Source organism: Gorilla gorilla, chromosome 9 (assembly GCF_029281585.2).
Source record: "Gorilla gorilla gorilla isolate KB3781 chromosome 9, NHGRI_mGorGor1-v2.1_pri, whole genome shotgun sequence".
In the NCBI taxonomy this organism is placed as follows: Eukaryota; Metazoa; Chordata; class Mammalia; order Primates; family Hominidae; genus Gorilla; species Gorilla gorilla.
The window spans coordinates 41,250,693-41,394,871 of NC_073233.2; the positions used below are offsets into that span (position 1 = coordinate 41,250,693).

Genomic DNA, 144,179 nt, shown 5'->3' on the forward strand with positions numbered 1-144,179 from the left:
ACTGGGGTCTACTTGATGGCGGAGGGTGGGAGGAGGAAGAAGAGCATAAAAGGTAACTATTGGATACTGAACTTAATACCTGGGTGATGTAATAATATGTACAACAAACCCCTGTGACATGTGTTTGTCTATGTAACAAACCTTCATGTGGGCCCCCAAACCTAAAATTTAAAACAATTTTAAAGAAAGCACTTTCTGATTACATCATTGGTTTGATCAAGATTTGTTTGGTTAAGGGAATTTGAGTTGATACCACCTGACCTGAATTTCACAACTGATCCCAATATAAAATGAGTATCCTGTTGTAGACCACAGGGAAACACTAAAGCTAATGGGGGAAATCTATAAAATTATTTTGACATTAACATTGAGGGATAAATTTGGATTTAATGTTTCATATTTATTTTCTGACACCAACATTAAAACAAGAGACTGCTCATTCCACAATGAGGAAATTTTCCAATGAATTTTATTATCACCAGCATCTTTAAAAATTAAGAGGAATTCTCTGAGAGTATATATAAAAAAGAAATTAAAGGCAAATATTTTGCTGTTAAGGATTTAAAAATAAACAGAAACATAGAGTATAAAATTTTCATTTCACTGTCCCCTCATTTAAAATTATAAGAATATAAGCAAATAACATCCAATGTCAGAAGAGATTCAGGGTGACCATTTGCAGTATTTAGTGGCAAATTAGTAGCATCATGAAAAATTTCAATTCATTTAAAAAATAGCTTTCATTTAAATAATAATTACGTTTGGCTTTATCTCTGTATATAATTAGACTTTCTTTTGGCTTAGACAATTCCATTTTCTCCAACTGGGAGCTGTGAAGGATCAAGTCCTACTTTCTTCATTGATACGGCAATATCAAATAAATAGTCATAACACTCACACCTGTAAAAGAAAAAGCAAAAAGAACCAGTGTTTATTGAAACAGAGTTCTCCAGTCCTAAAGAATCACATTTCTCCTCTCTTGCAGTTAACTCTGCTTTGTTCCTAGTACATATTTTCTCTCAATTCTAGGCCAAAATTCTATTTTGCCCTCAACATTTTTAAAACACAGAAAGGAATCATATTAAGTCATGCCAACAATATTACATACCTCTCAGGAAATAAAAGAGAGTTTAAAATATACTGCCTACATAAATTTACATTTTTTTTAAACTAGATGTCACTTTCTGAAATAGAACTTTTGTAACTTGGGATCTGTGTCTTCTTCCTCTATCAACATTCCTAGAGCCTTGCCAAACAACAGCTCATCCAATCAATACTTCTTCACGAATGGATACATAATAAAAATAAAGTATCTACAAATAATGATAAACAATTTAAATTTAAACCAACTGACATACTTTGTTTTCTTTCACATTTAGCGGCTGGTAACTTGTTCCCCATGTTCTCTGATTTACACTCACATGGTTTTGGCCTTCTCCCATGTTTCCCCCCACACATATACTCCATGACGTCTGACCAGTACTGCACAGGAGTCTGGGTATTCATTCATTGCATGAGCCATTCTATCTTTGAGGTCTTTCTCCTCAGGTGTATTCTCAATAATGGGTACCACTAACATATCATCATATCTGTAAGACAAAACAAGCCATTTTTTTCCATTAAAACAAATCAAGCATTGATATGTATACAACATGTAATTTTTTCAAGTAACCAGTTAGACACGCTCTTTGTGTCTGAAAAGCCACTCCAAATTATGAACAGGATGTTGCGTGTTATTCTGTGTACCTTGTATAAACATCTCTATCAAAAGGTACCTTGGGAATGTGGCAGGCTTGGTCTAATCCTAAGCCTAAGTGGTGGAAATTTGTAAAATATACCAAAACCTAACAAAGAAATCATCAAGACCATATAAATGTTTCCTTGAAGCAGGGACAATCATAATATTTATACAAGGAGATGGCAAATGATATATTTCAGAATCAGAAGCATAGAAAAGATTAAAAATTGAATTATATATTAAGAATTTCCCAATTAATACAAAATCACTGTATTTCGTTTCTGCAGAATCCCAAAGTATCTGAGATAGGCAAATCAAAAAACACAAGCATGGTTTGTGGCACTAGGACAGCAAGCATGTTCTAGAGATAACTCTTAAAGGTACGACGCTTTCAGAACATTCTCAAATCTGTAGCATTAGAACTTCTTTTACTTCCACTGTCCTCTCAGGAAATACATGTGATGAAATCAGAATGTAATATTTAAACACATAATTGTCACTGGCAAAATTAAGTCTATTCTTGCAAAAATTCAGATAAGCTTTCCTTTTTACATGAATTTCTCTTGTCTTGTTAATGTAACATCTGCTAGTTCTCACTACTTCTATAGTGCTAAAAACTTAAAAAAAAAGTTCTAGCTAAAGTATTCAGCAATTGCTACTGTAGGGCAAGCACAGACTAAGTAGTCATCATGTGACTGATAACTTGGCCAACCATTATCATTAAGAGTATAGAGTTGCCCATTACTTCACTTAAGTAAAACAGAGGTAATTATAGACTATCCTTAACTATGGCTGGGTGCATTGGCTCATAGCTATAATCCCAGCACTTTGGGAAGCCAAGGCAGGTGGACTGTTTGAGCTCATGAATTTAAAACCAGCCTGGTCAACATGGTGAAACCCCATCTGTACAAAAAATACAAAAATCAGCCAGGTATAGTGGTGCATGCCTGTAGTCCCACCTACTCGGAAGACTGAGGTGAGAGAATGGCTTGAGCCTGGGAGGCGGAGGTTGCATAAGCCAAGATCGAGACACTACACTCTAGCCTTGGGGACAGAGCCAGACTTAGTCTGAAAAAAAAAAGAAAAAAGAAAAAAGAAAAAAAGTATCCTTAAATATTGAAGGAATGAATTGCTAGTCTCAAATCTTTCCTAATATTGGCCGAGAGAACCACAAACTTATATTTTTCTCTAGCATGCACTCAATAGTCAGAAATATTTTCAGGAGCAAAATAATTTCACAGCAAAGTAAGAACTGAAAGCGAATTCAAGCCAGTCCTCCCACTTTACAAACATGACACTGATCAAGACAAGTTAAATGAGAAAGAGAGCCAGGATAGCCCTTTGACCCTCAAAGAGTATTGTTTTCACTGTACCATAGACACATTGCTTCTGAAAAGGAGTACAATTATAATATAAAGTTATGTATATGTATACATTATACAACTATAATATATGTATACATAGTATACATGTATATTATATATACCTATATAATGTATACCTATATATGTATAGTTATACATGTATAACTATATACATGTATAACTATATATGTATACATACACATATATAACTATATATGTATACTATATATGTATAGTTATACATGTATATATAACTATACATATATAGGTGTGTATATATACATATATAGGTATATATACATATAACTATACATATATAGGTATATATATACACATATATAGGTGTATATATATATATCAATGTCAGACCACAGATATGATGGTGGTCCTATAAGATTATAATGGAGCTGAAAAACTCCATTATACCTGCACGGACCTGGTGGACTGAACAAAGGGGGCAAACGTGGGAATAAAAGATAAAAACAAGAGAGTACGTTTGGAAGAAGAGGTCGGGGGCACCTTGCCTCTAGTGGACAAGGGCCCCGAGCTGTACACAGCCCTCCGTATTTATTGGTAAAAGAGATAACGAGAAATGGGGGGCGATTGTCGGGCAATTGTCAGTCGGCCGCTTTGGTTCACAGCAGGCTTGCAAGGCTGCATCCTTTGAACAATAGGCTCTAGATTTCTCAATGGATAACTTCAAGGAGCCCGGTGCCAGGGAGTGATGTCCCTCAGCAAACCTTTTGGTGGCAGGCGCAGTGTGAGTTTGCTCACATCCTGCATTCATGATAAACAGTTTGCTGTTTGATCATATAGCCTCCAGTGGAATGCTGAGTTGATCACGATCCCTTTGGCCTTTTTGGCTCCCAACAACTCCTATCGCCTAATGACCGCATAGCTGTCATAGGGTCACAGCACAACATATTATGCAAATGTCTGTGGTGATGCTGGTGTAAACAAACCTACTGTGCTGCTAGCTGTATAAAAGTACAGCACATACAATTATTACGGTATGTAATACGTGATGATAATGACTATGTTAGTAGTTTATGTATTTATTACACTATAATTTTAAAACACTATTTTAGGGTGTACTCCTTCTACTTATATGGTTTTTAAAAAGTTAACTGTAAAGCAGCCTCAGGCAGGTCCTTCAGGAGGTATTCCGGAAGAAGGCACTGTTATCACAGGAGATGACAGATCCATGCATGTTACTTGCCCCTGAAGACCTTCCACTGAGACAAGGTGTGGGGGTGGAAGGCAGTGATATTGATGACCCTGACCCTGTGTACTCCTAGGCTAATATATGTGTTTGTGTCTCAGATTTTAACAGAAAAAATTTAAAAAGTTAAAAAAATTAAAATAGAAAAAAGCTTATAGAATAAGGATATAAAGAAAATATTTTTGTATAGCTGTACAATGTGTGTTTTAAGGTACTATTACAAGAGTCCAAAAGTTAAAAAAAAAAAGTAAAAGCTTGATAAACTAAAAAAGTTACAGTAAGCTGAGGTTATTATTAAGAAATGTTTTCAATAAATTTCGTGTAGCCTAAACGTACAATGCTTATAAAGTCTATAGTAGTGTAATGTCCTAGGCCTTCACATTTACTCACCACTCACTCACTTATTCACCCAGAACAACTTCCAGTTCTGCAAGCTCCGTTCATGGTCAGGGCCTTAGACAGGTGTGCCACTTTTTACCTGTTACATCATATTTTTTTTACCAAACCTTTTCTATGTTTAGATACACAAATACCTACCATTGTGTTGCAATTGCCTACAGTACTTTGTACAGTAACCTGCTATGCAGGCTTGTAGCCTAGGAGCATTAGGCTATACCATATACCCTGGGTGTGCAGTAGGCTATACCATTTAGGTTTGCGTATGCACTCTGCTGTTCACACAATGATGAAATCACCTAGTGACACATTTCGCAGAACATATCCCCATCCACAGTGACAAGTGACTGTATTTTAAAGCTGTTCTTTATATAAAAGATAAACTTAAAAAAATACAGTAGAGAATTTTAAACTCCATCCTTTCTTACCTCATCCAGCTTTCATTGCCTTTCTTTTGATTAGACTCAGGATTCTCTTCAAATTCAGATAAAATAACACTGCCTCCTGAGCTGTGATAATGACTCTATTACTCATTTCCCAGCTAGGCTCCAACAGAATTGCAAAGGGCCACCATGCTTGGCCTCTCCACAAAATTGCAAAGACTCTCTCTTATGCCCTGTTCCTCTACCTTACCTTTTCCAAACTCTTTTCAGAAAAACTGATTCTTCTGACCTATTTTTATTTCCTCACCAAAACAATAACATTCATATGAAACTGATAGTACCCATAAGGCCTCTCCTTCAGCCCCAGATATGGAAGAGGCAATCTGGGGCTCTACTTTCTTCAGTATGTACACTTCTCTTAATTTAAATATTTAACTTTTGTAAACAGGTGTTTCACAGTCCTGAGGAATGCTTTAAGCACGCAATAAATATTAACTGAAATCAAATCAATTTCTCAGTGCACTAGTTTAAACATGTACATTCCATTACGTGCAGTAAGAATATGATATTGTGGTAATAACACTTTAGTAAAACTGGCACCATTTTCCTCTAAACAGGGCAAGGTAGAATCAAGCCCTTTAGGAAATTAAGAGTGAAGGTTCAGGAATGAGAATGCTAATAAACTCAAATGAAATGCTTAGCTTGTCCCTGAACACTGAGAACATGTTTCTTCATGCCATTATATTCTAGAATTATGAAGAATTACTACACTTTTGTGGACTGATGAATTTATTTAAACTGATCTAGAATGGTAATCTATACTTACTATCCATATCACCTTCCACACTGAAAAATTCTAAAAATATAGAGATCTACTTTATTAAAAAAACTTACATAAATATGAAAATATTCCAGAAATACTAAATTAAATCATCATGAAGTATAAACTTTAGCCACTGGTCAAATTTCTGAAGACAAAGTGAAGTTGAAGATATCTTTGGCTGCCTCAATACAGGAACATAATCTTTCCATCATGATAGAGCTCTCAGTCAAGATTTTTTTCAGTTTAAACAAACATTTCATTATTCATATTGCTAATAATTTGCCATGGCTGGTGTAGGGGCGGGAGAGGAGGGAAGACATCCCATTCGTGTCATGAGAATAGGTCTAGAAGTGTAATATTAAATGGAGTATTATTTAACACAGATCCCACGACATCTCATTAAATGCATAAAATGATCAGTATTCTATTTATCAAAGAGAAGGAAGAATTCTTTTCAAATTATTTAAGAAAAAGGAAAAAAAAATACCTATAATACCCTCTGGAAGTACATTTCTTTATTCCTTTTATCATCTCTTGATGTGTAATTTTAAACTCCCGTCCTGGAAAGAGAAGGGTGGCCATCACAGCAGCTTTAGAGTGGGTATGAATCACTGCACCTGCTCCTGAAGGAGGAAGAAGAAAGCCGCAGGCTCAATGAAGACTGAATTACAGCTTTTAAAGAAAAAAAGTCCATATAGTTATACTTATATTTACATATGGTTATGGGCTTATTTTTCCTGGCATGGAATAAGTTGGTAGTAGGCAGGAGGGTAAGTGGAATAATGGATCTTCCTCATAGGTTGATGTGAGAACTGAGTAAGTTCATGCACTTCAAGTTCTTGCACATGGTGGGTATCCAAGAAATGTTAACTAAAATAATAATTACCATTATTTAGAGGAGCCTACTCTGCAAATATTCTTTATGTTGAATATATTTTCTGCATACCTCTCATTGTGTAAGCATTCATGAAAAGAGGAGTACACTGGCTTTTTTTTAGCTTCTTCGATGGCGAAGGTCCACTTATGTCCTTTTCATTTATATCACAAACAAACATGTCTTCAGGCTATTTATAGAGGGGAAAAAAAGAAAAAAAGAAGGCTTGTAAAATATCAGTTAGAAATGTTCCTTTTCTTGTGTACATATACATAAAAATACAAGAAAGTTTATCTATAGTATACATACTTGTGTGTATATTTAGTATACATATACATAGAGTGCTAATATATGTATATATTTAACTTACATTTTAAATATATAATTATAGTTTCTCAAAATAATTTAGCAATTTTGAGAAATAAAACAGTGATTTCTACTAGTAAAAATATTATCAAAAGTTTAATACAAATCCCAAAAATTAAAAAAAATTTGAAGACAAAAAATGATATGGAAAATTACTATTTATGTAATGATGTTACTGCTGTCATTTCAACAATTTAGCTTCTCAACTTTGCCCTATAATTTCACAACTGTATTTCAGAAAGCCTATATAAAGAAATCGACATTCCAAAGATGGGTGTTAAAATTTTTTTCCCCACATTTTGTTAGATAAAAGCAAAATTTTGAGTAATTTTTCTAACCCTTGAGAAATTTAGCTGGTACTCAGAAAGGTTAATCTCAATAAGGTATATTCTTCTTAAAGCTTAAGAAATTATGTAGATCTACAGGTTTTTCTTTTTTTTAACTTTTATTTTAGGTCCAGGGGTACATGTGGAGGTTTGTTACATAGGTAAATTGCATGTTACAAGAGTCTGGTGTACAGATTATTTTGTCACCCATGTAATAAGCATAGTAACTGACAGCAGTTTTTCCATCCTCACTTTCCTCCCACCCTCCACCCTCCAGTAGGTCCCAGTGTGTATTGCTCCCTTCTTTGTGACTGTATGTACTCAATGTTTAGCTCCCACTATAAGTGAGAACATGCGGTATTTGATTTTTCTGTTCCTGCATTAATTCACTTAGGATAATGGTTTCCAGCTCCACTCATGTTGCTGCAAAGGACATGATCTTGTTCTTTATTATGGCTGCATACTAATCCATGGTATATATGTACCACATTTTCTTTAGCCAGTCTACTGTTGATGGGTATCTGATCCACATACAAGTAATGCATGCGTATTTCTGTAGCTTTTATCTGCCAGGATTTATTAAAAAACTACAATACAAATGTTTTATTAACAAAGCAGCTTCTCTTTTTTTCTTGTATTAGAAGTTAAATAATTATGTGTTTGCTTTAACTAGATTTGGGGTATTATTCTGGCATTAACACAGAATAAGACTTCTCAAAATTTGAAACAAAGTTTCATAACTTGAAATCTTGAAATTAGAATAACTTTGCTATTAGGAAATATGAATTAATTTGGTTCATCTGAGACCATCAATCTGATTATTCCACCAGCCTGATAAAGATCGTAGTGTTATAAAGCTGCAAAGTCATAATTGCTCTTTACTGTGATTTAAGATTGCACTATTCACTTTTGCCCCCTATAGGTTGAATGAGATTTCAAAACATACACTGGTTGTATGGAAGATATCTACCACCTTAAAAAACATTTAATAATTACTCAATAAATGTTTGCTGATTAGTTATTCAAATTGTTGTGATAAAATGAATGTTTTCTCTTAAAATTAATTCCATTTCATAAAACAGTAATTAAGAAGAAAAGACACTGAGGTTAAAGAATCCCATTACCATACCTGAATTCGTTCCTTTTGCACTCCTGAAGGAGCAATGTAGATTTCATTGCTGGCAACACAAAACATACAAATTGGTATTTATTTATTTCCTGCTTTTGCACAAAGAAAAGTTTGCAGTCCAATCATGCATGTTCTTTATAAATCAAGCAATACAGCCAGTTGCTTGATTTAATTATGGATTTTGGCTGCATAGAAAGAAAGCCAAACTACATCAATGCCTTTGTAGTGCTAGTGGCATAGTAGAATATTAGTTGTTGCTTTTGTCTTTTACGTTTCATATATATTTATTCTTTTTATAGTGCAAAGTTGGTGGTAACCAGGCTTTTATCCTGTTAGGGGAATAAAAATCTGAAAACATAAGTTTTCAGCGTCTTTAAACATGAATAAGCAGAGTTTAACCTATGTGAAATACAGTTATTCTAAAATCCAATCTGGAAAATATGCTCAATAGAAGTATATTTCTGTCATGCAAAGAATCAGGTTTGATTTATTGTTTGAAATGCTCTTATTAAACCATGAAGTTCAGAGACCTCTGCTGGACAGTTTCTTATATTACTGTATTAACACTGGGCTACTTTTTGGATAGAATCACATGCTTCCCATTTGAAAAGCACACATATCTTGGAAAAAAATTTAGTAATAAAGCTAAAACAACTACAAAGAGTTCAAAATATCAGAATGGCTACATGTGAAGATCTCTTTGTTACAGGATGTTGGACTAAGGGAGATGCTATAGCCTACCATTTACCACAAGGTGCTCTCAAGTTTGATTTGGAAATTAATTTCAAATCTTCTCTAAATTCGCTCCACTCTCAACAACAACTAAACAAACGTCCCTTGGCTCACATATCAGGTTTTTTCTCTTCTCGCTGGATATCTTTGATAACTTACCAGTTTCAGTTGCTGCCAGAGAGTATTAATGAGTACCGCATATATGCAAACCAAGAAAATGCCAGTACCTGCATGCTCTAGTTTCTGCTAGTAAGGCACAGACACAGGGATATTGAACAAATATCAAACATTTCATAGTGTAAATGAGGATGATGGCCTACATACCAAGCTGCTGAAGTTCAGGTTACTAATAAACCTGTAGGCTTGGAACCGATAAAAATGTAAGGTGAAATCAAAGTTTCTTTAAGGTTCCACTGATAAAGTCTAGAAAACAAATGTCTGATAATGTGAGTAGAAATCCAATGCACTGTGAGCTGCACGCGAGCATTTGCTTTCATGAAGTGGCTATTGTTTCCGAGTTCTGCAACATAAGGATAACATAAAGGGACATTCCTCTGCAACCAGTGAGAATGGGTTGGGATCATACTATTAACAAGGGCTCTTTGTGAATACCAGTGATCCAAATCTTGTGTCCTTGTGTAACATGGAAGAAGCTCTAGGATGGTACATGGTCCACTCACCTCCACAGATAAGGGACTTGTCGGTCTTCTTATGTGGGGAGAAATTTATGCAGTCCTGGGAATAGACTCAAATAAAGTACAAAATGGTCTGCTGGTAAGTAAAACCCATCTATAAAGTAGGAAAACCAAGGGTACTCTGTTTATTCAAGTGACTTGGTATGTTGTAAATGTCTTTGTAAAATGGAAATTAATTTAGACTTTGATGAACTTTGGGTAATTAAAAGATTAGCCAAATGTTTTAGAAAAATATATTTACACCTACAAAGAAAGAGCTATCTGGATAAAAATATAAAAATGACAGAGCTTTTTAGAATAGAACATGCCAAATATTAAAGTGAAATATCTACTTGGTGCTTTAAGCCACAAACAGAAAGCATTTTGAATTGCAAGTTACTAAATTTTGGAATATACTTCTCTGTACTCTTGCATTTTCACTGTGGTAAGCAAGGGCCAAACCCCAAGAGGTCAAAATACATCTATGTTCAGTTGCTTCTATTTTTATTTGCTTTCTGGTCAGTTAAAAAATAATTTAAATCTTATAGTGCCTCAATTATTTTGTCTACAATGTGACTTTATTAATTGTAGTCCTAACCACATGCAACAGGATCAGTCTCTCTGACACCTGTCAATATTACTCTGTGAAAATAGGAAATTATAAATTTGAATGATAGGGACCCAACCTAAACACAGTAGCTATTGAGTATCCTGGAATTGCCTTGATTACTATTATTTTCTTGGTCATTTATTTCCTTCTTCTGACTTAATTTTTGGTACCACATACTTGTAGCATAAGCTGGAATGGTCCAGTCAAATCCTGGAATTAGTAAATCATTTTATGTTCCCAAAGAGCTTATTGTCTGTATTATTCTGGAAACATAATTTATTGGGTTTGCACTTTATTCCAAATTTATTTGCCCTAAGCATCAAAGAGCCAAACTTTCACTAACAACATGAGAACAGTATTGCTGATAACGCTAGTGACTTATTAAGTCATTTAAATATTAGGGAAAAAAACCAACATTTTACTACAAAATATTCATTTTACTGTGTAAAGCACAAATTTAATAAGATTCCAAATACAGTGCCATGTGACTGTGGCTCTTTCCTTCCATGACCTCCACACCCATTAAGAACTAAGGATAAAGCATTTCACATATATGATGAAAATTTCCTATGAGCTGATTGTAGCGCTATAAAAGCCCATTTAATTTTAAAAGATGCACCAATGAGTGGTTTATGGTGGTCACATAAAATAGTAGTGCATGGATTAGTAAAATTCTACTAGAAAGAACATAGTCCTTTATGTCTTTTTGATCAAAAAAATTTCATCTTGAGTCCTGCATTCACCTATTTTTAACTTTGCTAGTTTTTTTAAAGAGCCAGTTGGAAATGGTTATTTTAGCTCATTTGGTAGAAAGCTTTATTTTGTACATACACAAACTATTTCTGAACATGCAAATAAAAAGCAGTTAACTAAAGACAGCATTTAGAATATGATTTATTATAAATAATACAGTTGGGAAACTGTATTACTGGGACTCAACTTCTAAATGGATACATGAAACAAGAATAAATGTTGTTATCATAGGATTTGCTGTGAATAGGCCATCTTGAAAGTTTTGGCAAAATAATGTGAAAGCTTGAGCAATGCTGTATTTACACAGTAGCAACTAGGCTGATGGTAAGAGAGGAGGCACAGATGGATTTATTGATCTACCATATGGAACATAATCTTACTAGACTGAGAGCATACTTTTATCCCTAACTGTGCCAGTTGTTAACAGAGGAACCTCTTGTCATTTCCCAGCATTCAATGAAAATTTCATGAGTTAACTCAGTAATTTAAAGCAGATAAAATTATAATGGCATCATCTTGTGGTGTACCATAGAATCCCTTTTGTTCCAAATGTTCTGATTATATTTTATATTCCATTCCTTTATATGCAATGCAGCCTCCTTGGGGGCATGACTATATATATTTAACAGCACATAAATATTTTAATAATCCAATTTTGTTAAAGTGAATTAGAATGAAGTAATAAATCAACATCACTCAATTTAACACACAGCCTCCAGACAATAATATTCCTAACACATTTCAGGAGGAAAAAAAGATTAATCCTGTATTGGAAATCCTTGAATGAGATTCTATAATCTTAATTTCATTGATAGCAAGTTACTTCTTACTCACAGTTACTAATACTTACTTTATTTCTTCATCTTCTTGAATAAATGACACTAAATAAATACAATGAGCAATTGAATACTATTTATCCTTTCTGCTTCAATTTAAGTCCAGTACATCTTGTTTTGTCCTCTGAGGAATACAGATTAGCAGGCACTATATTCATTAATGATACAGGTGCTTAGAAAGCATACTGCCGTTCTTTTGATTCAATAAAAAAATAATTATTAGGATTTTTAATGATTAGTCATCTGTATTTAAGTGACTTTGAAATATGTATCTGGGAGGCCAAGGCAGGTGGGTTGCTTGAGCCTAGGAGTTCGAGACCAGCCCATGCAACTTAGTGAGACCCAGTCTCTACAAAAAAACAAAAACAAAAACAAAAACAAAAACCAGAAAAAATTAGCCAGGCGTGGTGGCACATGCCTGTAGTCCCAGCTACCCAGGAGGATGAGGTAGGAGGATTGTTTAAGCCTGGGAAGTCAAGGCTGCAGTGAGCCATGATCGCCCCACTGCACTCCAGCCTGGGTGACAGAGCAAGACTTTGTTTCAAAAACCAAAGTACCTGAACCTTTGAAACAAATCCTATCTACCTAGAGAGGATCCTCTAGAATCTCAGGTATATGAACATACTTGGTAGCATGTTATTTAACTCTGGTACTCAAAAACTGAGGATTAAGTTATTGTGATTTGAAATTGTGGATCTTCAGTCTTTAGCTATTTGACATATCTGCAGCTTTTGTACATTGCTTCCATTCAGTTACACAAATGTCCACTTGTCCATTTAGAAACTAAAGACCTTCAGTATCACATAAAACTGATCATCAGTTGTTCTTTGGATATAACACATTAGACTTGCTGTGGTCTACTCAAATGGAGAGTTCCCAGTAATAAAGGCTGCCAGAAACTTACCCATGCTTCAAGCTAATTCCTCCTCCAGTCCCAGTGACCCAGCCCAAATGGTAAAACTGTTTGCAAAGTTCTGGGATCAGGTATCTTGGATGCTCCTTGTCCTTAAAAAGAAGGTAATGATTTTTAAAACAGACATCATTTTATCAAGTAACTATTCCAGCTGGTGTTTCTAATAAGAAGCCAATTTAAGAAAGTTTAAGAAAACATACTATAGAAAGAGTACAGTGAGGGAAAAAACTATTACAAACATATTTTGTTTTTAATGTTTAGAAAGTGGATCTACTACATTATTTGGCAACCTGGGAGTATTCAGTACAGGGCCATATAGTCCAACACTAAGGAACAGGTTGCAAAAACAAGGTGGGGAAATGCCTAGTATACATTACAAAGCATCAGCTGAAATGGCTGAAAGAAAATAGAATCTCATGCTGAAGGAACAGTCTGTCCAGAAGATTTATTTACACAAAACACCTTATTTAACTAGGTTTGATGACATATACATGATATATACATGAGATATTATGATAGTTACATGTTCAACACATACTCTGTGTGTTGGTTCAATTGGTACACCACAAGATGATGCCATTATATCAATTGTATTTTTTATTCCAAAAAAGTCCTTTTTCCCACAATGATTTTAGTTTCTCTTATTGAAAAAGCAATATATAATCATTATAGCAAATAAAGTGAAGCAAATTACAAAAAACACTAAGAAACAACTTACTTAACCCATTTATACATGTTTATGAGTGTATGTGTGTGTATACAGACAGATAGATAAATATCAAGTCTTATAAGTCCAATGATTACTTCTTTAGAAAAAAGAGTCCACACCATTTTCTCCTGCTTTTTTGTGGTTTAAATTAATGAAAACAAAATAAATAAATAAATAAATGAAGAAGAAATACAATGAATTCCATTTTGGGCAGTATAATATACAATCCTTATCTTAAAAATAAGTACAAATGCTGAATAAATTATTTTTAAAAATATTTCAAAATAAGTTGTTGAGCTGGCAAGAAAGTAAAGTTTCACAGGGGCCATAAAAAATGAGAATGAGACTCTCACACCAGTTAGAATGGCGATCATTAAAAAGTCAGGAAACAATAGATGCTGGAGAGGATGTGGAGAAATAGGAATGCTTTTACACTGTTGGTGGGAGTGTAAATTAGTTCAACCATTGTGGAAGACAGTGTGGCGATTCCTCAAGGATCTAGAACCAGAAATACCATTTGACCTAGCAATCCCGTTACTGGGATTCTACTATAAAGACACATACGTATGTTTACTGCAGCAGTATTCACAATAGCAAAGACTTGGAACCAACCCAAATACCCATCAATGATAGACTGGATAAAGAAAATGTGACACATATACACAATGGAATACTATGCAGCCATAAAAAAGGATGAGCTCATATCCTTTGCAGGGACATGGATGAAGCTGGAAACCATCATTCTCAGCAAACTAACACAGGAGCAGAAAACCAAACACTGCATGTTCTCACTCATAAATGGGAGTTGAACAGTGAGAACACATGGACACAGGGAGGGGAAAATCACACACCAGGACCTGTCAGCAGATGGGGGGCTAGAGAAGGGATAGCATTAGGAGAAATACCTAACATAGATGATGAGTTGAGGGGTGCAGCAAACCACCATGGCACGTGTATACCTAAGTAATAAACCTGTAAGTTCTGCACATGTATCCCAGAACTTAAAAGCATAATAAAGCAACAACAACAACAACAACAAAGGAGAATGAGACTACCTGGGAGAGAAGTGAGCTCCAAAGCCAGAATGTTCCTGAAGGTATTGCAAAACTCTGGTGACCTTGAGCTTCAATTTTGATAGCCATGTAAGCCACTAGAAGCATGAGATAAAACCCAGGGCCTGATCAATTCCAGGGAACCTAATGAAAAATCCCCACATAAACTGGAGACCCCAATGAGGTCTACCTTCAAGGTAACAGTGAACAAAATGAGATTCACTGTGGAGAAAATCACAACAAGGAAGCATGCCTTTACAGATCCGGTCACTGGGTAAAGGGGGAAAAACATCTTTGAGTTCAAAAAGGGATCATTATTTAACAGGCTGAATTCTCAGCTACTTAACTGAATACTTGAAATTGTGGTGTTTTTCCCCAGATTTAGTGCTAATGTTCTACTTACTCATTTTAAGTATTACAAATGATGACTGATGGAGTAAACTTCAAAATATAAAATTAAAAACTTGAGAATCTAGAAATTTCTAAAAGTTCTGATTCAACTTAGACTTGGAGTTAGCTGACTTAAAAGTCAAATCCACGTTACCGGATTTATTGCCTACATGACTTTGGGTGTCAGTTTACTTATCCACACAATGAAAATGCTGTGAGGATTAAAATGAGATACAATGGACATAATGCAGTCAGCACAAAATCTGACACAGTCAATGTCAGTTTCCTTTTCATTTTAAAGAGCTGAAAATTCTTGAATTAAAATAGCAAAACTATTATAGGAGTTATTAAGAAATTATTTTAGACAGAGAGGGTAAGGTTGGTAAGGTTTTGTTTTCTTTTAATAATGCAGCTTAGTAAGGTTTTTTTTTTCTTTTAATAATGCAGCTCCAAAAACATTTCTTTTCTAGCAGAAAAGCAGCTTAAAGGGCCAGGCTGGCAAGCTTTGATGTGCAAATGCCAGCCATTAGAAACCGGGTCCATCCAATATGGTGATTCCCACCCTCTTCTTGTCACCATGTGTGTCAAGCATCATGGCCACCCCAGATATCTTCACGTGTGCAGAACATCATGGTGGCCTGTATTTGAATATTAAAACGCTAGGGTGGGAGGGCTAGTTTTTTCGTAGGCTACATGAGTGACATACCTGGTCAAACCAATCCCCTGGGCCCTATGAAAATCAGACGCCACCTCCTCCAGCCTCCTAATAGAACCGACTGTTTTCCCGCTGCACTTGGGGTTTTCTCTCTCTGCTTGGAGCCACCCTCCATCTCTGTACAGGGGAGCTTCTTTCTTCTTTCTTGCCTATTAAACTCTCCATTCCTTAAAACCACTCCACGTGTGTCCATGTTATTTATCTAAATTGGTGCGAGACAAAGGGCCCTGGTGTTCCTTATCAGAGCCATATCATTTTGGTGTGTTGGCCAAGAATCCGAGGTACAACATTCATCGGATGGTGAGTATAGGAGCAAGCTTAAAATCTGTTCTATCATTCTGAGGGGCTCTTGGCCTCTATTTAAAAATCAAATCCAATCAATCAACAGGCATCCTTCAGCTGGTTAAAAATATGCTTATCACGACTGCCATTCTAAGGCTTCAGATGTTAGGCTTGCTGGTGGAGAACACGGAGAACCCTCCTCAATACCCAAGGGTCATTGGGAGTGTTGGCCGTGTTTCGAATCAGTTTCCTTTCACGGGAAAACCTTACCATCGCGTGAGGCTGGGAAAGTTCTGGCCAGGACACACCCTGGCGTTATTCAAAGGCCTCTGGGTCGGACCCAGCCTCCAACAGCCCATTTCGGGTTTTGGCAGAGAATCCCCAGCTATCCTGTCACAAAACTTTCCTCCTTTTTCTATCCACAGTCTCTCTCTCTCTCTCTGATGTGCGGAAATTTAGTAACCAGGAGTTTAGCTCAGGAATGCTGTTGCAATCTTCTAGGAACAGAGGGTTCCTTTCCTCCCCCTCCTCCCCGCTCCCACCCAGAGTGAGCGTCTCTTTCTCTGCCCTTGGTCTGGAGAGTGCATGGCATTCCCAGGTCTCTCTACTACTTCTCTGATGAGCACATAGTATTTCTTTCTTTCTTTCTTTCTTTCTTTTTTTGAGGCAGAGTCTCCCTCTTTCGCCCAGGCTGGAGTGCAGTGACGTGATCTCGGCTCACTGCAAGCTCCGCCTCCCGGGTTCACGCCATTCTCCTGCCTCAGCCTCCCGAGTACCTGGGACTACAGGCGCCCGCCACCGCGCCCAGCTAACTGTCTGTATTTTTAGTAGAAATGGGGGTTTCACCATGTTAGCCAGGATGGTCTCAATCTCCTGACCTAGTGATCCACCTGCCTTGGCCTCCCAAAGTGCTGGGATTACAGGCGTGAGCCACTGAGTCCGGCCTCGAGCAAATAGTATTTCTAAACCAACAGTGCCACCTAGTGGAAACAGAAATCTTCTTCATGAGGCACATTTTTTTTTTTTTTTTGTGGTAACACTGCAGCTTCCTTTTGCACCACTAGAAATTGGGCTCTAAGCCTCTTCTGTGAACAGGAAAATTCTGCTTTCAACAGATAGGAGTTAAATGTCTTCTGTGGCCAAATTTCAGTCTCGATATTGTCCCATCAGCAGGAAAATGGCCATTGGGTTCCTACGTTCCTTTAAGGCACCTATTCTGTCTCTGATTAAGGTAGTACTGAGCTAGTAAGGGGATTTTAAGTTCAGAAGTTAACCGGAACCGTTTTTCTAAGGGTAAATGCTTTAGCATGGGCCATAATAGCAGGATATAGAGTTCAATCTAGCATACCCCCTCCATTAAAGGGGCCTTGCCCAATTACATAGTTTTTCTTGAGATCTGTTTTTTTTAGGGAGGTACACAGGTCGCAGAAGTCTAGGAGGTTGAAGGGAAATATAAGCAGAGGACTAGAGCTGCTTGGGGAAGTGTGACTAGGCCCAAAAGTCTAGTTCCTCTGGTGCCATGGCTTGGAGGGTCACACCTACAGTCATGGGCAGCACATTTAACAGGGAGGTGGGACCTAGGAACCAGGGAGGGAAAATAGTTGGGGGACGCCCCCACTGTTTTCTTCTCCACCCTGGGTCATATACAGAAAGGAAGGAGACTAAAAGGACACTTTTATTCTCACTTCTCTTTCTAAATGGGTAACAGATCATCTTTAGCATGCAGTCCCCTGGAGTGGATTTTAAAACACTGGAACTGCTTCAACCCCGAGACTTTGAAGAAAAAATGCCTCATAGTCTATTGCACAAGGGCATGGCCTTCTCATCATCTTGGAGATGGACAAACCTGGCCTGCTTGGTGGAGCCTTGATTTTAATGTCATCCAACAGTTATATCTTTTCTATAGACAGAAGGGCAAATGGACTGAGGTCCCCTATGTATAGACTTTCTTTGCCCTGTGAAACCCAGACCTTTACAAGTTCTGCACAACTGACCCAGTTCTTTTACCAGCCATGGCAGGCAAGCCCATAGGCCTTTCCCAGAGCTAAAGCAGGTTCCAAAGGAGCAATCTGAGACAGCTATTGAATGTCCCAATGCTTCCAGTCCCCCTCCAATTGTACCATCAGCTCCTCTAGCTCCACCATTTCCAGTATATCCTACTCTCCCCATTTCACTCTTACAGCTGCAGGAAGTGCTTGATGGGAATGGTGCCGTGAGGGTTCAAGTTCCCTTTTCATTACAGGACCTGAAGCAAATAAAGGGAGACTTAGGCCGATTTTCTGACAACCCAGGTAGGTATATAGAAATTTTCCAAAATTTAACTCAGGTATTTGACCTCACATAGAGGGATGTTACGTTGCTGCTACGTCAGACCCTCACTGAAGCTGAAAAGCAGAAAGTCCTGCAGGCAGCAGAAAAATATGGAGATGAGCAACATGCCTCCTGTAGCAAACCGAGGAGACAAAGAGGAGATAGGGAAGGTGAGGAAGAAGTGGAAACTCCATTCCTACTAGGAAAGGAAGCAGTTCTGGTAGACAACCCTGACTGGAACACCAGTAACTCAGGAAATGAATGGAAAAGGAAGCACCTTTAAGGTGTGTATTAGAGGGCCCATGCAAAACCAGGGCCAAACCTCTCAATTACTCTAAACTGTCCATGATAGACCAAAGACCAGACGAGAATCCCACAGCCTTTATGGAAAGGCTGAGAGAGGCACTAATAAAACATACCTATTTATCCCGATTCAATCAAGGGACAGCTTATTCTCAAGGAGAAGTTTATTACACAGGTAGCTCCCAATATTAAAAGGAAACTAAAAAAGCAAGCTATAGGGCCAGATAGTACTCTAGAAAACCTCCTAAGAAAGCCACTTCGGTCTTTTACAATAGGGATCAGGAGGAAGCCCAATAAAAGGAAAGGAAAATACAGGAAAACAACACAGGCTCTAGTAGCAGTGGTGCAAGCTTGCAAAGTCCAGAATCCCCAAGGTGCATCCACTAGCTGTTATCGATGTGGCAAATCAGGGCATTTTAAGAAAGAATGTCCAGGTAGCAAGACAAAGCCACCTCGACCCTGTCCAGCCTGTGGCGGAGACCACTGGAGACAGATCTGCCCCCAGAGACGGAGGTCACTGGGTTCAGAACCAGTCTCACAGATGGTCCAGCAAGACTGATGGGTCCCGGGGGCTCAAACCCCTAGCTCCAGCGACTCAGACTGCCATTACAGCACAGGAACCTTGGGTGATTCTGGAAATCAAATGAAGGAAGGAAGGTAGATCTCCTTCTGGATACTGGAGCCAGTCTCTCTCTTCTCCTCTAATCCAGGCCTCCCCTCTTCCCATAGTATGACTGTAAGGGGCGTCTCAGGAAAAATTCTAACCTGATACTTTTCTCAACCTCTTACCTGCAGATGGGGGGACCTACTATTTACACATGCTTTTAAAATCATGGCTGAAAGTCCTGCTCCTTTATTAGGAAGAGATAGTCTAGCTTGCATGGGGGCCAGCATCCGTACAGCCCCAGGACAAACTCTTTGTCTCCCCCGATGGAAGCTAACATTAAACTACAAGTGTGGGCAACTCAAGGAAGGATAGGTCGAGCTATAACCACTAGGCCAGTCCAGATCTATCTCAAGGATCTCACTTCTTTTCCTAACCAGAGACAGTATCCCCTGAGCCCAGAGGCTAGGAAAGGGCTAGAAGCCGTTATTAATAACCTAAAGATGCAGGGCCTCCTCAAACCCTTTAATAGCCCCTGCAACACCCCAATATTAGGAGTGCAGAAGCCCAGTGGGGAATAGAGACTAGTTCAGGACCTTTGCCTCATTAATGAAGCTGTAGTTCCAATGCATCCAGTGGTACCTAATCCCTATACCCTGTTAACTCAAATACCTGAGGGAACTAAATGGTTTACAGTCCTAGATTTAAAGGATGCCTTTTTCTGCATACCATTACATCCTGATTCTCAACACCTGTTTGCCTTTGAGGATTTCCCTCCATCCAGACTGCCCAGTTAACATGGACGGTGCTGCCTCAGGGATTTTGAGATAGTCCTCATCTGTTTGGACAGGCACTGTCACAAGACATTTCTGAGTTCTCTCATCCTCAAGTTAGGGTCTTGCATTAGTTGATGATATTCTGCTCTGTGCCCCAACTGAGGAAGCTTCTCAGGAAGGCACCGAAGCTCTTCTCAACTTCTTAGCTAACAGAGGATATAAGGTTTCAAAATCCATGGCCCAGCTCTGCAAAACCTCAGTGAAGTATCTAGGATTAGTACCATCCAAGGGGCCCAGAGTATTAGGGGAAGAGAGGATTAAGCCTATTTCCTCCTTCCCTCACCCCGAAACCCTCAAGCAACTAAGAGGATTTTGGGGCATTACAGGATTTTGTAGACTATGGATACCTGGGTATGGTGAAATAGCCCGTCCATTATATAACCTCATAAAAGAAACTCAGGGAGCTAAAACTCATCTTTTAACCTGGGAACCTGAAGCTCAAAAGGCCTTCAACCAGCTAAAGGAAGCCTTGCTCAAGGCGCCAGCCCTCAGCCTTCCTGTAGGGAAGGCCTTCAATCTGTATGTATCAGAAAGGAAGGGAATGGCCCTGGGAGTTTTAACACAGGCCCGAGGACCAGCTCAACAGTCAGTGGGTTACCTAAGTAAGGAACATGATTTGGCGGCTAAAGGATGGCCAGCATGTCTCCAAGCCATTGCCTCAGTGGTTCTACTGGTCCCAGAAGCCTCCAAACTAATCCTGGGAAATGATTTAACTGTTTACACCCCACATAACATGGCAGGACTACTGCACTCTACAGGGGAGCCTTTGGGCTAACAGCCGACTCCTTACATATCAGGCCCTGCTGTTAGAAGGTTCCAACATCCAATTAAAGACTTGTTCTCATCTAAATCCAGCCACCTTCTTCCCCAAGGAAACTGGGGAACCTGCACATGATTATGAACAAGTCATAGTACAGACCTATGCAGCAAGGGAAGATACTGGGGAAACTTCCCTAGAGAACTCAGACTGGACCCTCTCCACAGATGAGAGCTCTTTTGTAGAACAAGGAGTATGCATACGCAATGGTCACTCTAAATGACGTCATCAAAAGTGCATCTCTCCCTCCAGGCACAAGTGCTCAATTAGCTGAGCTAATAGCTCTTACAAAAGCAATCACATTAAGCAAAGGAAAGAGAGCTAACATTTACACTGACTCCAAGTATGCTTTTCTGGTTCTCCATGCTCATGCTGCCATTTGGAAGGAAAGGCATTTCCTCACCACCAATGGACCGCCTGTAAAATATCACCAGGAAATTAACAGGTTATTATCCTCAGTTTTTCTTACACAATAAATAGCAGTGATGCATTGCAAGGGACATCAAAAGGGAACAGATGAGGTAGCCGAAGGATACAGATTAGCTGATCAGGCAGCTAAATCAGTGGCAAGGAAACCTCAAGACATCAACATACTTCACACCCCTCTAATCTGGGAAGGCTCCATAAGAGAAATTAAACCTCAGTACTCCCCTACAGAAATAGAATGGACCACTTCGTCTCGAGGGTATACCTTTTAGTCTTCAGGATGGCTACAGTCAGAGGATGGCAAACACCACTTGCCAGCCTCCAGCCAATGGAAAATCCTTAAAATCCTTCACCAAGGTTTTCACTTGGGAAAGGATAAAAGTTATCAACGTGCCCAGAGACTGTTTTCAGGAGAGAACTTACCAAAAACAGTCAAGCAAGTTATTAATACCTGTGAAGTCTGTCTTAAAAATAATCCCCTGAAAAGGTGACTCCTTCCTCCTCAAACCCAAAGAACAGGAAGTTATCCAGGGGAAGACTGGCAAATAGACTTCACCCATATGTCAAAGACAAAGGGCATTCAATATCTGCTGCTATGGGTAGACACCTTCACTAACTGGGTAGAAGCATTTCCATGCCATACACAAAGAGCCTCTGAGGTAATAAAAATGTTAGTTAATGAAATAACTTCCTGCTTTGGTCTACCGAAGTACCTTCAAAGTGACAATGGGCCCTTGTTTAAGGCAGCTGTCACACAAGGGGTCTCAAAAGCACTAGGCATAGAATATCATCTCCATTGTGCTTGGAGACCCCAATTCTCAGGAAAGGTGGAGAAAACTAATGATATTATCAAGAGACACCTCTAAAAATTATCCCAAGAAACTCACCTTCCTTGGGTCACTCTTCTTCCCATGGCCTTAACGAATAAGAAATACCCCTTCAAAATTAGGTCTTAGCCCTTTTGAGATGCTGTACAGATGGCCTTTTCTTACCAATGATTTTCTATTAGATTGGGAAACCTCTGAGCTAGTTAAGCATGTAACCTCTCTGGCTCAGTTCCAACAGGAAGCGACTAGCAAAAGCCCAACCCCAGGAAACTGGACCACCTCTATTTAACCCAGGAGATTTGGTACTTGTAAAGGCTCTCCCTTCTCTCTCTCCCTCCCTAAGCCCAGGCTGGGAAGGACCTTACACGGTTCTTCTTTCAAGCCCCTAGGCAATAAAAGTTACAGGAATCGACTCCTGGATACATTATATTGGAGTCAAAGCCTGGAGACCTGAGGGAGCAACCCCTGACAACCCAGAGGAACGCCTTGAATATCAATATAAAGAAAGAGGAGATCTTAAGCTGAAAATCACAAAAGTAACTGAATGAAAACTACTTATCTTAGTCTCACCCCTACCTCACCAAATACTTCTTGCCATTTCCACCTCTCCTTTTGAGATTCGCTGCCAAATATTAGAACTTCTTTTTGATGGAAATTATTTACTACGCCACCCTTGCAGGAATTGTTTTACTCACTCTACTATTTGCAGTAGGACTATATGCTGTAGCACCCTCAGGGTGGAATATCAGACAGATAATCTCAATTACTGTAGCATTCTGCTTAATTATTATCCTCATAGCAGGAATAACAGTTATGAAAAGGAAGTAAACATGAGCATTTTACTATCACTCAGTCTGTTAGGACTTTTTATCGGACTTAGTAATACATCACACCCTTTAGCTCCTGCAATATCTGCCATGGTCCATTTGTACAACAAGACTAATTGCTGGGTCTGTCGTAAGTGGTTTGCTCAGTTCAGTGACACTAAGGAAACTTACAATGACCCAGAATTCACCGTTTTAGGATTCCCTTTATTGGCTTTACCTTTACCCTTAAAGACCTAGCAGGCATAAATTGGACATGGTATGGGAGCAACACTCTGCTCCCAGTGCCGGAGAACACTCTGTCTGAAGATAAGCTTCACATCCTCAGGTTGGGACAAGACCGAGTAACAGCAAATGACTCCCTCTGCTTTAAAAGCAGCGAGGAAGGACCATGCTTGGGAGATCTCAGATATTGTAACATCACACTTGTAATTGCTGTTAGTTCAAATATTTAGGGAGGAGAGTGCAACAAGGGTGATCTAAAAGGATTAGAAGCCCTAGTTGGGGGGCTTTCAGAATCTAGCCTCTCATTCTGGTTGGAAGCCCCGATGGGAGTGGCATGCTCTAAGTAACCACCTTGACTATATTGTAAAGAATAACAGATGGGCCTTTCCAAACATGCCCCCTCATGGAAATCCAGACCCTTGTATGATGTTTGCTAATAGTAGCGGCTTACAGATCTGTGGGCAAACTGGAGGCATCTGGACTGACAGCCCTTGCCACAGGATCATCTGAGATACTGGCCAGGGCATAGTATGTCTCTAATTTTTCGAAACTCCATTTGTCAGGTGGACCCTTCTCACTTGACATGTCAAATTCCAAATGGCATCGTAAATATTGTAAATATGGATATCCTTATCCCAAGGATGCCCCTATTATATGTAAAGACGGGAAACTTCTAAGATATCAGAAAAATCTGCCCGTGTCTCTCACAAGCCACAACTTAGAACTGTCTCTTCAAGGAACAGGGCTAATTTTTTGTGGCTCCTGGATACATTTAATCCTCCCAAGGCATTGGAAGGGAACTTGTACTATAGTAGCACTAGTTCCTGACTTATTATTTTTAAATTCTACCAAGATGGCAGCATCATCTGGAGTCATCCCTAATTGAGGCTCTTTTCTAGAGACTACACTATCTTGAATACACCAGAGAAAGAGATCTATCATTTCTATGCCCTCATAGGGAGATTTAACTGAAAGAGCAGACTGGGGAGGGCATGCACATGACAATCCCATCTTAGAAAAACCATGAATGGGAAATTCTATAGCCAGAGGTCTAGTCTGGATTACGGGCTTCCCTCTCCTTGAAAGATCAGTACTTACTATTTCTATTATGATGCAACAAGGGGGGAAGGCAACTGTAGGTGCCATAGAGGCATGACAGCAATCTACAGACTCTTTCACCTCGGTAGTAGCACAGAATAGACGGGGCTTAGATGTCCTCACAGCTGAAGTAGGAGGTACCTGTGCACTTATAAATAAAACATGCTGCTTCTGGATTAACACCTCTAGTAAAGCAGAGGAAAATCTACAGCTACCTAAAGATCAAATCAAAATCATTAACAGGCTACAAGAACACGCAGGCTTCAGCCCCGGGTGGCTACAATTCCCCTTTAATGAATTCTAGTCTTCTTTATGGAATTGGTTAGCTCCTTTATTAAGTCCACTCCTACTTATACGTCTTGTATTAATATTTGGACCTTGCATACTCAATACTATAACTCAAATCATTTCCTCTTGCCTAGAAGCAATCAATCCAAATGGTGCTGCAAACCGAACCACACATGGACGTGCCATTCTTCCGAGGACCCTTAGATCAACCCCAGGAGGAGCCCTAGCTGTTGTTCCCCACTTGATGTCCCTTTTCGGCAGGAAGTAGCCAGAAAGAGTTCTTGCCCAAAACCCCCTAACAGCAGTTAGGGTGACATCTCCTCAGGGAGGGAATATTACAGGAGTTATTAAGGAAAAACTATGTTGGTATTTCTTATATCTGTCCTTAAGAAATCTAGCCCAAATTACCTATGCCTGTATAATTTGCTACTTCCTTATTTAGGGATATAAGTGATATTTTAATTACATTTTAAAGTACAGCTAATGGGAAGACTCCTGCAGTCTTCCAACCCTTAAAACCATCAATTTGCACAGCAAATAGCAAACATTACAGAAAATGGTCTTTTATTACGGGTCTCCCCTTTCTCTTTTGTCTTTTCCAGTGCTGCGGTATTACAGCAATTAGCCAGCTTCAAGCTACAGCAATAACAATGACAAGGCAGCTGCTGTTAATACATTTTCAATCCTTGAGACCCATAAAATTAAAATTTCAAAGAGAATTATCACTTAGCAGGCACCAACAGAGATGTACTTGGTGAAAATGAAGTCATTTAAACTGTCCAGAAGAAAGTAACTACCAGAACATATATTTTAACAAGAATTGACAAGAAGGAAAGGTTCAATTGGTATCTAGTTCTCTCCTGAATGTCAATATTACTTTCCTATTATTGTTAGATCTGGTTTTCAGTTATAATAATAATTTTGAAATGTTTATCTAAAGATTGATTACAATCAACTATTTATAGTAGAGGTTCTACAGTGAGGAGGAAACACATTTAACAGCATTTTGTATATATCAAAATCATTAATGTCTAACAAGTTTTGATTTGGTATTTAATTTTTCCAATTTTTCAATCTAGTTATTTTAAGGAAATCAGCCTGGCTTGTCTCCAAGATACTACTCACAGCCAACAATGGCTCTAATCCCCTCCCCCATCTTTTCTTTCAACTTAAGCAAATATAGGCATATATTCCTCAGATACAGGTTTTCCTGGAAGACTCTCATACAAGTATAAAATAACATGCATGAGATTAGTAACTCATCAATAAATGGGGAAACTAGTAAGATGTTACAACTGATTCAAAAGAAGAATTCAAAACATACAGTAACGAGGAATCCTGACTTAGCAAAACTGGATACTGTCCACAGGTTAACAATAAAATGAATCTCCATTGAACACAACTTGCATTTCCATGAACAACAATCACCTGCGTTAACTGCCAGGCTTCCACAACTGAGAGTTGTAAAATAGCATAACAATAACTCCAAGATACCCAGTAAATACTCTTTTTGTTTGTTTCAAAGTCTTTCACTTATTTTCCTGACACTGGCCTCAGGAAGGGACTGAATGCAGGCACAATAAAGATGAGTCATACTTTCTCTCTGTCCTTGGTCTTCGTTTCATTCTGCACACTTGTTGCACTTGTCTCCCTATGCATCTTGGTTTTCTTTACTTGAATGCCCCAGCTCTCTCTTCTACCTTCACCACACTTAAAAACCCTCCTCCTCCTCATCAGGCAAGTGTTGACTAGAAATCAGAAGACATGGAGACTGTTTTTAGCTTTGACCCCACTAGCTGTGTGCCCTAAGGCAAGTCAGTGATACTTTCTGGGCATCAGTCTCCTTCTATTAATAATCTGGATTAGTGATCTCCAGACTTCTGAATTAACACCAGTAGTTTGTTCTATGTTGGTATTTCTTATATCTGTCTTAATGAAGGATGGTGGGAGTATATGCTGGGTAGGTGAAGAGGAGAAAGGGCATTTCAGTCAGAAAGAATGCTTAGTAGCTGGAAGTGGTTATAAATTAGGTTCTGCAGGATGGAGGTAAAAGGGAGGCTGAGTCTAAAGGGTCTTCTATGCTATGCACAGGGCTTTGACCTATATTTCATGGATGATTGAAAACCACCAAAGAGTTTGAAACGTAAGATATATGATAAGAGTCTGTTTTTGAAACATTTGCACAGTGTCAGTAAACGAAAGAGGCTGAAAGGCAGTGGCCAAGAAAGCAAAAGCCCAGAAGAGCAGGGAGGCTGCTGAAAGAGTTTAAAAAGGAAGCTGGAAGGGACTGTGAAGATGCATTTGGAAGATAAAAGACTTGGGGTGAGAAAACTGAAGGAGAGAAACGAAGGCTTCAAAGACTCCCAAGTGTGTGGTCAGCTGAGTAGCTGAGTGGATGATATCATTCCCTGAGATGTGGGTCAGAAACATTACCATGTGCTGAAGACTCTTCTAGGCCCTGGGAATTCAGCTATAAACTGGACCTGAATTCCCATGGCCTGACCTAAAAGAATTCACATTCTGGGGAGGAGTTTTTAAAAAGTAAAGAGAATACATAAATAAATTGTAAAAAGTGCCAAGCAGGAAAGAAACATGGGACTTGGAGAAAAACGGCAGGAATCAACTTTGATTAACGCAGTCAAGGAAGGCCTCTCTGAGCAGGTGGCATTTAATCTAGGACCTAAAAGACATGAACTAAGCCAGTGTGTGATGAATGAGTACGTGTGTGTGTGCAAGGTTTTGTGTTGAGAGAGGCAAGTACTCCAGGCAGAGGAAACAGCAGGTGTGAAGGCTCTGAAGTGAGCAAGTACTTCACAGGCAGAAGATCAGTTGGCTAGAGCAGAGTGAGGAAGTGCTGAGGGTGGCAGAAGATAAATTTGTAGGGGCAAGATGTGGAAGGGCTTGAAAGCTGATGACAACAGTCTTACCAGAAACGAAATGATTCCTAACAGGAGACACGGGGAGAAGGAGAGAAATAATCATAGAAGGTGAGAGGGCTTGGAGATCCTGAGCTCTAGTGGAAGAACTGGGCTTCTTCCCTTTCATGAAATGAGAGAATCTGGGTTCACATTCCAGCAGATTGGTAGGTTTTGTGGTAGGAAGGTGAGGAAGTTCATTACCTAATGACTTCTATTGTCTTCAGTATAAACAAAGTCATCAGCTGAGTATGACAACAGGGTATGAGAGGCTTGACAAGAGAATAAAAGGTATAAAACAGTCATCTTAGGGAGTGGAAGACCAAACTACTAGAGAAACAAAGATGGGCTGTTGGGCAGCAGTAAGTGACGATTTGACGTTGAAATCATGAAGCAAGGCCAGACAACAAAGTTGTGCAATATTCTCCAGCAATGTTCAGCTGCTCAATGCCAGCCCAAAGAAATGGGTGGCAGGGTTCATCCTGGCTAAAGGTCTGGCTAGGCCAACTCCAAATGTAAATTAGGTCAACCATGACCTTAAGTAACAACTGTTTCAATAGACTGGGTGTGGAAGCAAGATCGCAGTGGGCATCACTCACTTTCATTTAGAAGTAAATGAAACTTGGAGGCATGGAGTTCTAATGACTCTTTCAATAGTGTTGCTATAAAGAAGGGCTAGACAGGGAAAAAGAAGGGAAAAACTGGTTAATTAAGACAGTTTTCTATTACATGCTAACGGGTAACATTAGGAGACAGGGAGAGATTAAACATACAGGAAAGCAGAGGTCTAAGAGGTCAGCCTTTGTCGAGATAGAGAAGCCGGCATTAGAAAAACAGGAATGGGAGGAAAGGTAAAGATGCAGGTAAGTATGTAATAATATTAACAATGTAATATTAAATATGTAATAATACCACTGATAATAAGAATTGCTAACATTTCTTTATAGAGTGCTTATTTTGTGCCAGGCATTTTTCTAAAGCCTTTATATGAAATACTTTACTTTATCCTTATAACAACCCTATTGTACTAAGAGAGATTAAGTAACTTGTCCAAGGCCACCAAGATAGCAAGAGGCAGAGCCAGAATTTGAACCCAGGCAGTCTGATTCTAGATCCTGGTCCTTAACCTTTACATTATACTGCATGTGGAAAGAGGAAGACATTAAGAAGTTCACACCTAATAGCTTTCAGTTTCTTTGTAATTTTGGAGGCAAGGTCACCTTTGAAACAGGTGTGGGGTAAAGGATGAGGTGAAATGATGAGGTTCTGGAACAGCTACTTAGGGGAATGTAAAAGGAAACTCCCCAGAGGACTGTCACATGCTACTCAGAGGCCAGCTGCAGTAAGACACCAGAATACTTGTAGACACACTAATTCATATAGTTGAATATACCCAAAAAAGTGTATGGTAAAAGGGTAGGGGTTGGGCAGAGAAGGATATGACCATGGGAATGGGATGTTACAGTGAGGGGGCGGTAAAGATGAACAGCAGTGATGAGGTCAAGGAAAAAAAAAGGGCAAGGTATTGGATGTACTTGTGCTGCAGAAATATCAAAGAACAAATATTTGTTCAGTGTCAACATATATAGGACACTGTGATAGTTAAGGTAAAATTAAAAAAATAGAAGTAGTCCCTACCTGGTTTTTCTCTGCAACTAAGCAGAGAATGGGCTCTTGGTATAGCTATACCTACCACAGTGCTTTGCTCAATAAACGTTGGTTGCATTAACATCATATCTCTTACATTAAAAAAAGTCCTGTATCAGAGGTTATGGTATTTTGTGGACTGCTTCAGGCTCACAGGAAGTTGTTTATTTGGTCTATGCAATGCTTTGAAAGAGTCTGAGCCTAAATTTTAAAATCAAGAGATTTCATATAAAATCTGAGTTTCCAGTTTCCCTCAAAAAAGCAAAACTAAACAACGGGCCCATAATACTCCCACATAGCAAAAACGATCAGTGTTGTGTAGTGCTACCTCTTAAAACAGGGCATATGCTGGCCCTAGTATCTTCTTTTTGGTTTCCATCTGGCCAATCTAAAATGCCATATTCTCCATGAAGTCTTCCATGAGTCACTGTATGAAATGACCTTCCCCTCCCTCTATACTTGCAAAATACTTTGTCATCCCCTAATGGAACTTCATCCTTTCCCCCCATGCCCCACTGCCCATTACTGGTATATATTAATTATAAATATGCATTTGCAACTGCCCAAGTTTCTGAAAAATAGGAACAACTTACTCATGTTTGCATTTTTCAGCCTGGACTTTAATATACGGTTTCTGAGTAAATGCTTTCTTTTTTAGGGAAACACTCCTTGACTTTTGCTGATGTTAGAAAAAATCAGTTCAAGGGCCAGTGAGTAGGGATTTAATTTCAGAGCTGTAAAACCAGGTTAGAGATTATTGTCATAAGCTGAGTCTGACCCGAAAATAATACACTTGATGCCTGAAGAATCTTTAGAATACAAGAAGAAAGTACATGAAACATAAGTCACTTGGGGACGTTACTGCAAAGGATAATAAAAATTATTGAATGGGCTACAGAGTGTTCAGAAAAGATATATAATATCTTTCATAATATGTGTTCAGAAAAGAGTGTCTATCAAAGACAGAATAATAAAAATACACAGGTCTTGAGAGGGAAGGTTTTGGTGAGCAAGTCTTCCAAAGCTTTATCTCCAATCCAGTTCTCTTTCCTAGCTTGAAAGCAATACCCAGTGTGATGGTTAATACTGAGTGTCAACTTGACTGGATTGAAGGATACAAAGTATTGATCCTAGGTGTGTCTGTGAGGGTGCTGCCAAAGGAGGATTAACATTTTGAGTCAGTGGGCTGGGAAAGGCAGGCCCACCCTTAATCTGGATAAGCACAATCTAATCAGCTGCCAGCGTGGCTAGAATACAAGCAGGCAGAAAAATGTGAAAAGGGAGACTGGCCTAGCCTCCCAGCCTACATCTTTCTCCCGTGCTGGATGCTTCCCGACTTGAACATTGGACTCCAAGTTCTTCGGTTTTGGAACTCAGACTGGCTCTCTCGCTCCTCAGCCTGCAAATGGCCTATTGCGGGACCTTGGGTTCACGTGAGTTAATGCTTAATAAACTTCCCTTTATATATATATATATATATTCCATTAGTTCTGTCCCTCTAGAGAACCCTGCTAAATACATTCAGTGTATAGTACCACATGCTGAGGCTGTACCTCAAACTCAACATGTCCACAACATGCCCATCATAAACTGTTTCTTCCTCCTGTATTCTTTCTGGTGGACCACCAGGCCCCAATCACTAGATCAGAAACCTAAAAGTCATTCTTGATTTCTTTTCTCACTACACACATCTAATCAATAACCAAGACCTCCTGATTTTACTCCCTCACTCAGACCTCCAGCATCTCTTGCTTGGATGCCTGCCACGGCTTCCTAGTCTGTCTCCATGCCTCTGGTCTTTTTAACTCTACCCAGCAATCCCCAGGCTTTCTTCAGTCATCTTGCTGATTATCTCATTGCCCTTAGTTTAAAAATCTAAGATTTGCTTAACAGGCCCTTTAGGTCTGGTCCTAGTTTATCCAGAATTGGTTCCTTCCCGTGGGTTCTTGGTCTCGCTGACTTCAAGAATGAAGCCGCGGACCCTTGCGGTGAGTGTTACAGTTCTTAAACATGGTGTGTACGGAGTTTGTTCCTTCAGATGTTCAGTTTCTTCCTTCTGGTGGGTTCGTGGTCTTGCTGACTTCAGGAGTGAAGCTGCAGACCTTCACAGTGAGTGTTACAGCTCTTAAAGGTGGCACGCAGGTTGTTCGTTCCTCCCGGTGGGTTCACGGTCTCGCTGACTTCAGGAATGAAGCTGCAGACCTTCGCAAGGAGTGTTACAGCTCATAAAGGTAGCGCGGACCCAAAGAGTGAGCAGCAGCAAGATTTATTGTGAAGAGCGAAAAAACAAAGCTTCCACGGCCTGGAAGGTGACCAAGGGGGGTTGCCGCTGCTGGCTCTGGTGGCCAGCTTTTATTCCCTTATTTGGCCCCACCCACATCCTGCTGATTGGTCCATTTTACAAAGAGCGGATTGGTGGGTTTACAAACCTTTAGCTAGACACAGAGCGCCGATTGGTGCATTTACAATCCTTTAGCTAGACAGAAAAGTTCTCCAAGTCCCCACCCGACCCAGAAGCCCAACGGCTTCACCTCTCACTAGCTTTTCTCTTTAGCTTCATCTCAAGTCTCTGGCCCCTACTTTATGTTCCAGAACACCAAACTTAATATGGGAACACACCATGTCTGTAATCAAGGACAACCCTGAGATTGTGTACATGCTACTTCCCCTACTTGGAATATCCTTACTTTCATTGCATGTGGTTATGTCTTCCTGATCCTTTAGGCCTCAGTAGATACTTTCACTTTTTCCTGAGATATTCTCTAACCCATTCAAATGTACTCCTAAACTACCTTCAACTTTCCCACCTAAGTCATATCGTCATATGTCAAACTATGTCATGTTGTCATACCATCTTTGTCTCTTTGCTAATTTGTCTCTTCCACTGTACAGCATGTTCTAGGGGAGAAGGAACCAGATGCAGCTTGCACTCTTAAATCCACAATGCCTGGCACATCGTAGGCACTCACTAAATATTCGTTGAATTAATCACTTACAGTTGAACACTCCCCTTCCTTAAGGCCAAAGAGACTGTCTCTTTCCATTGCCCATGACCCCCTAAAACTACAATGAAATTTTATGACTTCTTAAAACTTTTCTTATTGCTGTTTTTATGTATTTGTACAAAACCAGACAAATACAAATATCTAGAGGGGCTCATGTATTTAACTAGATATGCAAATCCAGTGTGAGTAGTGGAAGCTGTGGTAACCTGGCCAGCACCCTCTGTAAAGGTGGTGTTCACTAGTAACCGCAATCCAGATCCCATGAAAAAATAAAGACCCAATGTCACCATGTGTTCTGAGGTTTTAAAAGAAGCTGAAATGATTCTGGATTTTGAAATGTTGGCTTGGCCGGGCGTGGTGGCTTACACCTGTAATCCCAGCACTTTGGGCAGCTGAGGCGGGTGGATCACCTGAGATAACGAGTTCGAGACCAGCCTGGCCAACATGGTGAAACCCAGTCTCTACTAAAAATACAAAAATTAACTGGGTGTGGTGACACGCGCCTGTAATCCCAGCTACTTGGGAGGCTGAGGCAGGAAAATCGCTTGAACCAAGGAGGCAGAAGTTGCAGTGAGCTGAGATCACGCCACTGCATTCCAGCCTGGGCGACAAGAGCAAAACGTGTCAAAAAAAAAAACAAAAAAAAAAACGTTGGCTCAAATTTTTCATGAACATTGAGTGCAGCAAAAAAAACCATGCCTGTCCACCAAGCTGTCTGTGGGCCATGTTTGGTTTGAGAATCCTAGTTTATTCTCGGGTCCCTTAAGGCTCTCTTTGATGCTCATTCTGATGACATTACACTAAGATTTACTGATTGAGGGTACGGACACTTCTCCATACACACTTGCCTAGGAACGATCTCCAGTTACCTGTCCTGTCTCCAAGATCTTCTCTCTCTCATCCAATCTTGCCTATGCAGTATTCTATTTTCAGAGTCGTCTTTGCTAATTTGGGGAAGTCACTTATTCAAACAAGAAAGTGGTTGACAAATGTTTAGCAATGAAATCTCCCGCGAGTTACTACTTCTTAATTAGGATTTTCAACCCTAAGAAAGACATAGATAGGAGGAATAAGATAGGGGGAATAAGGAAGCTAATTTTGAGGGGTTTCCCTGCCTCTTAGGTGGGGTTTATCATATTGTGCTGAAACTGCTTATTCGTCTAGTTCTCCAGACCCTGGGCCATTTATCTTACGTATCCCTATCTCTGAGCGCGTAGAAGGCGCTCCATAAAACTGTTGGTTTGTGTAAATGACCGAAAACTACATGCAGCGTGAGGGTGGATTTCCCTTTGACTTCGGCTTAAGGAAGAATCGTTCCCATGATCATCCCACAATTCATCTAAACGGAGATAGGCAAGGAGCAACTGCTCAAAGGCAAAGCGCTGGCAGCTGAGGCACAGCTCCGGTTCGGCAAACGTCTCCCGAGTGCCAAACGTCTCCCCAAACGCCTAACTGGTCGTCAGGGCGCAGAAAAGAAGCTCGGGGGGCGCGGTCTTCGCCCCAGCTCCACTTCGGTGCTTCACGATTCCTTCTCTGGCCTGCCTTCCTGATAAATACCCGCTGAGGTCACCTAAACGCTCTCCTCTCTCAGTTATTTGCTTCTTTCCAACGTTTGGCGCCCAGCTCCCGCCATCGGAGCGCCCCGCTCGAGACCACTGATCTCCTGGGGCCTCGCAGCCTTGCTTCCGAACGCGAAGGTCGCGGTGCGCCGGGGTAGCGAACGGCCAGGCCCGAAACCCTGACCCGCAGCTAAACGCCCGGCCCGCTACCCCGCGCCCAGCTCCAGCCGCCGGGTCCCGCCTGGGACTCTCCTCCTGGGAATACCGGCACCGGTGGCCCCGCCCCTACCTGCGCGCCGCATCTCCGGGAACAACAGTCTCCCTCCCGAGCGTCACAGCCAGACATGGCCCAGACCAGGGACCCACGCGGCGATTAGCCTGGGATGCGGCAGCGAGGCCGCAAATGCAATCAGGCGGCGCTGAGGGCAGCCCGGGGGCGGGGCGAACGGGGCGGGGCCCGGGGTCTGGTAAGGCCCCGCCGGCTGGGATATCCAGCGGCGCACCTGACTTCCCGGGAGGCATGGCCAACGTGGTTGGAGGCGGGGCTGGGTGGGGTGGGGCTTCAAGTCTGAGAGACCTAAAGGCACCGCTAGCGTCTGGGGGCGTGGCCAACCATGCGGGAGGCGGGGCCTTGATGTTGGACATCAGGCTGTGCTGCGGGCAGCCAGTGAGAAGGCCGTGAAGATGGCGGCCTCCTGGAGGCTGGGCTGTGATCCGCGGCTGCTGCGTTATCTTGTGGGCTTCCCTGGCCGCCGAAGCGTAGGGCTGGTGAAGGGGGCTCTTGGGTGGTCTGTAAGCCGCGGAGCTAATTGGAGATGGTTTCACAGCACGCAGTGGCTTCGGGGTGAGTGGCCGGGGCTCGCTCAGCTTCTCTGTGTAGCTGAGTGATGGGCCTGGGACAGGGGCCGTTATGATTGAGGGCCTGCTTTTGGGTGTGGAGGTGCGCGGGCTCCTTATTCCCTTTCCTCTTTCTCCGGGTGGGGTCCGCCGACTTGGCCTAATGCATGCTGTGAAGGGCTTTCTTGGCAGCTGGGAGAACTCGACTCTGCCCTAGGCCCCCTGGTTTGTATGGCTCTGTGACCTTGCCTTGGAATTTGGGTTATTTGTGAGGCGCAGAGAGGGTTCCCAAACTCTCCTCCCTCAGCCACCTTTCCAATCAAGGCTCAGGTTTCTTTAGGGTTGTCAAACGTCTCGGACGAGAAAAAGCTGCCCAAGGTTGCCGAGATTGAAAAGCCACTGTTGGGAGTTCTTACTTATTCTCTAGGCCTCTCTCTGTTAGGAGGTGTTTTCATTGAGGCCAGTCGAGTTTTACCCCACGCCATGACTCGTGAAAGACTTAAATTTGTAAATTCCTACGGCATCACGATAGACAAAGGTCCAGGAGAATGTTTCAAGCAAATATTCGCTTGAAAGAGCGAACATTTAGGAGATAAATCATATCAAAAATTTATTATAGAAAATTGTTGTTTAGTAATGATATTGATGCAGTTAACACAATTCTTGCAGTATTTAACAGTATGCAAAATGGCAGGCCGGGTATTATTTTTCCTTATTTTGGGAGAGGGTTGGAGGGAGACGGGGATGGAGAATAGGACTGACGTTTTTTAGTGTGACGTATTACCTGCCAATCATCGTTCCTGGCACTCTACAGAATGAATTTTAATTTAAATAGGTCTAGTAGACGTTGCCTTCATATTCTGAGCTACCTTAGGCTCAGAAAAAAAAAAATCACACAAAGTCATATGGTAAGATGAGTGTATTGGGGTTCCTAAAGGTTCCGTAATGGGAACAATTTATTTCATTTTTGGTGTAATGTTTCATAACATATTCCTTGGAGCAGAGGTGCTTTAACAGTGTGTGCAGAATTCCTTCTCTTCCCTCCTCCAAGTTTGTTGAAATTAAACTTTTTTGCAGCTCCTAGAGATTCGGTCTGGTCTGGTGTGGGGCTCAGGAATCTGCATTTTACAAATGTTGGATGAGTTTTGATGTTTTATTTTGACATTTAATGGAATGAGCTTTGAGACTCACTGCCTTAGAAAATCATGGAATATTAAAAGTTTAGTATTGGATATAATCTAGGAAGAGTGCTCTTAATCTTGTTTATCAAGCAGATCCTTTTGAGAATCTTTGAAAATGTTACAGACTCTCTGTACAGAGAAAGTACCATAAATGGTCACACACAAAAATGTGCACGTAGTGGCTCACGCCTGTAATCCCAGCACTTTGGGAGGCGAGGCTGGAAGACTGCTAGAGCCCAGGAGTTGGAGACCAGCCCGGGCAACAAAGTGAGACCCCCATCTCTACTTAAAAAAAAAAAAAAGAGAAAAAAAGCCAGGTGTGCTGGCATCCCAGCTACTCCAGGGGCTGAGGCAGGAGGATCCGTTGAACCCAGGAGTTAGACGTTTCATTGAGCTGTGATCCTGCCGCTGCACTTCAGCCTGGGTGACAGAGTGAGACCCTGTCTCAGGAGAAAAAAAAAAAAGTATGCATAGGCCCAGTTTAATGCCTTTAGAAACTCGGTTAGGCAAGCAATCCTTATCTGCATCCTCATTATGCTTTTTTACCTATTCCCTATCCCCTAGACATATACCATGAACAACTTGTCTACCCCAGTTTGAATACCATCTGTCAGGAAGAAGGCACGGCATCTCAAGGAAAGCCAAATTAGTTTTCTAGTGCTGCTGCAACAAATTACCAGAAATTAGTGGCTTAAAACAACACAAATTCACATCTCATAGTTCTAGAGGTCCGAAGTCCAAAATGGATCTAACTAGGCTAAAATCAAGCTATTGGTAGGAGCTGCATTCTTTTCTGGAGGCTCGAGACCCCATTCCCTTAAGTTTTCCAGATTCTAAAGGTTTCTAGGATTCTTTGACTCATGGGTTTCAAAGTCAGCAATGGCTGGTTCAGTCTTTATCACATTACATCACTCTTAATACTCCCCTCTGCCTTCTGCCACTTACAAGGACCCTTGTGATTACATTGGGCTCATCTGGATGATCCTGAATATTTTCCCCATCTCAAGGTTGAGTAGAAACCTTAATTCCATAAACTTAATTCCCTCTTGCCACGTAACAGCATATTCATAGGTTCTGGGTATTAGGACGTGAACCTTTTGAGGCATGGCATTCTGCATGTGAAGCTGTGGAAAGTATTTGGAAATACTAAGTATTTGGAAATGTTGGACTTTTTTCCTAATACCGAACCAAAATACATCCGCTTCTGACTTTCACCTACATACAGATTTTTGTTTTGCCATGCCGAAAACACGTGGCAATCCTTGAACTATTTGTTTTACAAAGTGTGAATTTACGATGGTGTTTTTTCTCTGAGCTTGGTAGAAACTGTAGTTTTATAAAACTAAGCGACTATTTGGATTACTGTAAACTATATAAATTAAGTACATTTATTGAACTGTTTCGTCTTTCACACAAATATCTTTAAAAATTTGTCAGTTGGAACTACCTTTGGAGTTTTAATTTCCTTAAGAGGTGCTGGCAGCATTTTTATGAGCTATGACATATGCCATTTTCTTAGCACTTCCTAGAATTTCTCATTCACTTCTCACATAACCTAGTAAAGTTGGCATCATCTGCATTTAGTTGGACAAAAACACCAAGGCTTAGAGAAATTGAGTCTCCTAAAGACACATAACTGTGTTGATGAACTGAAGTGCATGTATATATTTATATACATATATTAATTTGTTTAACAAATCTTTAATTTGTATCATTATCTCAACATTTATTGAGAATGCAGAGACTACCTTTTTTACCACTTACATTATTGAAGAATGAGTGAAGAAATTAGCATCTATTAGGTGCCAGGCACATGGTAGCCTGCTTGGGAAGTAGTGGCCAGCTGAATCAAACAGATTCTCAGTATTTGCCACATGGCACATTTAATCATACTTAGCTCCTGGACATGCAATACAAAATTCTATATAGGGCTGATCCTTAAGGTATTTATAGTCTCTTTGGGGACATAAACAATAAAGGTATGATTTCAGTAGTGTATACAGTAAGCTCAGAGGGGGTAAGTTTGAAATGATCAGGAAATAATATATAAGGCAGCTTCTTAGAGGAAGAGGTGACAGCCCTTACAGGCTGAAGGAACAGCAGAAACAAAGACCCAGAGACCAGAGTGATCGTTATATAATTGACACAGCATCTGTAAACAGTTTTTCAACCTACCCGAGACAGTTAACTTCAGAGAGTTTAAATTGTGGTCCTTTCAGAGTAGGTAGCATGATTTGGAATATAATTGGTAAGATGTTAATTAATAATATTGGTTTTAAGTTGTCTCTGAAGAATAACATGTTGAATTTAAAATAACCTGTGAATAGAAAAATAACTGAGGTTCAATCTTGGTGGCAATTTGCCTAGTATATAATTATAGGCAATACATATTATAGATGTTCAATAAACATATCTAAGGAAGCTAGTAATCTAGGAAGTTATAAAAGAACACTAGAGCCTACAGTAGGATTCCAAGTTGGCAGCCAGGGAACTGACCCACATTGTTTTAGCAGAAAAACTTATGGCAAAATTTTAAAATCAGGAGACTTTACAGAGAAATCTAGATTTTTGTTCTCTCTTTAAAATTGATAGTTAAATCCTGTGTGGTGACAATTATCTAACACTGAGTAATGATTGTTCTTTTTAGGTAGGAAATTGCTTCCTACTTTGTCACTATGCCCCCTACTCTGTATTACATCTTAGCAAGGCTGAATGTCCCTTGGTATTTGCATCACCTCTAGTTGTCATTTTTTTTTCTTGTACCCTTATCTCTACGGAAAGCAGAAGACAAAAGACCAAGAAAAATGGGAGAAAGCAGATATTGTGTATATGTGTAAAGGAGGAAAATGCTTATCCATTTAATATGAAAATAAAGGATGTCAGAATCTAAAGAAAAAACCTGAAGATGCTAGTCCTCTTCTCTCACTTGCCTGTTTTTTGTAGGCATCTGAGTTTTTGACAGCAGTGCTATAACAAGGAGAGAGGGAACTTCTTTGATAGAGTTAATGGTATGGTATTTCTGCCAAAACACGGATACTCTTTTAGGCCTGGTTCTTATTAAGTGCTTATACACTATAAGATTGATACTCTCCTTCAAATTCTCATTTAACTGTGAAAACAGAAACATGTAGAATAGCTCTAGTAAAAGTAGGATTTATTGAAAGGATAGAACATCACTTATAAAATGCTGCAGGGCCATGGGGAAACCATAATTATTCCGTCTATTTCTTCTAGGGCTCATATTGTTTGTCTTCTTTCTCTTATTTACTTTGTTTTCCTGTGCAGACTTGTGATTATCAATCTGTTTACTCCTGGCTTTTCTTTCTCAGTGTCAGCTTGCCTTGCCTCAGTGGTGATTCAGGCCTTTATGGACGATGCACTGTCAGTTTTGTTTAAGTGCTCACCATCATTTCTGTAATCTCCTTTCAAATTCCTTGAATAGAGAAACTGACTGACCCAAAGTAGACCAGTTGTGCTACAAGGCATGCAAGGCTGATTCTCTCGAAGGCTACGATTTGGACATTTTCTTTAAGAAAGTAGTTGAGAATCAATGATTGACATTTCTGTTGCTATGACCATCTGACTAAAGTAGGCCAGTAATGCAGTAGTCCTTTATTTTAATTGTTTCTGCGCTAAGTAATGACCAAGCAAAGTGTATCATCTAAGCAAAGCACTCAGCTGAGATGTTTGCCCATCCAAAGAAAATAGGACAGGGATAAATGAGATCTTACTACAGGCAGCAACAGGAGGGACTAAGAAGATTTAGATGATCAGGAAATACTTTGTATATGTTTACTTTGTTTTAAAGGATTTTATTCTGTCTATGAAAGCAGGGTATTAGAAGTAGCCATCACATACTGAGCTCTCACTATATTTGCATTACTTCTAACCATCATAAAAACCCTGCAAAGGTTTGCCAGGTTTCACAGGAGAAGAAATAGACTCAGAGAGGTTTTAGCATTTTACCCAAGGTTAGTGGATAAGTGGATGACCACTTTGGAACTGTGCACGTGATGACATCCAGAGGAAGAAGAGAGGACCTTTCTTCTTGGATGTCTTTTTTGCAGAACAAGAAACATCTTCTGTTACCACAGCAGAATTTTCTTATATTGTATTGACCAGAATTGGGTCGTATGCCCTTTCTTAAGTTAGTCACTGGCTTGACTTCACTGTGTGAAAAATGGATAGACTTGGGCTAATCAAAGGGATGGGTGTGGAATCACTAACTGAGTACATATGCACAAGAAAAGTATATTGCTGAACAAAGTTGAGCTACCAGCAAGAAAGAAATTTGGGGAGTAGGTTTGGGAATAATAAGTAGCATTTGTTGAGAGCTTACTATATACTACGCACCCTTGTAAGTACGTTACATGAATCAGCTCATTTAATACTCACAACTAATACTATACTCTGGTAGATAGTTCAAGTTTCAACCCAGATCTGACACCAATGCCTGTTTCCTTAACCATAGTCTACCTCAGTATCAAGTGATAGCTTGATTATAGATTTCAGCAGAAGTGTCAGCATGCTGACGTTTTAAAGTTCAATGTGTGTACATCCTAAATGAACATTTTTGCTTTTTTTAAAAAAATGAAATCAGACATAGTAATAACTGCATTGTAGACTAGCATTTCTGTGACAGTCTATCATTTTAGAACAATTAAGGACACCAAAATTCTTGACTACGTATAAGGGTGGCAGGACTATTTAAGAGAGTTAGAGTATATATTGACTTCTCCTATCTGTAAATTTCTAAGGTGATGTACTCTTAAATATACCTTCTTATTGTTGTCTTGAGCTTAATTTGCCTTTTACGACAAAATGTGTAAATTCCCAAAGTATCGTGTGTGTGTGTGTGTGTGTGTGTGTGTGTGTGTGTGTGTGTGTATGTATTCTTTTGCTAGGCTATAAATGGAATGGTAATTTCTTTTTGCTCTTCTCCCAAGATGGCAAAGTAAAGTGAGATTCATGTAGAATTTTAATTTTATAGTTTAATACCAAGAAGGCCAGTATTCCAAGCTGAAATCTCTTCTAAAATGTTTGGTTTATTTCATTCAAAGGAAATGCATTCTACACCATATGCGATCTAAAAATTCTGGCTAACCTCTTTTCTAATGTGCCATTGGATACTAAGTAGAAGTATAATAATATAGAATCAGCAGATTCTATGAACAAGATGGGGTATACGGTGATTCATTTTTTTGGTAGGCAGTACATTTACTATAGCTAGTGATCTGCTTGATATCTTTCTGTTACTGTATAAATCAAGGAGTTTATTATATGAAACATTCCTAGGGAAAAATTAGGATCAGCAAATGTATAATTCAGGAGAGATTGCTTGGGAATCTATTAGCCCTGGTTTTTGGAGGGGAACAAATCTGTTAAACTATAAAAGCTATACCACTAATTTCTTCAGGAAAGTGCATACATACACAATTTTATATATAATTCTGAGTCCAGAGGACTCAGATCTCCCTGTAATTTGTCTGCAAATACCACCTAGTCTAGAGACTATTTCCATAAACATTTTGGTCATTTCCTAGCTGTTTTTTGGATAATAGCCATCCTAATGGATATTAAGTAATACTAGTACAGATTTTTTTGTTGTTGTTTTCCAGTGTTCATCAGGTAGAATCTCAGCTCTCATAATTCTTTGATGGTCTAATGGCATTTTTATCTACTACTGTCTAGTACTTGTGTATTTATCTTCTCATCTAAATTGTAATCCTTTTGAGGTCGAGAATCTGGTTTGGTCTAGGGCTAGGATAACAAGTGTTCAGTAGGCATTTGTTGAATGCCTGATTTGGCTTTTAGCTTTGGAAGTGAATAGTATGAGCACTGAAGGTAAAACATTTGCCAGTGATTTTAATGAGAGCTTGGTTTTCAAGTATGAAATGTAGTTAGAATAGAGATCAAGAATTAGTGTACTTTAGTCATGAGAACACTGCTGAATTAGGTAAAGGAGAGAGTAAAAAGGGAACCTTCAAGTTTAGGCTGGGAAGGTGAAAGTAACCTGTGAATGCATCTCTCATTACTCCAAGAAGAAACTGTGATATTCTACACTATAGTGACATCTTACAATATAATAGGATATTGTGATACATCTAGCCAGCTATCTGGATGCCTCCAGAATATACCCTCTTAATTGTTTCTATGCTGCCCATCAAAAATAAATAACTAACATTTTTGAGACTTATTCTTTGCCAAGTCCCATGTGTTACCTTCTTTCTTTCTTTCTTTTTTTTTAGTTGGAGCCTTACTCTGTCGCCCAGGCTGGAGTGCAATGGGGCGGTCTCAGCTCACTGCAACCTCTGCCTCCCAGTTTCAGGCCTCCCAAGTAGCTGGGACTATAGGCATGTGCCACCATGCCTGTCTAATTTTTGTATTTTTAGTAAAGACGGGCTTTCACCATGTTGTCCAGGCTGGTCTTGAACTTCTGACCTAATGTGATCCACCCACCTCAGCCTCCCAAAGTGCTGGGATTACAGGCATGAGCCACTGCTCCCGGCCTACCTTATTTCTTTACAAAAATCTATTTATGGCACCATTTTAGAGAAGAGGAAACAGACATAGATAGAATAAATAACTTGTAGGTGGTGGATCTGAAATTTGAGCCTAGGCAGTTTGATTCCAGTACCTATTCTCTAAATCACTATGGTATTCTGCTTCTCCTTGAGTTTTTTTAAATTAAATATTTAAATAATAAAATATTTCATTTAGCACAATAGTACATGCATATAGTTTAAATAGTACTGAAAGGCTTGTAACAGTACAGTGGATCTCTGCCCCATCTCACCCAACTTTCCCAGTCTTCCTTAGAAGTAGCTAGTTTTGTCTCTTAACTTTCTTCTGGCATTTGCCCATCTCTCTGTTTCTATTTTAGCCATTTTCTGTGGATGACTGCCAGTCAGTGCCGCCCTCTGTTTTCCCTCCCCAGTGAAATTATTTTGTAATTCTTGGTCAAATATTCAGTGTTTATATTAAACAAATATTATGCACAATTGAGGATTTTCCCATATTTTGTTTGTTAGCTTTCTTTTTGCTGCAGTTATTGCTGCCCTTTAAATTTTTAGTTAGTTTTTTCTGTGATAATTTCTAATTTATCTCACAGTATGTAATAGCTTCTCCACACCGTTTTCTGTAATGTCAGCCACATCAGATACTTTCTCACTTAACTTATTTTGGCAGTTTTTATATATCCTCAGCTATGTAGGTTGAACCTCAAGCTCTTCTTTTTGCCCTCTGCAGAGAAAACAAGCTTCAGTCTTCTGTTGAATGAGGGTAGGGTTGTTACCTACCACTGGATTAAGAGAGGGGATCCAGGTATCTAGCTACTTTTCAAACAGCAGCCACCCAAATCCTCCCTGGCTTAGGATACAGCTTTCTAGGGCCTCTTTAATTGATTATTACATATCTGTTTACTTTTCTGCTTCCAAAATTGTATGCTATTATTCCTTTTCTCTCTGTCCTTGTGGGTTTCTGTTTAAAAATAACAAAAACAAACAGCACATTTTTAAACTTAGTGTTAGGTAAGTTTGAAAGAGGAAGTAAGATTGGATAAATTTATTGTAGACATGTATGAAAATGTAGGTTATCAGAAATAAAAAGCCCTTATAGTAATATCACTAGCTAGAGATGACTACTGTTGTCATTTTGGAGTATTTCATTTCAGTCTTTGTGTGTGTACAAGCTGGGCAGGTAGTAATTGGATGATGCCATATACAGGTTTGAGCATCTCTAATCTGAAAATCTGACGTCCAAAGCTTTTTGAGCACTGACATGATGCTCAGAGGTGATGCTCAAAGGAATGTTCATTGTAGCATTTGGGATTTTGGACTTTGAGATTAGGGATGCTCAACCAGTAAGAATAATGAATGCAAATATTCCAAAATCTGAAAAAATCTGAAATTAAGAACTCTTATAGTCCCAAGCATTTCTGATAAGGTGTACTCAACGTATATATTGCTTATGGGTTATCTTTTTTGTGTTTGTTAGCATGCCAAGACCTGTAAATGCTGTTTTCACACAAACTGTTGTGCATACATTTTCTGTTGTGGTCCATTGACATTTTCAGTCTATTTTTACTCCAGTACCACACCAAAATAACTATTTGAACAAAGAAGACTTATATGACAAACGATCCTTTAAAACAAAAAATACTGTAACTGCCTTTATTCCAAGTGTTAATATTACTCTGTGCCTAGTGCTGATTTTTAAATTACTTTTACTTTATTCTGCCTTATTTCATCCAGCCTGCAGATGGCAGAATTGTTTCATTTGAACAGCAATTTTGAAGGCTCCGTTTTATTTAGTGTGTTCTGACATTGGAATGAGAAGTGATTAAATGAACAGTGTCTCTCCCTATTAGAGAAGAAGCGAATTAACGTTAGAGACAGGGAGCCACACTAAGAAAGTACTGGGTAATTTACTTTTTCATTTGGTCTGTCTTCATTTCGTGATTTTTGCATGCTTGGATTATAAATGAACTAGAGCCTATAAATGAACTAGAGCATGATGTTTAAGCTGTACCATATGTAAACTGCTGAATTCCCTTAATTACTTTAGTCAGAGTAATGGAGCTTAAATCTGCTTCATATTAACCATAAAGCAGTTTGTTCTGCATTTGTATTTTAAGAGTTTGCTTGTATTAAATTTTTTTTAATCTGGAGACCTTTTAGCATTCATGAATCAATCATCAATTTAAAGCTTTGATATAATTGAGTTTGCTGAAGTATGAGCATTTTGTTCTTAGGATAAAAGAAATACTTTAGGGAAGAAGAAACTAGAATTAGATTAGTGTACCATATTTGAAATTGAAGTCAGAATTATGCTGTAGAAAAATTGGAAGAGCCCATTTGAAGAAATACAGGAATTGCTTAGAGGGATTACTGTAAAATTCAGTGATTGGTAAATTGCTCATGTAGCAGAAATGGCAGGGAAAACAGCAATAAGCTAAGCAAAAAATTTTAATTTATTGTGTCATTCTGTTGATGTAAAAAAAAAGAGTAAAATAGTTATGAGTCATGAGACTTTACTTTTAAAATCAGCAAGTTTAAATATAAAGTACTGGACCACATACATTACAATAGACATTTAAAAATTTTTAAAAATGTTTTGTAACTGCTGTGGAAGGGTAGACTTCACAAGCCAATTAGATATAATTTGCTAGCTTTATAAGAAGGAGCAGAACACTGAAGTGACTACAAAAGCGTTAAATTTTAACTAAATTTTGAGAACTTTGTGAATACTAATTGAAAAACTTCTGTAATGAGTGCAGCAAACTACTTACCTGTAGTTGTGGGAAACTAATAGTAGGAAACATAATTGGTGCATATCTTAAGGCCTTCTTAATTTGACAAGAGAATGGTAGAATGTACAGCTTACTGGAATAAGGAGGGAGTCTGCATATAAGTTCAAATGCAAATTAATATGAGGTAAAAGATAAAATTCCATTCCAAGGAGTCTAGAAAAGTCTACACTATCTTAGTAGAGTTGACAGCAGCCATAAAGGGCAGATATTAATTATGTGCAGGCCTGTCACTTCAAGCTGATATTATGATTGTGTAATTACTTTCCCATCAGAAAAATACGTCTGGAAAAGATACCATATAGTGTTCTAATCAAAAGAGGGTATGCTAGAATGAAATATGTACTTTTATTAACACATTAATGCTTATGAAATGATTTTTCTAGCATGAAAGCCTGAGGATAGATTAGTTAGAATAACTACAAAATATATTGCACATTTAACTCTCCGTAATAAGCGAGTGTAATCTATCAAGAGATAGTATTGAATAATGGAGATGTCCAAAATATCTTTCTTTGGTTTTTGTCACCTTCATTTCAGAGTAAAGATAATGATCTACTACAGAATTTTTGTATTATCATAATTCAGATAAGCAATTTCAATTCATTTCATGAAGGGTGACTAAGGAACGATTATGTTCTTTTTATTTTTAAAATATGAAAATTTTTGAGGTTCTTGATGTGGTAACTTGAAAGATAATACTTAATAAATGCAGAGGTTTCATAATATAGTCCTTAATGTCAAGAGTAATGGAAATGTGAAGGTCTCTTAGGTGAGAGATTATAGGAGGAGATAGAATCATAAAATAAATGTGAATTGTGTCGTGACAACTGGAACCAAAGCATACAAATATTGGAGAGAGACTTTAAGAGAATTAAGTTAGTATTTGTCGTAAATTGGAATCTGGCTATGGAAGCATTGAGGTCCATTTAGTTGCTTCTTTGAAATGGAACTCTTTGATATATAAATGTAATATGTATATATTTATGAAATATTCTGTTCATAATGCCTGGCTTGAACTTTTTGATAGAAAGAACACATTGGGACTTTTTTTTTTTTTTAAGCCTTTGTTTTCGAAAAGAGGCTGGCCTCTTACCATGGTGCTATTTAAAAGATAGGAGTTTTTTTTTGCCCACCCCCCTCCTTTTTTTTTTTCCCCCCCAGAACAAGTGAGTTTGTTATTCTGAGCTTAACAAAATAAATGCTGAGGCTCAGGCTGACAGTACATTCTTTAAGCAACTGTTTTTGATTTTTTCATCAAGCCATGTAAAAAATGAAAAAGGCAGTAGACACACCACATAGTGCAGAGGATTAGAAAGCTCATTCTATTATCTCCAAATGCATTCAATGCTTTATGCACATTTTAAGAATTCTTGCAATTAAGTGTAAGATTGTTATGGTTTGGATTTGGAGATGCATCACTAATGTTATAAATTTTCCTGTGTGTAAGAGAGTGTGTGTGTATGTGTGTTTTCCAAGTGCACTTCCCTAATTTTAGTTCACTCAAGAATTTAGTTCTCCAGCATTTTATAGATAAAACATTATGGTTGTATTTAGTAGTTTGCATTATTTTGTACCTATTTAATATTTTAATGTGCCTATTTTAGTTCACAAGGACTTATTTTACTAAGTAAAAAATGCAAAGATTTTTAAAGCTATCTTCTAGTTATAATTTAGCATTTCAACTAGAGGTAGTGGGAATTCAGTGAAACTGTTTCAGCTACAGTTATTGAGAGTCATGGTGGACTGGAGTTGGATGGCTTTGTTCTTCAGTGTCTTCCAAAATAATGGTGTTTCGTAATTAGGAGTTAGGAAACTCATTGTGGCTATTTTTCCTCCTGTTTTTCAATATATAATGCACTTAGAGATAACCTGTTCTTTTATGCATTTGAAATATTCATTGTCAGTAGTAAAAGTGGTTTTTTTGTTTTGTTTTTCTCAGGCAGAGTCTTGGTCTGTTGCCCATGCTGGAGTGCAGTGATCTTGGCTCACTGCAACCATCTCCTCCCAGATTCGAGTGATTCTCATGCCTCAGCCCCCCAAATAGCTGGGATTACAGACGTGTGCCACTACGCCTGACTAATTTTTAAATTTTAATAGAGTGGGGTTTTGCCATGTTGGCCAGGCTGGTCTCAAACTCCTGGCCTCAAATCTGCCCACCTCGGCAAAAGTGGTTTTTTAATACAAGAATTCTGCATGTTCAAGGTGGGGAAAAGGCTTATAAGGATATTTGATTAGACATATGAAGAATGCTCACATGGATCTGATATGTCTGGTTTGCTATATTTGGATTTCTGAGTGAATATAAGCTATCAATAACCATTAATTAATTGATGATCCATATTTGTAAGGAACATTGAGATGTAAAGTTAGCACAGCTTTGAGAGTTTAGCATGAAGATTCGCATCCTGTAATCAGTCTGGATTGTGGTTTTCTCATTGATGAAGTGGGCGTGTTTGACTTGGACTTTGGTTTGGGCTGTGTCATTTTTGGGGCATTAGGAGTGATAATTCTACTTTTCCAGCCTTCTTAGAATTTGGTGCCAGTTGAGAGAGAGAAAGGGTAAGACAGATAGAGATCAAATGCTGATAGTTACATTGGATTGGAGAATGTGACTTAGATCTGTGGCCTTCTAAGACTGGGCTTCTTAGTACAACCCCACTTTAGACTTTGAACTTTCTGTTTTAGAGGGAGACTGTGTGTGTACAAAGCAAACACACATATCCGAATTGCTGCCTCATACCCGGTGGGCCCTGATGGCAAGAACACAGAGAGGTGGGGCCTGTGGAGCTGCTTTTGAAAGGCAGCGCCGTGTGTGTCTAGCACGTGGATGGAGGAGCTGATAGGAAACTGCAGGTTGTCTATAATCAGGAAGTTCTTAAAATAAGGAAGAGAGTGAGGCAGGTAATCATGCTTGCATTCTTTCTCCAGACCTTCAGAGTGAAGGAAAAGTGGAGAGGTACAGAAACTTTCTCTTAAATACTTCAAAGAGGTGGAAGCGCCTTTATCACGAAGCCATGGGAAATCTCCATTTGAAAATGCAGTACAAGTTATTCAGCTTCCCAAGAGAAATATTTATTCTCATTTAACATTAGTGCTCAGTTTGCTTGCTTTTAACCCTAAAACATCAGTGGAGACAAAAGAAGCCCTGTTCTTCCACATTTTAAATATGTTAGCTATGCTAGTGTTTTGCTTGTTTGGGTCTGGAAAGTTGAGTAATCCGAAGAGAGATTAGGGTCTATGGAAAACTACAGGGGATGGACGTATTTGTTACCATGGTATTTTATTAGTAAATTGTAATCTAAAAGCCATGTTGCTCTTGAATGTAACCCTGGACGGTGGATTGGGAAGTGCAGCTGGACAAATACATAGTGTTTCCTTTTTCGATACCTAAGGAAAATGTAGTTATGTTTCATTGGGAGATCATTCTGGTTTGAGGTCTACTTCTCTGGATCCCCAGTTGAATTGTGGTATGCAACAAACTGTGAGGTTAATTTAACCATTTAAATTCTGATCATCCTTGACAAGGCAAACTTTTCCTTTCACACTTATTAGTAGGAACCTTTGAATCTTGAATACTATAATATTAGATGAAAATAAAAACAGCCAGTTTCTTAAAGTCTGATCTTGATTATTCTGTTGTCGATCATCAGAACCGTGTGTTTGTTGTTGTTGCTGTTTTGTTGTTGTTGTTGTTGTTGTTTTATTTGCCTTTTTCTTTGGTCATTTTACCTGTAAATCTTTTTTGCAGAAACAAAAGGGAAAGGAGGAGGTGAAACCTAAATCAATCCTAAATCAATTTTTCTCCTTTTTTTTTTTGACTTATAAGCACCTGGCTTGAGAAGATGCATAGAACACTGGGGAATTATGAAAACAGAGTTTAAAATATCCCAAAAAACACTTTTGTGGTTATAAAAAATTGAATTTTATGTTTCCATACAATTTACTGGAGACTTAGTTTACCAGTTGGGAGTCTTTTAGACTTTGGAATACCTTCTTTTTCAAATTGAATTTGACGTTAATTTACTTGAACTTATATTGATGCCTCATGAGGTGCATTATTTGTTGTGGCTGATCTTTCCTTTTTTTCAATTTCAGGTGATCCCATTAAGATACTAATGCCATCACTGTCTCCTACAATGGAAGAAGGAAACATTGTGAAATGGCTGAAAAAGGAAGGTGAGGAGGTACCTTCCTAATGTCCTGTGTGCTTTGTTATTTGGTTATTTTGTTGTTTTTTTTTTTTCCCTAATCTGTCCTGTTATACAGTATGTGATATAAATTAAATAAATTGTGTTCCTTTGGTAGTTAATGTAAGTTTGGTTGAATAAAATTTTCCCATGATAAAGCAGCAAAGGTTTTCTGGGTTCAGCATATGTACTTACACAAGCACAGAATGGTAAAAAATATTTTAAGGCTTTTTCCCCAACTTTTAGTCCTTATGCCTAGCTTTTAGTTTCAACATCATAGTTTTGACATTCTCCTTAATTTATAACTTTATCATGATTGTGTGTGTGTGTGTGTGTGTGTGTTCTGGGAGGTAGGCAAGTTCATCATAAATTTTATTGAAAAGAACAAATAAGTAGGATATAAGGAAAACCCTCAAAAGCAGATCAGCGGAGGAGGGTTGTAGCCCTGCTAATTATTGAAATATAGTGTTAAGCATTTCTAATTAAAACTCTGGGATTGGTGCTTAAAAGACAGACCAGTGCAGCTGAGTAGAGAATAAAGAAATAGATGCAGTTGCACATGGAATTTAAGTATATAATAAAGGAAGACAATATTAGATTTATTCTTTATGTTATGTGAAGGATAAATTACAAATGAATTATACACTTAATGTATAAAAATGAAACTATGCAAGTCTTGAATTCCTCTGAACCCGGAAGTGGAATAAACACCCTAACTATAACTCAAAATCCAGATTATAATATGGGAAATAAAATTTGATGGTAAAAGTACTAACTTTTATATGGCTAAAAATACAAGTTAAGTAAAAAAAGAAGTGACAAATTGGACAAGAGTATTTGCAATTTCTATCACAAAGGGTTAATATCCCTAAAAAAATCGATAAGACTGTCAACTCAACAAGAAAGTGGGCGATACATGAACAGATGGTTTACAGAAAAATAATTGCAAATGACTCTTAAACGTAGAAAAAGATGCCTAACCTTTCAACTGGTAAGAAATATGCAGACACTTTACTGAAATGTCATTTCTTACTGATTATATTGACAGTACTTAAAAAGTTCGACAAGCTGTTCTCTTGATGATGCTGTGGAGGGAAGGGAAGAAGCAGGACTCTCAGACATTGCTGGAGGAAATGCTAAATGGTGTAAATACTAGGGAAGAGAATTTGGCACTATTTAGAAAAATTACATTTATGTTTACCCTTTGGCCCAGCAGCTCTACTTCGAGGGATTTGTCTCAGTGTTACACCAGCAAAAATAAGAATAGACACAAACACACACTAGGCTGTTTATCACAGCACTGTTTGAAATAGCAAAAGGTGGAAACAATCCAAATGTTGGTTAGTACAGGATTTGTTGAATAACTTTTACTGTATCTACACCTGTAAAAAGGAATGAGGAATATCTCTTTATACTGCTATGGAGTGATCTTCATTGAAAAAAGCAAGATACAGACAAGTGAGTATAGTATATATCATTTATCAAAGAAAGAGGTGGCAGTGCTAATATTTAAGAAATTAGAAAGGATAAAATAAAACTTTAAAAACAATAGTTGGTTATCTACAGAGTAATGGAGGGAACCGTGTGGGGGAGAAACTGGAAGCTGGACTTCTGAATATATCTTGTTTTGTCTCTTTGACTTTGGGACAATATACATATCTTGCACAATTTTAAAACAAAATTAAAGTGTAAAAGAGCCCTAAAGATTGAAACGAGACAGGTGATTCTAATTCATTTTTTTCTCTCTCTTTTTCTCTCTCTCAATTTGCTTACATAACCATACAGAGAGGCACTATTTCAAATGTCAGATGTTTGATTATATGGCCCTAATAGATTATAGCTGAAGGATAAAGCATCTCCAAAAGTGTAATCCTCAACTATTAGAGTAATCATATTATGCTTGTTATGTTGGTATTGTTATTCTAAGGCTTTTGTGTGTATTTTATGGGATAAAGCAAATGACTGGTTAAGATAATATCATTGGAAACTTGGATTTTTAGTGTAGTTTAAAGGAGAAACAGGTAAAAGTTTCTAAGGTTAGGAACGACCCTGTGATGGTAAATTTTCTAGCTCTTTCCCCTGGCAATGCCTGGAAACAAGGACCAATCCAGTCGCAGTGAGCACCCCTAGAACCCAGACTGTAGTCTCTAAATATCAGTTCCCACTAAAGTAAATGAAGCCTCCTTGGAGAGTAGCTACTTGCAGGCCTAGGGCAGGAGATGTGCAGATGAGCTTTTAATATCTTGTCAGTTCAGAAAGCAAGGAAGCTGTCAGAAACTCCTGAGGGCATCTTAAAGGACTCAGGAGCCAGAGATGAGATAGTTTGAGGATCACTAAGGATAATAAGGATAATATATTTAATATATTTCAATACATTAAATATATTTGAATCCTAAGTTCACAGTAATACTAAAGGAAAAAAATTAATAATAATTGGTTAGCTTTAGAGGGTGCTAAGAAATTAACTCATTTTGAAAACGTAATAAATGGAAAGACTCAAGCATTTTTCTCTACCTCTTCTGCTATATGAACCGTAGCTCTGAGTAACCAAGTAATTGATGAGAAGTGTCTCATTATTAGCATATCGCAGTTGTTAAAAGATAGAAGAATCATAGAATATCACTGTATTGCCATTTTGCAATCTCTGGTAAAATAGTATAGCCAGTGATCATTAATAGCTGCTAACATCACAAAAAGGGAGATAACCAGATATTACATGTTTCCCACTGTGAAGTAGTCTTGCCAGAAAATTGAACCAAATATGTTCAAGCCTGTAGCTCTATCATTTTCCAGGAAATACAGGGGAAAATATAACGTGTTCAATGACACCATGAGAAGTATATCAGCAAAAGCTAGACTGAGGAATTCTATATGCCAGTTTCTTCAACCAATAAATTTCAGGGTGGTAGGGAAGAGCCCGGGGGAGGAAGGTGGGGGAACCTATAGCATACAAGAGATTTGAGACCAGTGCCAATGTATGGACCTAATTTTCATTATGATTCAAGCAAATAAAACACATGCGGACATTTGAAAACTGGCTGGATATTTAATGATATTAAGGATTTTTTTTTTTTTTTTTTTGAGACACGGTCTCACTCTGTTGCCCAGCCTGGAGTATAATGGCGTGATCTCTGCTCACTGCAGCCTCAGCCTCCTGGGCTCAGGGTGATTCTCCCACCTAAGCCTCTTGAGTAGCTGGGACCACAGGCATGCACCACCATGCCTGGTTAGTTTTTTGTATTTTTTTAGAGACAGGGTCTCCCTGTGTTGCCCACGCTGGTTTTGAACTCCTGGGCTCAAGTGATTCTCCTGCCTCGACCTCCCAAAGTGCTAGGATTACAGGCATAAGCCACCGCACCCAGCATAGGAATTATTAATTTTAAAGGTTTAATAATATTTTGGTTATATTTTGATTATTTTTTTAAAAAATCTCACCTATAAGAGATGTGAGATGAAATACTTACGCATAAAATGACAGTATCTCTGGGATTAGCTTCAGAATAACCCTGGTTGAGGTTTGAGAGGGTAGGGAGGGGTATAACTGAAACAAGATCGATCATGAATCGCTTGGCAGTTGTATAAGTGAGGTAAAAGGTATATGTGGCTTCATTGCCTTTCCTTACCACTTTTGTATAATTCAAAATTTATTTTTTATATATAAATTTTTTTAATATATTTTTTAAAGGTTGTGCATAGTGCTTTCAGGATATAATTTGAGATGAGAAGCTAGTACCAGATGAATTGGAATGTTGATATTATTAAGAGAATATTTGATACAATACCATCTATAAAGCTGTATTATGTCACTGTTTCTGGCAACCATTTTGCCAGATTTTAAGTACCTAATATGGTGCTTAGAAAATAAAGACTATGAATAAAAGAGGTGAGTATGTTACAGTGCTTATACAGAAGGATAGAGGAACAGTTAATGTGAAGGACGCTGGGCTTTTTGTTTTTCTGGCAGCTACTTTCTTTTCCTTTTCTTTTCCCCTTTTTCTTTGCCATGTATGGTGGTAGAGTCTCCCCTCCAGGTATTGGCCACTGGATAGCCTCTTTTAGCACCCTATGTAGCTGTCTTTCTCTGTGCTTGATTCATTCTGTATCAGGTTAAACTATTGTGGAGGAAGGAGGATGAGTCTACAGTACCTATTAGGGATTGTTAGACAGAAAAATAGAGAAATTAGAGGTGACTGAATGAGTCCCCCACAGCCATTATTATGCTTCATCTGGAGCAATGGTGAATCAAGTGTTAAAAAAGGAAAGAAAGAAGGGAAGTGCAAGTAGAGAATGAATAACATGGTCTGGGGAGGACTTGTCTAATTCCAGAGACTAGCCCTGGCAAGGACTTCCAGGGTATCCTAATGTGATTTAGTAGGCACAGATGTCACTCATACAAATGTTGGTATTGAGTGGTCCAGTCTAGTGCTTGTAAAATAGTATCAAAAGAGTTTAGGCAGTGGGCAGGACACCAGAGTCTGGAAGAGCTGTGTTGTGATTCTAGAAGGTCTAGCCTTTCATAGCATCACTTTTGCCACTAATGACAGATGTGGGGATCAGGAAGAGGGCTAACAAGTATTTACTTGAGAACACTAGCCAAATGAGCTGGGGAGTTTGGGACAAGGCCTCACTTCTTTGAGGGAGTCTGGGGTGTAAGGAAAGGCAAGAAAAATTGCTGTGGGTTGAGCCACTATGGATGTTAGGAGGTATGGTACAGTGAGGTTATCCAAATGAACATTACTGGTCCTTGATGGACCCAACCAAGTCTGATTGGACGTGTTACTTAATTCTGTCCCTCAGTGGGGAATATGTCTGAGTTTGTTCATGTTTGTGCTTCCCATAATGACTAACATCGTAATTGGAATAGAACTGCAGTGCTGTAAGTGGTCAGTTAGTAAAGGTAATGGCAGAGGGGAAAGTAAGCCAAAAGCAGGGTACATGACAAGGATCCAAGAAGGCTTTGCAGATGAGGTAGTATTTGAACTGGTCCTTGTAGAATAAATGGGCTTTTTAAAAAAAATGAGAAGGACATTCCAGCTAGAAAAACACGGGCAAACTCTTGGAAGAAAGATGTCACTGAGACATACTTTAGCAACAGCAGGTAGGTCTGGCTGCATTGGGGGCATAATGGCTGTAAGATCAGATAGATTATTGGAAGGATCTTGAATGCCAATCTGCAGTTTATCAGTCTGTGAGGGTCCTTATCCTAAAGCCAAAATAGATCCACATTCATGGTTTCTTAATAGGAAGTGGTTTCTTTTCTTTTCTTTTTTTTTTTTTTTTTTTTTGAGACAGAGTCTCACTCTGTCACCCAGGCTGTAGTGCAGTGGCCCGATCTTGCTCACTGCAACCTCCACCTCCCAGGTTCACGTGAGTCTTGTGCCTCAGCCTCCCAAGTAGCTGGGACTACAGGCGAGCACCACCATGCCCGGCTAATTTTTATGTTTTTAGTAGAGACGAGGTTTCACCATGTTGGCTGGTCTCGAATTCCTGACCTCAAGTGATCTGCCCACCTCGGCCTCCCAAAGTGCTGGGATTATAGGCGTGAGCCACTGTGCCTGGGCAGGAAGTGGTTTCTACATGCTTTTCTGAGCCCTGTTAGTAGCATTGCGTTGAAAGGAACAGACCCTAAGAGTAACCTGGTATGAAGAGATAACTGTAGGCAATTTAAAGTAGCCTCCTTTTCCTGCTCTCATTTGAAAAGCCAACACTGAGGACTCCTAATCAATGTGATAATCTAAACAGATGGGGTAAAGCGTCTGCTCTCTATCGGATATAATATTATAAGTAAATCTTTTCAATGTTAAGTGGTGCTGGAATGCAGAGAAAGGAAATCACCAAGTGTCCCCACATCTGGAGTGGTGAATGGGAGTTGAGGCCATGTGCACCACTAGGCCTGAGCTGGAAGGCTGGAGTTGCTGACTTTTTTTTGTTTGTTTGTTTGTTTGTTTGTTTGTTTGTTTGTTTGGTGGCGGGGTGGGTGGAAGGAGCAAGGAAGGGAAATCAAGAATTAGATTAAGATTTGAATATGGTAAGATTTGGAATGCATATTAGGCATTCAAGGGAAGGTGTTCAATAGACAATTGATTATAGGAGTTGAAGTTCAGGAGTGAAGTCTGACTTGGAGACAGAAATTTGAGAGTCATCAGCATGTGGATGGAATTTAATGCCATGTGATAACAGGCGAAATGATTTTGAATCTATATGGAATAAGAATGCCTACTCCCCTAAAGAGTCCTCCTGAGGGTCAAATTTACAGAACTTGCATTTTCTGGGAACCCACAGGTAGAAGTGAAGTTGTCCTGGGCTGGTTGCCTCCCTGGGTTACCTGGTAGAAGCCATTATTCTGGAAGAATACAGCTTCTAATCCGAACCATACAGAATTTGCAGATAAAGTCTCACCAAAAGTCACAATCCCACATTTAATAACATATGTGGAAGAAGTCTTTTAGGAGTGAAGTCAGTAGGCATAACAAGCAGCAGGACTGGATCCCAAGAACTTCAGTTAATTGGAATTACAAAAGTCCAGGCAGATTTCAAAAGGATAAACAGAACTTCTAGTAATGAAAAATATAGTCTCTCAAATTAAAACCCCCCAAACCTCAAGGGTGGGCTGAAGTGTGATTAGACAGGACTGAATGAAGAATTTGTGAACAGAAGGACGACTAAAGGAAGTTAGGTTGCATGTAGCACATAGAGACAGCACTGGAAAATATGAAAGAGAAGTTGACATATGAAGGGTAAAATGAAAATTATTCAATAACCCAATAGGAATTTCAGAAGAAGAAAAAAAGAGGGAAATGGGAAGAGGTAATTTTCAAAGAAAAACATGGCAGAGAATTTTCTAGAATTTAAGAAAGATATGTGTAATATAAATGAAAGAGCCAGTACCCCATTGGAAAGCATTTAGAGCAATTGGCTCTGCATGGCTGCTGCTATCTTTTAAAATAATTGTCAGTATCTAAGAAAGTTTTACCTTTATAAATAATGTAATCAATTGGAATGTGTTTTTAGGTTTCTTTTCTCTGATGAATTACAGAGCTTTGGCTATTTCCATATTCGATATGACAGGGTGTTGGTGTCATTAAATAGTGATTCAGACACAGAACAGTCTTTTAGGGATTATTTTAAAAAGATTAACTTTCTTCACACTTTGAGAATTTATAGGTAAGCAGATGAGGGGATTCTTGGGCCACATTTATCTTTCAGACTTCCAGCTCACTGGCAATCTAATAAGTTATTCACACCTGTTAGAATATGAGCAGTAAGATAAAGAGCCAGCAGACATATGGTCTCATTATTCTGTTCTTTTTTCCTTTTGATTACAATATGCTATTTTCATGTAGGACAGGCCAGGATGTATTTTAAGTCCCTGGAGCATGTTTCCCTGAAGGTTGCTCTTAAAATTCTGTGTTCTGCCAACTGAAGGGAAATTTGTTTTTGCCAAAACACAGTAAATAATTGAGAGCAGTCTTAATCCTTGGTTCTTAATGGTTCACTGGCTTCTTTTTGCAGCTCATCACCTTTGTGATTTGTGATCTTTTGAGTATAATTGGCTGCTTTTCATTAACACTTATTTACTGTATACATGGGTGTCAATATATGTTTAAGTATGCCTGGTTCTTGGTACATTTATGATAATTTGCTTCATTCATTTTATATTAAAAACAAATTTATATTCTGACACCATACTTTTCATATATTTTTTCTCTTATTAACTGTTTTTTGTTTGTTTGATTTTTGAGATCTTTTTAAATGTATGGTCACCATAAAACAATGAGTTTAAACCTTTATGCATTAAGAAAATTGATATTTTTCATGAAAAATGATAGTGTTGCATCGAATTATGAATCTAGTTTACTTCTAAGCAAAGACTAGATAAGTATTTGAGAACATTCAATGGACAGCAGTTCAGTCTTAAAAACCATTAAGTTTTTTCAAAAATCTGAGACTGATTCACAGCTTCTTTTACTAATGCTGTGTGTGTGTGTGTGTGTGTGTGTGTGTGTGCATGTGCATGCGTGCAACATTTTACACCAAGGAGGTAAGGGTGCAAAGAAAAAGCTCTGGCCCAGGAATCATGGTTTTTCCTTTGGGGTTCCTCCTCTGCCATGAACTACCTGGGAGTGAGTTGAACTAGCTGAAATCTAAGGTACGGAATATCCTGGATTTATAATTCTATGATAACTCATTTTTATTTTCTTTTTTTAAGTAACTGAAATATGCAGTATTATAGCATATAAATTATTTCCGTCTTTGTTGAACTCATGAGCCTAAGAAAATAAGTTTTATAATGACTATTAGAGTACTTCATTTCAGTCTGAGGATTGCCTAAAACATTATATATCATAAAATTAGTATAGAAAACACTCTGAAAGTGCTAGGTAACACCCACAATTTCAAAATCTTTTGAAAGGTCAATTGAGCTATCATTTGGCATTTTTATTACAAGTTTTTTATTTGGAGGGGGCATGTGCTTCAGATATTTTCAGTTTAAACTGCACCTAGTTTATTGTTTCATCAATTGAACTGTCAAATCTGTTAAAATAACAAAAAGGAAAAAAATTCTTGTTCTCCTTTTGTAAGAGAATATTTGAGGTTATGAAAAACCTTGTTTTTTTTCCTCAAAATATTTGAGATTTTTCTGCTCTGCCGTGAAGCACTATGGAACAAAACCAGGCTAAGATAATTCCATCAAGCACTTAGCCACACATACAGTGCCTAGAATGTACGTAGTAAGCATGCTTAACAGTGGTGCTTGTTGCTGCAGTATTCCTTATGTCATGAGACAAGGGATTTTTTTGTATTTCAAATAGTTTTTGTCTAATATACTGTTACTGTATAAAATTCAGAAATAAAACCATTTTGAAGAAAGCCTTATCCTATATCACTAGATGCCACTAGAGAATTATATGGGTCTCTGGATTCTACTATAGAAGACACTTTGGTTCCGTTATTTCTGGCAATATGTATATGTTTGTGGTGCTAAAATGGAAAATTTTGAAAAGTCCATTTCACAAATAGCTTCCTTTTTTTGGTGTACTATGGTTTTCACAGCTTTATTGAGGTATAATTTACATACCATAACATTTACCTATTTTAAGTATTCAATGATTTTTAATAAATATATAGAGTTGTGCAGCCATCACCACAATCCAGTTTTAGAACACATTTCTGTCACCCCAAAAAAGATCCCTGCTGCCTCATTGCAGTCATTTTTTTCCTCCCGTCTCTATCCCTAGACAATCCGGATCTGTTTTTTGTCTCTAAAGTTTCGCCTTTTGTCTATGTTTCATATAAATAGAAGCATGTAATGTTTGGTCTTTTGTGACTAGATTTTTTCAGATTTAGCATGATTAAGGTTCATCCATGTTGTAGCATTTATCAGCTGTTCATTCCTTTTGTTACTAAATTATATTCCATCGTTATGCGTTTTTACATTTATTGCTAAATCTTTGTATTATATCAGAATTTTTAAATTAGTGAATGGAATTATAGATTATAGTTTTATTCAATAGAAGTTTCTGTGGTGATGGAAATGTTCTGTGTTAAACTGTCGAATACAGTAGCTACTAGACTTAATGTAAGAAGCCAGAGGGATGTGTGGGTGGTTGACCTTGTCTAACAGGGCCCTTCTCAAACTCTCCTACTCATGCCTTCACCCCATAGGGCAGGACCTCAACTGGCCTAGCAACCAGGTTGCCTCAGGTCTTTGGCCATGGAAATATTATCCTTCTTTGTGTGTGTGTGAAGTGAAAAGGGATGACAAACACTGACTAGGGGTCCCTCCTCTACATTCCCATTCTGCTGTAGGTGCTAATTGGATGGGATTGTCATTGCCTGCTTGTTGTACTGTTCTTCAATCAGATTAGGAACTTCTTGAAGCAGGTCTGTCTTATTTTATTACTATTTTTATCATAGTGTCGCACACAGTGTCATTCACATGGGCAGCTAGTAAATACTTGTAGAGTCAACAATTGAATTATTTTTGTTTCTGATTATTGTTGTCATTATGGTTCAACATAGCACTAAGAAGAGGAATTTTTCTTTAATGTTTATGTTGATCTGATAACTTGGTCTTACATATAAAAACTAGCTCTCTTCCACCACCACCACCACACACATCTTTTACGTAAAGACTTTTATTCTTAATTTTTGGCAGAACAAAATTATTTTGTGAAAGCCTCAGGACTTATTCTATTAATAAAATAAACATCACCATTAACTGTGTTTGACCAAGGCTATGCTTAATATCTAGAATTTAAAAAGAGAAAGGGAAGCCTCCGTATACTTCAGTCCTCAGCTCTGGCAGCTGCCCATCGGACAAAGGAACAGGACGATGATGCTGGCGTCGGTGCTGGGGAGCGGCCCCCGGGCGGGCCTCTGCTCTGGCCCCTCCTGGGGCCCGCACTCTCGCTCCGGGCCCGCTCCGCTTCCGCCACTGCCATGGACCACGAGAAGATGGTGCATGAACACTCCATGGCTGCCATCTCTTTCTTCAATCAGTCAGCTATGAACCTGACAGCTGAGAAGCCATCTGTCATCTCACGCTGTCCAGGACCCTCTATCCTAGCTGCTGAGTCTTTTCCACTCTTCTCCACTTTAAACTCTTTGTGGACAGAACCTTCTCTTTTTGTTGTTTTCATACCCAGTGCTTAGTACAGTGCCTTATACATTAATGTTTGTTGAATGATCTGGTAGAAATGACAGAATATGGAATAAATGTGTCTTGATTCTAGTAGAAATGACAGAATATGGAAAAAAACCGTATCTTGATTCAGGTAGACATGACAGAATATGGAATAAATGTGTCTTGATTCTAAATGGTTGTATAGCTAACATTTTATTTTTACCTAGAGATGTTGTAAAGTGTTACATAAAGATGTATGTGAAGCATTAACACTTCCAGCCCCATGACTTAAAAAATATATATCTATACATTTAAAATTTTCCTGAGAGTCAGAGAGATTAAGTAACTTGGTCAAGATCACTGGTAACTGTCAGAGCTTGGAATCAAACTCATATTTGAATTAGGAGAGGTTCCTTGTAACTACTCTGCCAAGGAGTCTTAAGTTATAGCACTAAATTTTTGATCACAGCTGAAACTCAGTAGATTTGAAATATTCATGGCTCATTATTTGCTCTCAGAGTTTTCTTTTGGCATTTACATGATGTTTGATTATTGAAAGATAGAACTTTGGTTTTGTGATGAGTTAGAGGTAATGCTTCCATACGTAATATTACTATGTTTTTAAAACTTTCCTGTGATTTATTGGTAAAGTTTTCTGTGTTTCTTTTCCCCACCTCCCTCTCTTTTGTCCTCTCCTTTTTTCCTTCTCTCTCCTCCTGCTTTTCTCTTCTACCCTCTCCCTTGGCATTCTCATCTAGCTAACATATATGTCTGTGTTATGTGAATAGATATAGGTATAGTTTTTTAAAAAAGAAAAAAAGGCTATCTTTTTAAATATCAGAAGCATGCTACAAATCAAATGTTAGAAGCAAAAGAAATGTAAAGGATAATTTGATGTATACCTTATGAGGAAATAAGGATTTGTGAAGTTATCATGTTTTTTTCTAAAGCATTTTAATCTAAAATTCATTGGGTATGGTGCATTGGCCATGAAACCTGAGGAATGAGGATGGGAATATAAAACATTTAAGTGTCCTGTCCGTATTGTGAAGAAGCTCATAGTCTAGTAAATAGAGGAAATCACAATTTAAAAAAGTAATTAGCAGTAATATAACATTTTATATGCAATTTGTGATTTTTAAATAAATTAGACCTACTATAGGAATCTGGAATATGAACAAAATTATGTAGGTCAAGTTACTCAGAGAAAGTTATATAGCTGAAGTCGAATCTGTAGTTCTTAAAGTGTGGTTGGAATTTGAATACTGATGAACACAAATTATGATATAGCATCATTTTGTTTTTCTGTGGCTAGAGTCTGCTTTCTAGGCATCTAAGAGGTATTTAATTGCTGGGTTTACTAGTTCTATAGTTTTTCCCGTGATTATAGCAGAAATCTTTGAGGGTGTGCTTTTTTTCCTTTTGAAGTGCAATCTGTTTTAACCACTAAAACATTTAAAGAAGTATGTCATGTAGGGGTGGGTTGCCCCTCCACACCTGTGGGTGTTTCTCTTAAGGTGGAACGAGAGACTTAAGAAAGAAAAAGACACAGAGACAAAGTATAGAGAAAGAAATAAGGGGACCAGCGTTCAGCATATGGAGGATCCCGCCAGCCTCTGAGTTCCCTTAGTATTTATTGATCATTCATGGGTGTTTCTCGAAGAGGGGGTTGTGTCAGGGTCACAAGACAATAGTGGGGAGAGGGTCAGCAGACAAACACGTGAACAAAGGTCTTTGCATCATAGACAATGTAAAGGATTAAGTGCTGTGCTTTTAGATATGCATACACATAAACATCTCAATGCTTTGCAAAGCAGTATTGCTGCCCGCAGGTCCCACCTCCAGCCCTAAGGCGGTTTTTCCCTATCTCAGTAGATGGAGCATACAATCGGGTTTTGTACCAGACATTCCATTGCCCAGGGACAGGCAGGAGACAGATGCCTTCCTCTTGTCTCAACTGCAAGAGGCATGCCTTCCTCTTATACTAATCTTCCTCAGCACAGACCCTTTACGGGTGTCGGGCTGGGGGACGGTCAGGTCTTTCCCTTCCCACGAGGCCATATTTCAGACTATCACATGGGGAGAAACCTTGGACAATACCTGGCTTTCCTAGGCAGAGGTCCCTGCGGCCTTCCGCAGTTTTTGTGTCCCTGGGTACTTGAGATTAGGGAGTGGTGATGACTCTTAAGGAGCATGCTGCCTTCAAGCATCTGTTTAACAAAGCACATCTTGCACTGCCCTTAATCCATTTAACTCTGAGTTGACACAGCACATGTTTCAGAGAGCACGGGGTTGGGGGTAAGGTTATAGATTAACAGAATCTCAAGGCAGAAGAATTTTTCTTTGTACAGAACAAAATGGAGTCTCCTATGTCTACTTCTTTCTACACAGACACAGTAACAATTTGATCTCTCTTGCTTTTCCCCACATGTAAGATGATATAATCTGACACTGTAGCTTTCTCTATGACATACAAAGGTCATTTTTGGTCTCTTCCTGCGTATCTTACCAGCCTAATCTCTCGTCACTTCTCTCGCATACTATTTGCCAGTTTCTCTGAGGTTTCCTGTTCTCTCTGCCTCCAGGGCTGTAAGTGTATTACCTTCTATCTGGATCACTGCCTGTTTACAGATTGTCTCCTCCTCACCTCTTCAGGCTCAGATTAGGTGGTCATTGTATTCTAGGAAGCCTTTTCTCACCTTACAAAAACTGAATTAGATGCCCCTGCTGAACATTCCCAAAGCATCCTGACCTCACCTTATCCTGCTGTATTTTCCAGTTTACTTGTCAATGGATATTAAGCAAGCTTCTTGAGGTCAGGAATCTTAAATCTTTGCTGTTATTACTGTCCACTGCTGTATCCTCAGTGCCTACATATGTATATATATTTTATATGTAATATATAAATATATAATACAAATATGTGTGTGTATATATATATAATATATTTATATAATTATTATTATTATTATTTTTTAGACAGAGTTTTTGCTCTTGTTGCCCAGGCTGGAGTGCAATGGCATGATCTCGACTCACTGCAACCCCCTTCTCCCAGGTTCAAGCGATTCTTCTGCCTCAACCTCCTGAGTGGCTGGGACCACAGGTGCCCGCCACCTCTCCTGGCTAATTTTTGTATTTTTAGTAGGAACGGGGTTTCACAATGTTGATCAGGCTGGTCTTGAACCCCTGGCCTCAGGTGATCCACCCACCTCGGCCTCCCAAAGTGATGGGATTACAGGTGTGAGCCACCACGCCTGGCCACCCCAATATATTTTTAATAAATATTTGTTGACTAGGGACATCTCTTTGGAGTTAGACAAAGGACCTTTTAGGTGGTAAATAAATGTCATCTAACATATCAATTTATTTTTAAAAATAACTTATATCAGTGTCTCTGAACTATTTAACCTGAAGATATAACTATCAATTTGATCATCTTGGTACACAATGAAGTACTTTCTGTACTGTGAACGTTCAGAGCATATATGTTAATTTAGTGTTTTAGATTTTCTTTCATATTCTCTTATGATGCTTGCCTGTTAATAATGCTATTCCAGCTATTTTTGGTGTGTGAGGAGGTGTATTTATATGTTACATATTTTTTATCCCCTTGTTTTTTATTCTGTTTTTGTGTTAGGGCTATCTCTTGTAAGCTACATTTACCTAGATTTTATTTTCATATCCATTTTGATAATCTCTACTTTTAATGGGTGATTTTAATCCATTTATATTTATTGTGATTACGGATACATGGGGACTTATTTCTACCATTTTTTGTGCATTTTTGTTTTTATCCTCTGCCTTTTCTTTCCATGTGCCTGCCCTCAGTTAGATAATCACCTTCTTATTTTTCCTCTGTTTTTCTAATGCTGTAGATTATATTTCTGTTTTTAAATTTTAAATTAAATTTTGCCAATAAAGTTTAGTGTTATTCAGTATTTTTCTCCTATTATAAGTTGATGCAAAAGTAATTGGGGTTTTTGAAAGTAATGTGGTAAAAATAAAATTACTTTTGCACCAGCTGAATATATCAAAGTTGTTAGCATGCCTTACCATCTAAACATTTCCTTACCTATCTTATTATTTTTTAGAGTTTGAGTTTTACACTTTTTAAACCCTCAAACATTACTTTAAAAATACTAGTAGTTAACATTTTAGTAATTTTCACAATAACTTGTTTCTTATAGCCCATGGGTTCCATCTGCTTCCACTTTTCTTCTTGATGAACTGCATCTTGTAAGAGCTTTTTAAAGAGATCTTTAATAGGTGGTAAAATTTCCTAGCCTTTATATATCTAAAGAATACTTCTCTTTCATTCTCAAATGATGGTTTGGCAGCATACAAAATTCTAGACAGTTATTTTTCCTCAGTTTTTTGAAGATATTACTTCATTGTTTTCTGACCTCTATTGCAGCTGCTGAGAAGTGTACTCTCAGTCTTTCCATTGAGGTAATCTGTTTTTTTTCCCCTTTGTTAGATTTTTAAAAGATTATGTTTTTATCGTTGATAGAATGCTGTTTCTTTACATTGTATCTAATATGGATTCATGTTTATATAGTCTAATAGTCTTTTTTCTGTTTAATTTTTTATCAAGGTATAACTTGCATAAACTTTAGGCTCAATTAAATTTTATATACATGTATACCCATGTTACCACCACCTAGATCAAGATTTAGAACATTCTTAGCAAGCTACACAGACCGTATGCCCCCTGCTAGTCAGTACACCTATCCTAAACTCATTCAAAACTCTTTGATGATGAGAGTATACGTCTCCAGTTCTGGGAAATTCTCAGCCACTATTTCTTCAGGTATTGCTTCTCCACCAGTGCCTCCAGTGTCTTCCCTCAGAACTCCATTAGCAAACATTGCAGCCTCAGTCTTTGTCACTTAACTGCTCTTTTCTGTTTTTTCGTTTTGTTTTGTTTTTTGTTTTTAGTGTTTGTATCTTTTTGTCTGCCTGTATGAAATTCTGCGTAGTTCATTAGTGCTACCTTTCAATTTACTAATTCATACCTTCACTATTCCCTGTCTAGAATATATTCTGTTGTTTCTTTTTATTTCAATTACTTAATTTTTCATTTTTAAGATTTCTAATTCGTTTTTTTATTTCTACCTGATACCATTTTTTTTTTAATTTCTTGTTCTTGTGATGGCTCTTTTACTTTCATTTATGTTTTTGGATGTCCTCAAGTACTTATTTTACAATCTTTGACAGATTGCACTAAATAAATTGCTTCTGAAAAGAATTTTTGTTACAATTACTGATTTTGTGGCTTGCTTTCTTAGCATTTGATTTCTTCATGTGTCTCAGAACTTTCTTGTGCAATTTACTTTTAAGTGGAAAGTTTATGTTTTAATGTCTTCCCTCCTATGCAGTCCCCCCTCGGTCCTTGCCACCATCCAAGGAATTTTGCAATTGACATTGGGGATATTGGCAGATACAGCCCTGGAGCCAGAGGGTGGCTTGACTTTGTTCCTGGTACTGAGGCAGTATTCTGGTCCCCACCTTCCTAGACCCATGGTTGCTGATTAAAATCATAGTCTCAGTCAACAGGTTTTGATTGTGCATTTTATCAGCCTCACATTATGAGTAGAAGAACCCTGACTTAGCCCTAGCTTCAAATAGTGAATCCGATTTGAGTCCCCTATATCCAACAGACTACTTTTAGTTCCCTTTAATCCCCAAAGGAAACTGTTGTACCTCTTTTCCCCTGTTTACTCCAAACCTGTTCCTAGATCCAGAAGCTAGTAAGCCTGGAACTTCAGGTCTTCCTCCATATTTTTGAGTTTCCATATATTTTCTGTTGCAGAGAAGTGATCTGTATTTGACTTCAGTTGTGTCTTTGATTTTCTCTTTTTATGCTTTATATGCTTTATTCATTTATACTGTGTGCTGCCAACAGGTTTTTTGAACTTGCCCTAAGATGTGAACCCAGAAGTACTGTTAATTGTAAAACTTTTCTTCAGGGAATATAGTCAAAATGTTTGAAAAAGTAAGGGGGATATGGAGTCTGGAATTGATTTGTTCAGAGGTGAATACACATTTGTTGCTGTTGTCTTTAAGGTTGATTTCATTTTTACATGCTCAGTAATCTTTGTAATAGCTTTTTTATTATCACAAGTATAATTTATGTCCATTATAGAGTTTTTGGAAATTACAGCAAAGCATACACATACACACACACACAAACACCCACACATAATGAGAATTACTTGTATTTCCACAACCCAGAAATAGCTACGGAATATTTTGGTATTTATTTATGTTTATTCATACGTAGATATATACATAGTAATATTTATATTTTAAAAAACAAAACAAACCCAGTCTTGTTTTGTAGGTGAAGCAGTGAGTGCTGGAGATGCATTATGTGAAATTGAGACTGACAAAGCTGTGGTTACCTTAGATGCAAGTGATGATGGAATCTTGGCCAAAATCGTGGTAAGTTTTTATTTTAATTTTCTTCAACAGGATGAAGATTTCTTGAGTGGAAAGTTCATTGTAGTAAAATTACCTTTTATTTTTGCCTCCTTATTTTTAATGTGTATTGTCTACTACATAATACATTTTTAGTTCAAGTGTTTAAAATGTTTTAGAGTTAAGGTCTAATAGCCTATTTTTCTGTATTTTCTAAATTTTCTGTAATGTGCGTTATTTTTATAATGGAATATTAGAGCTTATGTGAAAAGTAAGTGAAATAAAATGCATAGAGCTACATATGGTAGAAACATGACTATTTAGCATTGTGTGGTATATTCCCTGATTGAGCCAACCAGCATGTTTGTTTCTTAACTTCTAGAACGTTTACTAGGTAGTATGGTGGAGTATCTAAGACTGTGGACTCTGGAATCACCCCGCTTACTGATTCATATTATATCTAAAAAGTTCTGCCAGTTATTAGTTACGTAATGACTAGCAAATTCTTCAACCCCTGTGTGTTTTTCTTCATGTTAAAGTAGAGATGATAATAATACCTACTTCATGGGACAGTAGGGAAGATTGAGAGAGTACATATATGCTCATCTCAAGACCTGTTACCCAATTGCTCAATAAATGTTACTTTTCCCATTATTACAACTGTTTCCTCAGCTCTTGGTGACCATTAGTCCCCAAGTCAGTCTGTATGTTTGCCTAATACTTTGTATTGGTTGGTTGCAACTGGATAATAAGTATCCATTTGTGCCTCTGGAGTTCAATTTGTACAGATGAGCTGCATGTCTATTAGCAGTCTCTTGTGGATGTGTTTTTAGTTCTGAGCCACCAGCTTACCTCTGCTTTGAGCATAGATATAACACCTTCCTTTGTATATTCTATTCAAAGACTACATTTCAGAATGCTATACTCTAACTAGGTGCAAATCTAGAGACAATTTTTTATTTGTTTTTCTTTCTAGAAAATCCTCTTTTCCTTTTTTTTTTTTAGCCACTTATGTTGTATTTTTAACTTCTAATATGTCAAACTCCTTTACTTGTCATCTCTCATATTAGATACTAGATATAACATTCCAGGTTGAAACATGTTGATAATACAGTTAACTTCCTTGTAGGAATATGAATCAAAGCCTAAAATTTCTGTACATTTGTAACTAGGAAAATATAAATATTCATACCAAAAATAGTTTTCTTGACTAATTTATGCAGCATATTAAAACAGATTGCTTGAATTACCATGTAATAAACCCAGCTACATTTTATTATGTGTGCTTTTGGCAAACTGTGTTCTTGGCCCCAATTCTGGATTGTTTGGCTGTGGAAATCTTCCAGAATTGATAGCGTTTTTCCACTTAGCTGCTTAGTAATACATTTCAAATTGCTAACCATGTCAGTGGGTCAGCAGTGCCAATTCATCTGGCCCCTATGCTCTGAAAAAGGTTGGGAGTGGGAGTGCATATAGTTGATAGTGGCTTTGGTGGCACAGCTATTTTCTTGCCAAAGAAAAGACTGTATATTTTAGGCCTTTGTGGCTTTATTATTATTCCACATGCTTTTTGGATAATATTTGGGAGTCTATTCACAACAAGATGTTGCAATTTTATCAGGGACAAACTAGTAAATCTTTTTTTCTTCTGTTTTTTGTTTTTGTTTTTGTTTTTTTTTTGAGACGGAGTTTTGCTCTTGTTGCCCAGGCTGGACACGATCTTGGCTCACCACAACCTCCGCCTCCCAGGTTGAAATGATTCTCCTGCCTCAGCCTCCCAAGTAGCTGAGATTACAGGCATGTGCCACCACACTCAGCTAATTTTGTATTTTTAGTAGAGACGGGTTTCTCCAATTTGGTCAGGCTGGTTTTGAACTCCTGACTCAAGTAATCTGCCTGCCTTGGCCTCCCAAAGTGCTGGGATTACAGGCGTGAACCACCATGCCCTGTCAAAACTAGTAAATTTTGATACAAAAATACTTCAGTTATTATACACTTTGAGATCAGTTCATCAGCTTATTCTTAAAGTTAGTATTTAGCAAATTGAACAGCAGCTGTTTTAAATGATAAATTAATAAAGTAGAATCTTAGGATGACATATTTGGAGGGTTTATTAAAGGTTCTCTAATTTGGCTTCCAGTGTATTTGGGGTTGCTATATAATTTGGCACACCAATTAGGATATTTGTGAGGATGAAAAGGGTGTAAGATGTCAAAATTATTTACATTTATGTAATGTTTGCAATGTATTTATTGACTAGCAACATATTTCTTGATAGATTTTTATTGATAGACCATTATTCAAAAACAATTTTCAAAAGTAGAATTTTTTCTAAAAAATAACATCCATGGATATTAAAGCAAATTTTTTTGTTTGTTTGTTTGTTTGTTTTTTTTTTTGAGACGTTAAAGCAAATTTTTTTAAAAAAATGTTTTTTTAATGGATCATCTGAATACTAAAAATAGCAGAATAATTATTCTCGGTACTATTCACCTTCTTCAGTTGGTTTCTTCACTTTATCTCACTCAAATACTGTCATTGGTATTTTTCTAAAGAATACATTTTTAAATATTACTGTATTCGTTAGATACCCCTTCCTCACCCTTATTTTTTCATTAAGTTGCCCACAATCCCATTCAAAGTTGCCTTTTAATGGTTTGAAAGTTTATGGTTGAAATTTGAAGTTGTAGAGGCTTCAAATGATTCTTCTGTCTAGACCATGGTATTTTTAATTGAGAAAATAGCCTCTCAGAGCTCAGAGCAGTTCTATTAAATGGAAGATATTCTCAACTCTAATTTTTTCTTTTCTTTTATGTTTGTTTATTTATTTATTTATTTTATTATTATTATTATTTTACTTTAAGTTTTAGGGTACATGTGCACAATGTGCAGGTTAGTTACATATGTATACATGTGCCATGCTGGTGTGCTGCACCCATTAACTCGTCATTTAGCATGAGGTATATCTCCTAATGCTATCCCTACCCCCTCCCCCAACCCCACAACGGTCCCCAGAGTGTGATGTTCCCTTTCCTGTGTCCATGTGTTCTCATTGTTCAATTCCCATCTAGGAGTGAGAACATTCGGTGTTTGGTTTTTTGTCCTTGTGATAGTTTACTGAGAATGATGATTTCCGATTTCATCCATGTCCCTACAAAGGACATGAACTCATCATTTTTTATGGCTGCATAGTATTCCATGGTGTATATGTGCCACATTTTCTTAATCCAGTCTATCATTGTTGGACATTTGGGTTGGTTCCAAGTCTTTGCTATTGTGAATAGTGCCGCAGTAAACATACGTGTGCATGTGTCTTTAAAGCAGCATGATTTATAGTCCTTTGGGTATATACCCAGTAATGGGATGGCTGGGTCAAATGGTGTTTCTAGTTCTAGATCCCTGAGGAATTGCCACACTGACTTCCACAATGGTTGAACTAGTTTACAGTCCCACCAGCAGTGTAAAAGTGTTCCTATTTCTCCACATCCTCTCCAGCACCTTTTGTTTCCTGACTTTTTAATGATTGCCATTCTAACTGGTGTGAGATGTGAGATGGTATCTCATTGTGGTTTTGATTTGCATTTCTCTGATGGCCAGTGATGATGAGCATTTTTTCATGTGTCTTTTGGCTGCATAAATGTCTTCTTTTGAGAAGTGTCTGTTCATATCCTTTGCCCACTTTTTGATGGGGTTGTTTGTTTTTTTCTTGTAAATTTGTTTGAGTTCATTGTAGATTCTGGATATTAGCCCTTTGTCAGATGAGTAGGTTGCGGAAATTTTCTCCCATTTTGTAGGTTGCCTGTTCAGTCTGATGGTAGTTTCTTTTGCTGTGCAGAAGCTCTTTGGTTTAATGAGATCCCTTTTGTCAATTTTGGCTTTTGTTGCCATTGCTTTTGGTGTTTTAGACATGAAGTCCTTGCCCATGCCTATGTCCTGAATGGTAATGCCCAGGTTTTCTTCTAGGGTTTTTATGGTTTTAGGTCTAACGTTTAAGTCTTTAATCCATCTTGAATTGATTTTTGTATAAGGTGTAAGGAAGGGTTCCAGTTTCAGCTTTCTACATATGGCTAGCCAGTTTTCCCAGCACCATTTATTAAATAGGGAATCCTTTCCCTATTGCTTGTTTTTCTCAGGTTTGTCAAAGATCAGATAGTTGTAGATATGCAGCGTTATTTCTGAGGGTCAAACTACCATCAGAGAATACTACAAACACCTCTACGCAAATAAACTAGAAAATCTAGAAGAAATGGATAAATTCCTTGACACATACACTCTCCCAAGACTAAACCAGGAAGAAGTTGAATCTCTGAATAGACCAATAACAGTATCTGAAATTGTAGCAATAATCAATAGCTTACCAACCAAAAAGAGTCCAGGACCAGATGGATTCACAGCCGAATTCTACCAGAGGTACAAGGAGGAACTGGTACCATTCCTTCCGAAACTATTCCAATCAGTAGAAAAAGAGGGAATCCTCCCTAACTCATTTTATGAGGCCAGCATCATCCTGATACCAAAGCCTGGCAGAGACACAACAAAAAAAGAGAATTTTAGACCAATATCCTTGATGAACATTGATGCAAAAATCCTCAATAAAATACTGGCAAACCAAATCCAGCAGCACATCAAAAAGCTTATCCACCATGACCAAGTGGGCTTCATCCCTGGGATGCAAGGCTGGTTCAATATATGCAAATCAATAAATGTAATCCAGCATATACACAGAACCAAAGACAAAAACCACATGATTGTCTCAATAGATGCAGAAAAGGCCTTTGACAAAATTCAACAACCCTTCATGCTAAAAACTCTCAATAAATTAGGTATTGATGGGATGTATCTCAAAATAATAAGAGCTATCTATGACAGACCCACAGCCAATATCATACTGAATGGGCAAAAACTGGAAGCATTCCCTTTGAAAACTGGCACAAGACAGGGATGCCCTCTCTCACAACTCCTATTCAACATAGTGTTGGAAGTTCTGGCCAGGGCAATTAGGCAGGAGAAGAAAATAAAGGGTATTGAATTAGGAAAAGAGGAAGTCAAATTGTCCCTGTTTGCAGCCGACATGATTGTATATCTAGAAAACCCCATTGTCTCAGCCCAAAATCTCCTTAAGCTAATAAGCAACTTCAGCAAAGTCTCAGGATACAAAATCAATGTACAAAAATCACAGGCATTCTTATACACCAATAACGGACAAACAGAGAGCTAAATCATGAGTGAACTCCCATTCACAATTGCTTCAAAGAGAATAAAATACTTAGGAATCCAACTTACGAGGGACGTGAAGGACTTCTTCAAGGAGAACTACAAACCACTGCTCAATGAAATAAAAGAGGATCCAAACAAATGGAAAAATATTCCATGCTTATGGGTAGGAAGAATCAATATTGTGAAAATGACCATACTGCCCAAGGTAATTTATAGATTCAATGCCATCCCCATCAAGCTACCAATGACTTTCTTCACAGAATTGGAAAAAACTACTTTAAAGTTCATATGGAACCAAAAAAGAGCCCGCATCGCCAAGTCAATCCTAAGCCAAAAGAACAAAGCTGGAGGCATCATGCTACCTGACTTCAAACTATACTACAAGGCTACAGTAACCAAAACAGCATGCTACTGGTATCAACTCTAATTTTTTCATATTGAAATAGTTATGACACATTGTGAGGAAAGATAGTTTATATTCCCCACGAATCAAAAGCTAAATTGTTACATCTACTTTATACCTTTTAAACTTGTTTTTTTAAAATACTGGCACCATCTTGAGGTGCTGCATGATAATTTTGATCAGTTGGATATAACTTACAGATTTGATAAATTATTGATTTGGTAGCGATTATATTGGATACCATCTCTGATGTTAGACTACATTTAAATCCTGCCTCTGCTACATACTCGTCTTGTGATCTTGAGCAAGTTACATAACCTCTTCGTGCCTTAATTTTCTCATCTATAAATGGGAATAATGACAGTATTTACCTGAGAAGGTTGTTAGGATTAAATGAGTTAATGCAGTGCTGGAACAGTGCTTGGCACTTGAAAGCCAGACAACTGTTATTCAAGGGCTTAATGAATGTGTCTTCTTCCCCTCTGTATTTTAGCTTATCATTGGTTTGTTCTCATTTTCAGTATTTCTTATGTACTTCCTTATAAACCAAAGTTCATTGTTCATATAAGATAAACAGTATACATTGAAGAATAAAAACAGTTCAAAATTGTATAATGGTTCACACCATGATGGAAAATCATAGTGATGAACCAGATAAGTCAGTCACGTGACTCAGGTCATCTCCACTAACTGCTGCACATGCTCTGTCAGTAGTCACTAGGTAGCTTTCAAACTGCTCTATTTTAAAGAATAAAAGTACTTAAATAATTACTTAATATACTGATTTTAATATCAGAATTAAAACAGACAATATTTACTTGTGCCTTTAATGGAATGAGCCCTCTCAATTTCTCTGTTAGACATACTGCTGTAAATGTTTTGCATCTCATATCCCTGTGTACACAGATGAGATTAGGTGAGCTGTTTGTAGCACATTTGCAGGTGATTGATTGGTTAAGATGTGAGAATGTCTCTGGTACAGAAGCCTCACACTAGTGACCTGGGCTTGAGGGATAGAATTCGGCCTCTGTCTGAGAATTATGAAGAAATAGTTTGTCACAGACCTTACTACCCATTATCGTATATGTTGATGTTTGCCCTTTAGTGCTGCCAGCCACATGCTAAGCCTTTAAGCATGAATTTCTAACCCCATACCAAGGGGACAGTCCCCTGTAGTCTAATCTTGATCCATGTTGAATGTATTGTTTTAAAAAATCCATAATTTGAAGGAAAGCACCACAGCAATAACAACAGCAATAATAATGCCTTTAACAATGAAAATGAAAACAAGTTACTAGCTATCAGACACTATTCTAAGGGCCTTACATATAATTCATTTATTCCTCATAACAACAATGTGAAATAGCTACTGTTATTTGCATCACAGCTCAGAAAACAAGCATGGTGAGATAAGGAAACTTTACTAAGGTCACATAAGTAGGAAGTGGTGGAGCCAGCGTTGAAACTCAGGAAGTCTGTACACAACTGGGAGGGAAGGCTAATATTTGAAATGATAGACTCAACATTCAATATTTCAGTATCGATGAGCTCTAAGTTGATAGAGCTGTGTGTAAAAACCCTGCATTTAATATTAAGAAATCATTGGCAGAAGAGTAAGAGAGGGCTTTGGTCAAGTAGGCTGAGTGCATAAGAAAACTCTGGCATTTGAGGTGTCCTTAGCTCCAGATGCTTTGATAGGGCAGAGTGTATCCATGGAGGTACCACGAGCTACCATGGAGGTAGTTCAGAGAGGAAAGGGAACAGTAACAGAGGCCTGCTTGGTTTCTAAACAGTTTTGCAAAGAGTATTATTTACGTATTTATACTAAGTCTACACCAGTTTTGAGTATTTGCCTACTACAATGTAAGCAAATGCTTACAGGAAATTAGCACACTTCTGAAAGATCTCTGCACCAAAGGAATAGAAAAGGTTGAAGAAATTATCTTAAATTCATATAGAGATTTTAATGACTTTAAATGGAATTATAATCAACTGTATTTTATCTTCTGTTATATATTCAAGTTGTATGGTTGTATATCACTTGTCCTTGTCCATTGTATTTGGGTTTCATGCTTCATGGTGTCACTTTTTTAAATAGAAAAAAATGTGAATAGTTAAAAATAAATTTTATTTGATATTTAGATAATGGTAAAAATTGAAATGATGATAAATGCTGTTTATTGCCTACTTGTGAAGGTGTCAGTGTTATGTTGGTAGAGTATATATGGAATCGTTTATATGATTTACAGTAAATGAAACAGAAGGTGAGGTACTACTTTCAGATGTAGTACAGTTGTCTGACTCAGATTTTAGAAATCTATTGATATTTTTAAAGCAAAACTTTTTTTAATGCTTTACATTTGAATGATGTTCTTTGTACTTGGATATTGATCCTATTTCTGATTCAGTTTTGAAAGGAATTAACATCAAGTGGACTTCATTTCACTTAACAGTGCTTTTTTGTATACATTTTTAAAGAAAATTAGTCATTTTACTTTGATTTTTGAGTTAGCAATTCACAAGCAGGTAATTAAACACTTTTAGAAGAAAAATATTAGTCTAATAATAATCTTAACTCATCTTTTTGACATAGTAAAGAAAAAGGAACTCTGCAGAAGCAAAATTTTTTAGTATGTGGCAAACAACTAAGCAACTAGATTTTTCTTGGCTTTCTTAGTTTTCTTCCATAGCTTGTAATTCATTAAACATTCCTATTCAGCTTTCTATACTAATTTCATATATATATATATATATATATATGTATTTTGCTTCATGAAAGCATTGCTGCTTTTCTTCTTCATCAGTAATTAGTAAACTTAGCTTCCTAACCCCTTATAACTTATGTCTTATTAACGATAGTGAACATACCAGTAAGCATTGAAATTAGTGTTACTCTGAAATGTCAAACTCATTCTAGAAGTTATGCTTTTCCTTACCATTACTGTATTAGTGGACGTCCTGCAGCCTATCATTTTATTGTTCATTAAATATAGCTAATGAACCTTATTTAGAGTGATTGAAAGGGAATAATAGAAGATTTTAAGGGAATGACATTTTCTTCCAGGAGTGAACTTATAAAATATTGTTATCTGAAGGTTTTCTAGGGACTTCTTTTTAGTAAGTAAATTAGAATTAGCCCTTTCTTTATAAATTAATGCTGCTGAAATGCTTAAAATATACTTAACTTTTAAAAACATTATCTTTGATTTTATTTAAGTGTTTAATTGGCATTATCTGTGGAAAAAAATGCTTTATTAACTGAGACACCACTGTGTTTCTGATATACTTATAAAAAACTCATGAGGTTTTATTTTATTTTTCAGGTTTTGTAAATAGATATACAGGGAAATAATTAAATATAAAGAAGTAGACTATATTTAACATTAACTGGAATAGTTAACCAGTTCTATCTATACATTAGAATGTTCATCTTTTCAGACTAAGTTTACTGAAAAGATTCTTGCATTAGGTAAATTTTAGTAGATTGGACTAAGTTGAGGGAGTTAATCCCTTCTGAGCTTTTGGAATTCTGAAGCCACTGCATAGAAACTGTCTGGGAAAGACAAATGGTTAAGATATGTAGCCACAGGCTCCTGTTTGGATTTGTATTGACATCAAAAAGAAGATGATAATGATGGATCTTATATGTTTATTTGAAGGCTCTCAGAAAGAGGATACATTCTAGATTTATCCTTTATTTCAGAAGGTAGCATTAGCAAGTGGGAAGAGGAGAATGGTGAAGGAAGGCATAAGTGGGAGAAAGTGGAGAAGGTGACAGGTGGAAGGCAGAGGCAAACTGTCTTGGAAGCAGCTTTTAGCTCAAATTAAGATGTCTTAAGGGGAGAATTACCCAACAGAAGAACAAACTACTTAATGCAGTCATGGGGTTTTACTTCTCTATAGTTACTTCTTTTTTAAATATAGGTTGAAGAAGGAAGTAAAAATATACGGCTAGGTTCACTAATTGGTTTGATAGTAGAAGAAGGAGAAGATTGGAAACATGTTGAAATTCCCAAAGACATAGGTCCTCCACCACCAGTTTCAAAACCTTCAGAGCCTCGCCCCTCACCAGAACCACAGATTTCCATCCCTGTCAAGAAGGAACACATACCCGGGACACTACGGTGAGTATATATTTATTCAAAGGATGATGTAAAAAAAAAAGTTACGGCAGTTCTTATGGAATTGTAATCATTATCATATTCGCACATCGTTGTACATCACGTAGGAAGTTGCTGTTCTCAGCACACTCAGACCTTAGAGTGTGTGTTTTTTTTTTAACCGTCATTGTTCATTCAGTAAATAAATAGTTATTGAATATCTGCTATGTTCCAGGTACTCTAAAAGCCCTGCTTGCACAATGGAAAACCAAACAGTATGTGTCCATGTTGAGGTTGAATTAGGTTTTAGAAGTCTAAAATGGAATTCAATATACCAAACTTGATACTCTGTTCCCGTTTATGGAGTTCTAATTACTGTTACAGGAATTCCAAGCTCAAATGTCTATCTGATATAAAATAGAATTCATGTTTCAACATGCATTCGTTTTCAAACTAGTCTGCATTATGACTTTCCGGCACAGACTAGAGCTCAATTTTGTCTGTTCTGTAACAAAACAGATAACTTAATACACATCATTTCACTTTAGTTTTACATTGCTTTAATAGAAGAACTCTATAAATTCTAACATTTCATTGATTTAGTATTCTATATAATTATACAACATTACTTTTTCTTTATGAGAAAAAGATCTTCATAAAGTAGACCTCTTCATTCTTAAACATTTTTTCCTTTAGTTTATCATTGTCAGAAAAGAATGCACAGTGCTTTTTTTGGGGGGGGGGGGGGCGTGCGGAGGTGGGTGACGGAGTTTTGTTCTCATTGCCCAGGCTGGAGTGCAATGGTGCAATCTCAGCTTACCGCAACCTCGGTCTCCTGGGTTCAAGCGATTCTCCTGCCTCAGCCTCTTGAGTAGCTGGGATTACAGGCATGTGCCACCATGCCTGGCTAATTTTTTTGTATTTTTGGTAGAGATGGGGTTTCTCCATGTTGGCCAGGCTGGTCTCGAACTCCTGACTTCATGATCCGCCTGCCTCGGCCTCCCAAAGTGCTGGGATTACAGGCGTGAGCCACTGCGCCTGGCCTGCTTTTTGAAGTACTGATTTTAAATTCCCAGTGCAAAGTGTTTCTGACTCTGTTGCCTTGACTCCCATTTACTGTCTCCTCTTTCATTTACCCTAAAAATTGGAAGACAGTCTCACTGATGCTTTCTAACTAATGGTCTTCTGCCCTTGCAAAAATGATAGTATATACCCTAATTAAGATCAGTCATCATCAGAGACTCGCATGAATCTGAGGCCCCACTGAGTAGGTTAAAAACCTGCTGACCTGTGAACTCTGCATACTGTTGGGCACACAGTGAATGAAAAAAAATTTTTTTTTTGGTTGGTTGGTTACTAATCCTATATAAAAATCTAAAATTTCAGATTCTCTTGAAAAATCTAAAGATTTAGTAACACTGGGTCCATATCAGAGTTATTTAATACTTCCCTGAAATGCAGCAAGTTCCACAGTTGTTTCTGTCTCTTAGCTTTAATTTCTAGATCCAGCCTGTTTTAATCTGTACTAATCAGGCTTATTTTCTTTATCTGACCGTGTAGTCATTTGTTTACTACTTTGCATACAAGAGATATAACGTTAGTCATGTAATCTGAGGTATCCTATATATATAATAAATATATATAATTGTGTATACATGCAATTCAACCTCAGCAAAACAACCCAATTAAAAAACAGGCGAAGAACTTTAATAGCATTTCTCCCAAGAAGATACATAGATGGCCAGCAGGCACATGAAAAAGATGTTCACCGTCACTAACCATTAGGGAAATGAAAATCAAAACCACAATGAGACACCCCTTCATACCCTTCAGGATGGCTAGTATCAAAACAAACAAAGAAACAAAAACCAAACCAGACCCAGAATATAACAAGTGTTGGCAAGGACATGGATAATTTGGAACCCTTGTTGTTGCTTAGTGGAAGTGTAAAATGCTGCAGCTACTGTGGAAAACAGTATGGCAGTTTCTTAGAAAATTAAAATTACCATATCATCTAGTAGGTCCACTTCCAGATATATATGCAAAATAACTGAAAGTAAAGACTGGAAAGAGATATTTGTACACCTATGTTCATAGCAACATTATTCACAGTAGCAAAATGGTAGAAACAACTCATAAGTCCAAAATGCTATGAAATGTGATTTAGCTTTTTAGGAAGGAAATTCTGATAAATGCTGCATGGATAAACCTTGAGAATATTATGCTCAGTAAAAGAAGCCAGTCACAAAAAGACAAATAACTGTATGATTCTACTTATGTGAGTTACCTAGAGTAGTCAAATTGACAGAGACAAAGAGAATGGTTACCAGGGGTTGGGAGGAGGGAGGAATGGAGAGTTACTGTTTAATAGATACAGAGTTTCAATTTGGGAAGATGAACATTTCTGGAGATAGATGGTGGTGATGGTTGCACAATAGTGTGATTGTACTAAATGCCACTCAGTTGTACACCTAAAAATGCTTAAAATGATAAATTTTAGGTATCATTTGCCACAATACAAAATATATGAAGAAACGATAGAACAAAATATATAAAGGAAACAATTGGTATTTGTGATGAGCACCCATGTGAAAGTAATTAGTTGAAATAGCAGCTCTTTCCCCTAATGAATATTTATTCTTATTAAAATCATATTTAGAAATGGTAACTAAATTTTTACGAAAGTGTTTAAACAATAAAATTAACCAAATTGGTACAGATTATTTGACTGTGACCATCTGTGGGAGTCATTTTAGCTTTATTATAAGATTTTTTAAAAATTATTTGCGAAACTGTTGACATTTAGATCTATTTGAATCAAATGTAAGTGTTAATTGGTTCTATTAACCTTCATATTTTTTTCTTAGGTTCCGTTTAAGTCCAGCTGCCCGCAATATTCTGGAAAAACACTCACTGGATGCTAGCCAGGGCACAGCCACTGGCCCTCGGGGGATATTCACTAAAGAGTATGTGTTTGCTTTTTGTAATAACCAATTCCATTATTTATTATGATCATGTTTTTTTGAAAGAAAATAAAAAGAGCTTATTCAGTCTTAAGATTTAAAAGGAGGTACACTGTTCTTTTGTACTTTTAATTGCTTTTATCATTGTAAATTGTATTCTATGCAAGAGTTGTTTTCTGAATAATTACAGCATTACTGAAGAACAGCTCTAATTTGGTAACTAAGCAAGATCCTTAGAAGTGGTAATAAATGCAGAAAATTAGAGTGCAGAACAGTGAAACTTTATACAGTATTAAATATATGAAATCATGCAGTAACATTTACATTTCTAAAACAAGGAAATATATTTTTAAAAAATTATTTTCATTATCCCTTTGAATTTTATTCACTTGTACTGTTATAAAGCAATTTCCATATACAGTTTGGTCTCTTTTTAGATTTTCTTTTCTATTTCACTGATCCATCTGTCCATGAGTTAGTACCATACTTTTTTAGTACCACACTTTTAATTAGAAATGTTTTATTGTATGCTTTAAAAATCTGATAGCAATAGCTTTGCTCTTTTTTTAAATCAGTTTTCTTAGTTCATTCTTATTTTATTATTCTTCCAAATGAATTTTAAGCAGTTCGTCTAGCTCCATGGGTAGGAGTGAGGGGTATTTTTATGGGATTGTATCACATTTTAAATTAACTTTGTGAGAACTGACATCTTTATCATGATGGGTCTTTCTGTTCTGCAACACTGGTCTTTCCATTAGTTTAAATGTTTGTGTCTTTCAAAACAGATGGCCCCTGTTCTGTTGAAGCTTATTCTAGTAGGGTAGACAAAGATTAATCAAATAGGCTTATGAACTAATGTAAGATTTCAGTAGTGTTATGTGCTACATTTTTATTGGCAGTAATAGTAAATGTTTCAAATTGAGTTTATGTTTTAAAGCAATGTACTCATTCCATATTTATCTAATATTGATAGGAAATAAAAAATAATATTGGCTAGAATTTTTATAAGTCGAGAGAGAGCAATGGTTGTTAAATTATAAGTGGTAGTGTTGGGCCAGGCAACGTTTTCTTTTTTCCACTGGGTTATTTTACTCTTCATGAAAGCTTTGGCTTACTGTTGGGTGTTTATTTTATTGAAAGCAGTATATAGATTTAATTCTTAGATATCCTCATTTATGTGTATTACACTCTTACTAATTTGTTAACTGAATGTATGTGGTTCTATCACACACATACTGTGAAGTTCGTGCCACACTGCATGAGTTGGAAATCAGCTGTCCTGAGAGCTGACTGAAAGGCAACATCCCAGACCATGGGATTTTTAGTTAAAGGACTTAAAAGTTACACTTAGCTGTAAAAAATTAAAATTAAGAACCTTGGTTGCCAGTTAATCCCAGTTTTTTCCCCACACCAATCCTGATTTGTGTCTACTGTTGGTATCTTAATCTTGTTAGTCTCTACCAGTCTGTGCCTTAGTAGCACTCTCTGTAAAAATGGGAGAAAGCAGCCATTTTTATAACAAAGTAGATTTGCCTTGCTCATAATTCTGAGGATTAGGAAGAAGAGTCTGTATTTAATTCATTAATCTTTGAGGATTTGGTGAAATGTAAAATAATGATTGCTGCACCTTAGGGGGATCAGTTCTGCAAATTTGTGTAAGATAAACTGGAGCAGAAAAAGATGAGATAAGGAGATAAATTAATAGGCTCCTAAAGTAATCCAGGTAAGAGGTAATGAATACTTGAATGTGGTTAGAAGAACTAAAAGGGAGATTCCTGATACAGACAACATTGTAAGGATGGAGTCCAGAAGCCTTTGCAGATTAAATGTGGAGTGCAGGCCAGAGTAGCAACAAGTAAGGGAATGAATTTGGATCTGGTCTAGGTGATGATAGTTTTGTCTCCAGAAATAGAAATAATGGATTTGGGAAGCATTTGTTTTGTTGGAGTTAGTAATGTTTGAAGCTTATTGTCAGGACTTAGAAGCCATGTAGGTATTGGGATCAATGAGATGAAGATGTATCTCAGGAGATAGTTTGGGATTAGAGAAGTAGATTTGGTAGATAATAAAGCAATAGTTATAGTTGAGATCATCAATAGGGAAACTAGAGGTTAAAATCCTTGAGTTGGAGGATACCTGGGAAACGTGGGAAAAGTCAAGGACGGTAGGATCTAAGAAAAGCCTCTTAAATTTGGTAATATGGTGTTCAGTAGTGTGACAGCAGTAAAATAAAGAAATAAAGGTTTCTTCCTTCCTTTTCTTTCCATGTGTGCTTAATACATATATGATGCGCAAATATCTTTTTTTAAACCTGAGTTGAAAGTTATAATATTAATGAAACATTTCTTAAGAACAAAATGGTATTATCTCCTGAATACCATAAGGAAGGAGTATTAAAGAGTTAGGCTTTTAGTATTATTGCCATCTTTTCTACCCTGTTACCCTTTTCTCTTCCCTGCCTTTATTCCTTAACTCTCCACGAGAAAGGCATCAACCTTTGGTCTTCAAAATAAGAACTAGTACAAAAGATTTCATGAGAAAAATGGATCCTGAAAGCATATATTATTGAGGATTTTTGCTTTTCTATACTGCTAAAAATGCCTGCATTTTAAGTTTATCATTAAGGTGAGCTTTGGAAAAAATTTTAGCCTAATGTCATCTTCTGCTATGGTTGAAAAATTGCAGGCTTTGGCATAGCTGTCCCCAAAATATCTTAGCACACTTTTTTATTTTTTAATGTTTTGAATTTTTTTTTTAAGAGAGAGACAGGCTCTCACTCTGTCACCCAGGTTGGGGTGCTGTGGTGTATTCATAGCTCACTGCAGCTTTGAACTCCTAGGCTGAAGTGGTCCTATCACCTCAACCTCCCAAATAGTTGGGACTACAGGTGTGCCACCATGCCTGGCTAAATTTTTAAAACAGTTTTGTAGAGACAGTTTCTCACTAGGTTGCCCAGGCTGGTCTCAAGCTCTTGGCCTCAGGTGGTCCTCCCACCTCAGCCTCTCGAAGTGCTGGGAATGCAGACGTGAGCCACTGTGCCCAGCCAACACACATTCTTGACACGGTGAGGACATGCTCCATACCATGTCCACTAAAAGTGTGAGTAGAAAAATCAGTTCCAAATGCTGAAGGAAATACCTTCAGCCCACTGTATTTGTGAAGAAAATCTTAGGTATCAGGGCTGCTATTTTAATTTTGCCTTAAAACAAGCATTGCTCAGAATACATGTTGTACCAAAGCATATAGACTTGACTTTGCTTGTACATGTGACTGTTTTAAGAAAGCAGTGTCAAGGCCACAATTAGAAGCAGAACACATTTAGTTTCTTTGCCTGCAGCCCCAATGTCTTTGGTACATCTGTGTCTTAAATCATAGTTGTAGTAATATTTGTATTCATCACACAGCATCAAAAATTAGGTAAGTATGACAGGCAAGTGCCTAGTGTGTTTTAGTGGTATTTTCAAAATGAATTCATGTCACACCCAAATGAATTGCTCTCTCAGGGAACCTAGTAGAGAAGGTTCTACCTGAGTTAACTTCCAGAGCATCCTCTGCCTATCTGCCTATTTCTGCCAGTGGCCAGAATGAATTTGTGTGGTATATTTTTCTCCTAATTTTTATAGCTTTTAATGTCTACCTAATGCTCCAAGTTTAGTCTGATTATTTAATGTGCAGAAATCATTAAAACCATTTTCTGCCTCAAAAAAATAAATCATTGGCTGTTACTAAACAATAATTAAGATTTATACTTCGTAGGTATGTAAGTATAAAATCAGCAATAAAAAGGCCAGGTGCAGTGACTCACACCTGTAATCCCAGTGCTTTGGGAGACCAAGGCTGGTGAATCACTTGAGGCCAGGAGTTTGAGACCAGTCTGGCCAACATGGTAAAACCCCATCTCTACTAAAAATATAAAGATTAGCCAGGCGTGGTGATGCACACCTGTAATCTCAGCTACTAAAGAGGCTGAGGCATGAGAATCTCTTGAACCCAGGAGGCAGTGGGTGCAGTGAGCTGAGATCGTGCCACTGCACTCCAGCCTGGGTGACAGAGTGAGACTCTTTAAAAAATAAAAAAATAAATAAAATCAGCAATACAAGTTTTTGTGAGCAAGAAGAAGCAATTTTCTTCTTGCTTCTTTATGATTAACCTACCCAAGAACCTTAATTACTACAGATAAAACTAAACTGCTTTTTAAAAAATAAAGTAGCAGTAATAGTTACGCTAAATATGTAATATTAGCATAACTAATATTAGCTATTAGCATATTATTAGCATAACTTAGCATAACTAAATATTACATGTTACTAAATATGCTAATAAGTAATAGTTATGCTAAAAATGTGTCAATTTAGTGTCAGCAACCTTTTTTTTAAATAGATGTACTCAGGCATTAACGATACAGATTTTTGCACCCCAGATAGACTGTTCCTGCTTGTGTTGATATTCTATTATTGCATAATAAGTTACAGTAAACTTACCAGCTTAAAATAATACCCGTTTGTTTTCTAACAGTTCAATAGGTTAGAAGTCCTGGCATAGCATGGCCAGGTTCTGAACTCATGGTCTCACAAGGCTGAAATCAAAGTGTTGGCCAAGGCTGGGGACTTATGTGAAGCTTGGGGTCCTCTTCCAAGCTCATGTGGTTGTTGACAGAATGCAGTTCCTTGGGACTGTAGGACTGTGGCCCTTGTTTTCTTTCTAGCTCTCAGCCAAGAACCACTGACAGCTCCCAGAGGCCACGTGCAGGGCCTTGCCATGCGTGGTCCCCATGGGCGGTTCACAACATGCATGTTTGCTTCTCCCCGGCCAGCAGTTGTATCTCTTTACTTCAAGTCTCTTCTTCCAGGAAGGCCTAATTTCTTTTAAGAGATTACCTGATATATCTGCCCTCTCCAGGGTAGTTTGCCTTTTGGTTAACTCAAATGCAACTGATTTGGAGCCTCATATATCTATAAAATGCCACCAATTTTGTCACATAATAGGACCTAATAATGGGAGTGACATCCATCATATTCACAGGCCAGATACAGTCAAGAGGGATTATATGGGGCGTGTACACCAGGGGCAGGAATATTGGGGCCATCTCAGAATTCTTCCTACCATGTTGCCATAAGTAAAGGGGTCTTCTCAAATATGCTCAACAGGTGCTAGCTTTTATCTTTCATCAAATTTTTGGAAAAATAATACCAAAATATTAACTGAGAAATAATTTTTCCTTAGATTTTGTGTCACCCTGAAGTTCTTTTTAGATTATATAAAACAATTTTTTTTTCTTAAATTGGAAAAAATACTTTCCAAAATACTTATTGGATATTAAAATGTTCCAAAAATTATTTTAAGAAAATATATTGCCTAATACCACTGTAACAGCATAGTGAGTTGAGGGCTTAGCATATTTAGTAATCTAATTATATCCTCTTACAAGACAAAAATACCTTTGTTTTACAGAGTAATACAAAGGCAAGTCTGTAACTAGTTATTTTTCATTCTAAAAGATATCATAGGTTAGATTTGTTATATTAGATTGTACTGATGGCATATTAGCAAAATTAAAAATGGTTTGATTTCCTGGTCATAAATAAGCTGATTTGCACTATAATAAACAATGAATAAACAATAAGTGAACAATGATGTAGGAAGTATCCTGGTGAAAGCCATATTTACAATAAACTTGACACTTTTTGAATGCCATGTGAATATTATTTCATGAGTATAAAGGATGAGAGTGGTTTAATTAATTGTTCATCTACCAAATAACGTCCACTGCACAGAAAAAAAGACGAATTTCCTTTTTAAAAATCACTACTTATGCCCAATTTTAATAACATTTTAATTGTTTGGCTTTTGAAAATATGCAAATATTAGAACGTGACAAATAATGGTCAGCAGACCAGGTAAGAGACAGGATTTAATTTTCTAGCTCAAATTATTGGTTTTTAATTATAACCTTGACATCTGTATATTTCTGTATCTTTTCTCCACATCTCACCTGCGTTTTCTGAAAGTTCTGTTATATTCCTTATTGCTAATTATGGTTATCTACTTTGCTCTTATTTCCAGGGATGCTCTCAAACTTGTCCAGTTGAAACAAATGGGCAAGATTACCGAGTCCAGACCAACTCCAGCCCCCGCAGCCACTCCCACAGCACCTTCGCCCCTACAGGCCACAGCTGGGCCATCTTATCCCCGGCCTGTGATCCCACCAGTATCAACTCCTGGACAACCCAATGCAGTGGTAGTGTTCTCTAAGTGGATTTTTATTTCTTTTTCTTGTTTTTCTTTTTTTTTCTTTTTTTTTTTTTGAGACAGAGTCTTGCACTGTCACCCAGGCTGGAGTGCAGTGGCGCAATCTTGGCTCACTGCAGCCTCTGCCTCCCAAGTTCAAGTGATTCTCCTGCCTTAGCTTCCTGAGTAGCTGGGATTATAGGCGCGCACCACCACGCCCACCTAATTTTTGTATTTTTAGTAGAGACGAGGTTTCACCATGTTGGCTAGGCTGGTCTCAAACTCCTGACTTCAGGTGATCCACCCGCCTTGGCCTCCCAAAGTGCTGGGATTACAGGTGTGAATCACCACACCTGGCCTGGATTTTTATTTTTCAGATTCAAGTGTGAGAGAGAAAATAAGAACAATTACTATGTGTTTTAAGAGTAGATTTAAAACAGATTAGTTTTATTAATCCATTTCAATAGTAGCTAAGTGATAAAGATAAAACACTCCAAATGCTTTGTTTTACAGATTTCCTATCAGAAACCAAAATTTGTTTGTACGTTAACTTCCAAATAAACATTAGAACTATAATTCGATTTAAAGTTACCACAAGTTCCACAACTTCAGTAACATATATATTCTCTACAATCTCATGTTTCATGTCTTAAGTATGATACTAATAATTAGTAGCTGACACTAGCTCCCTTTTGTGGATATGTTCTACTTTTTAACTAGGGAATTGATAATCTCACTATGAAGAACTATGTAGCTAGTCATTCTTTCCTTCTCAGATGCATGCAATATAACAGCCCCTTTTTGTTTTCAAATTACTCCATTTTGCCTCTCTGTGCCTTTCCTATTCAGGTTATTTACTTCCTATCAGAAGAAATGTAGGATAGCCAAGTTTATTTAAAATCGAATGGGCACTTAAAAAAATAAATAGATAAATCTGTACTCCTAGTGGAGAACTATATACCATATGATATTTTAAAAGAGTTGAAAACAGTACAACTTTCATGGGAAACAGATTTTTAAATATCCATTAATGATTAATATACTGCATACTTGAATAACCTGCTCTTTAAGGACATGCAGTTGGACAAGATACTATGTATCTTGAGTGTATAGTCCACTCTTTGACTATATAATGTATATGGACTGTGAAATATGTATAATTCAATCATATGTCTTTTAAAAGTAGGTTATTCAAGGCTGGGTGTGGTGGCTTACACCTGTAATCCCAGCACTTTGGGAGGCTGAGGTGGGAGGATTGCCTGCACCTAGGCGTTCAAAGACCAGCCTGGGCAACATAGTGAGACCTCATCTCTACAAAAAAATTTTAAAATCAGCTGGATGCGATAGCGTGTGCCTGTAGTCCAACTACTCAGGCGGCGGAGATTGGGGAATCACTTGAGACTGGGAGGTTGAGGCTGTAGTGAGCTATGTGCACTCCAGCCTGGGTAATAGAGGAAGACCGTATCTCAAAAAAAAAAAAAAAAAAAAGTTATTCAAATTAGGGAGGTAAACCTTACTTTCAAATTCTTATAGTATGTAGAGAGCATTTATTCTACTTGACCAAGTACTTTGCTAACATAAAGTGTTTAATTTCTTAATGATATTTGTAAAAATGAAATCAGCCGCACTTTCATTTGCTTTGTATTATCTTGAAGTGATTGTAATGAAATCCCAAAATAGAGTGAAGGACAAGAAAGGAATTAGATATAATTTAAAATCTATCATGCTTTTTTGAGAGGTCCAAGGAACAGAATGGAAAAACTACAGTGAAGTTATAGGAATATTTTATTATCTCATTCATACTTTCTATTATGAATCTCTAAGAAATAAGATACTCATGTTATTTTTAAAAATTACAAATCCAAATAGAAATAATTGAATTGCCTATATAGAAGGTCCCTAATCTTCTAATGTCCCTTGTGATTTCTTTGATCCATGAGTTGTTTATAAGTGTGAATTTAATTTCAAAATATTGGAAGACCCTTCAGTTACCTTTCATGATTTCTAGTTTAACTCCACTGTGTTTAGAGAATACACTTTGAGACACAATTCATTTTAAAACAATCTTCTCAAATTTATTGAGATTTATTTTATATTTATAACATGGCCTGTCTTGGTGGATGTTCCATGTGTACTTGAAAAGATGGTTCGACTTACAATTTTTTGACTTCACGATGGTGTAAAAGTGATACACATTCAGTAGAAAGCAGTGCAGTATTTCCTTGCAATGCTGGGCAGTAGCGGCTAGCCACAGCTCCAAGTTAGCCCATCATCAGGGCAAACAACCACTGCTCTGCAGTGTACTGTGTAGCCAGGTGATTTTGCCCAACTATAGGCTAATGTAAATGTTTTGAGCACATTTATGGTAGGCTATGCTAAGGCTAACCTGTGATGTTCAGTATGTTAGGTGTATTAAATGCACTTTGACTTATGATATTTTAAACTTACGATGGGTTCATCAGAGTGTCACTTCATCATAAGTCAAAGGGCAACTATATATTAATAGTTGGTTTGTTGATTTATTGGCTGTTTTATTTCAGGTGGTTTTTTTTTTCCCCCCCGAAACAGTCTTGCTCTGTCACCCAGGCTGGAGTGCAGTGGCGCGATCTTGGCTCAGTGCAACCTCTGTCTCCCCAGTTCAAGTGATTCTCCTGCCTCAGCCTCCTGAGTAGCTGGGATTACAGGCAGGCGCCACCACACTCAGCTAATTTTTGTATTCTTAGTAGAGATGGGGTTTCACCATGTTGGCCAAGCTGGTCTTGAACTCTTGACCTCATGATCTGCCTGCCTCAGCCTCCCAAAGTAATCCTGAGATTACAGGTGTGAGCCACCGTGCCCAGGCCATTTCAGTTTTATTAAGTGATATTTGTAACAAAAGCTGCTTACAGATGGTGTATGTCTATGTCTGTCTTCTCTCTCCTCTCTCTGTCTGTGTATGTACGTACACACACATATATTGCTCCTTGTGTGTGTGTGGTATGTGTGTGTGTACGTATATATACACACACAAACACACCTGTGAAGGAATTGTTCATTGTTTAGTAGGTTTCTTTTTTATCATCTTAAACATAGTAACATGAGATATCCCATTCACAATTGAAACATGAATTTTATTACTTTTTTCTGTAGTTATATGCATAAAACCAAAACGTCTCAGATTTTTTATATTCTTCCCTTATACTAAGAATTTTAATAGTGCTTTTCTTGTATTAATCTTTAATTAATAAGTTAGGTCATTGAGAATGAATTTCATTTCCAAAGTTGCTTGCTTTTTGTTTTATTTTTCTATTCCACTTGTGGTTTAACGGACAGGTTGCTATCTTTTTGCAGGGCACATTCACTGAAATCCCCGCCAGCAATATTCGAAGAGTTATTGCCAAGAGATTAACTGAATCTAAAAGTACTGTACCTCATGCATATGCTACTGCTGACTGTGACCTTGGAGCTGTTTTAAAAGTTAGGCAAGATCTGGTCAAAGGTTAGTCAAATTGAATTTACTTAATACAAAACACATGCTAACTTAACTTTCATGAAATCCTTTATAAAATTATAAAATTAAAAGCTACATTGTGTAGCTTTTAATTTCAATTTCATAATGTACTTGCACTCTACTCTGGGTATATTTGTGCTAGAGAAAAAAAATTAGCAATGATTTCCTTGAAAAAGTGAATTGGTTCCACAGTATTAAATAAATCACAGATGCCTTTATGCAGAATAAAGTTTTCTGTTCTACCTTGCTTTTATTTCCTCTTTGTCATATTTGAATAATGTACATTTAGTTAACATTTATTTAGCAGGCAGTTACTGAGTTCAATTCTCTGTTACATACTGAGCTTTAAAAATACAGGTTGAGCAACCCAAAACCAAAAATTCAAAGTGCTTCAAGATGTGAAACTTTTTGAGTGCCAACATGAAGCTCAAAGGAAGTCCTCATTGGAGCTTTTCAGATTTTGGATTTTTGGACTAGAGATGCCAAAACAGTAAATGTAATATTACAAAATCTGAAAAAATTTTGAAATCTGAAACACTTCTGGTTCCAAGTATTTTGGATAAGGGATACTGAAATCTGAAGTACTATAATTTGGTTGGTTAGTTATTTTAAAAGCAAAAGTGAGCTTAATGTTTTGGTGTGCTTTAGCATTTACATAGGTCAATTTTTTTGTAAGAACATGTGAATGAGTTGTGTAGACCAAATGGTTATTTTTTGTTTTGAATATTTTTTGGTATGGTATTTAAACAAAGCAGTCAACATTTCATTAAGTTTAAAATCCAAAACTTTTAAGGATGTTTTAGATTATAAATATCTTAGATATTCTTTATACAAATTTTGATTTTATATTTCTTGTTCAGAATGCATTTATAGATTATTAAATTTGTAATATTTCTTCCAAAAATCAATTATAAATAAGGTTGCTGAGAGACATACAGATTTTTTAGCATGAACTGATAGTTTTATTTCTTTATTTTTGACCTAAATGGCCTTTATATTATTTTCTTGTCTCATTGCACTGACTAGGACCTCTGATATAATGAATATAGATGGTAAAAGCAGATATTTTTGCCTTGTTCTTGATTTTGGGGGAAAAGCATTCAGTCTTTTATGTTAGCTATAGGTTTTTTGCAGAATATTATTTTCAGGTTGAAAGAATTTCCATTCCTAACTTGCAGAGAGTTTTAAACATGAATAGATGTTGAATTTTCTCAAATACTTTTTGTGCATCTTTTCAGATAACTTTTCCTTTTTCTGTCTGTTAATAAGGTGAATTACATTGGTTGATTTTCAAGTGTTGAATCAACTTTGTATTCCTCATATAAAATCCACTTAATGATTAACCTTCTCATACATTGTTTGATTCTGTATCCTAAAATTTTGTTTAGAATCTTTACACCTATGCCCATGAGAAATGCCAACCTGTAGTTTTCTTTTCTGGAGACATTTTTTCGGATTTGTTATCTTATCTAGTGGAATGGGTTGGAAAACATGTCCTCCTCCTTTATTTTCTGGAAGAGTTTGGATACAATTGGTATTATTTCTTTTTTAATTGTTTAGTAGAATTCACTAGTGAATTTCTTTATGGGAAGGTTTTTAACTATGAATTTTATTTTAAAAATGGATGCAGCTTTTTTTTTCTTGAATGAATTTTGGTAGTTTGTGTCTTTCAAGAAATTTGTTTGTGTCATCTAAGTCACCAGATTTATTGGCATAAGTTATTCACCACATTACCTTATTATACTGTCATTTTATCTGAAGTAATGTTTCTGTTTTTGACATTAGTAATTTGTGTGTTTTACTCTCTAGATCACTCTGACTAAAGGGTTATCAGTTCTTTTGATCTCTATCTCTTCAAAGAACCAGCATTTGGTTTTATTAACTTATCTAGTATTTCTGTGATATTGATCTCATTGATTTCTGTTCTTTATTTTTTTTTCTCTTTGCTTTCAGTTTACTTTGCTCTTTTATTTCTAGTTTCTTAAGGTGAAAAGTTGGATCATTTATTTGAGACCTTTATTTTTTAATATAAGCATATAATACTCTTGAATTATCTTTAAGCACTGCTTTAGCTGTATCCCACAAATGTTGATTTTTTTTTTTTTTCTTTTTGAGACAGGGTCTTGCTCTGTCACCCAGGCTGGAGTGCAGTGGTGCGATCTCGGTTCACTTCAACCACTGCCTCCTGGGTTCAAATGATTCTCACGCCTCAGTGCCCTGAGTAGCTAGGATTACAGGCACAAACCACCATGCCTGGCTAATTTTTTGTATTTTTACTAGAGATGGGGTTTTAGCATGTTGGCCACACTGGTCTCAAACTCCTGGCCTCAAGTGATCCACCCACCTAGGCCTCCCAAAGTGCTGAAATTACAGGTGTGAGCCACCACACCTGGCATTATTTTTCCTTTTATTCAATTAAAAATGTTTTCTCATTTATTTCTGTTGTGATTTCTTTGATCAATGAGTTATTTATAAGTGTGCACTTAATTTCAAAATATTTGAGGACTATTCATTTCTCTTTTATGATTTCTAGCTTAACTACATTGTGTTTAGAGAACACACTTTATATGATTTCAGTTTTCTTAAATTTGTTGCTATTTATTTTATGTTTGTAGTATGGTCTATCTTGGTATGTGTTCTTGAAAAGAATTTTTTTATTTTTGCAAAGGAATGTTGTATAAATGTCAGGCCAAGCTGGTTAATAGTGTTGTTTATGTCTTTTGAGAGCAGTGTTGATATTCCTCATTATAATTGTTTATTTGTAGTTTCTCCTTTCAGCTCTGTCGGTTTTTGCTTCGTGTATCCTGAAGATCTATTATTGGCCACATACACAGTTAGGAATTTTGTTTTCTTGAACAGACCAGTTATTATGTCATGTCCTTATCTATTCCTTGTAATATTCCGTATCCTCAAGCCTTCTTTATCACATCTGTAGCCACTACAGATTTCTTTGACTTGTGTTTCTATAGTATATCTTTTTGCATCTTTTTACTTTTTAAATGTAAATATGTTTATTTAAGTGGTTTCTTGAAGGCAGCGTGTAGTTGGTTCTTGCTATTTTATCCAATTCTTTAGTCTCTTAAGATGTTTAGACCACTCACATTTAATGGGATAGTTGGATTTAAATCTACCATTTTGTTCTTTCTTTGCATTCTCTTTGTCCCACCTCTTTTATTCTTCTTTCCTTATCTTTTTGGTTACTTATTTTGTTATCATTCTATTGTATTTATTCATTTTATCTTCTTTTTTCTCTTCTTATCTGCTTTGCAATGGTTTTCTTAGGGTTTACAATGTAATTCTTTAATTTATCACAGCCTGGCTTCAAATTGTATTACACCCTACTCCATGTTTAATATAAGAACCTCATAACTATATACTTGCACTTCCTCCCTCTCACATTTTGTACTGCTGTTGTCATGTTTTACTTCTATATATGATGTAAGCCCCAGAATACATGTTTAATGTTTTTTGCTTTAGCAAATAAACTCTTTTGGAGTTTTAAAATGAGGGAAAAAATGTCTTTTATATTTATCTGTACTTTTTTTCATTTCTTTGTATAGAATTAAAGTGCTGTCTGCTATTATACTTCTTCTACCCAAAGAACTTCCTTTAATGCTTCTTATAGTACAGATTGACTGACAATAAATTTTCTCAGTTTTTGTCTGAAAAAGTCTATTTTGTCTTTCACATTGTTCCTTTTTAAAACAATTTTTTAAAGTGTAGTTGAATATATAACATGAGTCTTACCATTTTCCGTGTACAGTTAGTTCGTTGACATTAAGTACATTTACATTGTTTGCAACCAATGCCACCATTCATCTACAGAACGTTTTTCATCCTGCAAAATGGAAACTCTGTATACTCTTCATTCCTCTTTCCCACCACCCCTGACAATCACCATTCTTCTTTCTGTTCCTATAAATTTGATGTTTCTAAGTACATCATATTAGTGGGATCATATAGTACTTGTCCTTTTGTGACTGGCTTATTCCACTTGGCATTATGTCTTCAGGGTTCATGCATGTTGCAGAATGTATAAAAATTTCCTTTTTAAGGCTGAACAGTGTTCCATTGTATGTATATACCCTACTTTGTTAATTCATGTGTTAATGGATAAATACATTAGGTTGTTTTTACCTTTTGGCTATTGTGAATAATGCTGCTATGAACATGGCTGTACAAATATCTCTTTGTGTCTCTGTTTTCAAATATTTTAGGTATATCCCCAGAAGTGGAATTACTGGATTATATGATAATTCTATTTTTAATTTTTTAAGGAGCTACCATACTGTTTTCCTTAGTGGCTGTGCCGTTTTGCATTCCCACTAATGGCGCACCAATGGGTCAGGCATGATGGCTCATCCCTGCAATCCTAGCACTTTGGGAGGCTGAGGACAGGGGTTCGAGACCTGCCTGGGAAACAGAACGAGACCCTATCTCTACAAAAAAATTGAAAAACTAGTCGGGCAGATGGCATACACCTGTAGTCCCAGCTACTTGGGAGACTGAGGTGGGAGGATTGCTTGAGCCCAGGAGTTGGAGGTTACAGTGAGCTATAATTGCACCACTTCATTCCAGCCTGGCTCATAGAGCAAGACCTGTCACCAAAAACAAAAATGAAGTGCACAAAGGTTGAAATTTCTCCACATTTTTGCCAATACTTGTTATTTTCTGGTTTTTGATAGTAGTCACCATAATGGATATATCTTTATCATTTTTAAGAATTATTTTTGCTGGATATAGATTTTTCAGTTAATAGGGGTTTTGTTTCAGTTCTTTAAATAAAGATACTATTTCTTTATTTTCTGTCTTAGAATGTCTGCTGCCATTCTTAATATTTGTTCCGTTGTATATGATGTTTTCCACCTGTCTGGTTGCTTTCAAGATTTTCTGCATTACCAATTTGGCTATTGTATGCCTAGATTTTTTTTTTCTGTTGTATTTACTGTTTGGGTTTCTCTCAGCTTCTTAGATGTATGGTTTGTTGTCTTCCTTTAATTGTGAAAAATTTCCAGTTATTTTAGATGATATCTTCTGTTCCATGTGGTTTCTCTTTGGGGCTCCAGTTTTAAATGTTAGACTTTTTGAATTGCCCAAAGCTCTTAAATGCTCTATTCTTTTTGTTCATTCTTTTTTCTCTTTATGTTTCATATTGGATAATTTTTGTTTACCTAGCTTCAAGTTCACTGATTTCTTAGCTGTGTCTGCAAAGCTTAGCAAAATATATATTTTTTATCTTGGTTAGCATGGATTTTCCCTTCTGGATTTCCAATTGAATGTTTTTTTAGTTTCCATTTCTCTGCTGCTAGTCGCCATCTGTTTATGCATGTTGTACCATACTCTGCCGTCTTTACTCCTGTACTCTGACAATGGGTATTTACTTCTTGTGTTTGTCTCTCCTCTGAGTGGATTATCACTCTTTGGCATTCAGTTCAGCTGTTTGCTTTGTAACCTCCGCTCCCTAATGGGCTCAAGAAAAGTTATGATTTTGTAATTTATCCTGCTTTTTCTTTCACCCTGTCAGGATGGGAACAGCTTTCTTTTGCAACTTTCTACATCCCAGGTGAAAGCAGGACTTTTATCAGTTTATATACAGAGTTTCAAGATTTCATATAAAGACAACTTGAGAGCTTTTAAAAGTTCAAGGAACTAAATGGAAAGCTATTTTAAAGAAAGTGATAAGTTTCTAAAAAATGAACCCTGGAAACATTCCTGTAGTTCTCAGATCATACTTGCTTAGTCATGATATAGAGGTTAATATGGGAATCACTTTCCTGTTTTCTTACTCTAATAAGGCAGAAAACAGTAATATTTCAGACGAGATATGGATTAGTTTATTATCTTTGCATGGTCCAGTTTTGGTACACCTTTGTAATTAGGAATTTTCTTAAAAATTTTTACACCCCACATTATCTTCACTCCTCTTTCTCATATAAAGTTACAATACATAACATTCTGTATGCATGCTTCACACTTTGCTTTTCTGTCTTGACAATGTGTAAATGAGAATGTTTGATATTACCTTACAAACTGTTTTCTACTCAGTAAATGTAACAACATCTCCTTTCAGTATGTTTGGAAAATCTCCATTATAAAGAGTTAAAAATAAAGGAATTCAAAGAGAAACCTGCTTTACACATGTTAGATTTGAGATGCTTGTAAGCGATGCAAGGAGAAATTTCATGTGAGAAGTTGGATATACAAGTCTGAAGCCTCAGTATCTCAGAATAAGAGGTAGAATTTGGAAGAGTCATCATTATATAAATGATATCAAAACCTTGTAATTGGAACTGGCACTTCCAGCCTGGGGAGATGCCAACATTGAGAGGAAAGGAATAAAAATGAGTGAGTGGGCAGAAAGTGGAAGAAAACCAGGAGAGTATAGTGACATAGGAGCCAGTAAAAGAATATATTTCATTCAACTCAAGAATGTTCCTAAATGTTGGAGTATGCTGAATCCAGAATTTTAAGTGAGGACTGTGGACTTAGGTGGTAGGTTTGGGGGTCATTAGCTGGCAGATGGTTTTAGAAGTCTTCACTGTGAATACCTGTGGGTAAGTAGATAAAGTGAAGAGAAAGCTGAGAGAGCCATGAAAGGTAAGCAGAGTAAGTTCATGAACTGTTACATTTGAATTTGTACAAACCAAATCTTTCTATGTGGTTATCATTAAAAGCTTGTAAGCACTGTAAGTCCATTTATATTTCTGTTCCTAAAGGGGTTTTAAGCAAAAATGTTTATATATTTCTGGAATCCTGAATTAGAGGAGCTTTGATACTTTGCAGCTGACAGTTATCGTGACAGTTTGACAGTATTTAGGTTTATGGTAATTCATCTAATCCCTTTCTGAAGTCTCCAGGATGCCTTTGGAATGAGCTGTTATTCACCTAAAATTCCATGATACTTTAGTAGTAGGATAGGTTTTTTGCCACATACCATTGACTAGATCTAGATCTTAGAGTCTTTTTCTATAAGCTCTTGCAAGAAAGAATCAAGTGTTGTTTACATTTTCCAACACTGTTATGCCCAGTAGCAAATGCAAAGACATAAACAAATACTTTAGTTATGATCTGCTCTGTAGGAAGTGGGAGGACCCCAGCTTTATCTTAAAATCATTATGTATACTGGAAAGAAATTGATTCAAATGCATTCACCGTAAAACTATGGATGGAGAACCTCATTTTATTAATCACACTAGGACCTATGCCAGCATTGCTTCATCTTTGGCTTTTGTTATACCCTGTTTTGTTAAGTTAAAAAGCAGTTAAATTTTTTTTCACCTACGCCCCATTAGTAAAAAGAAATTTTCGAACACTTTCCCATATGTGTATATATAATTGTTTATATATAAAGTACCTACATGTATCACTGTTCTAGTATAATCAATATGTTATAAAGCATACAGAGAATAAGGGTATTTGAAAAGAACGAGGAAGAAAATGAATCATCTTGTAAACTTCCTGACTGCACACACCACAGAGAGACCATTTGTCTTTTTCGAGACATAGGAGTTAGTTCTTTTTTTCTGATTATGCTTGTAATGGGTCCTTCAGGTTCTTGTGTATGATATCTAAGCAATTTAAAAAATTGGTAACCAAGGCCAAGAAGTAAACTTACATTCATGGTTAATATTATTTATCCAGGACCTCGTATAATGCAAGTTTTTCTAATCATGGGAACCTTATTGACTAAGCAAACAAAAGCTTGTAATTTTTTATCATTGTTTGTCAGTACATTCCATAATTTATAAGTTTGAAGTTGTAATGGTCAATGTTAAAGTTATATTAGGAATACTAATTTTACTAAGCTTATTTTTCTTTCAGATGACATTAAAGTATCAGTAAATGATTTTATCATCAAGGCAGCAGCTGTTACCCTTAAAGTAAGTAGCAGACTTCAAATGATTTTGTCTTCTTAAGTAGTTTCATGTCGTGGAATTTTTACAATGACAAATAGAACTCTTATTTTTAAATCACAAAAATTTTATAATTGTCTTGCTAAAAATATCCTATCATTTGATCTCCCTCATTTTACTAATGAAGAAATTGTAAATCAAAAGGGCTCACAATGAATTAGAGCAGGATGAAAACCATTTATTCTAGGCATTAGAGATAGAACAGTAAACAAAAGCTTACTTGATTTCTGCTGTCCCCGGGGCTTACATTCTAGTTGGAGGAGACAAACACTATATATGTCAGATGGTGAAAGTGCTGAGGAGAAAAAGAAAGGATAAGGGGACAAAGTAACTAGGGGTGCTTTTTCAAAAGGGAAGCGAGGGAAGCCCCTCTGACAAGGCGATAATTTAGATATGGCCTGAGAAAACAGAGGGAGTGAGCCACATAAGTATGTGGTAAAAGTGCATTCCACACAGAGGGACCAGCAAACACCAAGGCTGCAAGCAGAGGATCGCATTAACCAAAGATGTGGTGCTGAGGGTGGAATGTGCCTAGAGTGGAGAGGTGGGAGATAAGATTTAAATAACAGTGGGAGAGCATGAAGGGGAACCCAAGTACATGAGGCCTTGTTGGACACGGTGAGGACCAGGGATTTTATTATGGGTGAGAAGGAAGCCTTTGGAGGGTTTTGAACAAATAACTAATGTGATCTGACTTATACTTCAGAAACGAAAAGGAGAGGCTGCCCTGGGTGCTGTGTAGAATGTGGCCTGTGGAGAGGCAAGGGAGGAGACGATGAGCTCCCCTGGGAGGCTTTAGAAGATGACAGTGGACAAATGTGGTAGCAAATGGAGCTAGGGTGAAGTGGAGATTTGTGTTATGTTTCAAAAGTAGAGCCAACAGGATTTGCTGATGGATTGGATATGGGGTGTGAGAAAGAGAAACAGGCATTTTGGCCCAAGCAATGGGAGGAATGAGTTTTCCATGTACTAAGATTGGGAAAACTGGGAGGGGTATAGCTTTGGGGTAAGGAATCTAGAGTTTGGTTTTAGACATGTTAAATTTGAGGAGCCTAACAGATATTCCATTGGAGGTGGCAGGAAGGCAGGTAAACATATGAGCCTGCAGTTCAGTGGAGGTGATGTAAACCTAGCTGGCTGGAGTTGTAAATCTAGAACCCAGGCTTCCTGCCTTCCTGCCTGGCACTATTTTTCATCATGCCTCCTTTCTGTAACGAGGCTATTTTCTGGGATCACTGCTTGTTAACAGACTGTATTTAAAGTACATTTATAATTAACTTGTTTTTATTTCTTGAAAAATACATTAATAAGGAGGGTTCCATGGTGTAATGGTTAGTACTCTGTATTCTGAAAAATACATTAACACAGAACTTAAAAAGCATGCCCTTTCAGCAGTATCTAATTATTCATATAACTTTTCTCTTTTGATGAAATATTTGAATTATATTAATGATTTAATTAATTGACTATTATTGTGATTAATATCATTAATAGTGAATCATTTTTGCACTCCTTAAATAAATCTCTAATAGGCATAAGCTATTCGTTAATATTTCATTGGATAATTTTTGTATCCAGAGTCATAAGTAGTGGTAATTTAAATTTGGTGCCAACATTATCAGACCTTTTTTCCCTAATCATTGGCTTCATTAAATGAATTTGGATTATTTCTTCTTTTCTTTCCTCTGTACACATTTCAATATTATAAAATTTTTTTATATTTTCTAGTTTCATAGAATTCACCAGTAAAAATATCTGAACCTGCTTCTATTTTGAGGAGGGGATCTTGGCAGCTTTCCCTTTTTTTTTTTCTTTCACCATAATTACTGATCTGTTTTAATTTTCAGCTTTTTTAAAAAAATCAATTTTAAAAGCTTATATTTTCCCAGAAAATCACTCATTTAATTTAGATTCCCAAACTTACTAGCCTAGAGTCATTTAAATTTGTTTCTTATAATTATTTTAACATCCTCAGTGCCTGGGGTTATTCTGAACTCTATCTCACTTCTATTGCGTATTTATATATTCTTAGCTTGTATTGTTTTGTTATGTATTTTTTCCTTCATTTCCTTAGATTCATTTTGGTCAGAACTTTAATGTGTAATTTATTTTAATTTTTTTTAATAAGGCTTAAGATAGTTTCTTTTTTTTTTTTTTTTTTTGAGCAGCAGCAAGATTTATTGTGAAGAGCGAAAGAACAAAGCTTCCACAGCATGGAAGGGGACCCGAGTGGATTGCCCTAAGATAATAGATTTTTAATACAACTTTGACCGTGTCCCATAAGTCTTCTTTACATTTTGTAATTAAATTTATTTGCCATATATTCTTCATTCATGAGGGTTTTGTTTAGTTTCTCTTTTACTTTAGTGTAGTCTATGAAGAATTTCAAATCTTCTGAGGGTTTGGGACTTTATTCTTTTAACATAATGATATTGTTGAATGAGTGAAGGAACTAAGCCTTGAAAGATGGAAAAATGGAAGAGCAATTGAAAAGCAATGTGAAGGTAGCCTTGAAATGGAAATGAGCGTAGCATGACAGTGAGCCAAGTGGAAAATTCATCTCAGGGGAGTGGTCACAAGTAAAATGGGATAGGTAGAGTGGAATCAAATTGTATATTGCCATGCTTAAATGACATGCCAGGAGGCCTGGATCTTTTTCTTTAGGAAACAAAGAATTTTTGAGAACAGAAATTTGTTTTCAGTTTCTGTTTTTCAGCATCATTTTCACCTGTGATACAGGGCAACATTATTAATAGGCAGGGTTTCCAGGCATTTCATCATTTGATGAAATCTTTTTTTTTTAGTATTATTATACTTTAAGTTTTAGGGTACATGTGCACAACGTGCAGGTTAGTTACATATGTATACATGTGCCATGTTGGTGTGCCGCACCCAGTAACAAGTCATTTAACATTAGGTATATCTCCAAATGCTGTCCTTCCCGCCTCCCCCCACCCCAAAACAGGCCCGGGTGTGTGATGTTCCCTTTCCCTGTGTCCATGTGTTCCCATTGTTCAATTCCTCCCTATGAGTGACAACATGTGGTGTTTAGTTTTTTGTCCTTGAGGTAGTTTGCTGAGAATGATGGTTTCCAGCTTCATCCATGTCCCTACAAAGGACATGAACTCATCATTTTTTATGGCTGCATAGTATTCCATGGTGTATATGTGCCATGTTTTCTTAATCCAGTCTATCATTGTTGGACATTTGGGTTGGTTCCAAGTCTTTGCTATTGTGAATAGTGCCACAATAAACATATGTGTGCGTGTGTCTTTATAGCAGCATGATTTATAATCCTTTGGATATATACCCAGTAAAGGGTTTGCTGGGTCAAATGGTATTTCTAGTTCTAGATCCCTGAGGAATCGCCACACTGACTTCCACAATGGTTGAACTAGTTTACAGTCCCACCAGCAGTGTAAAAGTGTTCCTATTTCTCCACATCCTCTCCAGCACCTGTTGTTTCCAGACTTTTTAATGATCGCCATTCTAACTGGTGTGAGATGGTATCTCATTGTGGTTTTGATTTGCATTTCTCTGATGACTAGTGATGATGAGCATTTTTTCATGTGTCTTTTGGCTGCATAAATGTCTTCTTTTGAGAAGTGTCCGTTCATATCCCTCGCCCACTTGTTGATGGGGTTGTTTGTTTTTTTCTTGTAAATTTGTTTGAGTTCATTGTAGATTCTGGATATAAGCCCTTTGTCAGATGAGTAGATTGCAAAAATTTTCTCCCATTCTGTAGGTTGCCTATTCACTCTGATGGTAGTTTCTTTTGCTGTGCAGAAGTTCTTTAGTTTAATGAGATCCCATTTGTCAATTTTGGCTTTTGTTGCCGTTGCTTTTGGTGTTTTAGACATGAAGTCCTTGCCCATGCCTATATCCTGAATGGTATTGCCTAGGTTTTCTTCTAGGGTTTTTATGGTTTTAGGTCTAACATTTAAGTCTTTAATCCATCTTGAATTAATTTTTGTATAAGGTGTAAGGAAGAGTTCCAGTTTCAGCTTTCTACATATGGCTAGCCAGTTTTCCCAGCACCATTTATTAAATAGGGAATCATTTCCCCATTTCTTGTTTTTCTCAGGTTTGTCAAAGATCAGATGGTTGTAGATATGCGGCATTATTAAAATTGACACCCTAACATTATAACTAAAAGAACTAGAGAAGCAAGAGCAAACACATTCAAAGGCTAGCAGAAGGCAAGAAATAACTAAGATCAGAGCAGAACTGAAGGAAATAGAGACACAAAAAGACCTTCAAAAAATCAATGAATCCGGGAGCTGGTTTTTTTGAAAAGATCAACAAAATTGATAGACTGCTAGCAAGACTAATAAAGAAGAAAAGAGAGAAGAATCAAATAGATGCAATAAAAAATGATAAAGGCGATATCACCACCGATCCCACAGAAATGCAAACTACCATCAGAGAATACTATAAACACCTCTACGTAAATAAGCCAGAAAATCTAGAAGAAATGGATAAATTCCTCTACACATACACCCTCCCAAGACTAAAGCAGGAAGACGTTGAATCTCTGAATAAACCAATAACAGGCTCTGAAATTGAGGCAATAATTAATAGCTTACCAACTAAAAAAAGTCCAGGACCAGATGGATTCACAGCCGAATTCTACCAGAGGTACAAGGAGGAGCTGGTACCATTCCTTCTGAAACTATTCCAATCAATAGAAAAAGAGGGAATCCTCCCTAACTCGTTTTATGAGGCCAGCATCATCCTGATACCAAAGCCTGGCAGAGACACAACAAAAAAAGAGAATTTTAGACCAATATCCCTGATGAACATTGATGCAAAAATCCTCAATAACATACTGGCAAACCAAATCCAGCAGCACATCAGAAAGCTTATCCACCGCGACGAAGTTGGCTTCATCCCTGGGATGCAAAGCTGGTTCAACATACGAAAATCAATGAATGTAATCCAGCATATAAACAGAACCAAAGACAAAAACCACATGGTTATCTCAATAGATGCAGAAAAGGCCTTTGACAAAATTCAACAACCCTTCATGCTAAAAACTCTCAATAAATTAGGTATTGATGGGACGTATCTCAAAATAATAAGAGCTATTAATGACAAACCCACAGCCGATATCATACTGAATAGGCAAAAACTGGAAGCATTGCCTTTGAAAACTGGCACAAGACAGAGATGCTCTCTCTCACCACTCCTATTCAACATAGTGTTGGAAGTCCTGGCCAGGGCAATTAGGCAGGAGAAAGAAATAAAGGGTATTGAATTAGGAAAAGAGGAAGTCAAATTGTCCCTGTTTGCAGATGACATGATTGTGTATCTAGAAAACCCCATTGTCTCAGCCCAAAATCTCCTTAAGCTGATAGGCAACTTCAGCAAAGTCTCAGAATACACAATCAATGTGCAAAAATCACAGGCTTTCTTATACACCAGTAACAGACAAACAGAGAGCCAAATCATGAGTGAACTCACATTCACAATTGCTTCAAAGAGAATAAAATACCTAGGAATCCAACTTACAAGGGAGGTGAAGGACTTCTTCAAGGAGAACTACAAACCACTGCTCAATGAAATGAAAGAGAATACAAACAAATGGAAGAACATTCCATGGTCATGGGTAGGAAGAATCGATATTGTGAAAATGGCTATACTGCCCAAGGTAATGTATAGATTCAATGCCGTCCCCATCAAGCTACCAACGAGTTTCTTCAAAGAATTGGAAAAAACTATTTTAAAGTTCATATGGAACCAAAAAAGAGCCCGCATTGCCAAGTCAATCCTAAGCCAAAAGAACAAAGCTGGAGGCATCATGCTACCTGACTTCAAACTATAGTACAAGGCTACAGTAACCAAAACAGCATGGTGCTGGTACCAAAACAGAGATATAGACCAATGGAACAGATATATCTTTTAAATAGGGAAGTCATGTATTGAGGGCCTGCTGATATATATCCCAGAGCTGGGCTAGAAAGTAAGGAATAATGTGATCTAATATTATTACCTGTTTCCACTCTCCTCCTCCCCTCAAGATCATATTCGTTATCATATGAGGTAGGAAGTACAACAGACATTAAATAACTTCTTGCAATCAGGAAAGAAAGCCCTTTTTCCCCACCATGATATAAAGAGATCAAAACATGTACCTCATCAGAATTTCTTCAAACTTGCTTCAAAAAGATGGTATGTTTAATTATTGTTGGCAAACATAAAAGATAATTGACAGATAATTCCATACCATTTTTTCAAACCAAATTTTTATTTATTTTCTCTTATCTAGCTATGTTCACTTTGGAAGATGCACAGTGATTTTATTTTTCTGTAACCGCCTTGGTCTAAAGCTGCTTTTTTAGTAACATTTTTTTTTTTTCTATTTCTAGCAAATGCCAGATGTTAATGTAAGCTGGGATGGAGAGGGCCCAAAGCAACTGCCATTTATTGACATTTCAGTGGCTGTGGCAACAGATAAAGGCTTACTTACTCCAATCATAAAAGATGCTGCTGCTAAAGGTATCCAGGAAATTGCTGACTCTGTAAAGGTATGTCTTAAGAAAGAGTGTGCTTTCAAAATGTTAGCATATACTTTTGGATAATTACTTTCTGATAAAGTCGTGACGTAATCTAGTCAGACTGTGATTTTTGTGTGTGTGAAGGGGAGAGTTATTTCATCAAGTGATTGTCATATATATATAGGTTTTTAAAGTTTTTATCCAACTATGACCCATTGTAAGAAAATTTAATATTCAAAAATTAAGAGATAATATATAAACAAATTAGGGAACAACTTCATGCTAAAGACAAGCTTTATTTTCCAAAGTCCAGAATTCAGCCATAAAAATGCTATATCAGGTAGGTTTTAAAGTTGAAGTTAAGCTGAAACTGTATTTCTATGGACCTCAATATTAATAACATTTTATTCTTAAAGTGTATTTACTTCTTCTCTAAAATTGAGACCATTAAAAGAACTTAGCAGCCAGGCACGGTGTCTCACGCCTGTAATGCCAGCACTTTGGGAGGCCGAGGTGGGTGGATCCTGAGGTCAGGAGATTGAGACCAACCTGGCCAACGTGGTGTAACCCCATCTCTACTAAAAATACGAAAATTAGCTGAGTGTGGTGGCGCGTGCCTGTAATTCCAGCTACTCGGGAGGCTGAGGAACAAGAATCACTTGAACCCAGGAGGCAGAGGTTGCAGTGAGCCGAGATTGCGCCACCGTACTCCAGCCTGGCAACAGAATGAGACTCCATCTCAAAAAAGAAATGGACGTAATGTTCGAGAGGCAAAGTTACTTTATTTTTTCAGGATTTCTTGAAAAGCAGTTTTTGTAACTCCAATGTGTTGGAATCTTATTTCACCAAAAAATAGTACATCGAATAGGCAAGAACACAGGCAGTAGGGCAGCTTTGACAGCCTCAGTAATTTCCAAGGGTATTTTTTGACAGAAGTATCACAAGTCTTAAAGTGATTGCATCGAAAATTTCTGATTCATTTGGGTAAGTGCTTATCTTTCCATTTGCCAAGGACCTGTTGTATGTATAGTGGTAGAACAATTTGTATATTTATAAGGGAGATAAGAGGTAGAACGTAAGACTTCTTTGGGGAGCTGACAGTACGTAAATGTGTAGACCTTCTTGCTCAAAAGAAATAAGTGCAAGTTAATCTGGTTTTAAAAGCATAACCATAAATACTGAGTTTACTTGGAATTTAAGAGGTAGATATAATTAAAGGTGAACCTACTAGAATCAATATTTTTAGGTCTTTCTTCACTCCTCTTTGAAAAGATTTGCAGAAAGTGTTTGATCGATAAAAATGCAATTGTTAATTGAAAAATGAGGCTGCACATGGTGGCTCATGCCTGTAATCCCAACACTTTGGGAGGCTGAGGCAGGCAGATCACTTGAGGTCAGGAATTTGAGAGCAGCCTGGCCAACGTGGCGAAACCCCATTTCTACTAAAAATACAAAAATTAGCTGGGCATGGTGGCACACACCTATTATCTCAACTATTCGCGTGGCGGAGGCATGAGAATTGCTTGAACCTGGGAGGCAGAGGTTGCAGTGAGCTGAGATTGTGCCATTTGCACTCCAGCCTGGATGACAGAGCAAGACACTGTATCTCAAAAAAAAAAAAAAAAAAGAAAGAAAAAAATGAAAGATAGCATTTATTTGGTCAGTTCAAAAGTCAAAGTAATAGAGATTGGTTTACTGAGATATAGTATGTTCCTTGTGTTTATCAAGGGTTTTCAGCGACAATGAGAATACTTGTGTCTGTGTTTTTGTGAAGGTTAAATGAGATTAAGTGTTGAAACAACCTGTAAAATATAAAGTACTATTATAATGTTATGGAACTTTATTGTAGAGCTAGAATTCCCTTATTTTTATATACATTAAATTTTAAAAACCATTATAGGAAGATTTCCTTGATTCTGAGCAATTTACCAAATTTACTGCTATAATACATAACTCTTAAGTAGTTATGTTAGCTTTCTCTATTCCTTGCATCCTGAAGACTCTAAGTTTAAGAGGTAAGAAGGCAGTCTCACCAGCCTCTCAGTTGGGCCTCAGAGCAACGGGAAGGGCAGTCATACCGCTTTGGAGTGTAGTGGTCTCTGGCGGGCCTTGGGCATTTCCTGTAACCCCCAACAGGGACTCAGGGTTTGCTGAGCTATGGCTGCACCTGTTAGCTTCTCATTCTACCTGCTTCTCTTTCCCACCCTGCTCTCTTCACTCTTGTTCTTACACTATGCCAGGCACTGGGCTAAGTGCTTCATTTAATCCTATTAACCCAGTACAATTGGAACCTTAACTTCTCCATGAAATTGAGGAGATTCAGTTTTAGCAACTTTGATAAATTTGCCCAAGGCAATACAGCTAGAAAGCAGTGGCAATGAGGACTGGTTAACCCAGGCAGTTTGATTCTAGAGCCACTGCTTAATGAGCTTTCTATTATACCACCTCTCTCCTTGCTTTTACTGTTTACCTTTCTTTTTTCCTGGCTAATCATTCACTTCTTTACCTCCCCTTTGTCTTTTTCTCCCGCAAAGTTACCAAAAAGGAGGGTTTGGTTTGGTCCTCAAGTAGTACTTTCTTGTATGAAGTACTCTTGCTGGACAGGTCTGTCATGCTAGGCCAGTGTGTCACATGGTACAAAGCATAACAACCTGATGAATATAATCACCTTTGGTTGTACTCGGAAAAAATAAGGGGACATTGAAGCACACTGAGGCCTCTCATGAGAAACAGGCACCTTGCATGGCCTATTTAACATAATAGTTCTGTAGTTTACAGGAGAGAGAGAGAGCGAAAGAGAAAGAAAGTTTATGTGTGTGTGTGTATGTGTAAGAGAGAGATCTGAGCTCCTGCAAAATTAGTTTTTTGTTGAAGTGGTTTATCTTGTAAGCATGATTATTTTAAAAACTTAAATGTTGGATTGTTTAAACGGTGGCTTAAAAACTAAATATTTTAGATAGGCTCTATAGAGATATGTTCATTTAGCTGCTGTGGACGAATAGGCATTAAAAATATGTATGCACCAAGTAGAAACCCTGAGTGTGTGTGTGTGTGTGTGTGTGTGTGTGTGTGTGTGTTCTTCACGTCCAATATAGATTTTGACTCAATTCCAAGTTAAGCAAGATTATATTGAATTCAGCTTTACTGTGCAAAAAACAGCATCTGCCTGAGTGTCCACGTATAGTAGTGGGTCACCTTTGGTAATAAATGCGTTTTCTGTCCTGTGCTTTAATGTGGTTATATTTTACTGCATCCCCCAAAAAGGGTAGACAGTAAATGTTACATTTATGGCATAGTAGTGCCATTTTATACAGTTTGAGTCTTGTCAATATTTCTACATCAAGCTTTGTACTATGGCTTATTGAAAAAGTAGAATGTTTATGTGTTTAAACAGATAAAATTTAGAATGATTTTAATTCCAGCGTAAAATCTGCTCCGACCAGAGAGAAAAAGCTAATTCATATATGAATATAGTATTTGTAATCCTCTTGTTTAAAGACATGCAAGTTCTAGAAGTATTTGTACCGCTTAATGTTTTAACAACTCTAACAATAATAGCAGCGGGCATACTTTGTACCAGTTTTTGCTGTAAGCCTTTTATATATATTAATCCTCTTTAAAACCACCCTATCAAGTACAAGATAATAATTTGATATGGTTGATGAAGCAACTGATGGGAAAAAAGAGAGGTTAAATAGTTTGCCCCAAATCTTATTAAGTGATGTAGCCAGCATCTGAACCCAGTCAGACTGTAGACTAGAGCCTCCTCCCAACCACTCAGCTTTGCTGCTTCCCACATACTAGTTACATAACTACTGTATGACTATAGAGGTCGGGTTATCAGCCTTCTAGAGTCAGTAATGTTTTCTCTCAAAAAAAAAAAAAAAAAGAAACTTGAGAAGCAGCTCCTGGATTTTCAGAAATTAACAAGAAGAATAGCTAAGGTCTCAACAGTTATACGAAATGCACCATAATTAATTGATTCACCAGGTAGAAGAAAAGGAGTACAATCATTGGTTTTCTGTGTCTGTAAGACCAATCTTTTGGTTTGGAATTTGAAATATTGGAGTTCTGTCTTATCCAAGGTTTCACTTTGCGTGGTTTCAGTTACCCGTGGTCAACCACAGTTGAAAATAGATGAGTACTGTACAAGCTATTTTGAGAGAGACCACATTCACATGATTTTTACAGTTATAATTGTTCTGTTTTATTATTAGTTATTGTTAATCTCTTACTGTGCTTAATTTTTAAATTAAACTTTATCATAATTGTGTATGGGTAGGAAAAAATAGTACAGTCATGCATCACAGCAGGGATACATTCTGAGAAATGCATGGTTAGGCGATTTTGTCATTGTCTGAACACCATAGAGTGTACTTACACAAACCTAGATGGGATAGCCTGCTACACGCCTAGGCTTTGTATGGTACAAACCTGCAGTACAGCCTATTACTGTACTGAATAGTATAAGGAAATAGTGCTACGATGGTACGTATTTGTGTGATAGGAATTTTTGAGCTCCATTGTAACCTTATGGGACCACTGTCATATATTTATGTCTTTGTCTTAAGTGTCCTTATGTGGCACATGACTGTATGTATAGAGTTCAGTACTATCTGCCATTTCAGGCACCTACTGTGGGTCTTTGAAGTATCCCCTGCAGATAAGGGGGGACTGCTGTATGCAACTGGGAGAAAAAAAGGGTTAAGAAAGAAGAGACCTGAGTCAAACGGGAGAGTACTCTGCCAAAGAAGCAGTGAAGATTCCCCGAGGAATGTGAGGTTGTGGTCTTAGCAAGTAGGCAGTGGATAAGAGAACCTGCAGCAAAGAAACCAAGGCTCTCTACCTGGTGAGGCAGGAGTAGTCTTTTTGAAAAGATTGTGGGATCATGGACAGGTTGAGCTCTGGATTCTCACTAAGAGACATACTATCCAGTACACACTTCCCTCTGATCGTCACTTGGCTGGCTCTTTTTCATCATTGGTTTCTCAGTTCAGTTGCTAATTTCTTAGGCCTTCTGCAGCTTCCGTAGCTGAAATAGTTTCCTAACACTCTTTATCTCATTACCCTGTTTTATTGTCTTCATATGGTTTATTAGTCTTTGAAATTACCTTGTTCATTTATTTGTTCACCCTTCTGTGTTCTCTGATGTTCACTGTCCATTGCCATTTATCTAATTCTAGAAGAGTGCTTGGGATACAGTAGTTGCTTGGTGAATTTATTTTAAAACAAATTTCAGTAAAAGTTGTTTCATTGAAATTAATTTTTCAAGAGTTTGTGGCTCTCTGCAGATTCATCCATGAACCCCAAGTTAAGAATATCTGTACTACGCATTTACTTCTTGACCCTCTGTAATCCCAAGGATGCCAGTGTGGGGGCTGTAGGCACACCCCAGCCAAGTTCAAGTTGGTATTCCTTGAATAAAGTAATGTAGTAACACACCTTAGATCCCGTGTTATTCTTAATTCTTCATTACTTATAACAATATTAAAAGGCAGAGGCAAAGTTTACCTTATAAGTACCCAGTAAATTTTTTTAATGAATTAGCAAGGCATTCGATGTATTGTAGAAATATTTAGTGGTCGTTTTTTATTCTTTCAGCTGGATGCTTCAGGTAACATGTACTTTGATTTTGAGTCCACATTGCCAGGAGATCCCAGTGATGATTACAAATTTATAAAACCAACGATCCTTCTCTGACTCCATACCTATTTCAGACTCTTACTAGAGTTCACTGACAGGAATTTCCTGTTGATGTATTTAGGATCTACAGAGCTTTTGTTTTTAGTATGTGTGCTTGCAATCTAGTTATTAAAATGAATTTTTTTCATTTGTGGTAATTGTGTGGTAGTTCATCAGGATATGTTGAGATCATCTGCCTTTAAAAAATGCCTTTTAAAGTTCATATATGTGTCTTTTCAAATCATGTGAACAATTACATTGCTTAAGGGAGGAAAAGTGCTTTTATAGATTATTCTCTCTCCCGTTATTCCAAGAACTGTATAAGTCAAAATTCATCTCATTTTTTACTTTGAATCCAAATAGTTTTATAAATAACCACATCCAAATAGCATACACCTGTAATTGTTTCTGTTGGCAGTACGTTACAGTAATGTGTTTTTAGATTTTTGATATTTTTAAAGACTTTCAATTTTAAAAAAATGAAATCATCTATGAATTAAAGTTAGTTGTCAACTGTGATTGTAATAGTGCCTATGTTGCCTATGTAATACAAAATATTAAGTAAACTCTACATTTATTTTATCTACCCAAATGACAGTGACCTCATTTTTCTGTACCCTTCCTCTTAAGTTAATTCATTATTAATTTTTTATATATGATGACTCAACCTCTGTTCCCTTGCTTTTAAGCACTGAAAAATAAAAATTAACAGAAATGTGGTTAATTCCAAGTACAAGTGAGAGGAAAATTTAACTAATGTGTCATCTGTCTTGTCTTCTGTAAGATTTTTAGAAATTGCTCTGGTCAAGAGTGATATGAACCAGGTACATCCTTATATTCCTTGTGGCAGTGTAAATTGGACTAGCTCATTCAGGAAATGATTTAGCTATAGGATCAAGAACCAAAAGAAGTCTATTCTCTAGGGCACTATAATTCCACTTCTGAAAATTTACCTGAAGTAATTCAGAAGAAACCGCGAACCAAATTATAACACTGGGAAATAACCAAGTAAATTAGGCAGATGCAGTCTTTAGGAACAAACATTAAAAAATCATTTCTGAAGGCTGACAACACAGAAGATACATATAATATTGAACAATTAAATATAAAATTTATTTTTTGTAGGGGTGGGTTGCCCCTACACACCTGTGGGTCTTTCTCGTAAGGTGGAACGAGAGACTTAGGAAAGAAAAAGACACAGAGACAAAGTATAGAGAAAGAAATAAGGGGACCCGGGGGACCAGCGTTCAGCATATGGAGGATCCCGCCAGCCTCTGAGTTCCCTTAGTATTTATTGATCATTCGTGGGTGCTTCTCGAAAAGGGGGTTGTGTCAGGGTCACAAGACAATAGTGGGGAGAGGGTCAGCAGACAAACACGTGAACAAAGGTCTTTGCATCATAGACAATGTAAAGGATTAAGTGCTGTGCTTTTAGATGTGCATACACATAAATATCTCAATGCTTTACAAAGCAGTATTGCTGCCCGCAGGTCCCACCTCCAGCCCTAAGGCGGTTTTTCCCTATCTCAGTAGATGGAGCATACAATCGGGTTTTATACCGAGACATTCCATTGCCCAGGGACAGGCAGGAGACAGATGCCTTCCTCTTGTCTCAACTGCAAGAGGCATGCCTTCCTCTTATACTAATCTTCCTCAGCACAGACCCTTTACGGGTGTCGGGCTGGGGGCGGTCAGGTCTTTCCCTTCCCACGAGGCCATATTTCAGACTATCACCTGGGGAGAAACCTTGGACAATACCTGGCTTTCCTAGGCAGAGGTCCCTGCGGCCTTCCGCAGTTTTTGTGTCCCTGGGTACTTGAGATTAGGGAGTGGTGATGACTCTTAAGGAGCGTGCTGCCTTCAAGCATCTGTTTAACAAAGCACATCTTGCACCGCCCTTAATCCATTTAACTCTGAGTTGACACAGCACATGTTTCAGAGAGCAGGGGGTTGGGGGTAAGGTTATAGATTAACAGAATCTCAAGACAGAGGAATTTTTCTTAGTACAGAACAAAATGGAGTCTCCTATGTCTACTTCTTTCTATACAGACACAGCAACAATCTGATCTCTCTTGCTTTTCCCCACAATTTTTTATAACCGTTGTGTGGGGTTGAGATTGTGGATAAAGATGAAGCAAACTCTGAAAGATAAAAACGGAATGTTGGTTGTGGGATTGTGGGTATACTACTTTGGTTGCCATTGGATAATTTATTTAAAACACACAGATTGGCCAGGCATGGTGGCTCATAACTGTAATCCCACCACTTTGGGAGGCCGAGGTGGGTGGATCACTTGAGTTCAGGAGTTGGAGACCAGCCTGACCAACATGGTGAAACCCCCATCTCTACTAAAAATATAAAAAATTAGCTGGGCGTGGCGGTGGGTGCCTGAAATCTCAGCTACTCAGGACGCTGAGACAAGAGAATTGCTTGAACCTGGGAGATGGAGGTTGCAGTAGGCCATAATCACACCACTGCACTCCAGCCAGGGCAACAGAGTGAGACTCCTCAAAAAAAAAAAAAAAAACTAAAAAACACTAGATTGATCAGAATGGATTCTTGTATTTTTTTTCTTACCATAAAGTTTTATAGGCAAAATAGAAAATTTCATTTTGCATATAGGAAACTCTAAAGCATTTTGCATAGTAATTGATGGTACACAGGGTAATTCCCACATTTGAAAAATTGTTAAAAGAAGTGATTTTTCTAGAGTTTTGATTAACAGCTTTAGTTTCTTGAATTATCTGTGCTCTTGTTTGTTCTTATAATTAGAGAAAATTATTTTTATATAGGTAACATAAAATCAAATCAAGGCATATCAGAGATGAGAGTATATGATGTACAAATATTTCAAGTGACAAGATCAACTGTATAACATTTTGTTGGTTGTCCTATTCTGTTTGTATTTTTCTCAGGCTCTATCAAAGAAAGCAAGAGATGGAAAATTGTTGCCTGAAGAATACCAAGGAGGATCTTTTAGGTAAAATTTAAACTCTTAATTATCCATAGCATCAAACAGATAGATTTAAGACTTATAAAGTTCCTGTCAGCCTTTCATTTATCTGAAATATTTTTTAAAATTTAAGCTAAAAATACTTTATTTAGACAATAGAATATCTGAAAAAATTCTTCAGACTAGTCAGGCTTTCATATTAAAGCTAGTAGGAACGTATTAGTGTTGAACTAAACGTTCGTTGGACATTGACTAACATGGAATGATAAATATTATGTATTCTTTAGTATCTGACCCCCCCAATATTAATGTCTGTAATGTTATATTGCTATGTGAAACAACCACTTATTTATTATTGCAGCATATAATATTCTATTGTATAAATGTACCAGAATTCATTTGACTGTTGGTGGGCATTTGTGTTGCTTCCAGTTCGGGGCTATTACAAATTATGGTGCTATGAACATTCTTATTAGTGTCTTATAGTGAATGTATGTACATTTTTTGTTGTATAGACCTAAAAGTAGAATTCCTAAGTTAGAAGCTTTAGCAGCTACTACCAAACAGTTTTCCAAATGGTTATACAAATTTACACCTCCACCAGCAGTCCTGAGAATTCCCATTGCTCCACATTCTTGCCAGTGTTTAATAATGTTAGGTTTTAAATTTTAACAATTCTTGGGGTGTGTAGTGGTACTCTTTGTAGGGAAATGCAAATTAGTGATGTTGAGTACTTTTCACTCATCAGCCGTTTGGGTATCTGGTAATTCATGAAATAAAATTCCCACTGCAATCTGGTGTCCATTTAAAAAAATGATGTATAGTTCTTATTTCCGGATACACAGACCTTTGTAGGATGTATATTGTTTCAAATAGCTTTCACACTCTGTGACTTGCCTTTGGGACTCTCTCGGTGATTTTTTTAAATGAACGGAAGTTCTGAGTTTTAATGAATTCCTGTTTATCAGTATTTTTCTTTGTAGTTGGTACTGTTCGTTTTCTGTTAGGAATTTTTGCCTATCCCAGAATCATGAAGTTACTCTTCTGTGTTATCTTCTAAAAGCATTTACGTTACTTTTCACATGTAGATCACAATTCAACTGAAATTGGATTTTGTATATAATGTGAAGTTTCAAGTGCTCTTTTTTCCCCATATGGATACTAAATTTACACAGCATCATGTATTGAATATTGATTTCTCCTTTTTCATAGCATTGAAAAGGTGATTATATATGTGTTGGTCTAGTTCTGTGCTATTTTTTTTCCACTGGCCTGTTTGTCTATCCTTTGTTTACTACCATCAAGCTACAACTCTTGATAGCTGGTAATGAAGTCTTCCAATTTTGTTCACCCTCAAGATTGTCTTCTGGCTTTTCATATTTCCAAATAAATTATAAAATTGATTTGCCATTTTTCACACACACACCCCTTGCTGGTTTCTTGACTGGGATTGCATTAAGTCTTTTGATGATTTGAGAATTGACATCCTTACAGTATTGAGTATTCTAACCTGTGAATATGGTAGAAACCATTGTGTATTCAGTTATTTGATTTCTTTCAGTTTTATAATTTTCTGTGTAGAGGTCTTGTATATGTTTCATTAGATTTATTCTTTGGTATTTGTTTTTTGATACTATTATAAATGGTATTGTTTTAAATTTTTATTTTCTAATTATAGCAACTTGTATGTAGAGTCATGTGCCACTTTTTGATGGGGATATGAGAAATGCATTGTTAGGCAGTTTCATCATGCAAACATCATAGAGTGTACTTACGCAAACCTAAATGGTACATGCTGCTACACACCTTAGCTGTGTGGTATAGCCAGTTGCTCCTAGACTGCAAACCTATACAGCATGTTACTCTACTGAATACCATAAGCAGTTGTGACACAATGATGAGTATTTGGGTATCTAAACATATCTAAGCATTTTTAAAATGTACAGTAAAAATGTAAAAAGTAAAACATGGTACACCTGTTTAGGGCACTTACCGTGAATGGAGCTTGCAAGACTAGAAGTTGCTCTGGAAGAATCAGTGAATGAATGAAGGCTTAGGACATCACTATGCACTACTGTAGACTTTATAAACACTGTACACTTAGGCTACACTAAATTTATTTTTAAAATAATTACAATATGATGTTATGACAGCTATGATGCCACTAGGCAGCAGAAATTCCTGAGCTCCATTATAATCTTATAAGACCACCGTTGTATATGTGATCCTTCGTTATGTGGGACATGACTCGATATAAAATGGATTGTTATATTGACCTTTTATCTGATGACTTAACTAAATTTACTTATTAATTTTACTAGTTATCTATAGTGTTATTTTTCCTGTGTACACAATTAATTTATTTGTAAATACTAAATGTTTCCCTTTTTCATTACTCATATATTTTTTTCTTGCCTTACTACACTGCCTAGTAAAATATATAAAATATGTGCTTCACGGAAAGGGGACTTTGATTAAGGACATGCCTCCTTCAGAGCTTTTTCTTTTCCCCCTAGTATTTCCAACTTGGGGATGTTTGGCATCGACGAATTTACTGCAGTGATTAACCCTCCTCAGGCCTGCATTTTGGCGGTTGGGAGGTTCCGACCTGTGCTGAAGCTCACTGAGGATGAAGAGGGAAATGCCAAACTGCAGCAGCGCCAGCTCATAACAGTCACAATGTCAAGTGACAGTCGAGTGGTTGATGACGAACTGGCAACCAGGTTTCTTAAAAGTTTTAAAGCAAACCTAGAGAATCCTATCCGACTTGCCTAGTCCTCAAAGATAAGAAGTTGGTGTTCAGCTTAGTTGATTCAGTAGTTGTTACCAAGAAACATATGTTATAGGAAAACAACTTGCTATTTAAGTATGAAGTGGATGAAGTGTTTATTTATTTAAGGTGAAAGCATTTGACCCAGGGTGTCTTCGTCTTCAATTTGGGTTTAATGTTATAGAAATAAATGATGATAAACTCTAACTAATAAAGGAAAGAGAATATTTGGTTACTCGGATCCATTTTTAACCTCTGGTGCTGTATAAAGGGAGTATTAAACTAGATGTAAATCAAAGTATATGTTTGGCTCATTTGAGCATTTTGGAATATTTGAGAATGTATGATACATGTAAAATTAAAAAAACTATTAGAACTCTACCATAATTGTGTTGAAGGTAGAAGTGATCTTCAAAGAGATGGCCATTAACTTAGCAGTGGGACCTCACTTTTACAAGCACTGCTCTAGATATACTTGAAGAATTTAATATGTACAGAAGTTTATTCTGGATAATAAATAAATAAGGATCACACTGTATTAGGGGTTATGGCAACATTATTGAATTTTTTATGTACATAAAGCCATATGTTTAGGGTGGTTTCTATCTGTCTTGTTTTTCACTTATATAACACTGTGAACTTCTGAAGAGAGAGGATAAAAGAAACATGAATGAAAAGAAAGACATTTCAAAAAAATGGTTCAATGAAAAACTATAGCTAAAATATGTAAACCTTTCTAGGTAAACCGCTTGCCTTCATCTTGAGTCGGAATATATTTAAATAAATTGTGTTATCTCTTGCCGAACATTTTGTTAGTGTTTATTTTAAAACAAAATGTTGTTTCTTAATGCATTTAAATCAGTTTTGTATTGTGCAGTAAAATGTGAGAAAATATAAACATTTCTATTGTATTTTAAATGTTAAAACACAAAAGTTCAATAAACCTTGAAGTTGATTAGTAGTTTTTCTAGAACACCTTTAAAAGGGCTCTACAGGAGGAAAGAAGGAATTTAAAATTAGTATGACATTAGGAAAGTAACTGATAGGAAATGTAAAACTTTGGAAAGAGAATAGAAGACTTATGAAGCCAAACAGATGAGAACTATCCTTTTTATTTCACTAATATGAAATTTTCACTAATTATTATAAAGTTTGGAAGAATTTGTTTCTCTCTTTTGGCAACTCTGCTATAACTGTCAAGATAACTATATTTAAGTTGGATGGTAATGAATGGTAATTCAATTAACTTGTCACAAAAAGGTTTATGTTAGTGTCAGCTGACATGAATCAATAGAAGAAGGGCTAATATAGTACAAGTTGTATGGTATGACATGATGAATTATAAACCGTAACAGAAGAGCCTTCTAAAATAATTAGCACCCTGGTGTATTAATTGTTAAGAAAATGCTTAATCCAACTATCCAACTCAGTTTAACAAGCCATTTAAAAAAAATAGTCTTCAAAACTTTTGTCATATTAACAGTTACACTGAAAATTATAACCAAATGCTATTTTCAAAATAATTTTTATGTTAGATTATTTCCAAGGTCAGTTTTAATCGAAATTATTATTATTATCACTACTTTTTCTTGAGATGGGGTCTTGCTCTGTGGCCCAGGCTGTAGTGCAGTGCTGTGATCACAGATCACTGCAACCTCGACCTCCTAGGCTCAAGTGATCCTTCTCCCTCAGCCTCCCGAGTAGCTGAGGACTAAAGGCATGCACCATCATGCCTGGCTAATTTTTCTATTTTTTTTTTTAGAGACAGGGTCTTGCCATGTTGCTCAGGCTGGTCCCAAACTCCTGGGCTCAAGTAGTCGACCCACCTTGGCCTCGCAAAGTGCTGGGATTACACAGGCATGAGCTACTGTGCTAGGCCGTTGTTTTTGTTGTCGTTGTTGTTTGTTTGTTTGTTTGTTTGTTTTAATTTTTATATCTGAGGAACAGAACATGATGAGGCAGCCATAAATAAGCCTGACTCAGAGTTCTGCTTTTCATGAACTGACGTACATAAGCAGTAGTGCATCTGTTTCCCTGTAGGTGAAATGGGCATTAATATTTACTCAGCCTGCCTTAGAGAGTTGAACTGTACAAGGGAAATAGCTGTATAAATTTAAGACGTTTTAATTCATGGACCTCACAGCCAGGCTTTTCATATAATCACCTGCCTCTCATGGTTTGACTTCTCAGCTTCTGGTACAAATGCTTGTTCATTCTGACCAAAAATATTGTCTCTGGTATTTCTATACCGATGAGGTGGTTTAGATTAAGGAAGTTTTCATTTCTAAAAAGAATTTTGTTGTAGTTTGAGATCAAAGAATAACACTGAGAAAGGAGTATGGTATACTTGGTTTGAACTGTGTGCTACACTACCAGGCCCCTTCCACATTATACTACTAATTTATTTAAAATAGATAGGTATCACACTGAGAGGATATAAAAAAAATTTCTGCCTCTTCATTTTTGTTTCTTGTTTGAACAGAGAAAATGACCAAAATATTGGGAGTACTTCTAAGGAAAAGGCAACACACATTCCAGTTAACACTTGGATGTGAAAATATCAATGAATATTAGAATTTATAAGTCAAACTGGCTCTGCTCGCTGATTGCAATTTTTAGTTACATTCACTATTTTATGCTAAATTTAAGTCATTGGTATATGACTGGCCAGACTCCTTGGTTTTAAACATTACTGAGAACTTTATATATACTCTTAATGGGTATTTTATATAATGTCGAATGAAACTTTTATTTTTAGATTTTTAAAAAATATTTTGCACTTTGGACTTAATTTTATACTAAATTGTATCAGCCAGCCTAGGGGCATTATGCTAAATGTAAATCTAGTTCTTGGTTAAGCTTTTATTGAAAGATAGGTGGTGCTGTAAGTTAATATATTGTAGTGAAAGTGTGGGAGAAAAGTTAAATTGGCACTGAAATCTTAGTTTTCAAGGAAAACGTGTCCCACACATACTGCATTATGATGGACTTTGTCTCAGGTGAAGTGAAGAAGTGAAAGAATCAAGTGTATGGCGGGTAAGAATTAACCATTAATTTAAATGGGATGCTATTAGTGGGAAATTTTACTGATTTTTGAAGAAGGAAGTAACAGTGCAGATTTACTTTTATCAGTCTGGCCATAATGTGCAAGTCAGTAGGCCAAAACAGGGAGAGGATAGCAGTCATCAGAAAAGAACTGGAAGATTTTGCCATAATGAAAGTATAAGTTGATTAGGATCTGCACTAGGTCAGTGTCTTTAAAGAAGGAGGAAATGGGTAAAAGTTGGCATGTTACCATGCTATGAGGTGTCTTATGAATATATGGGGTAGATGTATTCAGTCAGATAATGCAGGAACAGTGATAGAATTTCCCATCCAAAACACTAGTCCTCCATGGCTCACATTCACCAATATGAAAAGGAATAAGATTCCAGTAAGTTAGGTACAGCAAATAGTGTATTTCAGTAGACATTTAAACTTTTTGTGAATGGAAAAGGCAATAGTCTTTCTATAAAATCCTTCTACATAGTTTTATATTACAAAAATGTGTGCGTGTCTCCATTGGTTTCAGGAGATGGGGGCAAACAGGGTTGGAGGGAGGATATGGTTTGTCTAGACTTGTAATATTGAAACACCATTTAATTGAAACTGTAAGGTTTACAGATGTATTTTGAAAAATTATTAGCCTCTCTTAATAGCAGTCTTTTGTTTCTTTGATCATATAAATTCTATTTTCACATTTTATCCATATCTTTGCTTTTTTTGCAACAAGTCCAAGCAGCTTTCTTCCTGGGAAAATGAATGTTTTGTAAATCTCTCGGTTTAACCTCTGTTGTATGATACATACCATTAAGGAAAATGGGTTTTCATTAAAAGTTGAGAAACTTTTAGCAAAATCATTAATTAGTCATGATTTGCTTTTTTTAATACCTAAAATGTATATTTTAAAATTTCTTAGTTTATGAAATTCTGTTACTCCTATTACTAAAAGATGAGCCTTTTAAATATAAGACTCTTGTGATCAAGTGGAATAACATTGATTATATCACTCTATAAAGCATAAAGTATTATGGAAATGTAAGATGTTAAATTTAAATTTTTAATCTCATAAATTGCACTTAGTAGCTCATCAGTCTGATGGGGAATGGTATATCAGGAACTTATAGGATGGTACTTAATACCATAACTTAAGTTATTCTTCCCAGTGGAACTACTGGTCATTGTATGTAACTTTGTTTCCCAAGTTTGCATACTCTTAAAATCAAGACTATTTTAAGGCTAGTTTCAGCTTTAGAAGTTACTGCACTCTTGGCAAAACCTTATTTCTGTGCCTCAGTATTCTTACCTATAAAATGAGGAAGCAAGGGGGAAAATTAATCACTGTACTGGTTGCTTATCTTTTTTAATTTCCTCAGTTATAGGCAGGAAGTGTATGCTACTTACCAATCATCATGGATGATGTAACATTTACCTCCCGCATAGAATCTCAGAGATTACACATACAAATTCAGAGATTATGTAAATTGGCCAAAGCTCAAAAGTACGACAACTGGGATTTGAACCGAGATCTGTACAGCACCAAAGCTCAAGCTCACTGCATTGCAATATACACCTTCTAAGTTGTGCTGCTGCAGCTGAAAGTTCTGTATGCAAAGAGTGTTTTCCACCTATAGTAACTGAAGGTCCCGAGGTCCTGTTCTTCTGTATTAAAGCTAATGTGTTTACGACCTAACCACTTTTAAAATTAATTCATATTTTCTCTGTAATGGCTCTCTTTGTGCCTTTCTAGTGTGCAGAAAGTACTGAGGGATTTTTTGTTGTTTTTTTTCATTATGGACAGCTCTTAACCTGAAGTAACTAATGTTAAGTGTCATCACTTGTACCTCAAAGTAGAACAATAGAAGCTGATGGGGCTTAGTGCCTCTAGGTATAAAAAAAAATGACCTAGAAGCTGCTACTTTCAATAAATAGGTTGATTCTTGTCCCAGTTAAGACCAAAAGTGGTTACCATAGTTTTCATTTCTGAGGCCTCAGACTTCTATATTGATTACTATATCAGTCATGGTCTAATCAGTTAGGGTTCAGTAGTTTATGGTGGAGAAGTTCATTGGGTCGCCAGGTTGGATCTGTTCATAGTTGTCCAGTGAAGGGGAAGCAACCATCCAGGGCACACGTAAGCCTCAGCTGGCACGCTGAGGGTCAGGGTACCACTGCGGCCTGGGGTATGTGGTGTCTGTTGAGAAGACCATGCAAAGGTATTGATAAGGCCAAGCTGGGGCTGCTATTCTGGGCAAAAGGCAGGGTCAAAGCACCACTGGATGTCCACCATTTTGAAGCTGAGAAACAGTAAATTAATAACTAGCACAAAGCCCAACCTGAGGCTGGGAAATAAAATGTAATCTTATAATTGGGAATAATACCAGATGATAGGATAGCTTAGTAAGGTATAGCAGTCTATATTAGACCTGTTTTGTGGGTGGAAATCTATCTAAGCTAGAGATATTATTTTGAAAATACTGTCACTGTTTTAAGTAAATTACCTGATGTGCTGGGTGAGACATTTACTAAAATGTAAAACCAAAGTAAAATGTTGAAATATATTATGCATTCAACAGTTGTGAATATCTGCTGTGCATAGCTAACAGCCTTTACCCTCAATCGACTTAAACTATAGATAAGTGATGTTTACATGCCCAAACATAATTCAGCAGATTCTATAATCAAAGCATGTGCATAGTTGAGAAGATGGCTTCATTGACTAGGTGACATTTGAAGCAGCTTTTTGCATTACTAAGTATAACCCACCCCACTTTTTGTCTGGTTTCCCTAATTTCAGTAACCAAATATTTAACACCCAAATACATAAATTCATCAGTTCATTTTTCCAGGACCTTGGCTCAATACCTGTGTGTACATATCACAACAATAACTAATTCCCACAAAGCCTAGAAACTTTTAGTTGGAAGGAAAATTACTCATATGGCATGTTAGTTGTACAGAGAAAGTTTTATTTACACCCTACTACTCACAAAGAAAATATTCTTTGTTAAGTCATCCGTCCTAAAGAAAGATTAGGAATAGACACCCATTGTCTAATCAAAATGTATTTTAATTCTTCAACTCTCCTACCTCTTCCCTGGCCCCTGCTTTTTTTGAAGGTGTCCTGTGTGTGCAAATGCATCTTTACGTATCTTGACACTCATTGTTTTGTTCTCGAGGGGATCATCTATTAAATTTATTTTCAGAGAATCATAAGCATCTTTGGACTCTCGAGCTAACTTGCAAAACTATAGGAGTGAGTGAAAATCAAATATTATTTTTAACGTTCAGTATTTTTAATGCTAAAAATCAAGTTAGTATGCTCTTTATTAGTTCAAAATGAATGTTTGAGGTGTGGAAGCCAACTTACTCACCTGCTAGTACCATGTAGCTCTTCATGAATTGCACAGCTCCCACAGTTAAGTAGATTTTATTACTTACTAAATGCCTTATGTTATTTGTGGGCATTTCATTTTGACACCAAATTCTCTATTATTGGTAAATTAAAAAGAAAGTATTCTGCCTTAACCTGTTAAATACTAGTTAGAATGTCATGATGAGTTTCAGGTATTCTCTTTATACTTTCAGTGTTTGATACAACTTTAGAAGAATGAGAATGGACACTTTTGTCGATGTACCTATTTTGAGAGCAAACGCTAATCCCGCCTTTAAAAATTTGCAATTTTAGCCATTTTTACTGGAGAATGCTCAAAGTCATTATTCCTATGAACTGAGAATACGGGAGACTATGACTTGGACAAAATGGAAACTCAAGATTCAGTGGGGTACAGGGCTTTTGTGTGTTTGTTTTTGTTTTCTCATTTCCCAAATGAGTCCTTGCAACTTTGGAAAATATTGAGAGTAATAGCTTCATAAAAAGTTTTTTTTTTTTTTTTTTTGAGATGGAGTCTCGCTCTGTTGCCCAGGCTGGAGTGCAGTGGCACGATCTCGGCTCACTGCAACCTCCGTTTTCCAGCTTAAGCGATTCTTCTGCCTCAGCCTCCTGAGTAGCTGGTACTACAGGCACATGCCAATTTTTATTTTTAGTAGAAACAGGGTTTCACCATATTGACCAGGCTGGTCTCAAACTCCTGACCTCGTGATCTGCCCACCTTGGCCTCCCAAAGTGCTGGGATTACAGGCGTGAGCCACCGCGCCCAGGCTTTTTAAATTTTTCTTTTTCTTTTTTTTTTTTTTTGAGACAGGGTCTCCTCTGTTGCCTAGGCTGGAGTGCAGTGACGTGATCATAGCTCCACTGCAGCCTCCAACTCCTGGGCTTAGGAGATTCTCCCACCTCAGCCTCCTGATAGCTGGGACTACAAGTGCATACCATCACGCCTGGCAAATTTTTTAAATTTTTTATAGAGATGAGGTCTTGCTATGTTGCCCAGGCTGGTCTCGAACTCCTGGCCTCAAGCAATCCTCCTGCCTTGGCCTCCCAAAGTGCTGGGATTACAGGCATGAGCCACCATGACCAGCTGTAAAAAGTCTTAAAAATGGGAAAACTGGTAAACATAGATTAATAAGTATTTTACTTGGGAAATTATAGGACTTTAATTTTCTAGGTAGATATTTCGATATTTTTATAGTTATCTAATTACTTGGTTCTCATTAAGTAGATAAAGACCTTTTCTTCAAATTATACATATGCTGACCATGAAAATATAATATACTAATAGCTAACTTACTGTATTTCCAGACATTGTTTTGAATACTTTATACATATTAACTCATTAAGTCTTCACCAAAACCCAATAAGATAGGTTGTGTTATCAGTATTTCACAGAAAGGTATTAGTATTATCAATATTTCACAGAAGGTTCATTAAGTAACTTAAATCTGAGATTACACAGCTAACAAGTAGCAGTGACCGTATTTCAAGGCAGGCAGCCTGGCCCCAGAGCCTCACAAGTCTCCTTTTTAAAAACATCTATTTCTTAGGAAATTTTGGAGTTCAGCACATTAAAAAGATTTTTATGAGTTGGGTAATAGTTCTCTTTTGATATAGTGAACACAGCCTGTTGAACTTCTCGGGAGCATCTTCTACAGGGATTGCACATGCCATAGAAATAAGTCTGTGGCTAAAACCACAGTAATTTGACATTTGGTTTCCTTTAGATTTTAATATTAATGTATAGTGTATTCCTTCAACCTTCTGATTCATGAAGGGGTGGTAGCTGGTGTGAATTAATTAAGAGTCAAACAGGAAAATAATACCTCAATGTTCTTATTTAAAGGGCATGTTATTGGGTGATGACCAAAGAGTTCTTTAGTTTTGGTCTGGGATGACAAGTTACAGAGGAGGAAAAGTAATAAATTTTTAAAAAGAAAATGTAATAAATGTCTTTGTGGTTGTAAGTACATGTTCTTTCTATGCAGTTAGCAGAGCTTGGGAGGTAGAAGTACCTCCTTGGTTTTCCCCAGATTATTTTGCAGGTTTAAAGTATGTCACTTGTTCCCTCATCCTTACTATCACCAACACAATTATTTTGTACAGTATTAACACAAGGCTCACACCTTGTAAGGATGACAGGCTGATTGGATTTCTCACTCTTCCCTGCTCCAACCCTTTCAATGAGTCAGTCTGACCCCCACCAAATGCATTCCTTTTTTAAGGGACTGGGGGAATCTTGCTGGAGTGTTCTGTGCCTAGCTGTCAAAAACATACTCGATTAAGTAAAAGCACTATTTGTCAAGACTAGCCCATAACATTATGCTTTTTTGTAAAATGTTCTGAGGCCAGTTTCCCTTTTATGGTGGGTGGATATGTGAACATTTTATGCTCGTAGCATTGACTCATTTCTTATTTGGAGACCAGATAAGTCATCTTGTATATTTATTTTTTATGATACTGTAAATAAGACATTCAAAAGCAACTAACCTGAAGCCTCCTTTTTAAAATATCCCCCAGTTGTGTTTTTTCATAAATGAAAAATTGCACTCCCTTTAATTGGGGAATGACTTTTTACCTAAGGTTTCTAACTTATGATACTCAGATAACAGATATTTGGTGGACTTTTGCTTTTTTCAAGAGAAAAATTATTAAGGAGAACATGCAGGGGGGAATAAGACTAACAACATGGAAAAATACTCATGGTATATTTCATGAAAAATATAGAACATAAATTTCGTGGAAGTATGTAGAAAAGTTGAATAGGTACATGCACAGGAGCTCAAGAATAATATGGTCAGTCAGTCATCTGATTTGATGAGAGACAGAGCTGGCCATTTAAAAAGAAAATGTAAAGTTTCACTGCATTTTTTTTTCCTGCACTGAAGGACACTCCTTAGTGGTTAGTGTTGGTTATTAGCATTGGCCTAAAGACCAAACAACACCATTGAGTAACAGGATTTTTCAAGATTCCATGTATTTGTCTGGTATTTGGGTTTTATTTCACTTTACAAAGACATTTTCTTTTTTGTTGTTCTTGTTGTTTTATTATACTTTTAAGTTCTGGGATACACGTGCAGAACGTTCAGGTTTGTTACATATGTATACACTTGCCATGTTGGTTTGCCACACCCATCAACCTGTCATCTACATTAGGTATTTCTCCTAATGCTATCCCTCTCCTAGCCCCCCACCCCCCAACAGGCCCTGGTGTGTGATGTTCCCCTCCCTGCGTTCATGTGTTCTCATTGTTCAACTCCCACTTATGAGTGAGAACATGCCGTGTTTGGTTTTCTGTTCCTGTGTTAGTTTGCTGAGAATGCTGGTTTCCAGCTTCATCCAAGTCCCTGCAAAGGACATGAACTCATCCTTTTTTGTGGCTGCAGAGTATTCCATGGTGTATATGTGCCACATTTTCTTTATCCAGTCTATTATTGATGGGCATTTGGGTTGGTTCCAAGTCTACGAAGATGTTTTCAAATACAAGTATTGATGATTTTAAAGTAATTGTATGCAAAGCTGTGATGTTCATGTGTACTCCATTTGGTGGAAGGCAGAAATGCTCACTGATCTTTTGTTATGTACCCCCAGACATGTACGAGATCCGACCAGGAAGCAATAGAAACTGCTTTTGTTCCCTGCTTCTCCCCCATTGCCCCCAAGGAGCCATCTGATGTGGACTCATTAAAAGGGAGAATATTTATTAGGCTACAGTGCCAAGGCTGCCATCTGTTAGTATTGCTCTCAGCTTTTCCACATGGCAGGTGTGGTCACATCAGCCTCAAGCCATTCCTACTTGAGAGGCAGCCTTCTTAGGAAGGGCTGGATTAGGCAGATTAAATTATCTGCCTTAGATCTTAGGGAATATTTCTTTTCCTTTTGATTTAATTGTACAAAGGTTTCTATTCTTTGTTTTCTTCTTGACAGGAGAATGGTAAACTAAAGGCTGAGATAAGGGTGTGAACCTATGGGATAGAAGCCCAGGAGGCTGTTTAACCTGTTTCTGTTCTTGGCTTAAGCAGTGGTGTGCCGGTAAATGTTTAACAACCAGCTCTTTGGAGAAGAAATGCATATGGATATATAACCAATTATAAGTCTGTTATAAATTTTACTGATTTACAAGGAGTAAAATATATGACTTACTAGGAACTATAGAACATACAATACTCCTTATTGTATGTTATCAGGGAATGCTTTACCTGATTTTATAGAACGCTTTTATTTGCAGCCAAACTATGATTGCAGTTGATGAATAAGTAGGTTACTGACCTAAATGTTGGTTGATATTTTCCTTTACACAAAAGAATAAGATAAAAGTTAAAACAACGGTGACATAGAAGTTCACATGTTCGTCCATGAAGAGAGTACTTTCTCTACTGAATCAGACAATTTTCAAATACTGCAATATTTTCTCAAATTTTGTGCTATTCATAGTGTACCAACTACAAACATGACATTTTTAAGTTTAATCTGCATTATTTACATTTTCTCTATTATTTTCTTAAGTCTAGAGACAATCCACAATAAATCAATCCCTAATTTGTAGTATTTGCTGATTTCGGTGGTATAAATGCTCTGATTTCAAGCTTCCAATGTAATGTTACTGAGTGTAGAATTAGGAAGAGATGCATAGCTCTGCATTATTACATACTATTTCCACCATTAAAGATACAATAGAGGTAAAAACCTCAAGAACATAGATAATAGTAAATGAATAGGAAGTGGTGAGCTTTGGGTATTTATTATCTTTGCTTCCGGTATAATTTATTGAATCCTAAGCTTATATAATTTAGCTTTCAGTAATAGCTGTGTTTAATAATCAGCTTGCAAAGTTCTTAAAAGTTTAACAATCAGCTCTCACGAGCTGGTACAAGCCAGCTTCAGCACACCACTGGCCTTAGGCATTCCAGTGGCAGTGGTGGTGGGGGTCGGGGGAGACATACGCCAATATGCCATGCTTTTTAAAATATGAAACCCAGGGCCCCACTCCTGGAAATGAGTCTAAGGTGAGACATCAGGGTTTGAGGTCGGAGCTCCATTAACAGCCTCTCTTTGCCAGGTCTTGTTCTCTGCTCATCTCCTTTGGGACCTCATGGGGTAGAGGGTGGAATGGGGGTTTGAGGTGGGAAAGAGTTCATGTGCTCTAGATCCTGGGGCTCAGCCACTTTTTTCACTACTGCTAACTTGGGGTACTGGCCCAGCCCCCTTGACATCCTGCGGATATCTTGCTATCCTACGGAAGTGGCAATCAACCCAATTTCTCAGTTCCTAACCAGAAATTAGACTCCTAGAGACAACTGAGAAAGCAGAACTGAATATGAAAGGCTGTGGGCTAGTTAGTTGGAACCATGAAATCTTTTGCTGGGGCTGGCTGCTGACTCATGGGGGAACTTTTCTGTCTCAGTAGCCCACATGCTCAAATATCGTTGTTAAGTAAAGCTTAAGGGCAAAGCATAATGGCCTCTTGTCTTGGTGTAAAGCTTACTCAACAAATGAAAAAGAATGGTGGCCTCCATCATTTTTTGAAATTAGTCCATGAAAACCTGAACTTAGAACACATGAAATAAGGAATGATGTTATTTTTTAAAAGGGCTTTTGCTTTACAAAAAGATTCACAGTTACTTAGAAAATGCCCCTCAGGTAATTTTAAATGGTGCTTACAAAATCCTCATTTATATATATATATATTTGCAGAAATACATGTATTACATTAAACCTATATTCATTGAACAGTACCCAGAGTCTCTTGCATTATCACTGTAAAACAGGAAATGTGACCCTAATTGAGGGGACCTGAGGAGGTTGCATACTAGCATAAGGGTATGTTCAGGACAGTAAACACAAGAACTTCTTTTCTTCTCTTTTGCTAGGCTGAGAGTCATCTGTGGGCATCGTGACTGAGCAAGTAATTTTGAAACTATTTGGTAGTCTCTGTAACACCTCCTGGCCAATAAAGTCACTAATGAAAATTGAGGTGTCTTAGCTTGAGTGAAAGTGTTAAAGCTTTTTCAAATGCCTGAAAAAACCATCATAAAACATACATATGAGGGAAAAGACAGTAGGTTGTCATGGAGCAGGAAAGCCATGAAATCAGATAAAGCAAAAGTACCATGCACTTAGAAAATTCTGTTATTATTTATTAGTTAAATTGGCCCAGAATTCATTGTGGAAAAATTAAAAGGCTAATGTCCACAGGAAAAGAAAAAAAAAAAGAATTGTTCAGGGATTATTAGGAATCCAGTTGTTTTCCTGAGCAGTTTCCAAATCCTGCAACGACCAAACAATAGTAGGAGATGATTAGGGTATTACTTGAGCTTTTTTTTTTTTTTTTTAAAGAATAAAGACATTTCCACTTGAAAGCTTCCGTAAGTTCTGTGAATGCATGATTTCAAAGACAGAATGTCTAACTTGATTTCACAGACTCTTCTTGGCCATGGCAAACAGGTTAGAAACAGGCATGTGATTTGTTTTATTAATTGGCCACTGCCTCATATCTGTGCTTAGACAATTTGTACCTTTGTATTTTAGTGTCTCCAACTTGGAAATGTGTAATATTCTGTACAGTAACGTTTTCATGGAATACAGGGAACCAGTGGATCTTTTGACTTCTTGTACCATGTCTCCCACCTCTTCCCCTACTCCCTGTACTTGACATGTCACATGTGGGGTCTGCTGACCTGTGTCTCTGCCTCTGCACTTACTGTTGTCCCATCTCCAACTGCCATTTACACTTCCCTGTACCATCTGGATCCCTCGTTTTATGACCCTGTGCAAAGAGATCCTGTTCCAGGAAGGCTTCTAGGATGATTAGTACCCTTTCACCTTCTGCAGATCAGAATATGCAACAAGCACAGCGATCTTGGAGAGCTTGGAGAAGGTCATGGCTCTAAGTGTCCTGGAGAGGCAGACTGGCTTCAGGAATTGGTGATAAGCCTGAACTAGTTTTCCGGTGCTCTGTGTGCTATTGCTGGGGCCAAGAAGCAATATTAGATGAAGCAAACGGGGACACAGAATCTTACTTTTAGGAAAGTAGCATGAATTTTGTCCTTTCATACATGATACAATGCTATATTACAATTCCTCACTGTAGCTCGGAATTGGTGGCTCCTCTACTTTAAGGTAAAGCTAAAATTTCTTAGCCCAAGGGACAAAATCCTTCATGATCTGGCCATGACTCTTTAGTTATGTCCTTTGCTGTATCCACATCAACCCATCCATTGTTTGGACTCCCCCAAAATGACTGCTACTTGTATTTTAAGGTTCAGGTCAAGCATAACCTCTTCTTGGCTCTTGGATGGGTTTTGTTTGAGACAGAGTCTCTCTCTGTTGCCCAGACTGGAATGCGTGGCATGATCTTGGCTCAGTGCAACCTCCACCTCCTGGGGGGTTCAAGCGATTCTCCTGCCTCAGCCTCCCGAGTAGCTGAGGCTACAGGCGTATGCCACCATAACTGGCTAATTTTTTGGTATTTTTAGTAGAGATGGGTTTTCACCATGTTAGCCAGGCTGGTCTTGAACTCCTGACCTCAGGCAATCCTCCCACCTCAGCCTCCCAAAGTGCTGGGATTACAGGCATGAGCTACTGTGCCCAGCCTTGGATGAGTTTTTCTGGATTCTTCCAGGTTGGGTCAAGCAATCCTCTGCATACCTGTAAATGCCTTGCTCACCTTTCTTGGAGTACTTCCTGCTTTGTTTAATCATGACCTTAATTATCACATTCACCATATTGTGAGCTTCCTGAGAACAGATCATGTTTCTTCTCAGTGTCTCCAGCACCCAGTGCAGTGCCCAGCACGTGGTAATTCCTGAACTAGTGTTTGAATGGTATCGGCGGCATTTTTTGGAAATTAAAGTTAATGAGTAAGAAGGGCAGGGTAAGAGATTATCTTGGAGCTCCACTCCTAAAAGAAATCAGAATGTTAACACTGTTCAGCAACCCGTGGAAGAGAAGAGAGAAAGGCAATAAAATCTGCCCTCTGCCTGGGATTGCTGAATGCTGGCAATCTGACCACTTGTGACTCAGGTATTCCTAGGAATGTAAAGCACTGGGAAAAAGAAAGTTAAAGGGCAAGCGGACACCCAGGAAGAACTTGAACAAAAAATTACCATTAAACAAACACTAAGGGAGAGTTGTCTTCAGTAAGAAATAATGCCCTAAGAATGTGTTAGGGTTCAGAACAAATAAATCTAGATAAAGAAGAGATTGTATTAAAAGCAACCTGTTTTGTGAAGCTGAAAAGTTAGGAAGGATGATTCATAGCCCTCCTGGCTTACAAAGTACAGTAGGTGAATCAATGGCATAGCAGCAAAGAATCTATAGCTTATTATGTGCTTTTGGCTCAAGGGAAAGAAAGGTATTTCATTCAGAACTATAGCATGTGCCCCACAAAGCCGTTTGGTTGATAGAATCAAAGACAGTATCAATATATAGAATTCCTTCCAAGTTGCAATGGTACATATCAGTGACCTCTAGCAGCCTGAAGCTGTGTCCACCAGCACTGTTATGTTGGTTTCCCCCAAAAGGTCATGGTAACTTGCGGATATGCTGGTTTGCATAAGGACAGCTGCAACTAGAGTTATATGATATTGTTCCCAGCTCAGCCCCACCCTGTGCCAAGAGGATTAACGATGGAAAAAACCTGAAGGGTAAAGAACTAACTGACACTTGGTCATGTTTCTATGAAACTATGGTAAATAAGCATTGAAAAGAGGCACCATTTGGGACCCTGGGCCCTAGAGCAATGAGCTCAGAATCTAGATAGTATTGCAAGTTCTCATCACTACCTCTCTGTAGTAGACTAACAAGAAACTTTCCTGATTTTCTTGTTTGGTTTTGGGGTTCTTATGGACCCATTTAAAAAAAATAAACATGTTGTCCTTTCCTCTGCAAAGATCTCACTCAGCTAGGGTCAGACTCAGTGAAAGGCACTTGCTTCTGCAGAGGCTCATGCTGGAGATCAGAAAAGGGCAGTCAGGACCTCCAAGTGGCTGTGTTTTGAAGACCCTTGAAGTCAGTTTATTTCTCCAAACTAGTCAAGAGTCACTCTCTGGGGCTGGGCATGGTGGCTCACACCTGTAATCCCAGCACTTTGGGAGCCAAGGTGGGAGTTCGAGACCAGCCTAGGCAACATAGCGAGACTCTGCCTCAACCAAAAATAAATAAATAGATAATTAATAAATAAGTCACTCTCTGCCCGGCCTCTTGTATTCCCTCCTCCAGTATCATTTGACATACTTCCTACCCCAAACTGCCTCAATACACTGACAGGTCAGTAGGTGGCCAAGAGATCCCAAACTGATCGTTTTATCTTGGAATGACTCTGGGCTTTACTGTCAGAATCCTCCTAATTTACACCATTGCCATAAAAGTGCTTGTGTTTTTCTATGGTAATGTTGTGCACTAAATAATGCCAAGGGAATCCAACAGGTAACAGTGAGGACACTCTGGCTCCTGTCCTGATTTTCTGTATATACCATTGATTTGCAGATTAACTGTGATTCTCACACTCCCTCTGTAACCTTGTAAGTATGCAAACGTCAAGGAAGCTTAGTCCTCAGATCTGGCCATTATCCTGCATATGGTGGTTAAAAATACAAACCCCAGCCCTAAAACTACCGGATAATGGGTCAAGTTACTCAACCTCTCTCTATTTCTTCTTTTCTCATCTAAAATATAGGGGTAATAATTATAATGCCTACCTCATATGGTTATTGAAGGATTAAATGAGTTAATACACATCAGGTGCTTAAGTGTTAGATACTATTATTTTTTAAGCCCCTTTGGCGTGCACAAATTCTCAGATTGTCAACTTTGCAGCTGCAAAACATAGAACATATACCTGAAAGAGACATGACTGATTGGCTAACCAGCTTCTTATTTCTAAAGAGGAGAAAACTAAAGTCCAGAGAAAAGACGGGTCTTTTCCCAAAGTTAAATGGCTATTAGGGATAGTGTGTGAGCTAGCATGCAGGCTCCCTGCCATCTGAGGCAACTCTTCAGCATTCCATGGTTATTGGGCAATGAGAAGATCAGATTTCTATAGAGTAAATAACCATTTCCTAGATTAAATAATCTTACTCGCTTAGGCTTTTGGGATGGGCATATAGTGGAGGACTTTATAGCTTAAGAATATACTGCCAAGTCTGAGTGTGTGAATTCAGAAAGAAATATAAGGATTTCAGAGGGCAAAATGATAAGTAGCTGATGGCCAGAGTTCCCACACTTCGAGGGCCATGGACTTTTGCTTTGGCAGTAACAGATGGCTGGATAGTGACCAAGGAGGGATGCTGCCTAGGAAGAGCAGGTAGTGGGTTTGCCAGCTGGAGCTGAAAAAATTAAAAGACCAGTGGTTCGAGTGGGCGCGGTGGCTCACACCTATAGTCCCAGCTGAGGCAAGTGGATCGCTTGAGCCCAGGAGTTCAAGATCAGCTTGGGCAACATGGCAAAACCCTGTCTCTACAAAAAAAAAAAAAAAAAAAAGATTAGCCGGGCATAGTGGTGAATGCCTGTAGTCCCCACTACTCAGGAGGCTGAGGTGAGAGAGTTGTTTGAACCTGAGAGGTCAAAACTGCAGTGAGCCTAAATGGCATCACTGCACTCCATCCTGGGCAACAGAGTGAGATCTTGTCTCAAAAAAAAAAAAAAAAAATTAAAAATTAAAAAAAATTAGAATTAAAAAGCACCCTTTAGAATAAGACAGTCTATAGGCCCAAGTGTTCAGTGGAGCCAGGGTCATGCTATCAACCTTGCTGGTTAGGTGGTCTCCTAGAGCCAGGGACACGGAGGCACCCCCAGGAAGGAGAGTTCCTTTCTAAAGCTGCAGAGCACATTATTCCTTTATTTTTGTTGCATTGAGATAGTCTCTTCATTCCCCTGAAGGTTGACCGTACCTCTTACTGTTTATCTCTGAGTTCTCAGGCAGTTCTCTGGCAGTTCTCAGGAACTGGCAGATTTTGTTGGTTAATGTATTGTTTAGACCTCACCATGCCCCAGCAGGTTGAGAAGTAAATGGTGTTTTCTTCTAGGATTAGACCTGCTGACATTTTGAAGTAGCCTAGGGCTGCTGGAAAGGAGTACCCAGGAGTTCTCTCCCTTTGAGGACAGGACCACTACCAGCTGACCTGTCTCCCCCTTTCCTTCAAACTAGGATGTTGGCAGCAGAAGATGAGGCTTGGTATGAAAATGAACAGCTTGTGAAAGCGTAACAGGATGTGAGTAAATTAAAGAATTGGGGTTTTTCCCTTTGGCTTTTTAGGTAGAGGGGAGCCTACCTACAATGAAAAGTTAGATAAAAAGTACCCACATGAATGAAGGCAGGGGCAAGTCCAAAGCCGAGATACCATTTCACTCTAAGTAAACCCACTGAGGGAATCCCCTCCCTTAAAAAGAAAAAAAAAAAAAAAAAAAAGGAAAGAAAACTGGTTGGGCTTGGTGGCTCATGCCTGTAATCCCAGCACTTTGGGAGGCCAAGGCAGGTAGATCACTTGAGGTCAGGAGTTCGAGACCAGTCTGGCCAACATGGTGAAACCCCGTGTCTACTAAAAATACAAATTATTAGCTGGGCGTGGTGGCATGCGGCTGTAATCCCAGCTACTCAGGAGGCTGAGGCAGGAGAATCACTTAAACCTGGAAGGCAGAGGTTGCTGTGAGCCGAGATCATGCCACCATACCCCAGCCTGGGTGACGGAGTGAGACTCTGTCTCAAAAAAATAAAAATTAAAAATTAAAAATTTTTTTAAAAAAGAAAACAAATTATTAGAAACTATGACCTTCATCATCTTTTCTGTGCCTATTCTCCACTGACTTCTGGTGGTGGGGGGGTCCTGGAATTTCATCCAGGAGAATATGTCCTTGGGTTACATGGTTGCAGAAACGAATGACTTGGTACTTGATAGTCTTTATAGAAAGAGAAATCAAAGTGCTGCAGTTAACACTGGCCAAGGCACTTGAATGCAAAGCAAAAGTGACAAAAGGGACTGAGGTTGCAGTACAGGAAGTACACTACTGTGTCAGTAGTTAAAGGTGGTGGCCTTGATTTCTCAGAGGGAGAGGAATCAGCTTTGAAGATGCCTGTCACAGACACTAGAAAATCCAACCATCTAGGGCATTGTGTCTGCTGACTCTGTGCTGAGGGATAGAGCTAGAACCCAAATTCCAGGTCCCTGTGTGTTGAAAAAAGTCAATCAGCATTCTGACCCTGCCCTGATTACTTTGAATTCAGTGGCCTGGAAAGCCCCATTGATTTCACTGTCTGATTTCTGGAAGTCAATTGAAAGAGAAACGTAGCAGCAAGAACCTAAAAGAAAATACAAAAGTTAGCACCTTCTAAGAATAACTTACTGGTCCCAAGTTGGTGTCTATACCTCGTCAGCACGATTAAGAGTCATCCCCGTGGTTGGGGGAAGGTATACCTACAAGGTATTGTCTACATGGGGATTTATAACTTTTACTCTTTAAGGTTTGCCTGCTTGCCAGAGATGTTGCTTCGTTTACTGTTGTTGCTTTCAAAACAGTTGCCTTTTATTTTCCTCTTGCCATGGAAACTGAAATAAATAAAGAGAAGCATGGTTTTTGAATGTTCTCCAGCTTTAGATGCATTGTAGTTTTCAAGATCAGTCAATAAGCATTTTTCTGCCCAATTACCTGTGAGAAAATGTATCTATTGGGAATAAAGAATGGGGGGCGGGGGGTATTGGAAAGGCTGATCAATAAGGCTGGGCTTCATGTCAATCATGTCAATGTATGCTTAGGCCAGTTTCAAATGTTTGGTGGCATTTTGTGCACAAAAGGATGGAGTGTGTGCATCATATTTGTTTTTTTGTTTTTTCACAAAATTGAGTTAAATCCAGTGCTTTTGTTATTGGCTATTCTTCATGTAGCTTTCTTTAGGGTGGTTGTTTACAAAGACTTCGGCATAGTTTCACAGAGACTCATTCCAGTGGAATCCAGTTAGATGGTCCTAATGCTTTCGTTCCAGCTATGACATGTGTTTTGATTCACAGTATGCTTGGATGGACTGTGTGGATGCTTCATTCCTATGGAAGACATAATTCAGAACAGAAGACTTGTAATGGCAGCATCTTGCCTGCAAAATTATTTAAGAAAAAAAAAAGACTTTCTGATTAATACCAAAATCTTAACTGTCCTTTAGATAGGTACTGTTTCAAGCAATTAACCCACTGTGATTCTCAACACTGGGTCCATAATAGCCTTACCTGAACATTAACTCCTCCTATTTGCCCCCATTACTCCCAGAGATTCCGGTATTTTTTTAATGGGGATTTGGTGGTGGTGTGTGTGTATGTATGTATGTGTATATGTTATGTATACACATGCACATATGTGCCTTGGGTGTATGTAACTATGTATGTATATACACACATATTTTTAAACATAAATTTTTATAATATTCATTTTAAACAAAAGTATACAGATATATGATCTTAAGCATCACAGGTGAGTTTGAAGTTCAGCCATTGTTGGGAACCATGGAATCAAACACAATTTTTTGAAAGCACTTTGCTTTCATGACAAATAATACACTTAAGGATAGGAAGAGAAGGAGATGCTCACAGATACAAAGACGTTAAAAAAAAAAAATGCCCATGTTCATGAAGGGGCTTGCTTATAACCAATTGCTCTCTTATTTCATGGGCTCTTTTGATTTTACATAAAGTTCAGTGCTATAAAACTCTGTAAAATTTCATTATGTGTTTAAAGTCAGAGGCAGGGAAAAAGTCACCTCCAGGTGTTTAGAAAAATAAAAAAGACTGCCATTTCACTGGGCTAAGTTTGAAGCCCCGCAGATGCAAGTGCCTTGTATTCATGAGTCCATAAATAAGGAGTTGTTAATGATCAAGGTAGTGGTTGAGTGGATCCTGGTAAATACAGCTTCAATTGGAGATGGACTCAAGCAGTTCAGCATATACAGCAGACACACAAGCTGATGATAACCACTTACTATGTGCTAGGTACTGTTCTGATGCTTTGCTTACATCACCTCATGACATCTCGACAACAAGGTAGGTATTATTATCCCTGCTTTATCAATGAGAATTTCAGTCACAGACCCTTGACCACATTTGCTCAGCTAGTAGGCAGGGACTGGAACTCAAATCCGTGTGACTTCAAAGCCACGCAGCAACCACCACACCAGTCACATGCTCTGCCCTGTGGATTGGGCCATATTGAAACAATAAAGACCATCGAGCTGATGGATTTCGAACCGCTTCAGAGAAATATGTAAAAGGCTTACATGCGAAAATATGTTCAGAAGACAAGCCAAAAGGCCAAGTATTCTTGTAAATGTGGCAGTGATGACTGAAGACTTTATTAAAAATATATTAAGCATGTAGATAGAGAGTGAACTGCTCATAAATCTAGGTGGTTTTGTTTACTTCTATTTTTCTGTATGTTTGAGATATTTCATTGCTGATTATTTTTGGGCAACAGGACATGGAAGAAAGTTGATAAGCTCTTCTGAATTATGACTTATTCAGGTAGTTTTGCATAAACCAGAGGGCAGATAATTGCTGATATGACCTCAACAAAGAGATAAGGTGGAGAAAGGAATGTTTGCTAATTATCTACAAAGGAAAGAGAAAGGTGAGAAATAATAAGTTACCTGATTCTCTGTGTTCTGTGCTTACTTGTTCCTCCAAAGCATTCTCCCCATCATGTCTCTTCCAGCTTAATAACTGAAAACACTTAGTCAACAACAATACACTCTAGTGGAAAAGAGATCCTGTTAGTTTTCTAGACGATGCCTATTGTGGGTATATTGTTTCCAAAATTATATTAGTGCTCATGAGCTGGAATCGCTGCACTTTACACACTCAAAATTATGAGACCATTTGTCCCCGGTGGTAGCTCAGTTTTTGGAGTGAACCTCAAAAGCAATCCTTGGCTAACAGAAGATTCTTCCAGATTCTAGCAATGTTTGTTCAAAGTGGGGCATAGCTGGCCAGGTGTAGTGGCTCACGCCTGTAATCTCAGCACTTTGGGAGGCTGAAGCAGGCAGATCACCTGAGGTTAAGAGTTCAAGACCAGCCTGGCCAACATGGTGAAACCCCGTCTCTAGTAAAAATACAAAAAATTAGCTAGGCGTGGTGGCACACGCCTGTAATCACAGCTACTTGGGAGGCTGAGGCATGAGAATTGCTTGAACCCAGGAGGCGGAGGTTGCAGTGGGCCGAGATTGCACCACTTCACTCCAGCCTGGGTGACAGAGTGAGACTCCATCTCAAAACAAACAAACAAAAAACAAAAAGCAAAAAAAAAAAAAAGATGACAACGAAGTAGGGCATATCTTATTATCTTATTTACACTTACTTCCAGAGTTCACTGTAACACAGAAGGTTGTCCTTTGATTTTGACTTTTGATTCATGGAAATGTATACATGAAATTGAATTTCCTAATCTTGTGTTTCAGAACAGCTGACTTGTCTCAGGCAAGTGTGTGCGCATTATATAAGGAAGCAGTGGTCATTTATCTCATCATATATTGGACTGTGAGGCATTAATATATATGTCTTGTTCATGGGAGCCGTTGATTTTAGGAAAGCTACTTATGTAAATAAGCAGCAACAGAAGGCGCTCAGCCAAGCTTTAATGAGACATCTCAGCTCTCCCTCTGCTAAGTCAAAAAATCTACTTTGAGACTTTAATCTCCTGTAAAAGTGACAATGGAAAGAGCAACTTAAGAAACACTCCTTGCACATGTTCACAATGTTAATTTTTAAGAAATCAAAGCCATATATACAATATAATTCTACTTTTGTTTTTTTAAAGTACATAAATGCAATTAATTAAATAAGACTGCGAGAATATACAAACCAGAATGCTCACAGTTGTTAACTTTCTAAGTTAATATTTCAGATGATCTTAATTTAATTTAATTTTTTTACCTTTCTGTGTTTTCAAACTTCTTTGTATTCAGCCTATATAGCTTGTTTAACAGGAGAAAAATGTAATAAATGATTAAGGGTCAAGAAAAAAGAGAAAGAAATGAATATGCACCTTCATACTACAAACAGACCATTTCTAGTACTGGAAATGTCTGCAGCTTTATTCCTCATTTTGCAAATGAAAACCACAATACTGCCTATAATCATAGCCACTGAAGTGGTCAGGAAGAATCTTGTCAATTCTCCAGCTTTTGCAATGGAGTGAGTTGGATAAATTTCCTCCTCAAAGGACGTTTGGATGAGTGGGAGCTTCATTAGGAAAGAGGAGAAGCCCATAGGCAAGTCTAGAAAACCTACGTCCCATCACTACTGTAAGACACATGAAGTCCGGACAAAGTGTGATACAGCCTGGTGTATGATGCTCAGTAGTGTGTAATGAGAGCCATGACCCAGCTCTTCCAGGACACCGTCTAGCAGACATTTGTGGGATGGTCAAAAGTCATTCAAAGAAGAGATGTCAGTAGTCACCTGGTTCAGCAGGCTCACTGGCTCCTCATCAGAATTGCCTGGGGAGTCTTTTCAAATGCACATTTCTGGTTCCCACTCTCAGAATGCTGGGTTCAGGGTTCAAAGCTCTGCAAGTGATTCACATAGACTGGTTTGTTTGTGATCTACCTTGGGAAAACTCCTTTTACAAATGAACTGAATCAACTGAATAGTTTCTTTTTCCTATTTACATTATGCCTGGTATGCTTTGCGAGTGTTGGGCCTTTTCAAGTGTCTCTTTTCAGAAATGCCATGTTTATTCCATTGCCTTTGCCCAAAACTCTGCTGGGTCTCCCCCACTTTTCTTAACAGTGTTCAGAAATGGAATTCTTTTAACTGGCTTCAAAAACAGAGTGACAGCACGCTTTTGAGAGGAGAAGGAATGCTAAAATAATTTGTTATATATTTTTGAAATATTTGTCAAATGAGAAAGATTTTGTTATATTAGTGTAATGACAAAAACTATCGTATTAAAATATTTTCAAAAATAATTTCTAATAAGCCAAATTATATATCCTTGTACATTAATGTAATAAAATTTAAATGTCTATATATTGGCTATATGACCATTAAAAATAATATAATCAGAAATTATTCTTGTTTTGTAATCACTTTCTTAGTTATTTTTTTCTTTAAAAATATTTTACTACTTATAAAATGTAATATGTGTAATTGTGATACATAAGTAACAAAATAAACCTACAGAAATGTTATTTTTAGTGTCTGAATTTTATACAATACAAAAAGTAGAAGTACTTTATTAATGTGGTATCTTGATTGATCATAAAATTTTTCTCGCTTGCATTTCTGCAAATTCATTTATTAGGTCATAACTTTAGCACTTTTTTATGCTTTAATATTTTTTAGTAGATTTTTAAAAGAGCAGTTTTAGGTTCACAGAAAAATTGAGTGGAAGGTAGAGATTTCCCATATCCCCCCTGCTCCTACATATGGCATTGTCTCCGCCATTAGCACCATCCTCCACTAGAATGATGGATTTGTTGCAACTGATCAAAATAATTTACATATCATTATCCCCAAAGTCCATAGTTTGCATTAGGATTCACCCTTGGTGTTATACATTCTACGGATTTGGACAAATGTATAATAACGTGTATACACTATGACATGTATCTACGCATACAGAGTAGTTTCACTGTCCTAAAAATCTTTTTCTTTCACCTATTCATTCTGAGCCATTTTTAGCTCTAGTACTGAGTCATTAATATTTTTCTGAAGATTCTATTTTTTAGTATGTTTTAATGTGTTGTGGTTTTTTAAAAAATAAAGTTGCTGAGATCTTCAAAGTTATAATCTATAACTAATAAATTTAGAATTATTGATATATCAATTGACTCTTCTTCGTAGCAAAAAGCATGTTTTTCAATTGAGAAAATATCCAGTTTTACAGATGCTGAGGTAACTGGTAAGATCAGGGCAATTTATGCCGGATGGAGAATATTCGCAATTCTGTATTTGGTATTGATAAAACTAAATATTTCACAGATACTGTTCCACTTAGAGTAACTGTTTTGACAATTTTTTAAATGTTTTTGGGTACATAGTCGGTATATATATTTACGGGGTACATCAGATACTTTGATACAGGCATGCAGTGTGAAATAAGCATGTACATCATGGAGAATGATCCCCTCAATCCATCCCCTCAATCCAATTCAATTTTATAGACAATCCAATTACACTCTTTAAGTTATTTTAAAATGTACAATTAAGTTATTATTGACTAGAGTCATTCTATTGTGCTCTCAAACAGTAGGTCTTATTCATTCTTTCTATTTCTTTGTACACATTAACTATCCTCGCCTCCCCCACAAATATTTTTAAAAACAAAATTAACAAAAAGGTTGTCTCTGTTTTAAGTGCTTTATCAAATTTAGATGCTGAAAAATGGTAGGTTTTCTGAATTTTACTTTATTCCAGCACAGAGTACTAATTTATCTAATTAATTAACAATAGAAGCCCATCAAAATATTCTTCCTAGATGTCAAGATAGTTGAAGCTCAATGACTAATTTTCCTAATAAGATCTCATATACTATTTGATCATTATTTTATGTGTTTAGAAACACTTTGATTTAATATGAATACTTTTTTTTTTTTTTTTTTTAGACGGAGTCTGGCTCTGTCGCCCAGGCTGCAATGCAGTGGTATGATCTAGGCTCACTGCAACCTCCACCTCCTGGGTTCAAGCGATTCTCCTGCCTCAGCCTCCCAAGTAGCTGGGACTACAGGCACCCACCACCATGCCTGGCTAATTTTTGTGTTTTTAGTAGAGACGAGGTTTCACCATGTTGACCGGGCTGGTCTCAAACTGCCGACCTCAGATGATCTGCCTGCCTCAGCCTCGCAAATAAGAATATATTTCAGTGTCTTCTTGTTTACTAGCTTTGTTTCTATTAATGGCAGTTCTCCAAAATCTTCAAGAGCTACACTTTGGGAACTTTCCATTTATTGTATACTTTAATTAAAGGTTTGCAACTGATTTTAAATTAAATTGAATTTAGAGCTCTCATTTTAAAATAAGTAAATAAAAGTGCAGTACATTATAGGACACTTAGGTTGATTTCCAAAACAATAATTCAAAGGTTTAAAAATTTCTAATATCTGATTGATTATGGGCAGTGAAGAGGTAAATCTCATATGATTATGCCAAGATTTTTTTCTAATTCAACATTAGCCTTTGTGGAAAAAAATTGATAGTTTAGTTGTTGTGTGTGTGTAAATTTTGACGAACAGAGCTTCTGTTTTTCTTAGTAGAATGTTGTAGCTTGTTTGTACAAAATGATGGCTTACATCTTTTTTTAACCAACTATAAGTACAATTTTATAGCTCAATGAACCTATCGCTTTTGTTAGATGGGAGCAAGCAATGGAAAATGTCTACCATTTGGCTTTAAAAGTCTATAAGCAACAGTTACCTATGATGTGTGAGTTTGGGGTAGCTTCCAATTCATCATTGTCCTGACACATGTCAGTTACCACATATAAAGTCAAATACAATGTCAAATCCAAAGCCTCAGAGAAGAAAAAAAGAATCCAATTCCCAAGAGAACAGTGATAACTTAATGTAAAACTAAAGTATACTGACATTAAATTAGTACTGCTGAAACAATATATTGAGGATTTACAGTAACATCTGGAAATTCCTTCTAATGTACATATAAATAGAATCATGGAAGCTTTTTATATTGCCTCTTCTGTGGTCTTATAGATTTAATAAACCAAATAAAATTGAACCTCCACTCCACATCTCATTCTTTATCACTAGATAAGATAAAACCTATTCTTATTCATAAGGTAGGGTTTTAAGCGTTCATTGTTTCTTAAGCCACAGTTAAAGAAATTATGTCTTTAATTTTGGTATTGTCTCTTCATTCTGTACACAGAATTCCAGCAGATTTAATATTGGCATTTATCATCTGGTCAAACCTTTACATGTTTTCCAATCAAACTTAGGATTCTCAACATTTTCTGTATTCATAAAATAAGGTATGGTATGAAATTTGATGAAGACCTGCTTTTTCCTGGCCACACTGGACTTCTAGAAGCCATTTAGATTGAGTTTAGAGGATAGGGGAGTATTGAAGTTTCTTGGTCTGAGTTTCTATTTAACAGAGAAGTAGAAGGAGCAGGAGATCATGCGGACCGGCTGTGACTACCAGCTGTGCCGCCTGCCTTGGTAGTTGTGTGAGCTGGATTTGGGGCTGCAGTGCTATTCTGGGAGGAGTTCCTTGAAAGAGTTTACAACAGTTGTTTGATTTGAACAAAACTGTGTGGTTAGTGGTAGTGCCAGAAGCAGCAAGCCCCCTGTGTGAGCCTGGCCATCATCATTCTGCCATGTGTGCATTAAAACTTTGCCCCACAAGGGACGAGTTCCAAGGTGGCCGAATAGGAACAGCTCTGGTCTACAGCTCCCAGGGAGATCGATGCAGAAGACAGATGATTTATGCATTTCCAACTGAGGAACCTGGTTCATCTCATTGGGACTGGTTGGACAGTGGGTGCAGCCCATGGAGAGTGAGCAGGGCGGGGCATCGGCTCACATGGGAAGTGCAGGGGGTTGGGGGATTTCCCTTTCCTAGCCAAGGGAAGCCATGAGTTACTGTACCTGGAGGAGTGGTACACTCTCGCCCAAATACTGTGCTTTTCCCAGTCTTCCCAACCAGCAGACCAGGAGATCCCTTCCCGTGCCTGGTTTGGTAGGTCCCATGCCCACAGAGCCTTGCTCGCTGCTAGCACAGCAGTCTGAGATCGACCTGAGATGCAGGAGCTTGGTGGAGGGAGAGACATCTGCCATTGCTGAGGCTTGAGTAGGTGGCTCTATGCTCACAGTGTAAACAAAGCAGCTGGGAAGCTCGAACTGGGCAGAGCCCACCATATCTCAACAAGGCCTGCTGCCTCTCTAGATTCCACCTCTGGGGGCAGGGCATATCTGAACAAAAGGCAGCAGACAGCTTCTGCAGACTTAAACGTCCCTGCTTGACAGCCCTGAAGAGAGCAGTGGTTCTCCCAGCATAGCATTCAAGCTCTGATAACAGACAAACTGCCTCCTCAAGTGGGTCCCTGACTCCCTTGTAGCCTGCCTGGGAGACACCTCCCAGTAGGGGCTGACAGACACCTCATACCGATGGGTGCCCCTCTGGGACGAAGCTTCCAGAGGAAGGATCAGACAGCAATATTTGCTGTTCTGCAGCCTCCGCTGGTGATACCCAGGCAAACAGGATCTGGAGTGGACCTCCAGCAAACTCCAACAGACCTGCAGCTGAGGGGCCTGTCTGTTAAAAGGAAAACTAACAAAGAGAAAGGAATAGCATCAACATCAACAAAAAGGACATCCACACTAAAACCCCTTCCATAGGTCTCCAAAAAGACCAAAGGTAGATAAAACCACAAAGATGGGGAGAAAACAGAACAGAAAAGCTGAAAACACCAAAAACCAGAATGTCTCTTCTCTTCCAAAGGAACACAACTCCTCACCAGCAAGGGAACAAAACTGGACAGAGAATGAGTTTGACAAGTTGACAGAAGTAGGTTTCAGAAGGTTGGTAATAATAGACTTCTCCCAGCTAAAGGAGCATATTCTAACCCATTGCAGGGAAGCTTAAAAACCTTGAAAAAAGGTTAGATGAATGGCTAACTAGAATAACCAGTGTAGAGAAGAGCTTAAATGACCTGATGGAGCTGAAAACCATGGCATGAGAACTTCGTGAAGCATACACAAGCTTCAATAGCTGATTCAATCAAGTGGAAGAAAGGATATCTGTGATTGAAGATCAAATTAATGAAATAAAGTGAGAAGACAAGATTAGAGAAAAAAGAGGGAAAAGAAATGAACAAAGCCTCCAAGAAATGTGGGACTATGGAAAAAGACCAAATCTATGTTTGACTGGTGTACCTGAAAGTGACGGGGAGAATGGATCCAAGTTAGAAAACACTCTTCAGGATATTATCCAGGAGAACTTCCCCAACCTAGAAAGGCAGGCCAACATTCAAATTCAGGATATAGAGAGAACACCACAAAGATACTCCTCAAGAAGAGCAACCCCAAGACATACAATTTTTAGATTCATCAAGGTTGAAATGAAGGAAAAAAATGTTAAGGGCAACCAGAGACAAAGGCTGTGTTACACACAAAGGGAAGCCCATCAGACTAACAGCAAATCTCTCTGCAGAAACCCTACAAACCAGAAGAGAGTGGGGGCCACTATTCAACATTCTTAAAGTAAAGAATTTTCAACCCAGAATATCATATCCAGCCAAACTAAGCTTCACAAGTGAAGGAGAAATAAAATCCTTTACAGACAAGCAAACGCTGAGAGATTTTGTCACCACCAGGCCTGCCTTACAGAGCTCCTGAAGGAAGCACTAAAAGTGGATAGGAAAAACTAGTACCAACCACTGCAAAAACATGCCAAATTGTAAAGACCGTTGATGCTATGAAGAAACTACGTTAATTAATGGGCGAAATAACCTGCTAGCATCATAATGACAGGATCAAATTCACATATAACAATATTAACCTTAAATGTAAATGGCCTAAATGCCCCAATTAAAAGACACAGACTGGCAAACTGGATAAAGAGTCAAGACTCATTGCTGTGCTGTATTCAAGAGACCCATCTCACTTGCAAAGACACAAATAGGCTCAAAATAAAGGGATGGAGGAAGATCTACCCACTAAGCAAATGGAAAGCAAAAAAGCAGAGGTTGCAATCCTGGTCTCTGATAAAACAGACTTTAAAGCAACAAAGATCAAAAGAGACAAAGAAGGCCATTACATAATGGTAAAGGGATCAATTCAACAAGAAGAGTTAACTATCCTAAATATATATGCATCCAATACAGGAGCACCCAGATTGGTAAAGCTAGTTCTTAGAGACCTACAAAGAGACTTATACTCCCACAGAATAATAATGGAAGACTTTAACACCCCACTGTCAATATTAGACAGATCAACGAGACAGAAAATTAACAAGGATATCCAAGACTAGAACTCAGTTCTGGATCGAGCAGACCTAATAGACATCTAC

The 144,179-nt window shown here is 37.6% G+C and overlaps 2 protein-coding genes across 6 annotated transcripts; one reads left to right on the top strand and one right to left on the bottom strand.

Moving 5' to 3' along the window:
• Positions 1-451: 451 nt before the first annotated feature.
• APIP (APAF1 interacting protein) lies at positions 452-34,492 on the bottom strand. 4 transcript variants are annotated; one of them, XM_055355520.2, is made up of 8 exons: positions 21,490-21,553; positions 18,468-18,532; positions 13,131-13,231; positions 8,622-8,670; positions 6,873-6,990; positions 6,414-6,549; positions 1,422-1,589; positions 452-900 (listed from the first exon to the last, which is right to left on the bottom strand). In XM_055355520.2, exons 2-8 carry the CDS (start codon positions 18,522-18,524, stop codon positions 801-803), a joined length of 729 nt encoding a protein of 242 aa, XP_055211495.2. In that variant the 5' UTR covers positions 18,525-18,532; positions 21,490-21,553; the 3' UTR covers positions 452-800. The 4 variants fall into 4 exon arrangements, with proteins under 4 accessions (XP_055211495.2, XP_063567136.1, XP_004050981.2 ...); XM_063711066.1 differs by lacking the exon at positions 21,490-21,553 and adding an exon at positions 14,904-14,998 and having other exon boundaries at positions 18,468-18,505; XM_004050933.5 differs by lacking the exons at positions 18,468-18,532; positions 21,490-21,553 and adding an exon at positions 34,261-34,492.
• PDHX (pyruvate dehydrogenase complex component X) lies at positions 34,420-115,554 on the top strand. 2 transcript variants are annotated; one of them, XM_004050934.5, is made up of 11 exons: positions 34,420-34,815; positions 49,395-49,475; positions 66,457-66,557; positions 76,078-76,277; positions 79,121-79,219; positions 85,280-85,454; positions 88,775-88,922; positions 96,756-96,814; positions 103,216-103,374; positions 111,942-112,006; positions 114,496-115,554. In XM_004050934.5, the coding sequence occupies exons 1-11, from the start codon at positions 34,656-34,658 to the stop codon at positions 114,752-114,754; spliced, it is 1,506 nt and encodes a 501-aa protein (XP_004050982.1). In that variant the 5' UTR covers positions 34,420-34,655; the 3' UTR covers positions 114,755-115,554. The 2 variants fall into 2 exon arrangements, with proteins under 2 accessions (XP_004050982.1, XP_004050984.1); XM_004050936.5 differs by lacking the exons at positions 76,078-76,277; positions 79,121-79,219; positions 85,280-85,454; positions 88,775-88,922; positions 96,756-96,814 and having other exon boundaries at positions 34,571-34,815.
• The last annotated feature ends 28,625 nt before the right edge of the window (positions 115,555-144,179 follow it).

What these genes read in the sequence shown, in the direction of transcription:
- APIP (XM_063711065.1), bottom strand. Translation starts at nt 15,008, where the DNA reads ATGCTTCTAGTGGCTTACATGGCTATCAAAATTGAAGCTCAAGGTCAC. An exon ending in TGCAAAAGGAACGAATTCAG is followed by an intron (nt 6,991 to 8,621) that starts GTATGGTAATGG and finishes CTCTATAAATAG; the next exon opens with CCTGAAGACATGTTTGTTTG. An exon ending in ACTTCCAGAGGGTATTATAG is followed by an intron (nt 1,590 to 6,413) that starts GTATTTTTTTTT and finishes TTTGTCTTACAG; the next exon opens with ATATGATGATATGTTAGTGG.
- PDHX (XM_004050934.5), top strand. Translation starts at nt 34,656, where the DNA reads ATGGCGGCCTCCTGGAGGCTGGGCTGTGATCCGCGGCTGCTGCGTTAT. An exon ending in CTGGACAACCCAATGCAGTG is followed by an intron (nt 85,455 to 88,774) that starts GTAGTGTTCTCT and finishes ATCTTTTTGCAG; the next exon opens with GGCACATTCACTGAAATCCC. An exon ending in TAGGCAAGATCTGGTCAAAG is followed by an intron (nt 88,923 to 96,755) that starts GTTAGTCAAATT and finishes TTTTTCTTTCAG; the next exon opens with ATGACATTAAAGTATCAGTA.